The following is a 144179-nucleotide window of genomic DNA, read 5'->3' on the forward strand; positions in this document are numbered from 1 at the left end:
GAAATTTACTCAATCCCAGTTAAGCACTGCCATGGAGAGATCTGTCTTAAACCAGAGCCCCCCACAACATAAATAAATACCCATGGTTGCCTTTCCCCTTCCAGAAGCAATGTTCTCCTGTGGCAGCAATGAACTCTGTTTTCTTTATTAATAAAGGATTGTGCTTCCGTAAAGGAAAAGAAATCCAACTGATTTTTCTTTCTTTCTTTCTTTCTTTTTTTTTTAAGTAGACTCCATGTCCATCTTGGGGCTGGAACTCACCACCCGGTGATCAAGAGTCACATGCTTTATCAACTAAGTCAGCCAGAGCCAGGCACGCTCCTTTTTTGGTTTTCTAATTTCTTTTTGAAAATTTTTATTTATTTATTTATTATTTATTTATTTGAGAGAGAGCGTGCCTGTAAGCAAGGGGAGGAGCAGGGGGGGAGGGGTAGAGGGAGAGGGACAAGCGGACTCTGCGCTGAGCTGATGTGGGGCTCAACCTCACCAGCCTGAGATCGTGACCTGAGCTGAAATCAAGAGTCGAGTTGATGCTTAATCAACTGAGCCACCCAGTGCCCTGGGTTTCTAATTTCTAATAGGTTCTCTAAGCCTCTAATTCAGCACTGTATGTAGCTATGCACTAAAACAAACAAACAAAAAGATTCCAACTATTGCAGTAATCTTTTAAAACAGACTTTCGTTCTGTAGATTGGTTTTGTGGGGGGAAAAAAGCTAAAATGGCTAGATTTTCAGGTTATGCTATCTTATTTTATATATGTGTGGATCTTACGGTCTGATTAGCCACTTTGCTTCTTTGAACACAGAAAAGTTATCATAGTTCTCAGATGTTTTCATATTTGGAGGATTTCTTCCTCAAAAAGCAAGCAAACAAACAAAAAACATTGTGATTTCTAAGCTGTAGAGAAAGTAAAAGTAGAATATTTTCTTAGATTTTCTTTTTGAACATTCTTCTGGTTTTTTGCAGAAGGAATGGTCAGACAGACACATAGTGAAAGTCACACAAGCAACTTAACATTTTCTAGCAGTTACATTGACAATAAGTAAAAAGAGAAGGAGAATTTCATTTTAAAACTATAGCTTATTCAACCCCATGTGCCCCAGATATTTTTACATCTGCTGTGGCACCAGATGTAATTCAGTGCTTAGCCCCTATGGTTGTGGATGGTGCTGGAAGTGCAGGAAGGCAGAGTCAGGGAAGGGGCAGGAGGGCCCGAGGCTGGGAGGGGAGGGCGCGCAGGATGGATGGAACTAAGCAGCTTTTTTGGGGAAGAGCTGAGAAGAGGTGAAGGTGTAAGATGTCCTCAGCTGTGCACAAGTTACTTAACCACTTTGTGAATCCTCTTCAAAATATGTAATGATTATAATAATTCTGAGTTCACAGAATTGTAGTGAGAGTTATATAATATGTGTATAATATTTGAGAAATTCCTGGTGAACATTAAGCACTGAATAAATGTTAAAACACACACACACCCTTTAAAAACAAAACAAAACAAAACACTTCACAGTGTTTTGGAGTACTTATGGGAACAGTGAGATGGCTTCACGCTTGTCCAGGACCGTGGATTAGCTTCTGCTGTTCTCTGTAAGGAATTTGAATTCACTTTTTATTTACTTTTCAAAATCCTCATGTTATCAAGGAATGATAACTTTTCTTGTCCTTGTTTCTTCCCTTTCCCTTTCACTCCTTCCTCCCTCTGCTCTTTTTCTTCTTCCTCCCCTGGTTCTGTTGATGGTTTGTATTTTCCTACTGATCAAGATGGTCACCAGAGATGGAAAAGGGCATGTGGGAGAGAATAAAACATTGAGTCTTGCTTTATGTTCACAGAAGTATCCGAGGAGATTATTGAAAATCTTTATAGAGTTAAACTTTTAGGTGTTTGTTTGGGTGATTCAAAATTGAGCCATCTATGCACCTGCTTGCTGAAAAATTGAAGATACAGCTATGTATTCATGGTTGGGTGTAGGAATTACCTGGGCCTGTCAAATCCTCCAGAATACAGACAAAATGATCTTTTGATACAACAAAACTTAGTTTACCCTTAGAGTCTTCGCATCTGAGGAGAGGGGAAGGTAAAGGCTGGGTGTGTATGTGGTTTGGGGGATCTGATTTAAGGAGGACTTTTTAATAAGAGTGTGGTTGGAATCAGGTAGAATCATGACATAAAGGTTTAGAAGAGACACCACAGCAAAGCTGGGGTTCAAAGTGAGTCTCGAAGAGAAAACAGTCATTTCGGGCTGGCTGTTGTTCTGAGATGGGTATTTACTCTGAGAGGACCTTGAGTAGTTCCCATTCAGATAAATATATTGTTAAGAAGTTCCTGGAACAAATAATGAAAATATTTACCATTTTTCTTCCTGGGCAGAAATTTCCTGGAATAGTAAACTCATGTTAATGGACACAACCCAGTAGTGGAGGCATGTCAGAGAAGACCGCTCACTAAGACCTGGGCACAGCCAGTTGTGTGTGTGTATGTTTCTGGTCCTTGAAAGTTCTCCCTTTAATTTTTGAAATTCAAGTACACTAGCCTAAATATTTTTGTAAATATTTGTAAATATTTACAAAGATTTCCAGTGGTTAAAAGTTTGATCCTTTAAAAGCATTATTAGGGTGTCAAATCCCCAAAGTGCCATTCTTCAAAATATCTAGACAACTCTGGATTTTATCTCAAGCCAAACAAGGTAATCAGTCATAGAAGAAAAATGACTATATTTATATATGATAATACATATTTGAGGGGACAATTTTGGAACAACAGCTGTTTCTTAAGATCAGGGAACTTCACGTTCTCTTTATGTTTTTAAATATTTAATAGCTGGTAAAGGTCGGTACACAGCGAACTTTTATTTGTCAGAGGTCAGTTCAAAACTGTCAAGCATATACGAAGCAGCTAGTGACAGAACACAATAATTATGATGTTTTGTCCTAAAAAATGAGTTATATACATTTTCTTCATAGTTTGGCTGTTATTACAACCCGTATTAAGATTTTCAATCCCAATTCATCAAATAAATGATTAAAGTGTCATATTTTTATGATATGCCTTTACAAGAAAAATACATCCATAATAGTGTGGTTTAAATGTGTAAATGATGCTTCTTTGAACAACTTTATCTGGAGTGGTGATTAAACTGACTGCCTCTTGCCCACCGACTTTGGCAGGAGGTTAGGATGGCGGCCAGCAAGCTGGGGGTTGGCTAGAGACAGTAATGATGGTCTGCAGGAGGGACAGGAGCTGCTCTGTGGGTCAGAGCTGGGTTGAATCCTGACCCTGGTACTTATCTCTGGGGCATCAAGCAAATTCTGTATTCTGTCTAAGCCTCAGGTTTCTATCTGTATAATATTGCTCATAATGCCCACCATAGTTTTGCTGTGAAGCCTAGGAGAGTCAGCTCAGGGGCTTGAGGGCACCAGGAGGCTGTCAGTAATCGTAGGTAGGCATTCTTATCATGTCAAGATTTAGGAATATGGGGCATGTCTGGGCTCTAGCATATATCTTGATCTGAACCAATTCTTGTTTTCTTTCTTGCAGGTGAGGCAGGATCTGACAGGCGACTAGACTGATTGGCACGGATTACGTCTTCAAAATGGTGGAAAGAGGTCGAATCCTGACTCTGCCTTTCCCTAGTTTTCTGATCTCGGGCAGGTTACTCACTTCCCTGAGCACCAGTTTTCCCGTCAGTTTAATTGGGCACGGTGATAATTACTCCATAAATGTGGCTGAGGATTTCATGAGACACAGTATACCAGGCTTCACTGGTTGTGTCTGACAGTGTAGACAGCTATTAGCCAATTAAATCTGCTTACTTTATAATTATCTGCTGACTAATGAGAGGAAATAGCAGGGTACTATTCCCAGACCACACTAAAATGGACATAATGTGTGGGAAGAGATGTAGAAAACATTAGTTTTGTGAATAATAAGAAATCATTGATGTAGCATAACAAGTCTCATTTTTTAAAAACTTTTCTGGTGAGGCAGCTCCTTTTTTTCATCGGGGCCCTTGGTTCAAGTGGAAGCATTTTACTTCTGTGTCTGAAGGCCCAGCACCTTTCGTGGAATGATGAGAACAGTCTCTATGGAGTAGCCTGAAAACAAGCACAGCAACACTCACTATCAATTTTTATGTTCTACTGTACAGCAAAGGTACAGCACTCAACATTTTTCTTACTTTGATGTAAAAATAGTAATTGTTTGAATTGCTAGAATAATCATTATCTCCAGTGGAAATCCGATCCTGTCATTCTCTGTTTTTTTTTTAAAAGATTTTATTTAATTATTTGTCAGCGTGCGAGAGAGACAGAGACAGAGAGAGCACAAGCAGGGGGAACAGCAGGCAGAGGGAGAAGCAGGATCCCCGCTCAGCAAGGAGCCTGATGTGCGGCTCCATCCCAGGATCATGACCTGAGCCAAAGGCAGATGCTTAACCTACTGAGCCACCCAGGTGTCCCTCATTCTCTGGTTTTAAAGCTTCCTGTGGCACTCTGAAGTCTGCTTGTGGAAACTGGTACCCCTCAACGTGGCCAGTTATAGTGTGGCCCCCTCTGACACTTAACCTTTGTTCTTTGCCTCTTATCTTCTCACTTCTCACTACTTTTTCGATATTTTCATTACCTTAGGCTGCTTGGTTGATGATTTGTCTCACCAGCATGCTTTTGCACATGCGGTTCCCGCTGCCTGCAATGCCTTTCCTGGAACCTGCCCCGCACCCCTGTCACCGGCACTTTTCCGGGAATGGAGTTTGTTAGGTGCCCCTGCACACTGTTTCCACAGGAGCCCGTACACACGGCCATCTCAGTACCTATCACTCATTTCATCGTCCCTCACTGGGATGAATGGATGTGGAAGCCAGGAAGTGGGCCTGGCATAAACATCCTCGACTTAAACCTCTATTGTATGAATATATGAAGCCTAGCGATCACTCTCTTATTTCCAATAGGACTGGTACGCGTCTTCTGATATGTTGGGAGACAGGGACACAGACACCAGTTCCTGATGAGAAATCACAATCAGGGTAAGATACACATCTTCTCTGAAGGGTGAGCTAAGAACACAGCTGAGCAGATTTGCATCTTGTGATCCGTTTTCACAGGGTGTATTGTACGCACGTTTGGTACGAGTAAATTTGGTGACTTAGAGCAGGCTATCTTGTGGATTAATGGCTGTGTGCCAAGCCCTGTCCAGCATAGGTCTACCCAAGTACAGCCCTGGCGTTCCTTTGGGGATCCAGACTTCTCTTCAGTCAACTTTTCTTCATTACATGGATTACGTGGGTCTTACCACATTGAGTATAAATGTCAACCAGTCCTAGAGATGTGTAAATCTAGGCGGAAACTGGAAAATTAAATTAAGCTGACTGTTTGACATTAGATAGGAAAAACACACAAGCAAAGGAGGTTCTGTCAAGAAATAATTATTACTTTTCTTTGAGTTCAGCTGGCTTGTATGAATATAGAGATAGACTCAGTACCCAAAGCAATCGTGGAATTAGCAGAGTGGGGCCTGTATCTTAATCGCTCTCTAGATACAGGTGAATCACCTGTTAGTGCTAGCAAATTTTCCCTTACATCAAAGGTAGCCACTGTTCTGGATGTGTCTACTGAACCAAAGGCTGTGACACCTTATCAGTAGGCAAAAAATCCTGTCCACTAGGGATGAAATAATAAGCCAGGCAGACTGGTTGGCAGAACCAAAATGCATCAGCACTACCCGACTCTGGGGTAGTCCACCTCAGCAGAGGTCCTCTGAGACAGCGCTTTTCATGGAACGGCAATAACGGTCTCAAAAGAGTAGCCCAAGAAAGAGCACAGCAAAACTCATTATCAATTTTTATTTCCTACCATACACCAAATGTACAGCACTGAACACAATTTTGTTGCTTTGATGTAAGAAATATTAATTGTTTGAAGAAACAGTATACAAACAAGCTACTTCAAATTAAAAAAATGCATACATCATTGCCTTTTTGTTGTTTACAAAAGACCCAATTTACATATCTATCATTAACAGAGTCGAAAGGAAAAAAATCAGTGCACATTACAAAACACATCAAGTACAAAGGAGGCAAATAAATACAAACATACTTCACAAAACAGTCTGCTCAAACTATGCAAACACAAATAAATTAACCCGAAGTCATAGTAAATTATTGTAATAAATACATAGGTTGGTAAGAGATTTCTTTTAAATTAAATAAAATATATAACAAACTTGTTAAAATATTTAGCAAATTAAACTTTTGTCTTTGTAATAAGTGAACTTATTTGTATGCATCTATCAAGTACTGTATAGCAAAATGTTTGCAAGTACATAACTTTAATAGAAAATTTTGTTTGGTGTCCCATTTATAATAGACAGCACATATGGTAGCTCTTTTTTTAAAGTGATTTTTAAATAAACACCGTTCCTACCTAAGAACAGACATCTCATTTCCACTAAACTAAGATTCAAGGGTTCAAATGAACCCCAAACTGAAGATAAGCCCCACCTTAGTACATAACAATGACCACAGTGTCATGGGAGTGGAATTACTGTTGATATTACTTTTCGTTTGTGCAGGTAACAGTAATAACAGTGGAATATATCAAGCCTGTGAGTGCCATCACATTCAGTCTACATATCCATGAGGCTAATAAAAAATAAACACTTTTGTTATAGCACAGAAAATTAAGCCCACACTAAGTTCAAGTGTCCATTTACACAGAGGCACATTGCACACGAGGTGTGTGTGCACACCAAAAAGGCAGTTTAGCTGGTTGTCTATACCTTTTTCTTAAAAAAAATAAATATAAAAAAACTTCTGAAACAATGCTTAACTACTTTACAGTCCCTGAAATAGACATTGCCTTTACTATAGCAACTACTAAACTCTGATCCATCCAGAAATTCAAGATTTCATGCGAGTGTGGGTGTATGTGAGTGTGTCTCTCTGTGGGTGTGAATGTGTATACATTGTAGCACTTGTAGTTCTATGGAAAGATTTTTATCAAATTGAAAGTTTCCCTGTTGCCTATGGAGGGTAAGACAATGTCGCCAGCGTTTAAAGTAATGACTTGGATAGGAGTAACTTTTTTTTTTTTTTCCCATGTGTTACTATATTTCCCATTCCTTTCCAGTCCACCCAGTAAGATAAATGCTATTTCAGGGGATATGGTATCTACAAAATTTTCCATTTGGATGTGTTTGTATTTGCTAAGTACAAATCTACATCAATATTGTCACTTGTATATTGTACCAACATATGGCAGGAAAGCCTGGCTGGTCACATCAAGTCTTATTTCTCATCTTGGGATAAGAGTTGCCAACTATCTGATATGACTTGAAAAACAAACAGACAAATCTGCATCACTAAAAAAGCTTATGTTTCTTTAAAACATGTCAAATAAATAATTCATATTAACTAAAACCGTACAGCCAAGTCGAATACTTTGCTGATTGCTCTATTTAATTATTGCTAACAAATTCTGAACAGGCTGTTTTCCAGTACACTGTGCTTCTGTGAGTGCGCATTTCCCACTAGTGGGCGCCATTTATCTTCTTATTTCTTCCCCGCACCTCACGGCAACCCCATTTGTAAATACAAAAGCCAGTGAAAGGGAGGAAAAGAAATGTGCAATAAAAATCAAACTGGACCATAGTGCAGTCCTTAGACAAGGATTTCCTTCTTCCTGTTTTGTTTTCTCATTTAAACCCAGCAAGGTATGTGATTTGAGAATAGCATTTCTATTTAAATTCTATTGGAAAATAAATTAATAAACACACTTGTAAAAATATGGCAGACTTCAAAATGCAGTTAAAAGATAAAAAACTCTTTGATTAGAAATAAATAAAATATAAAAATGTCACATTTATTTTACATATACTTTACAAAAAAAAACCCAAAAGAGTGCAATGAAGAAATAAAATTAAAACATATGAAAATAAATAAGATTTAATATTTGACTGCATTGCTTTTAATCCAAAGAGTCTATCATAGTTTTTCTTTCCTTTTTATGTCAGCTGGGGGAAAAAATTAGTGCAATGTTGCAATTGTAAATGCAGTACGGCAACCTACGTGCCTCAGCAGCACAGGAGCCCCTTCAGATCCGTCTGTGTTAACTGCTGTTTGTAATTTCTGTTGCCCAGCAGCGCTGTGGTCCTACACATGGATGCCCTTCACTGCCTGTTTGATACTTTCCAGCAGAGCTTTGCATTCCGGGGAATAGTCCCGTTCCAGATTGCTGTACATGTCTGTGAGTGTATTTACATATGCTTCAAAATTCTGCTCACTGATAGGCCCCTAAATGAAGACAAAACACATTGAACCAATCAGAGTCACTCAGGCTAGGACAAAAGAGGACCGAGTAACACAAAGAGTATCAGTGACTCCAGAGTCTTAAAGGGAAGGTAAGGATCCATATGACTGCTGGAGTTTGGGGAGATGGAGAGAGACTGAGTGTGTTGGGATTCATCTGTTCACTCTTTACTCCATTAATGGGATTGCTGTGATTGTCAATATTTTGTGGATTAATTAATTTGGAGCCGCATCAGGTAGATGTCTGGCTACTGAGCTGGACCCCTCAAAGCTGCACTGCTTCTATGGAGAGGATGCCTCAGCTTCAATTGCACATGCTCTGCATAACACAGACCTCCTGTCTGCGCAAGGGGAATGTCAGAGAGGCTATGGAGGAAGGCTTTGCTTGAGCCAGGTGGTTCTTTTGACAGCACTGGGCTGGAATTTAAAGCATGTTAAGATCTGAGCAAGTTGCTCACTAACCAGGTGGAAATTTTTCCTTTTTCATCCTCAGAGACCTTTTTGGCCATTTTTCCCTTGTGGCATCATTGTAATATAACCCTGTATTTTTCTATCTCTGTTCCAGGGAGCACATCAGATTCACCAAGTCAAGCTCTGCTCTTATTCTTTTTGCGTGCTTTGGTAGCTCCTTTGCCTAACGTGGTGCTTCAGAGAGTGGTCACTTGATCCGTGTAAATTGCACGTGCGCCTGAAGGAAATGCATGACACAAAGGGCATGCTACTAACCATTTCTGGGTGCCTCCGTTTTCCCACCTTTTTGAAAACAATGTGACATGTGATTTACTCGCTTCACAAAATGCTTGGAAGAAAGGATTTCTAGAAGGTCTAAATACTAGAGCTATAATGGATGCTATCGTTATTGCTGTTATTTAAAAGGTAGGCTTGCTAAATCTGAAGATTATCTTGCTGTGCTCAGTAAAATACTGAATTATGAGTATTGTCTAACCATGGTTTTCTGCTCCCTTTCAGTTTCGGCCCTTGCTGCGTCATGCATTTCTTGGAGAGTTTGTAACTGGACCAGGACCCAGGCGGCAGAGTGGATGAAGGCCACACAAAAAAGCCAGGCTCATCTGGCTTTGGAGCCTTGATCAGATTACATGAACTCTGAGCTCTGATTTCCTCAGTTACAGAATGAGAAGGCCAAGGCTCAGTCTTTGTTGTCTGTGTGAACATTTAGTGTAATCAGCCCTAAAAATCACCACTAGGTTGCCTTGCATATAGCTCTACAAGGTACAAGTTCTCTTGAATGGTAATGATTATTTTTATGGCATTTGTGAAGGAAAACATAGTAATGAATACAAATTTCAAGAATGAATTAGACAAATGTTCATAAATAATATAATAATATCCAATAATTTACCTTAATACTGACCATAAAGTAGTAATTTATTGTCCTTTGTGTTCTTTATTATTACATTATCGATTTTTTTTTTTTATTGTCAAGAGACACATTTGGAATTGGGTAAGATGAGGGCTCCATGCTGCAAAATCGGGTAAATTGAGGGATTTATTGCTTTCAGGTAAACCAATCATATTTTTTCGTTAAATTGCTGCTTCTTTAAATCATTCATACATAAAATTTGCAGCTTTAAAAAACTTGTTCTAAGGAAATTAAAAGCATTCAACAAGGCAGCCTCTCTTCCAAATGTTTGTAATATGTATGAAAATGTGACAGGAACTAATTACCTATGAATCTGAAATAGTTGCCAAAACTCAAATATATGTTTAGATTTTGAAAATAAGGATGACTTGCTCACTTTTTTATTCCATATGAGAACTTAAGTATGTTCTTCCTACTTAACGCCAAATTTAAAACGCTTCTTTTGTTGTTTTGTTTTTACAGTTCTTGAGTTGGGTGGATGGCACAAATGGCTGTAAACCCTCTAAGCTTTCTATTTGGAAATAAACTTTTAGTAAGGGAACTTTGGCCTCCGACCTTCATATTACATTATAAATCAAGTTCTAATAAGCCCTCACCTTTAAATGATTCCTGCAATTTCAAAAGCCCTTGGCCTTCATGTAATTTAATGTACGTATCTGTCATGGTCCCCATGAGGGAGGAGGTTGTTGCCTGTCAGGCGTGACGGAGCGGGCGCCATACCTGTGCGGCTGCTGACGGGCAGCCCTTGCGGTGACTGCGCACTGGCGCTGCGATGGAGCAGCCAAGGTCCTGCCTTGGACTTACCATCTGTGGGAGCTGAATGTCGGCAAGGCTGGAGATGAGGGCTTGGCTCAGGCCTGCCAGCTCCTTCAGCAGGCTCTCATTGTTCTGCTCTATGAGCCTGTTCTCCTCCTCTATTGTCTTTAGGTTGCTCTCCATAGATGTGATCTGAAATGGAAAAAACTTGGGAATGTGAGCAGCCGGATTCTGAAGGAAAGGCATCCGCTGAACCTGACTGCCAAGGAGTGCGTACTCTGCAACTTCCCCTCATAAAACTGCAACCCACCACATTGCTTTAAGTTTTGGGAATCACATTCCCAAGTTTACATCTCTAGCCCAGACTTCTCCCATAAATTGCAAATTCCACATCTCCACATGGCTACATGGTGGCTATCTCAAGCTCAGTATGTTCAAGAGTGAGCCTTTGCTACTTCCCCCAAACCTGCTCCACATGCAGTCCTCACCTTCCCAACTTGAACATCACTCAGGCCTCCGAGGTATCTCTGAAGGCTCTCTGTCTCTCATACTTTAAATCCACTGGGCTCTTCCTTCACAACACCCAAGATGGAGACTGTCCTCACCTACACTGCTGGCCCCTGGGCCCAGCCACCCGAGGGACTGTGACTGCCTTCTCATGGGTGACCCTGCACCTGGCTTGGCCCCACACAATCTTTTCTTGGCCTGTCTTCAACACAGCTACCAATACAAGTCTCTTAAAATGTAATTCAGATTATAGGTCAAATATGATTGGGTTTAACCATTGGCTCAAAACCCCGTAATGGTTCTACATTCATTCAGAATAAAAACGGCCTGGGGTGCTCCATGTGTTACCTCTGGGACTCATCTCCTCTGATTCCCCCCCTTGCTCGCTTGCCTGCTGCCTTGCTTACTCTGATCTTTCTCAGAACTCTGAGCCTTCTCAAGATTTAGGGGTTTTGCACTTGTGGTTTTCACTGTTTGAAACACTCTGCCCCCATACCTGTTTGGTATGCTTCCCTCAGCTTCTCCCTCAGCTTCTCAAGTCTTTGCCAATATGTGTCCTTCCTCCTGAGGCCAGCCGGCCATCCTATTTTATATTGAAATCTGGCCCTGTGCCCTTGTCCCATCCAGTGTGAATAGTCACTGATGATTCTTTTTTGTTATTATCTGTCTCCCCTTTCTAGACATTAAGCTCCCTGAGTGCTGTCTTCCCTAATGGTTCTCAAGAGGAGTCCCCATGATTCGTAAACCAACGCATCAAGCTCTTTTGTAGACCTGGTTGCTAATACTAAAAGATTATGACACTGGTCACAGTGGGTAAGGAAACCAAACCTGCATTTCAGATGGACTGAAGCCTTCTGCCTGAAGCTGCTGTGAGTGAGGACTTCTGAGATCAGTAACCAGAGGCCCCAAACCCCTGAGTTTCAGGAGACGACAAAAGAGGGAAAGAAACTTCTGTCCAGGTTTTGTCTCACTCTTCTTTTCCTTCTGATTTGTTGCAATATAGTCATTATTAGTTTTTTTTTTTAAAAAAACAAACTCCTAGACTGAACTTTTATTTTCCATTTGGGTAAATCTAGTCAGGGCATGGGGCACATATTACATAGGGGAATACAGAATTGAGAAACTGCTTGGATTTTTCAGTAAAAAATCTATCCAGAAAAACCTCCAAAATTAAACGTGAAAAGTTGCTTTGTTTATTTGAATTTTGAATAAAACTAACTACTCTCATATCTTCTTGTGACAATTTTTCTAACGTACCACGTGCTCTGCAGGACTCTACTTACACAGGATGATTGGCTTTATTTGCTTCTAAAGCCTTTAATGCACCCAAGGCAAAAACATAAGTAGCTTTGCCTACAGGTACCCAGTCAATGATGGCCCAGGGTGATCTACCTATCCAAGCTTTACAGTAAGGGTGTCATCGAGACATGCTCAGTGTATTCATTGTAAGATATCAGTTTATTTTTTAACACAACGTTTAAGAGTTTAATGTTTTGCTTCTACTAATGATTGCGATCACTTTAAAGATAACTAATAGCTTTTCTGTTGTGTTATTGTTGTTTTTACCTGCGTCTGAAGTTTCATCATATCTGCTTCAATTTTAAGGTTGGATTCATTTAGTTCCTTTATTTCTTCATCCAAATGCCTAATTTCTTCATCACTCTCTAAACCTACAAAAAATCAGACTGAGTCAAAAAGAAAATATGAGACAGTGACAACATGAGTCATTTTATGTTTAAATTTGTGGTTTCCTAAGTGAAAATTAGACTTTAATTTGAAATGTTGAATTTTTACCCAAATCCATATCTAAGATTCTAAAAAAGTGGGTTAAAGAGTTCCTTTGTAAGAAAAGGGAGTAGAAAAGTAATACCATTTAATGTAGTGCTGTTATATTCCAGGTATAATGCTAGACATATCCGCAGATAATTTCTCATTTAAACTTCACTGCACACTATGGGGCATGTTCCAGTATACCCTTTTCACATATGAAGACACTGAGTCCTGGAGAGGCTAAATGAGGCCACACTCATCACTGACAGAAGCTGCATAACCTGCCTGCGTCCAGAGTAATAGCAGAGCTAGGAATGAATTCCAGAGCCCATGCACCCTCTCGTACACAGTGTTGAAGAACAGTTCTGGCACGAATTATGCTGATTAATTGTATATTTATTACCTGTGTGGGACCCTATGAACCATCACTGGAGGCAGAGCTAGGGTGCTGGCAGGGGACTTAGAGTCCAGGGACACAGAATTTGGGTTCCCTATGTAGAGTTGGATAAGGAGAAATGCAATCTAGGAGAAGGAACATGGACTTCAGAGTTTGAATGCGGGCCTTGACTCTTGTTCTTGAACCTGCACAACTTACTTAATTTCTTTGTGCCCCAGTTTCCTCTTCAATAAAATTAGGCATAAAATCTATGTTGTGAGAATTAATGCAGTAAATTATAAAGTGCTGAACATACAGTAGGTTCTCAATGAATGGGAGTTATTTCCCATCACTATTTTATAGAAGGAATATGAATACATTTTAAGTATTTTTTTAAAGCTGGGAATGGTAGCTCATATTATTTTTTCAAAGATTTTATTTATTTGACAGAGAGAGAGATAGTGAGAGCAGGAACACAAGCAGGGGGAGTGGGAGAGGGAAAACCAGGCTTCCCGCTGAACAGGGAGCCCGATGTGGGGCTCGATGTGGGGCTCGATCCCAGGACCCTGGGATCATGACCTGAGCTGAAGGCAGATGCTTAACAACTGAGCCACCCAGGCGCCCCTGCTAGCTCATATTAAAGGGGACAGAAGCGGGATGTGAGGTGAGTTTAACAGTCCCGAATAATGAATCTGAACCAGAGAGATGATGACAATTAAGAGGGATAAATGTAAACTTCTGCATTTGGATTTAATAGGATTGAATTCATGACAGCAAGAATGAGGGAATTGACAATTTATTTGAAAGAGTTCTAGCCTCTTACACTGCCCTGTGGTTACTACTATGGAAAACAGTTCACTGTTCCCTGAAGGTGAACTTCACAGTGCTCTGTGACCCAGCAATTCCATCCCTAAGTACACACCTGAGACAAATGGCTGCAGGTGCACAAGAGGAGGCCTGCACAAGATGAACACAACACCTTCACAAAAGCCCAGCTTGGAAACACACCGCAGGCCTGCCAGAACAGCATGAATGACTCTTACCAATAACGTGTTAAGGAAAATGTAAGCCCTGACTGTTTACATAAAGCTTGATAAAACAGGTGGCTGTTTTGTGGGTACTTACTGCTTTATTATAAGTAACTAACTACCTAAATTAAGTGGGCTATGCATGCACCAATGAAGACAGTATGTCACAAGATTGACCTAATACAGGGCTCTGAGATTCAATAAAGAAGGAAAGCAAACCAACAACTAAGATCCAGGTATTTTAGTACCTTGATCAATTTGAATATGAGTCAACAGTGTGACACAGCTCCTAAGAAAACAATAAACAATTACCCAGGACCACACTAATGGTTGTATAATATACGGGACACAGGATTTATTCTGAATTGGCTGGCTGTATCTAGGGAATTGCACTGCATTCTGAGCACCAAGTTTTACTAGTTATTATCCTAGAACAGGATCTTTTCGCAGATGAGTGGGATTGAAATACTTGTTTTTGGCAACACCAGGGAGCATAGATTATCAATTAAACAGGTATTTTGAGTGCTATCAACACTTGAAATTCTTCTGGTTTGAGCAAATGAAAACTTCTAATGTTATATTTCTTTGCCAAATTGTTTTTCTTTTTTGTCTCTTTGTAATAAAATTCCACTCCAGAAGATGGTATTTTCTTATATAATATCTGGTGAGGAAGACAATAAGCAAGAAAGCATGGATAAAATATGAAGAGCTATGAAGGAAACAAGCAGGGTGCTTTGAGAACCCTCACTGGGGAAGCCTCTTTGAATCTGAGACTTTACTGATACAGTAAAAAGGCAGGCATATGAAAGGCTTGGGATTGGGTTGGGATGAGCATCTCAGGGGAGGGAGTAGAAAGCACAGAAGCCTGGGATGAGAAAGGAATGGGAATTCTGCTCCCGGGACTGTAAGAAAGCCTCTGTGAGCAAGGAAACAGGTCATGGGGGACCTCACAAAGAGCTTGGGCTTATTCTCCGTGCAACGGGAGCCAGTGAAGAATTTTAAGCAGGGGAGTTGATGTGATCTGGTTGGCTTCTCAAAAGCATAACTCAGTTCTGGGTAGAGAATGGGGTGAGAGGGAGACAGAGCAGAAACCAGAAGACAGGTGAGGAGGTTATCACTGGGGTCCTGGCTCATCTGATGGTCCTTTGCCCCAGGGTAGTGGAAGTAAGGGTAATAGAAGTGGACTCAACATAAAAGATTTGGTGGGATTTGCAGTGCTTGTGATGAATGGGAGGAAGGGGATGAGAGAAGGGAGGAATCAAGGAAGACAGTTTCTGCTCAAGCAGCTGGACAACTACTGGCATTCCGGGGATGAAGCAGACGCTTCCAGCAGGAAAATCAAAAGTTTATATTTGGCTGTTAAGTCATGGATGCTTGTGAGAAGACTCTGAGAGCCCGGGTTCTTGGTATTGAGCTCTAGCTAGGATTACATTCCCCTGGCATCCAATGTTATTGCAGACATTCAAGGCTCTTGACCAAGATGGGGCCATCTGGAAGATGCCTAAGAACAAAAGGTACCTGGAAACCTATGGGGTAGGTATGATCATGAGATGAGACCTCATAAAAGAAACATTTTGTCAGGATCTAACACATAATAGGCACTCCATAAATTCTCATGCAATTAATGAATAAGTGAACTAACTTTTTGTTATGATTTCTGGGATTTGGGGAGATATTTTATTTTATTTTATTGGGAGGGTAGGCATTTTAGCCAATCTCTTTGTAATTTTTTTCCATGAATACATTACCTTATCTATTTCTGTCCATCTATTTATCTGTCAACCTCCTCTCCACACAGTCTTTAAGAGCCTCCTCCAGAGTAGAACTGAGAAGATACCACAGATTTTAAATTTCACACCACACTTGCAAATATGAACCCATTTGATTCTCTTAAGGATCCCAAGAGGCAGATACACTTCTTACCTCATTTTATGGATGGGAAAACCAAGGCATGAAGAGGTAAGTAGTAAGCAGTAGAGCTGGGATTCAAAACACAAGCTCTCTGGTCCCAGAATATGTTCTCTTAACTATTATAATGCTACCTTTACTCCTGGCTATTTAATCTGCTTTGAAATTATCAGTTAAATGTTTGCACTGATGTTCCTTGACAAAAATATACACAATAGAATAGAGAGTAGAAATAGAGTGCTGGGTTAGACTAGCCATGTGTTGTTGACCAAGGAAATCGTATAAACTTTCCACTGAATATTTTAGTGGAACTATTTCAGTGGCCCTGTTCCTTTATAGGGTGTACCTGTTTAAAAGCAAAAGAATATGTTTTCTTTACTTCGTACAAATCTATGCCTAATATACATAATTAGGGATTACATAATTTAAAATAATACTTTATATTCTGTATAAGTTTTTAAGGGATGTAAATACTTGAATCTGGTAGATAGGCTCAGCTTTAAGGGGCTTTAAATAGTTGAGTTCTATCCAGAAAAGAATAATGTATCACAATATTTACAGCATGGTACTTTGCCACATGGAAAGAACTAGAAGGATCTACTAAATATAATAACATATACATAGGTCAACCATTATAACTTTTATTTATATCACAAAGAACAGAAAGGCAAGTATTTATTCATGTACAGATGTTCTAATTTTATTATCAAGGACCAGTAATGGTCTTTAAAAAATTAGCATGGCAATTTAATTATGCCAAGGAGGGAGAACTAAAGATCGATTCTTCTAAAATAAACGTAAACATTTTTGGTGTCGACCTTCCATGTTTTAACTGTTTTGTAGGTAAAATTCTCCTAACATGTTATGTAATCCAACCAATTGCCTGAATGATTTGTACCTATTTTAACTTAATATAGCACACCAAGAAGTTTAAAGTCATATGCACTTTATAGTTTATTGCCATTTGATTTCTTTTTAGGATCCGGTGAATGTGGGGTTATACCTGTTTTATAAATCATCCAGGGAACCATGGAGGTGTCCAGGCTTTAAGGTAGGGGACTATGGAGATGGCACATCGTTAGAGAAGACCTCAAATGACTTTAGGTCCTCCCTGACCCTCCACTGACGACTGACTTGAACTCAGGGGCATTTTTCTTCACACACAAGTCATTGTAGGTTCTCAGGCTTCAGATGAGCATCAGCCCCGCCCCTAGCTTCTTAGATTATGAAAACGTGTAATTTTCCAGTTTCCTGGCCCATTTAGAATAAATACACTTCAGACACTTGTCAATGTGTTCCAGCCATCTTGCTGCTGCTCCACATCCTTTGAAAGCTCAGCTGAAGATGCTCAAGTTAAAAAGCACCCTTCAAAGGATGTGTGTGCAGTCCAGCTGCTCCCAGGTTACTATAACCATCTACTAGAGGGTTTGAACAGTGCAGTGGAGCTGTGTGCACCCGGCCCACATCTCACTGGCACTCTGCAAAGCTTCACTATAATTTGCTGTAGTGCCAACAGCTTACTGTTTTGATCTTATCTTTACTAGGAACAGTCTGGGATTTCTATTATATTTACTGTTAAAGGTGTTGCTGGGGTTCTTATAATGAAAACTCATAGAAAATATTTTCTTCATACACTCACTTCCAGAGAAAGTTTTGCTTTGAATTTACTCAATGACAGTGTGATTCTCACAGTGATTATATTCTCCTTTTGCTTTGGCATCTAAAAAGCTGAGAGTCAAATCTGAGATCCCTTTTTACCCACTGGGAAATGGGTACATTCCTGTTATTATCCTCAGGCTTGTCCCACCTTGCTTTCTTATCTTTGATCTCCTTTTGTCTCATTTTTTTTAATTAACTTCTAAGTAGCTTTTTTTAAATGTAGCATTGCACTTTCCATCATTTAACTATTGCTTGAAAGGTGACATATAAATAAATAAATATTAAATTGTGCCAGTTTCACAGAAAATGTGTTAAGAGGCAGTTGAGAAGTGGGCAGTATTTCCAAGGAACAATGAAAACATCTGGAGAAAGCACTTTTACTGAGCATCTAAATGTTGGAAAGAATGTCCAGCACAGTCCCTAGCCTCCCGAGCTTTTATTCCTCCACCACAGGCAAATTGACCCCCCCTCACCTCTTAGTGGTGGCTCCATGAGGGAGAGCAGACCCCTAAGGGGCCACTTTAGATAATGCATCTGACAGATGGAAGCCTCAGAAGGGAAATAGTAGGAAGCTCAAAAGTGCTTCCCTCCCTCAGATACTGCATATCTTCTTTTAAAAAAAAATCAGAGGCAAATTAAAAAGATTGGGCAATGCTTTCAAAGAAATAAAGTAAAAACAGTTACTCCATTCCAGTTATGTGCCAAAGACAACAACAAATCAATCTCCAAAGCAAAACAATGCTTTGCCATTGTTTAGATGATGATTTAGAATGATGATCTAAGAAAACAACATGTGCCTGAGATGATATTGATGAGAAATCTTAGGAAAAGCACTCAAGAATCAAAGGAAAATTGGAGGATCCAAAGATAGAGCTCAGAAACTGCATCTATTAACTTCTATAAGGCATTGACACTAGGGAAATACAGATATAAATTTAAATCATCCAGATTCATTATAAAAATGTTTTGAGGATGGAACAAAATTTAAGGAGTCAAAGACAGATGCCAAAAACTGTATTTCTTGAAATTTGATAGAAGGTTTACACCAGGAACCCCCCCCCCCCACACACACACACATGCTCATGCAAAAGCTGTCATTTTGAGGACTGAAGGACAAAAGTTCAGCCGGTGTGTCTTAATCCTTCGAATAGCAATGCTTGATTTTCTGTGTTAGAGATACTTACGAAAAAGGAAAGAAAAAAAAAAAACAAGAATTTGTTCTTTAGATGAAGTTATAGTTTTAGTTCAAATTCAAGGAGAGCATCCTTCTTGTATATTAAAATTGCACTTCCCATATAGAGAATAATTAGGCATGCGAACGCTTTGGGGAGCTACGGCTGAGACTTTGGTGGGGATGGCAGTCTCTAGCCCTGTGATCTTTTGTTTTGTTTTGTTTTGTTTTTGTTTTAAAGGTTTTATTTATTTATTTGACACAGAGAGAGCGCGCGAGAGAGACAGCAAGCACAAGCAGGGGGAATGGCAGGCAGGGGAGAAGCAGCCTCCCCACTGAGCAAGGAGCCGGAAGCAGGGCTCAATCCCAGGACCCCAGGATCATGACCTGAGCTGAAGGCAGCTGCCCTGTGATCTTACCGCCAGTTGCTTTGAGCTTGATGGTCATTAGTTCTTCTGAGACCTTGCCCTTTTTGATGGCTTGTGCATTTAGAGGACATCCAGATAAGCTGTAAGGATAGAAATTATACCAATGTGTGAGATACATATTACTTCTTTTTTTTTTAACACATGTTACTTCTTTCAAAAATTAAAGTTTTGTATTCACTACTTACTAGGTCTTTGCCTACTAATTACGTTATAATCTCCAGTCCCTTTGTAGAAATAACACGTAATATTTATGAACACAAAAGCAAAGGCCCTCAGATAATGTAACTATGTTTTGTGTTTTTGCTCTTTAAATCAAAATTCAAATAGCTATTGCTGATACTATCATATAATTAATTTTGTTAAAATGTTACTATTCTGCGTCCGCCTTCGGCTCAGGTCATGATCCCAAGGTCCTGGGATCGAGCCCCGCATCGGGCTCCCTGCTCAGCCGGAAGCCTGCTTCTCCCTCTCCCACTCCCCCTGTTTGTGTTCCCTCTCTCTCTGTATCTCTTTCTGTCAAATAAATAAAATGTTACTATTCTGCATTCACACAATGCCTTTTTTTAGGAGTGGTTACTTTGTTTTCTGTAAACACAAAATGGTACATATATATCACAATTAAGATTTGTTCCAAATTAGTCAAAATTCCATGAATAATAAAGCAGAATCTAGTTCTTCCTGTTTTTTTACGTACTGTAGTCTGGTCTTTGCAGAATGACTCAAATTAATACAAACCCAAAATAATATGACCCCAAATAATACAAGCCCAAAATAATAAAAATAAACAGGTATATTGCATACCATTTGGGCATGGGGACATTTCTAATTTATTCTCTAACTTTTGAAACATTATTTTTCATTAAAATAAATCTCCACCCTGAAAGGAACCACTATAAATATATTCAGATGCGCTCTCTGTGGGCGGTGTATTGTATTGCAGTGGGGTTTACATCTTTTCCTTAATCTCTGTATTCTTTAGCTGTGCTCCCTTTCTTTAATGTCATCTGTTTTATTTAGATTGCACCAAAATGGTAATGACAACACTGAACAAAACTTGTTTGCTGTAGTACGTGATGAGATGATTTTGTTGTTCTAAGCAACCATTCATTCTTTTGCAATTTTGTTGTATTTTTGGAGATACAATTTTCAAATAATGTTAAAAATTGTCACAATCAGCCACTTAGAATAGTTTTTCCCACAGAAATTTGGTTGCAATTCATGTACGAAATAATCATTTTCAATTCAAACGTTAGGACACTTGGCAAAGTGAAAAGAAATATTTCTAAAGAATGGCCGTTAATAAATGTTTGCTACATGAATGTGTTTTTTTTTTTAAGATTTATTTATTTATTTCAGTGGGGGGGAGGGGCAGAGGCAGGGGGAGAGAGAGAATCCCAAGCTGACTCCCTGCTGAGCATGGAGCCAGATGTGGGGCCTGATCTCATGACCCTGAGATCATGACCTGAGCTGAAACCCGAGTCGGTCGCTTAACCAACTGTGCCACCCAGGCACTCCATGAATGTATTTTTAAGTGAATTCAGTTATTCTATATGAAGATTATATGAAATCTAAAAAATAATAGATATGTACTACTACATAGAAAAAGAAGGCTATGTGGTTTGCCAAAATTTGATAAATTATGAAATATTTAACACAGGAAAAGAAAATAATGAAAAAGCACAATGAGAATGATGAACTGGATTTTCCTATTTTGTAAGCTTCACTGTAAAGTGTGGCCTATATAAGTTTCATTATCTTTTTTTTTCTGAAACATTTGCCCAAGTCTGTCTTGTTTTATGTCATGTATATTGTTCTTAGAAAACAGTCATGAACAGAATTAATATTTAGTTGGTAAGGTGGATTTTAAAAGTGACCTGTAGTAGGGTGCCTGGGTGGCTCAGTTGGTTAAGTATCCAGCTCTTGATTTCAGATCAGATCATGATCTCAGGGTTGTGGGATCGAGCCCCACATGGGCTCCACACTCAGTGGGGAGCCTGCTTGGGATATTCTCTCTCCCTCTGCTACTCCCTCTTCTCCCCTGCCCCTCCCTATCCCCCCACACTCACTTTCTCTCAAATAAAGCAAAAAAATCTTAAAAAAAAGTAACCTGTAGTAAGTCCACTTGTCACATAATGGTAGTGGCTATTAATAGCTCAGCAGACCTTCCCTGACTCTGTCCTCTAAACAATCAGCTTTATTCCAACAACAAGGCAATAAATATCCAGTTGCAACACAGTGGTGAGGAGAGTTAAGGAAGTGTGCACAGCTGTATGACTCAGAACCTAAGGATATAGTTAACTTATGAAAGTGAGAGTATGGTTTCACAATGTCACTTGATAGTTTATATCTTCTAATGTAGTTACATCTTCCAGGGTATAAAACAAATCTTAAATTAAAAAAAATGGGATGCGAAAATATTATAAAAAGTCATTTTTCCTTTTGAGGATGGTCACATCCTCCATGGGGCTTCAATCTGCTGCTTAAGAAAAGGTGGAGGTGTCACTGTCAAGGTTTGGACTCCTTATTGCAAAGGCAGGAAAAAATGTCTTCTATGGTTTTGACCAATTTGCAATTTTATCTCATATCATGGCAATTTCAAACCATATCTTCATCTGCCTTGTTAAAGTGAAATAGCAGATGATACAATTTACATGGACATCACTGTTTATATTAAAAACCTCAAAAAACCTCAAAAAATGATAGTTATGGCACAGCACTAAATGAGGTCTATTTGTCATAGAAGTTCTAGTCCTAAACTACAAACGTCCATCTTGTGTGTGTGTGTGTGTGTGTGTGTCGGTGTGTTTTAATATAAAAGCATTTGTCTTCTCAGACTGCTATTTTTTTCAAAGTAGAAGTTTGTCATGCAAGACTTAAAGCACAGTTTTAAAATAATTAGTCTGTAAATATTACGCTGAGGTAAATGCATGGATCAAATTGTTCTCAACCATCCTCTAAGGTAAGTTTTGTAATTATTCCCGTTTTGCTGCATGTTAGAGTGAGAAAAATTACAAAATTGACCTTACAGGGAATGGCTGGGGAAAGACTATGAGGCTGGCACACAGAAAGATCCACTGAACACCAAGGATGAAGATGATACGGTGCTCGCAACAGGGGCTCTGCTGTCCCAACGCTGTGTGCAAGGGCAATTCCTGAACTTCCCTGTGCTTGTCCTCTTCTGTCAATGGAGGAAAATTGTACCACCTCTGTAGCTCACAGGGTTTTGTAAAGGATTAAAGGAATAAACCACCTAAGGTACTTAGAACAGTGCTCTCTACTGGAACAGAGCATGCCCTGAATAGATGTTGGCTATTGTGAGGGATGGGAAAGAGTACCGAACAACCTTGGGGATTTGAGGGGCAAAATGTAGAATATATAAAAGTGTATCACAGGTCAAATCATGCTATTTCAGCATAAGTCATTCCGACTTTAATGAATTATTAATAAATTATTGCATATATACACATATGTTAATACATTTTTTATGAACGGGAAAGGAAATAGTCTGGGTCAGACACCATTATGTGCCAGGCTATAAGCTAGGCACTCTATTACATAATTTCATTACAGTCTATGTATAGTAGAGAGAAGCATTCCACCTTAAAGAGAATACCCCAAAGTAAATTCAGTCTCTTAAATCTTTCAAGTAGCAAGAGAACTCTCTAGTGAAGAACAGTGAAATCTGAATTATTCACTTGTTTTAACATATAATTAATAATTATTTTCTTTCTCCTAGAAGATAACATCTTGGCATTAATGTTCAAGCCTAATTTTTGAACTCATAATTTTCTTTTTATTATGAAACAGGTAATATGTACCTAGATACGTACAGTGTGTATTTGCAGTTTAAAGAATACTTTCAAGGTGAATACCTTTTACCTTCAAACATGAACATGTTTGAAGCTCCCCATGCCTTCAACAGTTGCCTCTCTTGCCCCCAGACATATAACCATTGCCTTGAATTGTAGGTTAACGATTCCCTAGCTTTTTAAATGCAATTTTGCTACTTGTTTTTAACTTTCTGGAAACAGAAGCATGCCACACACAATTTCTCCTGCTCAGCACTGTGTTCTAAAATCAGCCCAGGACACATCTTCATTGTCACTCGTGCATGGCAGCCCCCCCGTATGCAGATACCATGGTCTACTTGCGTGCTTGATTTAGTGGGCACGTGGGTTGCTCCCAGTCTGGGCTTCACAGAACAAGGCTACCACAGACATTCTCAGACATGTCTCTGGGCTCCAGGGTGCAGGAGACTCTCTGAGGCATCAGCCTAACAGCTCAGGTTCTGGGTGGCAGGGCATGTCCATTTGCTCTTTTTCAACTGGACTCTTTGAAGGCACTTTGCTTCCTGAAGTGGCTCTACCAATTAATTACTCTTCCACTACGAGTCAGAGCCCCTGTTGTTCCCTATCCTCACCAAGCCTCAGTGTCATCATTTAAAACTTCATGATTTTTAAAGATAATTCTGTTGTTGCTGACTGAGGGATGCTCTTACCATAGTACAGCATTAACATTTCATTATCAGTGTTAACATGGATATTACTGAGTCCACGATAAGGAAGTCAAGCTACTGTGCAGTTAATATGCCATTAGGCACACCTGATTTGTGACTGTCGCTCCCAAATATGAAATGAGGATTCAAACTCAGAATAAAACAGTGTGAGCTATTGTGAAAATGACCATGCATTTGAAAATAAAAAAAATAAGCCACTTTAAAAAATGTAGGGGGGCGCCTGGGTGGCTCAGCTGGTTAAGCGGCTGCCTTCAGCTCGGGTCATGATCTCAGGGTCCTGGGATCGAGCCCCGCATCAGGCTCCCTGCTCTGCCTCGGCGGGAAGCCTACTTCTCCCTCTCCCACTCCCCCCGCTGGTGTTCCCTCTCACTGTCTGTCTCTCTGTCAAATAAATTAAAAAAATCTTTAAAAAAATGTAGGTTTTGGGGCGCCTGGGCGGCTCAGTCGTTAAGAATCTGCCTTCGGCTCAGGTCAGGATCCCAGGGTCCTGGGATCGAGCCCCTCATCAGGCTCCCTGCTAGGCGGGAAGCATGCTTCTCCCTCTCCCACTCCCCCTGCTTGTGTTTCCTCTCTCGCTGTGTGTCTCTCTGTCAAATAAATAAATAAAATCTTTTAAAAAAATGTAGGTTTTCTCGATAAGCAGATGCAGCTTTATATCCACTTAAAACAGCAATTCCTGGAAGGCTTAATTTTCTGATACCATTGACATGTATCTTTAAAACCAAACAAAATATAGAATGCCCCAGCTTTGCTCAGTTTGCATACTGCTCATAAGCAAAGCATCAGGGCTCACTAAAGCTTCATCGGATTTTTAAATCTGCATCGCGCACAGAGGCCAGAGGACTAGAAAGGTCCTCCTTGATTGGAGAAGTGTATAGTGAATCTTCTTGTGCCTTTTCTTTAGGTAGAATGTGAACCAAAAAGCTGGAATAAGATCAGTGTTCCCAAAAAAGAACTCCATTGAAATCCACGACACTCAGTGATAAAGGAATTAAGTCATTGTGGAACTATAAAGGGTTTTCTAAATCTCTCTCATCCTGTCGTATACTTAGTAGTCACTGTGTCATTCTCTTTCTGGTTGCTGGGGATGAGTCACATCTCCCCAGCAGCAAAATAACTACAATTTGGCCTGAAATTGAGCCAGTTCACAAGAGGGAGGGACATAAATATGTAAAGAGAAAGTTTACAATTACACTACATAATAGAGTAAATATCACCACTTGAAATTGAAGTGAACCATTAAAAGACTAAACCATTAAAAAATAGCAGCATAAGCAAATTTGAGAATACAAAAAAATGCAGTTTCTACAGCACTTAAAAACTATGTAGCAAATTTTCAGAAACAGAGGAAATAGCATTTTTCATTCTTCAAAGGAGTCAAACATCTATCTGGCAAGACTCATTGCACCATCTAAAGTGCTATGATTAATGAACTCAAGGAGGGATTCCCCCTTCAACCCAAAGCCACTGAGGTGACACACAATCACAACAACAACAACAACACAACAAAAGGCAGAAAACAAATGTTACCTTCTGTGGGTGACAAAAACATTATTTACATGGCCCAGCCCATTGCAGCCTGGCAAGGGACAGTGTGGTAGCTCTTGTTTGTTCAGTTTCCAGGAGAGGGGGGCCCCATTGAGAGGATTCTCCTTCTGTCTCTTGGCAGCCAGGGGACAGCCAGAAGCTGTGCGGTGGGATGTGTATTTACCTGATATGTGACCTTGGCCATCACACCCTATCACAGGGCATCTAGAGAGACACAGCAGAGACATTACCAGCTGGGAGACACTAGATAACTCACATGAAGTGCTATAAGTAGGTGAATAAGAAGGCAGTGGCAATTCCATACGATACAGACGGCAAAAGGTGGAATTAAAGGGTTTTTTTTAAAGTGCCACTACAACCATCTAAACAGCATTGTATTAGCAGAAATAGTGGTCCACAGGCCTGACCGAAGCAAGGTTTGTGCACTATCTCCTGGAATCTTCACTGCAAACCCACTGGGCACAGAGAGTTACTGTCCCATTTTCTAGGTCGGGAAAATGAGGCTTATAGAGCTTAGGTAACTTGCCACCCATTTTACAAGAAGTGTAAAATGTAAGTGTAAAATTACTTACCACACCCACACTTTTTAGCTCTAGAGTCAACCACATAAGCCGCTCTATGCTGCCTCCAACCAAAGACCACGGGTGTAAAATGTTAACTGCTTTGCCCTACATTACGCAGTGCATTGTTCACAGCACTGGAATGTTGGTTTTTAAATGTCTCAATAATGCATTTAGAAATGTTGTAGAGCATGGAATTTAAGATAAGATTTCACCTTAACAAAATTAAAGATTTGGGGGGAAATGCTGCCATATTTGTCATGCTTGTAATTTCACCATGCTGTTTTCTTTACAACAATTAGAAAAAGTATGAACTTACTTTTTTTTTTTGCATTATCAAAGTACTGTGTACACATAGCTAGGAATAAGATAATTTTCTCAAGCTTTTAAACCCTCTGACTGCTGCTTCAAGGGTCCTTGCGTCTAATAGGGTGCCTCCCCCCAACCTCAATCAATGCTCAGTTGCATCCCAACCAACATCCCGCCCATTTGACCAACAAACTACATCTGACCACCCTTCAACTGCCACACCTTAACTACCACACTCACTTGAGTTCAGGGTCTTCTTTTTCTTCCTTTGTAGGAGTCATCTTGACACTACCTTTCCTGGCACGAGGGCAGCCGGACAAACTAAATAGCAGACAACAAGGAACAAAACCAAACCATGTGATCTCACTGGCCATTGCTATGGACATTCTGATTCCCTACTTCAGAAACGAAGTCGATCTTACCTTCTGTGGGAGGCATAGTTTCCAGTCACGTGCCCTGAACCATCACACCCCGGGGTTGGACACCTGGAAAATGAAGGAACAGAGTGCATGGGCCGCATGGTTGTAGTGGAGGGAGGGGGATCACGACACATTCAAATAGAAGGAAACACAATGAGTTGCTTTCTGTGGGACTCTTTTTCCTTAAATATAATGAATTTTTGGCTAGGAATACATTTTTAAAGAAAATGTTAAGATACGTATCTCCTGGGTGATGCTTAGCAGACAATGTATTAGCTTTTATTCTACCTTCTTTTTTTTAAACTTTATTTTGGAAGGAACCTGTAATTCGGCCCACAGCCTACTGCTGGCCTTCTGTCTACATCATGCAAAGTTTTCCTTTTTTGCTTAAGAAAAAAAGTTTTCCAAATTGTTTTTGTACACAATTTATTTTCTTTGATTTGCTCCACTACCACAATAATCCATTAAATTCAGATGAACAAGAGTGGTATGTGTGAGCTCCAGAGACTTGGCACACTAATATAATTGCCAAAGAACCTAAGTCGTTTGCACCTGGTCTGTTCTGCCTCATGGCCCAACTTAAATGGCCTTTTGGAAAATCTACCCATAGCTATTATCGACATTCAACCACTAAATTTGGAATGAAAAGGGGAAAAGAGGAAAGGGAATCCAATTCTACTTGGAATGCTGAGTAGGAATAGGCTTCAAAATACACTTGAAAGTAAAAACTGAATATCTAAAGAAGAGGTCAATAAATGTCTTTTTCTTTTTTTATAGAAAAAACTGAAGATGTTACTTATCAGATGGCTGTATAAAACATGTAAATACTGAATATTGCTATAGAACTTCTCAATCTACATGTTTTCAATGTGTTATCAACATTTTTTCCTAGAAATAATGTTTAGAGAAACTACTTAAGAGAACCAATAGCTATTATTAAGGTACAGAAATGTATAAGTTTAGAACAATTGAGTAAAATTGAATAATAAATACTGAGTAAGTAAGGTAAGTAAGTCAGATTGAGTAAGAATGCCTGGCACTCCTCTATTTTCAATCTCTCAGTCATGTCTCAACCTAATATTCTTACATTTCAGTCTAGAAAAATGGCAATCTATAGCATGATTTCTAGAATCTATACTGACACAATCAACTGTACATTATTTCTCATATTGAATATGAGAAAAGTTGCGTATTTCATAGTTCCCTTTACTTTTTCTGGTATTAACATTCCCAAGTTTTATATCTGCTTAATATCACATTCACATCTTCTTTCATAAATTCATTCTTTGTAATTTTTAAGGAAATAATTTTAAACAAATTAGAAAATGGGAAGACTAACAAAATATTAAGAAAATAAAATATCTGAAATTTTACTTGTGATTTAGACATCAAATGTTGATTCTACTACTTATACAAATATTGTTTTATCATTAGACTTAGTAACACTCATTTTTCTTAAGATTATTATTGCAGATAAGTTTCATTAATTTTGTTTAAAGTTATTGCTTATCTTTTCTAAATTTATGCCCTATTATATTTTAAAGGGCATAAGGTAGATTATAACTTTTTATTATTCTGTATGTAATATAACAGTGCAGGAAAAAAAAACAAGTGAGAAATTTGGAATAAAAGAAGAGAGGAATAGGAAAAATAAAATCAATAAGTAAAAGTTAATAAACACGTGGCTTTGAGATCCTAGGTTGAAATGTGCCAAAATTGTGTCTAGGTCCTGGAATTGAAAGACAGACATATGATTCAAAATTCCCATAAGGTAAAATATTATGCAGTTTACTTAAGATTAGATGATGAAAGTGCTTTGCCACACCTTCATAGGTCTGATTTAGTGTATAAATCTGAAATCAGCAGAAAAAAGTATTATGTTTAATAACTATTCTATTGTTGCTTTAAAAAATATTATAAAAGAAAAAAATCCCCAAAGCAAGCAAATGAACTAAATTAAGTTACAATGAGTTGTTTTTAGTCATTTGGACTTTGCGGTGAAAGAATGCATTGGTTATAATTTAGTCAGTCATGATTTACTACTTGTTAGTGAAAACCCACATGGGTCTTGAATGAGGGGGAGTCCTAACACAGTCAATGAAGAGCTAGGAGGTCATGATTCCAATACTTACTTAAGCTCCTGAGAGTTAGCAGCCATGAGGGATTTAAGAGTCTTATCTGCTAAAGGACATCCAGAAACACTAAAGAGGGATGAGAAAAACAAAAACACACAACCCTGACATACACAGATCCAACTCAAATGGTGTTTTGAGTTTGTGAACATATGCTAAATTTACTGGTGCCTGGGGATTGGGAAAAATATAACTAGGTTTGAATTGGGCTTTGCTACTCTAACCAGTGTTGGCTTGTGGACACCTCAGTTATTTCTCATAGACTCAGGTTTGCTATTTTATCAAATGAAGGGCTTTAACCCAATGAGACTCCCCAACTCTAGAATTCAGTAATACAATGATTACTGATTCGGAGTCCATTTCCATTGCACACCAAGGGGTGGTGGCTTAAAGGTCTAAACCGGTGCCCAAAGGAAAAGCAAATCACATCAATGAAGAAGGGAAGTGGAAAGATTAAATACAGCTTTTTTTGCTCTGTTTAACACCTTGATCTGGTATTTGCCCAGGGAAGAGGCTGCCACATTCCACAAGGTGAATGGTCAACCCAGGTCACTCTATTATTTTACCTTGGTTTCACTTGAGTCCTAAAGCTAGACAGAACCAAAGCCCTGACATAAACTCTAGCTTTTGGTTTATAACCTGCACAATAGGATCAGAACATTATTTTTAGCCCAAAATCATGATTTCTATACCATATACACAAAAAGCCAGAAGATTTAACTTAGCTTTACTTCTGGAAAACAAAACAAAACCCCAACTAACTCAGTCTTCAATTTTGGATCCAGATTATAATTTCCTAGAATAGTTGAGAATAAGTATTTACGTTAGAATAAGATGTAAGTTGTAAGGTACCTGCGATGGGAAGCATAGTTTCCTGTGACGTGGCCACTTCCATCACATCCTGGCGTTGGGCAGCTGAGTCAATAAAAAATATAGTGTTAAAGTCAAGGGGTTTTCACAGATTCATTTGCTGTCTATAGGTTATGAGGTAGCTTCTCTTTTCAAGATCAGTTAGCACAGTACGGGACACACAGGAGCTAGTGAACTAAGGAATTGCGTTATCTAGGAACCAGGAGACTAGCTAGAAGAATAGTGGCATGATCTGAAGGCATTAGTTTTCACCATCACATTAATTCTCTGACTCAAATCATGTAGGAAAGTGATGCTGAAATATATGCCCTAGCAATGTTGTGAGTCAACAACCAATGATGTTTTATCTCTTTGAAAATATAAATGTTATAAACCCACGCTTTATAATGAGAGTGGCTCCTAGGAATACTGGCACCAATTATATAACAGATTTCAGAAAAGAATTTTTGTGAGTTTGAGGGTTTTTTTTAAGTAGACTCCATGCCCGGTATGGAGCCCAATGCCCAGTATGGAGCCCAACGTGGGGCTTGAACTCATGACCCTGAGATCAAGACCTGCTCTGAGACCAAAAGTTAGCTGCTTAACCAACCAAGCCACTCAGGCGCCCCAAGGATTTTTGTGAGTTCTTAAGAAAAGGTCATTATAGTAACTTCATATACATTTTAGAAACTGCCTGAAAAAGAAAATCTTTGAAAATACTATATATCCTGGAAAGGTAAACTGACATTTTAGGTGGGAAAGTTGCTGACAATACAGAAACCTATAAGAAATTTAGTTATTAAAGCTTGGGATCAATTTTATCCAAAGTTTGAAACCATCATAGACAATTGCTAATTAACCACCAAAGCAATAGGCTCTCCAGGCCATCTGCCAAAGACCAAAGTCTGTATTGATGCATTCCATTGTATTTCAGAAGCTGGTCATATTCTGTGCATCTTATGTGTCTTTTAAAAATAATGTAAGAGGATTTTCTTCCATAGTTAATAGGTTCCTTGGTTTCTCAGTCATTTATTTTCCTCTGATGCTGCTAGAAAGTCACTCATTTGGAGTAAGCAGATTGACCTCAGCCTACTCAGTGCTATTTGTGGTGGTGTTAATCAGAGGAAAAATCAGTTACGTCATTCAGGCTTCTGGTTTTCTCTGACATGCTGCCTAAAGTGAAGGCTTATCCATATGTGTAGAGTACAGAGTTTACCCCTTTGAAAGGACATTTAGAGATAGACTGCCAACATTCAAGTTTTCTTAAATGTCACCTTCTTAGTTTTTTGTTGTTGCTGTTGTTTTCCTGTGAGCTATTTTCTAATCATCTTCAGGTAATCTAAAGAAACTATAAGTGTTAGAACATTTCCATCTCTCAGAGAGAGGTTTGATTTTCAGGGCTTGATCCAAGCTGAACTGCCTAGCTCTTCCCTTACCACTTTCCCTAGATGGGATATCAGAAAGGAAAATGTGGAAGCTATATATACATGTAAACAAGTAAAGGAAGAAAAAAGAACAATGATTAACATTTGAGCTCAGTTATCTTGCAAGTGCCATTCACCCACTAAATGGAGAAACAATCTCTTCTGAACACTGTACAACTGGAATATTCAGAGCGTGAGAGATGTGTTGTAATTACCTGGGAATCCCCACTTTAGAAATACATGGCCACCTAGTGTGCAAAAACAGCACTGCGTTTATTTTATTTTATTTTTTAAATTTTATTTCTATTTTTTCATTATTTCTATCAATACTGCCATGAGAAGCAAAGAAGTGCCAATGAGTTTTAAACCCATCAGCTATAAATTAGGGAGTAAAATAGTAAAGTATGCATTTAATTAGCTGCTAATTACTTTTTTTAAGTTTGGTGGTTAAGGAATAAAGGATTGAAGATGGTGTTGTGGGAAAAGCTTTTGTTTCAAATTCTGATAGCTGGCTTAAATTACAAATAGTCAATGAAAAATCTTATCCAATAACATGTGCCCATACCAGTTGGGTGAAACAATCTGGGTAGGTTTGCAAATGGAAGTATTAACACTTAGAAGGGCGCGTGGGTGGCTTTGTAGGTTAAGCATCTGCTTTCAGCTCAGGTGGTGAGCTCAGGATCCTGGGATCTCAGGGTCCTGGGATCTCGCCCTGTGTCAGGCTCCCTGCTCATGGGGAGTCTGCTTTCCCCTTTCCTGCCCCTCCCCCTGCCCCTGCTCATGCTCTCTCTCTCAAATAAATAAATTTTAAAAATCTTAGAAAAGAAAGTATTAACACTTAGAGAAAGGAAATGAGCTAGTTCCTTCAGGAGGTGGCCCTCAAACTCTAAGGAAATTTATTCTAATCAATGACATTAAAAAACCCTATTTTGCAAACAGTTTCTGGTAATCAATTAAGGTACATTTATCTGTTAGAAAGAAAAAGCACCAAAACACGCCACCCCAAAACTGCTAGAACTCATACAGGAACTCAGTAAAGTGACAGGATATGAAATCAGTGGTATTGCTATACACCAACAACAAGACAGAAGAAAGAGAAACTAAGGAGTCAATCCCTTTTACAATTGCACCCAAAACCATAAGATACCTAAGAATAAATCTAACCAAAGAGGCAAAAAATCTGTACGCAGAAAACTATAAAATACTCATGAAAGAAATTGAGGAAGGCACAGAGAAATGGAAAAACGTTCCATGCTCATGGATTAGAAGAACAAATATTGTGAAGATGTCAATGCTACCTAGAGCAATCTACACATTTAATGCAATTCCTATCAAAATACCATCCACTTTTTTCAAAGAAATGGAATAAATAATCCTAAAATTTGTATGGAACAAAAAAAGACCCCAAATAGCCAGAGGAATATTGAAAAAGAAAAGCAAAGCTGGTGGCATCACAGTTCCAGACTTCAAGCTCTATTACAAAGCTGTGATCATCAAGACAGTATGGTACTGGCACAAAAACAGACACATAGATCAATGGAACAGAATAGAGAGCCCAGAAATGGACCCTCAACTCTATGGTCAACTAATCTTCGACAAAGCAGGAAAGAATGTCCAATGGAAAAAAGACAGTCTCTTCAACAAATGGTGTTGGGAAAATTGGACAGCCACATGCAGAAGAATGAAACTGGACCATTCTTTACACCACACACAAAAATAGACTCAAAATGGTTGAAAGACCTAAATGTGAGACAAGAGTCCATCAAAATCCTAAAGGAGAATATAGGCAGCAACCTCTTCGACCTCAGCCGCAGCAACTTCTTCCTAGGAATATCGCCAAAGGCAAGAGAAGCAAGGGCAAAAATGAACTATTGGGACTTCATCAAGATAAAAAGCTTTTGCACAGCAAAGGAAACAGTCAACAAAACCAAAAGACAACTGACAGAATGGGACAAAATATTTGCAAATGACATATCAGATAAAGGGCTAGTATCTAAAATCTATAAAGAACTTATCAAACTCAACACCCAAAGAACAAATGATCCAATCAAGAAATGGGCAGAAGACATGAACAGACATTTTTCCAAAGAAGACATCCAAATGGCCAACAGACACATGAAAACGTGCTCAACATCGCTCAGCATCAGGGAAATCCAAATCAAAACCTCAGTGACATACCACCTCACACCAGTCAGAATGGCTAAAATTAACAAGTCAGGAAACGACAGGTGTTGGCGAGGATGCGGAGAAAGGGGAACCCTCCTACACTGTTGGTGGGAATGCAGGCTGGTACAGTCACTCTGGAAAACAGTATGGAGGTTCCTCAAAAAGTTGAAAATAGAGCTACTCTATGACCCACCAATTGCACTACTGGGTATTTACCCCGAAGATACAAATGTAGTGACCCGAAGGGGTATGTGCACCCCAATGTTTATAGCAGCAACGTCCACAATAGCCAAACTATGGAAAGAGCCAAGATGTGCATCAACAGATGAATGGATAAAGAAGATGTGGTACATATATACAATGGAATATTATGCAGCCATCAAAAAAACCAAAATCTTGCCATTTGCAACGACATGGATGGAACTAGAGGGTATTATGCTGAGTGAAATAAGTCAATCAGAGAAAGACATGTATCATATGACCTCACTGATATGAGGAATTCTTAATCTCAGGAAATAAACTGAGGGTTGCTGGAATGGTGGGGGGTGGAAGGGATGGGGTGGCTGGGTGATAGACACTGGGGAAAGTATGTGCTATGGTGAGCACTGTGAATTGTGCAAGACTGTTGAATCACAGACCTGTACCTCTGAAACAAATAATACATTATATGTTAAAAAAAAGAAGAAGAAGAAGATAATAGGAAGGGAAAAATGAAGGGGGGGAGATCAGGGGGGAGATGAACCATGAGAGACTATGGACTCTGAGAAACAAACTGAGGGTTCTAGAGGGGAAGGCGGTGGGGGGATGGGTTAGCCTGGTGATGGGCATTAAAGAGGGCACGTACTGAATGGAGTACTGGGTGTTATACGCAAACAATGAATCATGGAACACTACATCAAACACTAATGATGTAATGTATGGTGATTAACATAACATAACAAAATAAAATAAAAAAAAGAAACATAAAGCAAAGCACAATTTTTGAAAAAGGATGCAACTATAGTAAGACTTTTACAAAACCAGTGTATAACACAGGTACATAAAGATCAGCAGTATCCACTGAAGTGTTCATCAGTCTGGGGATGAAAATGAGGAGAGAACCATGAGGTTTCTATAGAGTTAATTTCCTAAGAATTCATGATGAAATTCTATTTCAAAACCTGTCCCAATGTTTTTAGAACCCTTCCTCTTTTGTATTAGCTTTGTCCCAGTGAGAAGTGCTCATTACAAAATAATCTCACTTCATTTTTCTGTTCAAAATGGTAATGCAGGTTAATTATCAATCTTTTACACTACATTTAGTTTGGAATGACTCTCACAATTTCCAAAAATCTACCTCCAAATGATGAAAATTTGCCAATTTTGAAGATATTCAGAGTTATATGAAGAAACAAAATCAAAAATCAAAAAACAAAAATTTTTAAAAAGATTTTAAAAACTTGAAGTAACTCCACAAGGGAGTAAGTATATGGCTGACCCCAAGTCACCTCTGGGAAGAAACAATGTTCAGTGACATTTAAACTCTAGTGTGTTTGGTACTCATCCATCACGTTGCTCCAGCTACCAAGTTCTAAGTGAACATTAAACTCATAAGAGAAAATCATATTTGAGCCAGTAATGTTTGCCTATGAAATCCATAAAGAATACAGTCTAAGATTATTTAAAAATCAGTCACATATCAACACAATATATCAGTGTTGCACTAGGAATAATTTCATTGAACACTTTCTATGTGCAAGGCTTGTAATAGCATTTGAGATGTGTTCCCTGCTCCCAATTCACTGTTTGTGTAGTTGGGGAAGTAAGAGGCACTGCAGTAAATATTATGTACCAATGGTGTGGATGTAAGAGAGAACAAAATCAATGAAAGAACACCCTTGCCCTCCTGGGACCTGCATTCTTGTTAGAAAGGCAGACAACAGAGAATGTGGGCAAGCAAAATGTATGAGTGCATTAGAAGGTAATAAATACTGAGGGACAACAGGAGTTCCAGAAACAGGGGATAGGAGCATCAGGGCTGAGAGTGGGGGATGAAAGCAGCTAGGAAGACTCCTCGGGTAAGTGACATTTGAGAGAAGAGCTGAGGGAGGATGAGGGGTTATGGCGCCCGGCAGACGTCTGTGGCATAGGGAATAGCAACCGTGAGGCCCTGAAGCCTTAGGGAAAAGCAGGAGAAGAGGCAGCTGGTGGAGAGGGAGGGGTAGACCCTACGCTAGGGTCCTGCGGAGAAGGGAGAGCTCATTCCCCATGGCCATTGGAAATGGGTCCGGAGGTGATGCACACCTGGGAGTCCGCAGAGTAGAGATGGTTCTAACACCGAGAACCCAAGGGACTGAATGTAGACAGAGGAGAGAAGAGGTTCCAGGACTGAACTCTGGGACATTCCATCTTTGGAAGGGCTGCACCGGAGCCTAAGCAGGAGTAATACGTGAGGTGGGAAACCGTCCCAAGGTGTGGTACCCTAGAAGCCAGGTGCAGAAGACAGAGGAGGAAGCGATCAGCTCTGTCAAGTCTGGCAGCCCAATCAAGTAGGGTCAAGAAGACCAAGATACCACACACAGATGGGTTCCCTGGAGGGCTTACGGATGGTTGTGGTGGAACGGTGAGAATGGAGGCCTATCTGGGAGAAATTCAGGTGAGAAACAGGGTCACACTTTCTTGAGGAGCTTAGCTATGAAAGGAAGAAGAAATAGGGGGTCAAGGTGAAAGCCAAGTCAAGAGAGGGGCTTTAATTTTTTTATTGGAAAAACTGAAACATACTTTTGTGCTGATTCAGAAGAGAATGATTCAGATTCAGAAGAGATCATACAGATGCTGATGGCTAAGTGGAAGAGTTACTTTTTGCTAGAAACTCTCATTAATTGGCAGCTTTGAATATATTTGTGTATGAATATACTTTAATATTTCACCATTTACATACAGAAAATATTTTCCTGCATGTCACTCACTCCCTCGTGTGAAACACAACCCAAGCAGGACTATACTGCCTGCTAAGGATATAACTGTAGAAAAACAATGGCTCCTGCCTTGTGTTTGCCTAAAACACCTCCCACTTCTCCTCCTCACTTACCATCTATCCTGGGATCTCTACTCCCCTGCCAGATAACTGGAGGTGAAGTAGAAAAGGAACTTAGGAGCGGCTGCCATCAGGACATTTTCTTCAGTCGTCCTCCTGTGTCTCTAAAGGGCCTCATTTCTGTGTTCTTTGTGGGCTTCCCTTTTGCCCAGTCAGGGGCCAGCAGCATGTGCATCCTCAAGGCCTCAAGAGCACTCTATCCCTTTCTTTCTATAGTTTCTCTAGCCTCATGATCTCATGTCTGAATCTTTATATCAGTGTTTTATTTTTTTTTCACATCAATGTTTTAGATGATCTTCCAGCTTCAGAATAATTTTACACACTGTTCTTCCTAAAGCACCACACCATTAATTCACTTTCCTGTTTAAACACCTGTGGTTTTCTCACGCAAACCTGCAACCAGGCACTCTTCTTAGGGCCCCGTCCTGCTTGAGTCCACGCCTGCACTCCCTGTCTCTCCACATCTGGCTAGTCCTCAGGGCTCAGCTCAGGGCCCCTGCTCCCTGAAACTTTGTTCTGCTCCAGCCTCTACTGTAGTCTTAACTAGTACTTATTGCTGTCGAATGCCCTGGTCTTTAAACTCTCCTGAGTCACAGAACCCTTTGAGAAAGTGATGAAAGCCATAAAATCCCTTACCCAAATAATCATTTGCATTAAGTGTTATAAGGTTCATAGACTCCCTGAAGAACTGACTTGGATCTTCTGGGGTCAGTAGGTATCAGATTAAGAACTTCTGATCAAAATATAAACATTTTTTTGACTCATTCACCCGACCCAGAAGCAACATTGTCTATCCCGACACCCTATTCATTTCCTTCAAGGCACTTTCCAGAAGTGCAGAGTTCACTTCAAATTTGTTCCCTTATATTCCCAGCATCTGACATATGCCTAGAACATAACATAGTAGGCAGGCAAAAAATAGTTACTGAATAAATTAACAATTATTCCACTGCCACAGAGAGAATAATATCTAAACCCAACTAGTCCTAAAAAGATGTGACTCTAAATTTAAGAATGGATTCTGGATCTTTCACTCCATCACCATAACTGACTTTATAGTATCACTAAACTCATCATCGTGAAAAAACGTTAAGTGATTTTTAACGGAATTCCAAAATTAAGTGGAAAAATTCCCCTCAACAAGAAAAAGCTGGCCTCTGCTTTCAAGGAGAATCTATGAGTCTGTTAGAGAGGTTAGACCTATGGGTAGTAGGTTTTTTGTATCATCCATATGCTAACGATACTATAATTATGTTATGGAAAGAAACATTAACTTGCTGACAGACTTTAGGGACTTTATATTTATTGCAGAGTCAAAAAGAAAATGGCTGCCATCTGTACCTTAAACACGTCATATTTTTAAAATTTCAATGTAATAATTATTTAAATCCTAACTAAATGTGATTAATTTCTCAAAAAAATTCAATAGAGACATTAATTAATGTACTTCCCCATTAAAAAAAATGTTTATGCCTTTAGTGGGCAAAATGCAATAATCCTGCTTAGAATACTGTATCTTAATGGTCTATGCCACAAGCCGTGATAATTACCGCACAATGAAAACATACTTTCCACTAGGCATTTTATATATTCTTATAGGTTGTTTCCTTAGATTTTTACAATTTCATGAGATGACTATTGATAGCCCTGCTTTACATAAGAAACTGGAGGTTCAAATGAGTTTAAAAACTATGTCCAAGGCTACGAAACTAGTAAATGGTACTATGGAGACGCTGAGTTCAGCCTGACTCAGTGGAGCAGAGCACAGTGAAAAGTTCTGAGGAGCCAAACAAAACAAAACAAAACACATAAACATTTCTAGTTGCTTTATATTGTTTTTGTTTTTTCAATCATCTCTTAGCATGAAATCACGTCATGTACACTTTTTTTCCCCATAATCCTCTTAGTTCTAAGCATAAATTTAGGTATGTTTGAAACATTTAACTATCGACTGGCTGAAATTGTCCTATAACATTCCTAAAGTCAACCATATAAACCAGGATATTATTACTCAAAATTTTGAACTTGAGTCTCCTAATTCTAGAATCTCACAGAATATGCCAGTGAAGATTGCTTACGTGATTAGTTCTTTTTTGAGATCTCTTGCATGGAGCTTGGGTTTAGGGCTTGGGATGGAGGCCTCTCCAGGAAACTTTTTTTCCTCTAAATTTTCTAGAGAGCTCACTGGGTCTTTCTGCAAGAAAAAAAAAATACAGAAGCACAGAAGGCATTAGGCTACACTGTAAAGACAACTGTATTTGAAGTCATCAGGGAGGAATTTGAGTTTTAGCTTAATGACTTAAGCTGCAATTCTTCATAGGATTTGTACATAAAATTAATAAGGTAATAAGTATAAGGATATATTCTGATTATTATGGACCTCCATCCTTGGTGAAGAAAAATTGCAATTCATGGGGGACAACTTTAAAAGTTCACATTTTGGCAAATATAACCACAGAGGAATTTCTTGAGCTATATAACGAATACGTTTCAGATTTTATTGCATAATGAATGTTTCCTAGAGAACATAAGAATAGTTCTTTATATACACAGCAGTCATTGGTAAAACAAAAGAAATATTGCAAAAATGAACCACAAATTTTTAAACAAAAAAGAATAAGTAAATTTAGGTTAACAAAATGTCCTTTCTAATATACAAATAAGTAAGATTTAAATTATTTGTTTAAATATGTAATAAGTGGTCCACAATATTTAGCCATTGAATTTTATTTTTTCCAGATAATTGCTTTTATTCTCACATCACTTCCTATTTTTCTTAAGTGACCTCTTTTGCTAAGTTGGTATCTTGTAATGCTTTAGTCATTGGATGGAATTTCTTGCTGGATTATCACTAATTTTTGTGGCCTTCTGTTAAGCTTAATACTGATCTTGATTTCATAAGGAAGATTTAGTAACCCTTTCAAATAATTTATTTACCATCTGATATATTATCTTACAGAAGACTAACGATGGTTTTCCTCAATTACATAATTAGCTTACTTACATCTTAAGCTTATATCCAGTAAATATAATACTTCCTGGATTTAATATTAAAATCAGATTAACTAATATAGAAAACTGTATTCTAATTCTCAAAAGTACTGATCTCTTTAAAATGAGAAAACTTCTTTGAATTATTCAAGGTAAATCTCATTTAAGTTAAATGGATATAAACATGCGATAGCAAAATTTAATTTTAATAATCCTAAGTCTATACTGAAAATCAATGGAAAAACAAACACCTGGGTTTTCTGTACCAAGGAAAAATTCTACACCTTGATCTCAGTCATAAAGGTAAGTGTAATTTTTTTCATTAATTACTTGGATAGCAATTCAGTCATTTTCCACAAAGCCATACAGTGGTAAATACATTGGTAAACTATCTCAAGTAACTCTATCTTCAGGCCAAATAAATAAAACCTCGTTTGGTACAATTTCTTTCTTCATATTATTTATAGTTCTAAGTTGTCATATTTTAAAATTGGTATATGTTTGAAAATAGTAGGAGATAATAGTACACCACTTAAAAATAAGGAGAAATGGGTGCTTGATCATAGGTGCCCTTTAAGATACAAAGAGAAGTACCACTTTAAAGCTACTTCCATGGAATCTATAGCAAAATAGATGGATGGTGCTTCTCCTTTTCAAGTTTTATAGTATAAATGCCCAACATAAGGCAATTCCTAATTAGAAGACCTTATGTACTATGGTGAGGGCTGTGAATTGTGTAAGACTGATGAATCACAGACCTGTACTCCTGAAACAAATAATACATTATATGTTAATAAAAACATTAAAAAATTAAAATAAAAATACTGATTACAGAAGCAAAAAAAAAAAAAAAAAGAAGACCTTAAACCTGATAATACCACCATCTATTCCATTTGGTGCTATCTGGATTTAGTAGTGTTTTCTGCTACAATTTATAAATGTCTTGGCTTTTTGAAAGTCGATACAAATGCTAAATCCAATATTGCCTCAGTGTGGAACAGCCTTTGTTTTTCTGTTTAGATGCTAATTTTTTTTAAAAAAATGGCATACAGTGAAAAAGAGCTTTTTATTATTTTCTTTATGATAAAATTAAGAACAAAGTATTCCTAAAGGCATGTACATTTATAGATGAACATATAAATTTTATCAGCTATCATTTGACTGCTGAATCTATACATTATGGGAGACAAGGGAATAAGGGATTTTGAAAAAATCATCAATTATGAAAATTTAAGTTATTACTGTAACTAAAATGTATATAAAAATAATGCTTGCAGAATATATGGTATTTAATTTGGTATAGTAACATGTGGTAATGTTTTAAAAGGATAATTTCACTGGATATGGGCTTTTAAATATTTCGTGGGTTCTTGTAAAAACTATGGACTCATATGCATGCAATTACATTATGAAATGATTGTCTTTTCTCCTTTTCTTTGCTCAGCATCCTACCCCAAGAAACCTGCAGAGAGCATATGTACTAAAATACAGGTGAACATCATTGAAAGAAATCTTAATTTTGTTGCACAATCACTTTATATTAGATAAATTTTTAAGAAGCACCCAGTAAAAAATAAGCCAATGTCATTTGCAAGAATTATTTTGAAATTTAAAGTATAATTTTAAAAATGATAATTTTATCCTGTGGATATGTAAGAGAGACTCTGGCATATACGTGTTGTGTTTAGAAAGTATATGGATGCAATGAAATTCCTTCAATGTACAGATGGAAGTTTATATTGATTTCAGTAAAGACCAGAACATAATGGTAACACGAATAACAGATAATAGCATCTGGCACTTTTAACATTTTAAACCCTGAAATCTTTGGAGAACTGACAGTTGAATGGAACTGACAGCCCTAGTTATTTCTCAGCACTTTCCTTTCGAGATTTTTTGAGTTTTTTCCAGATTCAGGATTTTTTTTTTAGGGGGCATCTGGACAGGCTATTTCACTAAGAGAGACAGACAATATTTTCTGAAAATTACCACCAAAATTAAGCAACTGTTGTGCATATGAACTAGATAACAATGAATTAAAAATAATCACTCTTGTTTCTGGTTGTGCATGTGTGTGTGTGTGTACGTGTGTGAGTGTCATGTGGGCTAAGGGTGGAGGTGCCCGTGGGAAGGACCAGGTGTCAGATCAGGAGCCGAACACCACCAGGTCTTCAAACATTCACAGTATATTGCCTGAGCCGAGTGCAGCATCCAGGTGGGGCTCATTGGAAAAGACAGGCACGGACCACTTCCTGTGACTGGTTTGTGTGGTCGTATCCTGTAGATCACGGTCAGGGGAGGTTTGGTCCTGCTGCCCTGGGAAGCACTGTAGACCACTGTTGGCTTCCCCGTGCCTCACCAAGCACCATTTCTTCTTCCTTCTCTTTTTCCCTTCCCTTTCTAATTGTCCTCTATACTCCCTAGCTGTTGCCACTTTTTGATGTGCTGTTTAACCTTTTCCTTCTCTCCATTCTTTTCCTTCTCCTCTTTCTTCATTTTAGGGAAGCCCAGGCCCATTTCTTAATTTCTATAGGACCAAGGACCAACAATTTAACCTCCTTGAGCTTCCATTTCTCCTCCAAAAACTTTGACAATAATCCTGCTTTTCATGACTGTTAGGATAATGAGACATGACTGTTAGAATAATAAGATTATTCTTACTGAACTCAATGTCCCTCTGCTATCTTCACAACGAGGATGTTAAATACAATCTATTTTTTTCAAAATAATAACTAGCAAGTATCACAGTTCTCATTTATGAGATTCAGAACAGGGTGATAAATACTGTCTATTTGTAGATTACCTCAGCACAGATGAAGGCACAAAGAAGGAGGGGTGAAAAACTGTCTTATGGAGTTACAGTGCTGCAGAAGCACTTTTGTGTGAGTGTATCCCCATCAGGTATAATATCCCCAAGCAATGAGTCACTCAGGCTCAGATTACCGTGACAATAAAAATTAAGCTTAAAAAATATTTTGTTGGGGTGCCTGAGTGGCTCAGTTGGTTAAGCGTGGGAGTCTTGATTTAGGCTCAGGTTGTGATCTCAGGGTATTGAGATCAAGCCCAGTGTGGGGCTCTGTGCTGGGTGTGAAGCCTGCTTAAGATTCTTTCTTTCCCTCTCCCTCCTCCCCTCTCCCCAAGCTCGCAAGGGTGCACTCTCTCTAAAAAAACGATTTGTCAACTCAAACCTAGGGCAAGCACCTTGATTCTATGAATTCACTTAGCATTTTCAAAGTCCTCTTTTGTCATTCTTTGTGACACTGAATCTCCACATAGCTTCTCGATTCCAGATTCCAGAATGCTTAGGTTGCAAACTGTAGCAGTAAAAGTCTGTACTGTCAGGCCTGAATAAGTAAGCCATTCTGCAAAGAGCAGAAATCTAATCTAACCAAATCCATTTTCCCCATGAAATTGCTGGGAAATAAAATACTGTCACAGGGGGCGCCTGGGTGGCTCAGTCGTTAAGCGTCTGCCTTCGGCTCAGGTCATGATCCCAGGGTCCCGGGATTGAGCCCCGCATCGGGCTCCCTGCTCAGTGGGAAGCCTGCTTCTCCCTCTCCGACTCCCGCTGCTTCTGTTCCCTCTCTCGCTGTGTCTCTCAAATAAATAAATAAAATCTTAAAAAACAAACAAACAAAAAAACACTGTCACAGATATATAAGCATTAGATAAGAACATACTCCAATTGAATCCATGAAGCTGCCAAGGTGAATCCAGATGTTTTTTGGAATTATGCAAAAAAAATGAGATTGGAAATAAAGAAAATATTTGTTATGAGACCTCATATTCTGGCTATCTGAGTGATAAGAAATATAGCCAAGGAGGTTCTTGAGGTACTTACTGGACCTCCAAATGAGAGGAATGTCTCAGAATGTGAGGACATTGTTGACATTGTTGCCGAGGCCAAAAATCATAACCCAGTTAAAACAATACAAGAGACCCTAAATGAAAACAAGAACCCACTTAACACAAATTTGCTTCATTACTACTCAGGACTGAATCAGTATGTCTGACATTGGAAGGAAGATTTCTGGTGATTGTTGACCATGGTCCATTTATAGCAGTCACAAGGGTGGGGACAGAAAGTCTAAGTCCCACCCTGCACATGACACTGAGATGCTCCCAAACAAGGTAGGTTTTATCCTAGTGGGATTCATCCAAGAATAGGAGCACAGTTATGCTTACTTTGTAAATATAGTCCTTCATGTGACATGAGACTTTAACTGAACCCCCCATCGATGGATCTTCTAACTAGGATTGGGTTTCCTTTTGGTGGTGTAGAGTGGGATATGCCATGATCCCGTTGACTATTGGACTAGCTGGGGATGAAGCAGTTTTATGAATGAGAGGGTATTCCCTTTCTCTAAAGCTGGTTTCTACAGAGTGGGATTGGATCAACAATCTTGATCTCATCGTGATTGCACTTCTCAAAAACTTGCACTGCTTCCTGACCTCCATTTCGGACCAGTTGTGCAGAATGATCAGTTAATGTGCATACTGACAGATTTCCAGATTATAAAAATAAACAGCAGTTAGGTGTAACTTCTGTTATTTTGCACAAGTCCAAAATGGCAGGGGGGGATGTGGTGGAGGGAAGAGGTACGTGTTTGCCCATCTGTGGTCATCACTTAAGGTAAACCAGCTTCTAATACTTTGCAGGTATTAGTTTTATAATGATCGGAGTCAAACATATATTATTTTTAGAAATGGTTCTTCTAAAATAGTGTTATGATAGATTAACTAAGACCATCCCTAAATACTCGAGGCAAATTTTGTAAAGCCAAACAGAATAAAATGACTAAGACTAGAATGGCAGAATCGAATCAGAAACTGCTGTTGTGTGAATTCCCCTCCCACTTCTCTGTGATGGTGTGGGTGGTGGTGACACAGAGTCTGCCTTGGATCCTGGGGTATCCTCCAGGAACCCATCCTTGACCACTGTACATAGGGTTGGCATTCCTTTATTTCTTCATTGTGTGCCTGCTCGTGCTATTCCATTTGTCACTGTATTTATTTACCTGTCAGTGTCCCTATCAGACTGAGCATACATGTGGGGGAAGTTTGGTGCTGCTTCCTTGGGACCTATGTTACTTCCGGACATGGAGATGCCAGGGAAAGTGTGCTGAAGGAAGCAAACAAGGAGGGAGGGAGTGAAGGAAGGAAGGAGGAAAGGAAAAGGGAAGAGAGAGAGAGAGGGAGGGAAGGGAGGAGTAGAGGAAGGAAAGAAAGAAGGAAGAAGGGAGTGAAGAAGGAAGGAAGGAAGGGAAGGAGGGAGGAAGGAACGAAAGAAGGGGAATGGGAGAAACAACCCAATCTTGTGATCACTACTGTTTATGTCAACTTATGCTCTGAGATGTTAAAGCATATGCTAACATCAAATTAGTTTTTCCCCCAAAAGTTTCTGTACTTCAAAAAGATGAAAAAGGTGGTGCACCCTTCCAAAGACAGTGGCTATTTTATTTCTTTAAACATATCAACCGGCAAGTATCAACTTTCCCGACAAACAGCAAAGCAAAATGAATCACTACTGTAACAATTAGGGTCACATTTGCAATGATATAGAGTCTAAATAGTGGAGGTTTCTGGCCATGAATTCTTTTGGATGACACTAAACGATGGCTAATTAGACTAGGCCAGGTGGCTCAAACTACGGAGATGAAGGCTTGATGAACCTGTACAGTCACGACACCTGGCTACTCCAAAGATAACCAAATACACAAATGCATCTCCTTGACTTTGAGACTGATACAATTTAGACACCCATGATCCAAACACCTCAGCCAATGGCTCTAGACGTAGATAGGCTAGCATAGTTCCTTCATGAAACCAAGGAAAGGATTTTGACATGATTCTTACTCATCCCTGATTTGATTTCATTTTCTACCCTCTGGTTCAGAAAGAGTTAGTAAGTTGGCATTTCAGTGTTGAGTAATACATTGCACCTTACAGGCTGCTGCATCTACAGGGATGTTTAATATAATCTCTCACGCAGTGCACACAATTGCAGTCCTGATGGGGATCAAATTCACTCAGTGACATCATTTTAGTCAAGTGACAGAAAAAATTGGATTCATTTATCAGTTTCTGATGAAATTTAAGATCATCACCTTACCAAAATCTAAAACAAGGTACAGAATTATGTGTTATCTAAACAGGAGTACAAAAAGTAACATAGGAGGAAAAAGCTAAGAATACTTTCCAATCATGCTCTGTCTTAAACTTAGTGATTGACATATTGAAACAATACCTCTTTCTCCTCCTCTGTCTTCCCATGAGTTTTGCTATAGTTGATAGGAGTATCCCAGCCCTCTTGATCACAGAGAGCCTGATAGAATGCTGCATTGACCAAAATGCTGCTTGTTTTGAATGGGGAAGAGGAAGGAGTTGGAATAGAAGTGTTAGAGGAAGTTAGGGGTGCAGCTTTGTCCAGGATTCGATTTTTTTTCAGGCTTAAGTCCAATGTGCCATTTTCATCCACTTCTATCTCGGCTCCCTGGTATACAATAGGAAACAGAAAAACATTTAAGCAGTTTGCAGTTATAGCCTAGCCATGTGGGGCTTTTAAAGGATAATTTTAAATGCAAGCTTTTATGTAAGTATATCTGATTTAAAATCTAGCTTTCTGATTTGCTTTGGTTAATGTTCAATTCTTAGGCAGACTTTTAAGAGCAGCACCATTAGTGAGCTTCGTGTTTCTGGGTTTAAACAAAGTAGAATCTAATATAAATAAGATGTTCCAAATGCTAAATGCATTGGCTAACCCTGTTTTATATATTTTTTTGAAGTTTAGCTTTAAATCTCCTTTTCTGGTTTGCAGAATTATCACTTTCAATTCATCACTTATAGCATTAACACTTGAGTTTATAAAAAGGCCCAGCACTACTTCCCAGCTCACCCCCAATGCAATATTAATCTAACGTGAATATATGCAAAAATAGCCAGCTGCAAGAGAATTTTTATTGGAATATTAGATTAATACGAACATGACATTTTCCCCTGGGTTACTTGAACCAGAAAAGCTTTGTTAACGTGCGGGGGCGGGGGCCAGAGGCAGACAGGGCAAACCGTTGTTGATTCTGGAAGCCTTCAGGTATCTGCAGCCATCAGGCCTGCTTGGAGGTAAGTTGTACAGTGAAACTTGAGAATAAAACTGATTCTTTTCCAGACACTTAGTATGAGACTTAAAACTCACTACACCTCACGGCATTTCTCCTTGCGATATCGTTGGCTATCTTTTTGTTGTTGTTGTTGTAGTTTAAGGTACAAGTCCCAACTAGATCCCTACTGCCATGCAGTAGGACTCAGAACGCGGGAAGAACTCACTTGTCTTTTTCCTAAGTGGGTCAGATAAATACCTCTCCGTATTTTCACTATCATCCATCAATTCACGATTAAATCTTGGACAACGTCTCGGCTCTTTTCCCTTTTGGCTGGCAAAGCAGGAGTCTCTTTGAATACGTTAGCAAGATCCCTAACCCATATGGTAGCCAGTTACTTCCCCGGGGGGATTTATTTTAACTCCCCATTTACACTCTGCCTTTCCCCCTCCCCAACAGTTGCCACTGAGGTGTGGGCCAACGTAGCTGTGCTCCAAAGGCTCACTGCTTGCACCTGATTTGGAAAATGAGGCACCTCTTCTGTTTGCTTGTTTCACCTGCATAGTTCCTATTTTCAATCTCTCAGCCTCTGAGGTAGATATGCTTTGTTATATTTGTGGGAGGTAAATATACTTCTAATACGTTTGCACTAAGATGCTTTGGCTATATCTTTCTGTCCTTTTTAGTAAATAGTTTAATCTCCTGTGATAGTTTTAAGCCCTGAATTTGACAGTACAGCTTATCCGGGATAATAACTTAGTAACCACAACATCTTATGCCATCTGTATAATATCAAATACGTTTTTATACCAGCATTAATAAACCTTAGTTACAAAACTCCAAGATATTAACCATATCAGTGCCATGTGCTCTCTCCATGGTACAACAATGTATTCTGCTGTGAGCACATCAAAATAATTCTTGGCTTCATAGCTGATATGTAACTATAGCAATGAAACAGAGCTATAGTAATCAAGTTTAATGGCCAATGTAAAGTAAAATGCTAAATATTGTAGTTGCTGACATTTTTCATTAAAAAAATAAAAAAAAAAAAACTTGGGTTAAGACTGCACAACCAACATTCACATAAAATTCCAGACCTCTGTGACAGATGGCTTAGGAAAAAGAAGCCATGTGACTGGGCTGCAGAGTTTTATAGTGCAAAACCCATAAATAGTGCAGATTCGATCTCCCTGAAAAAAATATCAACTATTCCAAGACAACACTAATATATATTTTAGTTTTTGCAGAAAAAAATTCCAAATAGTAAACAAAAAAAAAATTAGAGATTCTTGGAGTTGTTATGTTCTACATCTTGAGTAATCACGAGCTGATTGGGGGAAAAAAAATCACTCCTAATGTTTAAAAGAGGCGCTCTTGTATATCCCGTGCCCCAGCCGGCTGCTCTGAGCACCTGACTTGACAGGGAGAAAGCACGTTTGGGCAGCAGGGTACAGATGGGCTTTAAGTGAGCACACAGATGCATTCAACAATTACACACAGTACCAGAGAAGGGTCCCTTTCTGCCCATAGATGGGTGGATCACACGTTTATTGCATGGATTTTTTTATTCAGAGCCGTATCAATAGACATCACTTCTGTTTGTGCTTGAAATTCCAAATGGCAGCACACAAAGGAGGGGGTGGTGGGAGAGGCCACAGGAGCAGGAGGGCATAACATTCAGCTGACATGGATCCCCACTGCTGACTTCTAGCATTCTGATTTCTAAAAGTGCCATTCGCTGTTCTGGATCCTTATTTTAGTCATTTAAATTTAAATTTAAAGGGTTTTTTTTTTTTTTAGGGTAGACATAGGTCTAATACTATTCATGTACTTTCCAAGTTAGGGCAACATCAAGGACCATCACTTTCAGCCAATTTTGAGGTACCAATGCCATGTATGATGTATTTATTAATTAAATTATTGAGAAAGCACTTAATGTTTTCAAGCTCCATATTTTGGGAGAAAGAAAATTGAAAAATATATTGTTCCTGCCTTCAAGGAGCTTATGTTATATGTAGAGGAGATTGTTAGTGAAAGGTAATTTAATAAATATAAATTATTATTCAACTGAAAGCTGAAATAATTATTTGTTATATAATCCTTATGTGCACCATAAAATGAGAAGTGATTCAGATGCCCATCAACAGAGAAATGATTAATGAAATTATGCTACATCTATTTAATGGCACATTATGCAACCAGTAAAATCATAATTACGAGGATTATGTTACAACAAGGAAAAGACGTCTATTACGGAAAGCAGGAAACAACCTGGCATTCCTATTATGCCTACAACCAGGGGAAAAGGGTAGAAATTTGTTTCCTGAAGAACAAAAGGGAAAACACAGAAATTACAGTACTTGTATTTAAAAGATAGTCTTAAGGCCAGTCTCCAATAGTTTCCAGGCAAATGACAGCATGATAATGTTCTAACAATTAAAAATTACACATTCAAAGATGGTAATGAGAGAAAGATAACTTTGCCTTAAAGGTCTACTGTGAAAAGTGTTAACTTTCAAAACATAGATAAAACAAGACACCACTGTTTTCTATATTTGTCAGGTTTTCTATTAACACAAGAGGGGTCACCCGCCATCTTTTCCTTTTTGACTTGGATACTAGGAAGTGCAAAAATTAAGTGTCCCTCAGCTTAAGTTTCTGCTGTAATTAGCTTCTGGTTTTCATCCTCTGGCTTATGTTCTTTCACTTTTGCTTCAGGGTGCTTTGTTTGGGGAGTATCTTTTCTGTATTGAAAGCTATCTGAAATATGTTTTCAAAGTAGGCAGGGTATTAACAATAAAAAATGAAATTAAAGTATCTTATTCTTACCAAATAGTAATTGAGTATTAACACAGTTAAGTTCAGAGTGTAAACTTGTGAAATTTACTCAATATAAATAGAATGATGGAATTCAGGGGAGAAATCAGTGTCTGACATAAGGTATGAAATTAAAATTAAATTTATAACCATTTTCCAAAAATCTTTGAGACTTGGAACCAAAGTCAGTGAAAATTCTTAAGTTGGCCAGCAGTCTATATAAGACATGATGGTAAAATCTTTAAGAACATAAGAAGTTGGACAGGTATGAGTTAAAATTTTAGTTCCAACAGTTATAGCTGTGCCAGTTGGAGAAAATTATTTAATGTCCCCATACTACTATTTCTTCATCTGCTAAATGGGATGATACCTTCTTTACAGTTTCTGGAAGGATTAAAAAGAATTAATGTAAGCAAAGTGCTTATTTACAGTGCCTGGCACATAGTAGGTGTTCAATAAATGACAACTTATAATAATAATAATAATTTGATTGGGTTTCCAAATGCCAAAAGACACATCCCTATGCTACCATATGCAGAGGTAAAGAGAGAATTATTAAATATATACACACAGATCAGTTGGTTCCTTGTGATCTCCGACCCAAGTCTCTCATAGTATTTCACTCAAAATATATGGTATAATCTGACACGACATTAAAGTTACTGAAAAAGGCTGCTTTTAGATTCTAACCCTCCCAAGAACCATCAGGCTATTTCTGATATCAGGCAGCGAGGATGGTGACGTGTTATCATGTTGTTTCTTAGGCCTTATTCAAGCACAAAACAGACTTTGAACTTTAAACATTTCAAGCAAGTGTCAGTTTTTTGTTTTCTTTTAAGGCACACTGTGCATATGTCACTTTGTCTAAACAGGTGGGGAAAACACCAAAACAAACAACAGAATGCTTGGCAAGCAGAAGTGATCAGGATAAAGATAGACCGTGTGCATGTTTGTACCTCTGCTGCTGAGGGTGGGAGGGAGGAAGGAAGGAAACAGGGAGTGTCTCCGACACGTGCTGGCACGTGCTCTCAGGGGCCGGAGGACAGCCTTCAGCAAACTCAGCAAACCCAGGGTGCTCATTCTATGCCTGCTGCCTGTTTCTACTGAATGCTGCACTCATAACAGCATCAATGGTGGTCAGACCGAAGGGGGGTGTTTGAGGTTGTGGCCCATGAACGTTTTACAAACTCATATTAATTACAAATTAAAACAAAGGACAATATACCAATCTTAGAACCAATGAAAGTACTAGTTTCAAGAGACTTGAATACTTCAGACAAATTACCCTTACCCATTATGATACCCACTAATATTGATATTACCAATTTTTTCTTCTGACTTGATTCCTCACAGATACTTAAAGCAACATACAGGTAATTTTGGTGGTGTAGATGTGTTGTGTACGTGCTGGATTGTATTTTTTTTAATTTTATTTTATTATGTTAGTCAACATTCATTACATCATTAGTTTTTTTTTATTATGTTATGTTAATCACCATACATTACATCATTAGCTTTTGATGTAGTGTTCCATGGTTCATTGTTTGTGCATAACACCCAGTTCTCCATTCAGTACGTGCCCTCTTTAATACCCATCACCAGGCTAGCCCATCCCCCACCCCCCTCCCCTTAGAACCCTCAGTTTGTTTCTCAGAGTCCATAGTCTCTCATGGTTTGCCTCCCCCTCCGATTTCACCCCCTTCATTTTTCCCTTCCTGCTATCTTCTTTTTTTTTTTAACATATAATATTTTAACAAACGAATAATTCCTTTTTCACATCTACTTTCAGAATATAATGGACTCGACTAGGCAGTGGTGGGCAATATTAGCACTGATTTTTCTCAACATGGTGTTGGGAAAGAGTCCATGAAGGAAGTGCTTTAGTGTTGGGTAGACAGTCAGGTGGGGCTGGGAAACTTCGGAAGGAGAAGAACACTGTGGAATATCTTTATTGTCTTACATTGTTTTTAGACTGTGTAGGAACTCAGAGTTCTCTTGCCTCTCTTCAGACAGCCTCTGCTCCCATTATTTTCCATAAGAATAGGGATTTTGTAAATCATGAATTTAGATTTCCCACTAAACTCAGAGTCAGTTGTGAGCTTGCAGGTAGCACGAGAAAGATCAGTTTTAGCCCCAACAAGTGGGTATGGAGGCAATTTCAAGGTTAATGTCCTTTGGTTTGATTTTAAAAAGGTTGTGCCCACATGTGACAGCCTGACCTGTAATTTGTTCTCCTACTGGGCTCTTTAAGCAATGTCAGAGAAGCTCATTCCATCACAGAAAGTACTGCATGGAGGCAGAAGGAAAATGAGAAATCTGCCCTCACCCAGATTCTGATCAAAGCCACCCATGCCTCCCCTGGACATCAGAAACGTCACCTCTGAAAATGTAGCTCTCTACCTGGAACAACCATTTTTTTCCATTTCGCCCATAAGCTCCTTGAAGGCAGGGTCTGTGGCAGGACCTAACATGTGACTTGGGCAGTCCAAACCTCATAGACCATTTGGTGGGTACAGCTAAGAGTCCATCTGCCAGAATACCTCTCTATACATCAAAAAATGCTTCTATGCTCAGCTACAGAAGTCAAGAGTAGGGAAAATCTGTACATCTCTATATCCTTCTTTCTAAATAAGAAGCTCAAGAAAACTATGGATTTTGGCTAGCAGAAATAAACATACTAACCAGCATGGAAGAAAAATCAAGTCATAGTGGATAGAGAATCAGGCTAGTATTCAACAGGGGAAGATCGTTTATATATAGCTAATCCTATATTAAGTGAAGGTCACAAAGTAAAGTGAAACGCTGAATAGAAATGGCCTACATTGGCCACTGTTTGATCAGAGGCCATTTTTCAGGGTTAATTACTTTGGCTTTTTCTCACTTTTTGCTACAATGATTATTTTTTGTGGTTTTAGGAATTTATGAGGTTCTCTTTTATGTTTAGAACATAGGATCCAACTAAACAGAATTCTGCAAATTGCTACAGTTGTGTGAGAATATGAGCCTGGAAGAAGGATTCTGCACAAAGCGACACTGTAGGGTGCCATATTTATCCTCTTTTAACCACCACTATGTCAAATGAGATCATTTTGGTAGGAAAATGGCTTTTTAAACTGCTAATGTAACAAACTCCTTCTAAGAGTCGATTGGTACTCTCTGTCTCTTCCATCCTCCTCATCACGTCCATGGTTTGGCTTCTGCAGTTAAGACTTGGTTGGCTGTATGGAGGCTGAGACCCACAGGGCAGTTCCTGTCACCCTGGGCGGAAGTATCTGCTCCATAGAGCAACTCTGGCACACGGCATGCTCCCAATAGGAGTGTGAGAATAGACGCAGAAGTCAATTATTAGGATTTTTGGAATGTGCCAACTTAACAGTCACATTTGTGACCAGAAGGTATTCAAGAAAAGAACAAAACATATATTGATAAGGGAAAATACCCTCAGTTTTTGGTCATCTTTGTTTGAGTCATTGTTTGGCTCCAGCAACTACTAGAACATGGAGAATATAAAGGTTAAGGGCAGAATTTTGAAAAACAAAACAAAACAAATCTACCTGTGCAGATGGAAAGCACGCATTCCACAATCATTTGCTCTAATAATTTAAGCAGCATTACTCATTATAATAGTGGTCCTTTTATTCTCAAAGGACAGCCTTTAAAAAACAAAGCCTAAGAAGGAAGATATTTTAGTATTACTCCAACTAGCTGCCCATTAGAATGTCCCTTTAAAAAGGAGAAATGTATTCAGGTTTTAACAAAATGAATAAAAATGAACTAAAGTAATGCTGTAAAACACCCTAAATCATTCTCTGATGTAAATAATTTCTGACCTGAATTCCTTTGAATTTGGTAAGCTCAGAACTTTCTTTATAATTTTCAGAGGATGCGTTTTTCTTTGTTTAAGAACCTCATTTGTTTAAAAATTGTTTTTGAGTGGTTTTTGGCCACCAACTCTTCCTGGGGTTTACTTGGCTCAGATTTGTCCAGAAGCTAATTCTGATTCTTCTGTCAAATGCTCGATGGCACCGCGTTCCCTGCTCTCCTGAAGGCCTGGCACAGCACAGGTGAGCAGCTGACCACACCAGGGATGGGGCTGCGCTTGCAGGGAAAAAGAGAGCTATCTAATTGCCTGAGTTTCAGGGTTAGGGTTTAACCCAGGAGATCTCCCACTTAAAGCAAGGGGAAAATCTCTTCTCCAGATAAGCCTGGGCACTTTATTTCAGATGGCTTCAGCTGGCTTCAGCTGGCTTCAGCCGTCTAGGTAGGAAAATAATTTCTTTTCACTGAGCCCTTTGTGTAGATGGGAGTTCCAGGCTCCAAAGGACTGCGGGAGCAGCTTTAACCTTCCCTCTTTGGATCTGAGAATTGCTGCTGCTCTGTAGCCTGATAAACCCCTCCTCCTCAAAAGTGGAGACATTGAGGATCTTTTTGTTTGTTGTTGTCGTCAAGGTATCATAAATATGGGTGTCTCCTCCTCATTGTCAGTCAGGGAGGAGAGGTTTATTAGAGAAACGTGACTAATTTCATGGGCCTTAGAAATGTGACATCTTCGTAAACCTCACAGAATTTGATTTTGGATTTGAATGCCCTGAGTTCTCAAAAGTCCCCTTGAACCAATCTCTTGTTAACTTAATGTATCCAGGTTTTACTCAGTGTCCTTTGAGAACACCGTGGCACCTGAGACTATCTTGCCTTATACAATAGTAATGTGTGCAATAATAAAATCTCCTGAGTCAATTCTGCAACTGTTTTACAAGTCACTGCGTAGTCAAACATTTCCTACCATCTTTGATTTGCAGACAGCAAAAAGCTTCCATTGTTCAGATTGATTTTTAATGGCAAGCCTCTTTCTTGTGTGCCAAAGTCCCCGACACAAAGGTAGGTTTGATGTCTATAAATCTCCCCAACCAGGCTCCATCACTCTCTTCTCCCCAGCCTTTGGTATACCGCCTTCAAGAACAACACTCCTTCACTCCTCCTTGAAGCCACGAAACTCATCCCTGTTCGTGTTCCTCTGAGTCTCTCCCTAAGACGAGGAAGGGATGTGCTTTAGGGGTGGGGAGCGGCATGGTAGTGAATGTGGTTAGGAACATGAAAGGCAGTTTATTCTCACGGTTCAGTCACTGGCCCACCCTCCGGGCTCTTGGACTGGCCTACCTTGGCATGCAGACTCTGTGGTTTGTTGGAGAGGATATCTGCAGCTTCCCTGCAGCGGGTGGAAAGGTTCAGGATGGCAGCAGCTGCTGCTATGTGGGTGTCTTCACTACATTGACCGTAGCTATAAGAGCTGGCACGGCAAGGGCTCTGTGTGTGGGCGCCTGCACTAGGCAGTCGATTAGGAAATTTCCCTGGATTTGAAAAATGCTTTGCTGTTGAAGAGAGATTTGATTAGCAAATTGCATGTACGTGTTTTAGTCATTAAATAGATTTGTTTTAGAGATATAACTTCTTACATTAAAATATGTTAAGAATAAATTAAAACAGGATCCATTACCTATTGGTACACTCAATGAAAGTTATTCAGATTGGTTTTCACAGAAGTTCACAGATCAAATGATGTGATGGCTGGGGAAGAATATCTGTTCTCTTAATATTTTTTGTATTTTCACTTCTTACGGTAAAAACTCTATAACTAATGTTATGGGGCAGGTGCACTGGCAGCATTCATGGCAAAAATTATGGATTAAAATGACACTGGCAAAACCCATCAGGGACTACAGAGGCTTAAGGCTTGTACATCTATTAACTGTGTATGTGTGAAGACCAGTTATTCCAGTAGAGGAAAAAAATGCACCCTTTCGATATTTGTTTTCACAGTAACAATTTATATTTAGACATAGAATTGCATTTTTATTATTTGATATGCAGGTTTGTTTTGTGCTTACACTAGTAGAAGTTCTTCTTAATGTCCAACTAAATGAAACTAAATAAATGGCAGAGTCTTTTAATGAGCTAGCATTTTGCATATTTAGGTACAGCATGATAAGTAAAGGACAGAGAAAATGTTCTCAGGGTGAGCAGAAAGGCAATTTAGTTATCAAGGCTGAGTTTCTGTTTTATGTTTCTGTTGTGGCACCAAGGTATTACTGAGAGAGAGAATTAACCATATTTCTCTTCACTCTGGATGTTTGTAAACATCACTCAAGGTTACAGGAGAAACACCCAAGATTTAAGTGGAATAATATAAAAGCATTTAGTTATTTATTTTGCTGCAAATATTCTTTATTCCTAACTTTGATCATTCTTTTTCATGAAGTAATTTAAAACATTACCAAATGTTATTCCTACAATTATAAAAATGTAAAAAATGTCACTGAACGTTTGCATTTTTAAACAATATCTGTATTATATGAGTATATAGAATGCTTTTAACTAACTTCGCTTGAATTAAACATATATGTATATGTGTATGCATATGTGTATATTTTACGTGTATATAATAGAAAACATCGTGCATGTGTGCGTATATAATTTTTTCCCCGAATCTAACAGGTTGTCAGTGTTATGTAAGCTGAGCCTTATTTTTAGAAAGAATAGATAAAATATCTTTTGGAGTATAATGTACATGTTGTTAACGGGCCAACTCCTTTCAAATATGTTTATCACTGCTAGGTTTTATATAACATTCTAGTTCTTTCAAAGAAGTGACCAACATCACATAATGAAGCCCATATTATGTGTTTCTAAGAGCACTCAGTCTAGGTCCGGAGGTATGAGATCAAAGGGATTCCATGGATTTGCCTGTTGTGAAGAATGCATAGTCTATGGAGGACCCAAATTGGGGAATTATTTCACTTCTTTCCTTATGATATCATAATGCAAGATTCATGCCTGGGTTTTTCCCAATGTTCACTTTCTTACCTTTTCATTAGACTATTCAAGGACTCTAAAACACTTGAAGAAATGTGTTAGTAAAAACACCAAGTTGTGCATATTATAGCATCTTTGAGTCATGATCTTCTATATGGATGTGTTACCAGTACAGTATTAACACATTTTAAATGATTCTATATTAATTCTCCAATATGTGGATAAACATCTCCATAGTCACACATATTGCACCTATTGTAAAATCTTGATTTCTAAACTGTGAGTTTTTTCTGGGACTTTTCACTTTTTCTCTCTGGGTCTGAATGCTTTTGCTGGTTTAAATACTATTTTAAGTAGTATTTCAATATTTTACCTGTTAAATTTCCATAATTTCAACATGAATCAAAATTACTGTATTGTGATGACTATTACAGTTTTCATTAATCCCAATCCCAGCTAAATGTGAATTAAATATTTCTTTAGAATTACAGTATTTCAATCCAACAATGGCATGATATTTGGAGAATAATCCATTAACTATTCACCATATTCAGTGTAACTTCATGTAAAATCAGAATACTGATCAACTTATCATTGTTATCCTTATTTTACTTCGCTGTACAATATATTTTCTCTTCTCCCTGCAGTAAATAATGTATTCTGTATTTGAGCACACCCCCAGCCCCAAACACACATAGAAAAGATGCATTTTTGCGAATAAGGATTAGAATTTGAGGCTTACATTCAGGAAATGGTGGTGTTTTTCGTCCTTGACTTGTTTGTATGAGGGGGCGTTTACCAAAAACCTGGGCATCGAAACTGGCATAATCGAATGGTACTTTTCCAAACTTCTCTTGTTCTTTTGACACCGTGGCTCTGGGAGAGGTGATGGCTTGTGATCGGAAATTGAATTCAATTTGTTTCACCAAGCTTGTCCTGAAGAAAGAGGGGAGAGTTCAAAAGAACTATGGTGAGCATATTAGGATCAGAATTTAAAGCAGATCCAATGTGTCATGCCTATCGGTACCCACAGAGATAGTGTACGATGAAAAAGAGCTGTGGTCACAGTATGATAAAAATAGAGTGCTCTGTGCTGGGAGTGAAAGATGGGAGGCACCAAGGGCTCTGGATGGTTATGGAGAGGCTGTATGTTGTGGGTCCGAGTCTCCCATGGGTAAAAGAGGAATGTGCAATTTTGCATTTGTCTTATGCAGATGCAATGAGCAGCAAGTATTTAATGTCTGTTAGCACTTTGAGCTCCACAGAGAAAAGTGCCATGTAACTATCATTAGGGCACTGACAAGGTGTGCATATTCTGCTTATTAGGACTGTTAATTTGACTGGTGGTAAAAAGTCAGTCACGTTTGTAGCTGGTGGAGAAATGGCATTGTAGTCAGTTCAGAAGAAGCAATGCTGAGCCCCACTCCTTCAGCAGAGCTGACAGGAGCCTGACACCTAACAGGGGCAGCACAGGCACCAGAAACTTGACTTCTGAATTGTGAATTTCTTAGGCTTTTCACCTTTTTTCTCTTTTGTCTGAGTGTTTTGTTGATGTAAATAATACTTCAATATTTTATCTGTTAAATTGTTATTTCAATATGAATCAAAATTCTGTATTGTAATAGCTATCACATTTTTTTTTCAATAGAATTACCTTAATCCAAGCTGTGAGTTAAACATTCTCTTACAACTAGTGTATTTGGATTAAACAAGGGCATCATATTTGTGTAGCACCAATTCCAGCCAAGAAAAACACAAACATAGTCTAATGGTAAATGAACATAAACAATACACTTTTGGGGATTTAGCAATATCAAAAGAACATATATGTTTTTCTTTTGTTTTCCACCAAAACATGCCTGAATCATCAGAATGTCAAAATTTCAATGATATTTCTTGGATTATGTAAAAAACATTTTAACTGCTACATAAAAATATTAAATAATTAGTTGATCTTATTATTAGATATGTAACTTGGTTTATACCCCTAATACACCAGCATTCTAGTCTAAAACAAATTTATTTTTAAGAAATTAACAAAATAAAACTAAGTGCCATTTCTATATTTGATAGATTACCTACTTACGGAGAAACTAGAGGATATGGCCATATTAACCAAAAACCTTTTTGTTAAGATTTTTAATTGCTAGTTATTCAGTAATTCATGATCTTTGCTTGACATATGTTCACTCATCTGATTTTGACTCTTTTAATTAAATCTATAAGAGCAAATATTAAGGGAAGCCTTGTCTTGAAAATACTCCTAAATAACAATGTTGCATTTCAGTGTTTTAGTAACAGTGAAGGTCTGGTCGTCTGTTTTAATCCTGAAATCACTTTTCCTACCTATATGTTATTATTAATAAATGTATAACTTCAGGGTCACCTAGGTGGTTAAGCGTCTGCCTTTGGCTCAGGTCATGATCCCAGCGTCCTGGGATCGAGCCCTGCATCGGGCTCCCTGCTCCGCAGGAAGCCTGTTTCTCCCTCTCCCATTCCCCCCTGCTTGTATTCCCTCTCTCGCTATGTCTCTCTCTGTCAGATAAATAAATAAAATCTTTTAAAAAATAAATGTATAACTTCACATTGTGTCATCACATGTGGTTTATTATTTAAGTGTAAGTAAGGTCTTCCAAACTGCTGGAGATTGTGAAGTACCTGGGGCAAACAGGAGATATTTCATTAATACTTATCAAGTCATGGAATGAATTTTTGTCTTAAATTATATGTATAGCTGGAACAGAGGAACGAATATATAACATCACATATTTTGGGTGGGTGTGAGTGACTTATGAAAGCATTATCTGCAGGCAGAAATGTTAATCATCGGGAGAGCTTACCTAACTAGTGGGATGGGTTGCATTTAGTGACACAGAATTTTGATTAATGTATGTTATATACTTTATTTCCTTTAGATTCATCCACATTATGTTACCTTTACATACAGATTAATTTCATGTTAAACTTCTGGAGGGTCTAGCAGTTCATTTAAGTGAGAGTATGATTAACTAGACCAGCCTCTCAAATAGAAATCCGTAGTTGCGAACGAAGGTCGGGCCATAGTGAACTGGCACATGAGGGGAGACAGACCCATTGAGGCACGGACAGACTACTAGGAATGCAAGGGAGGGTCATACCTGTGAACCTGGTCAGGACACTGCCCAGTTTTGGGAGACTCAAGCTGATTTTTGTCCTGGGACATTGCCAATTTTTCAGCTGCAGCAATTGGACAACCAGAAAGACTGTTAAAAAAAAAATAAAAAGGGACGATTTGGGTTAAAAAGATAAAGTAATTTGCTTTGGCATGTACCTCACAGCATACTTGGCACACATTAAATGTTAAGTCATATTAATAGTTCATTTAGCACTTTTCTCATGCTAATAGATCCCAGAAAGGTTTTGCAAACTACCGTGTCAACGTTTGCCCCACATTTCCATCTCAGAAGTGATGAGTAATGAACTCGTTTTTAAAATCAGAAAATTTGTAAGGGAATTATTCTGCAACTCCATAGAAATTCACCCACTCCAATTGCAATGTGCCCAGCTATAGATGTTAGCATGACAATTCCATGATTTATCTTAAGATATTTAGAAAAATGTTAGGGACTTAATTTTAAATCAGTTTAAAGTATAGAACATGAAGTTTTCTGGCAATATGCTTATTAGTCACATAGTATCTTGTGAGCACATAATAGATACATAGCATAAAGTACAAATAAAACAATAGGCATTCCCACCAAAAACATTTGCATACACACAATACATTTGTAGATAAATGCACATATGTGTTTTAAGTGAGTAGCAATCTCAATGTAATGAATCTCAATGAGATGAAATGATGTTTACCTTCCTCCTGGCTTATAGTCAGAACCACAGTAGATGGAAGCCCTTTTGGTACCTTGTTAATGCTTATTGGATGGGATCCAACATAAACCCTATGCAACTCTTTTCAGTGTCAAAACGGCTATGGTAAAGTTCCAGAGTAAAAAAGAACATGTTCTATTTGTGTAACTATATGAATGTATAACTCTAGTCTTCAAATATAACATTTTTTTGTTTGCATAACTGGCTGCTAAATGAAAATTTCTAGGAAAGTAAATTGTGGGGTTTTTTGTTTGTTTTTTACTCGGCACACATTGAGAATATTTATCTATATCGAGTGGTAACATATTTGATAGTGACCCAGCGATTTCGATGACACATTGTTAGTTGCTTATTTTCTCGGTGGAAAGTTTCTCTCACTTCTCTTTGTAAGGTAAAAGTGTAGCATTTCATCACAATTACCTCCTGTGGGTGTTGCGGTTGCTGTTCACGTGCCCTCTTCCTGTGCATCCCGGGGTGGGACACTTGAGCACGTTTTCATGCATGGCAAGAACTAAGCACAAAATATCACAAAAAGAAAAGAATAGTATACCATGAATATATAACACACAGACAAACTGACTTCTCAACGTTGCATTCAAAAGAATTTGTTTATATAATCTGCCATTCTTCCTCCCATAGATGTTTGGGTTGAAATTAATGAGCACTTAAGAACTTCATAAATTAAATTCAGCAAGTTTGTTCAAGTTTTAGTTTCTCTAATAAACTTCATGTCATGGTTAACACTAGACTTAAATAAGACTATGCTATTTCTATTTAACTTAAACTGAGAGACTCATAACCTTCCTTTTACATTTATGTGCTTTTCCTTGGAAGAATGGATGGAGAACATTATTTGTCAAGTAGTTCCTTTTATCTTTTCCCCATGGTGTGAACTTCTGAATATAGTCTTCTTTATTTTCTAAGAGATATTACTTTGATTCTTGTCCATTGCTCCCCACTACCCACCCCACTGCCACTCAGTTATTGGTAAAAGAGCATGGTTGAGTGAACAACCAGGTAATCACTTTGAGGAACTGCTAATCTACTGGGACAGTGCTGAACAGATTAGACTCACCGATTTGTAAAACTGTGCTTTCGAGAAGGGTGATGCTGAGGCATTCACACCACTATGGTTTGTATGAACCAAAGGTGTCTCAATACGTAGGTTAAAATAGTAGAGGATGTAGCACATTGATACTTCAAAACTTAGAAGGCAGCCCTTTCCTTCTCCTCCAGTTTCCTAGCTCACAGCAGGGCAAAGCAAACCAATGTTTGCTCTTGCCCAGGGCCCTCTACTACTGCAGGATGCCCTGGGGAGACATGGCAGGCAACACAAGTTCCTACAAGGAACGGGGAGACCGGGAGTAAGGAGGACAGTGGTGATGTGGTGCACTTTTTTTTTTTTTTTAAGAAGACTCCAGGCCCAGTGTGGAGCCCAGCTCATGGCTTGAACTCACAACCTTGAGATCAAGACCTGAGCTGAGATCAACAGTCAGATGCTTAACCAACTGAGCCACCCAGGAGCCCCTGGAATGCACTTCTTATATTTAGATGATGCACTGAAGCTAAGACTGCTCCTGGGCTTAAGGCAGCCACACTCTGGGTGAGAAAGGACTATGTAGTCCACGGTGTATTAACCATGCCTTTTATTTTCTGCATTCTGATGTTTTGTCATCTGGGGCCTTGCAAACCCTGGAGACACTGCCCTTTCAAAGGTAAACCAACCAATTGTCAGCCCACACCCAACTGCCTCCTTTATTAGACTCACACTCTCCACCTGCCAGGTATCAGACACCAACAGACAACCCCCAAGCTTTGGAGCCTACTGAAAGAAGTCAAACTAGCCAGTCCTCAGCCTGTTTACTCTGCTCCTTCCCGCAGAAACCATTTTCCCCCCTGCCCCCACCCTGGCCCCTGACGACCTGGTGCCACTCTGTGTGGCCCTGCCTGGCGTGGCACGTCCCCTTCCCTCAGGAACTGTAACAAATTCTCTTCTCAATGTTGGTTGTCTCCTGATCTACTGTCCTAATTGTACCCCTAAGTTTTCTATTAATACACTGACTTTGAACACCCAGCTAGATGGAAATTGTCTTGACACAGAAAGGAAACTTTGTATTTCCACTCCGAATTCCACATTGGAGGAGAAAGAAGATAAGGTCATGATGCTGTGGTGCATAAAAGAAGAAGCCTACTGGTTTTAGGGATAAGTTGTACTCACTTTCCAGGGGAACCCGCACTTTGTGGGGGCACCCCGAAAGGCTGCGGTGGTGGGGATAGAGTCCCGTCACATGTCCTGTGCCATCGCACCCGGGGATAGGGCACTTGGTCTCCCTCTTTTCGGGCCTCGGTGAATCTACAGAGAAATTAAATCAAGAAATTCATTTGGCTCTTCTTTCCCTCCCCATTCACTAGAGTGGCCTTGCAAGGTGACATTCTCACTTCACTCAGTTTTTTACAGCATAAACATTCTTCTCACATTGCCTTGAATAAGACTCTCAACTAAGACCTGTGGAAGCATAAAAAATGTTTTCAGTTTTCTTGGTTTTCTAAGCAAAGGCTGACACAGGGCAAGGGAGTGTTAAAATACAGAGATAGTTTTAAGTTGTCATGTCACATATTGTAGTTAGAGTCTCATTATGAAAAATGAACCCTACGTCAGAGGCAGAGGATGCACAAGCTCCCAAAAAGGGGGGAAAAAAAGGTGAGAAAGAAGAAAGAATGTATTTAAACCAAACCTATCTCTTATTGAAAGGGTCTCAAGAAAGCCAGATTCAAAATGATAAAACAAAGAAGCCACCATATCTGAGAAAGGCTGCTCTGGTGTTGTCCCTGTGGGTCCCTGGCCTCCCGTGGCCCTAAGGTTCCAGGGCCAAGTGGCTACTCCCACATGTGTGCAGAGTCCACTCCGGCCAGAGTTAGGAAGGGAGTCAACAATGCCATTGTGTGCTATGGCCACGCAGTCGGCAGTGCTGCAGAGGCCCCAGATCCCCAAACTCCGATGTTTTGCCTCTTTGGATCAGTACAGAGCCCCTACGGAGAAGCAGCATTCATTTTACTCTGAATGCAGAAACTGAAAACCCAGGCGATAGGAAGACGGCCCGGCAAGGAAACGTTCCAGGAGGTGTGGGAATACAGAATGGGGACGGCCTTGAGTGGTCTGCGCCGCCAAGAACATTGGGGTGCGGGAGGGGACCATAGGTGCCACGGGGCGGAGAGAAGGGGCAACTTGTAACACCGCTTGTCAGGCTACAATGGGGCATCGGCCTAGAGGGGGAGGGCGGAAGACAAGCTGGAGTTTCAATCTTCCGGTGCACACTTTGCTGAGGCTTAGATGAAAGCCTATATAAATATGTAAAATAAATGAGGATTATCATGAATATTGGTGGGGTTAGAGCTAACAGAGAAGAGGCCTTCTGTAGACATTTTCATATTCGTGATCCAGATAGTAAGTACATAAACTTAAAACAGAAATGCCTAGTTGGAGCCCAGATCAGCCCCCTAACCTGTGCCTGGAATGATGTACCAATCACTGGGGCAAGCTTGTCACTCAGCATTGCCGGAACCAGCATCACAACGGGCACGGGGGCCTCAGAGAAAGGACCAGTGTGGACTGGAGGCTGGCCGCAGGCTTCTCAGAACACGAAGTATCAGGAATAATGAATCCACTTGATGCTGAGAGCGAAAATAAATAATCTGTGTGATCCTGCCTTAGGAAAGCTGCCGGTGGTGGACTAGGGGGCAGAGTCCTGCCATGTGAGGATGTGGAGGGCCCATATGCTCCTGCTCCAAGCGTGGTACCGAGAGCAGAGAAATGTCACGGGTTGCGACAGACATCTCCAGGGTGGAATATTGCGATGAGCAGACGTGCCTCTGTGATACCACACCACCCCAGTTGTTGGATGATAAATGGTCCTGGGCAGATGGGCACAGCAGGTTGTATGTAATGCAATTATTTGGGGGCATGCTTTCAGTACAGGGGGAGGAGCCAAGGATCCTTCAAGTTAGGCACACACTGCCTGGGAGGGAAGGTCAGCAGAGAGAAAACTGGAAATCGAAAGAGAGAAATGAACAGCCCAAAGACAGGGATACCTTGAGTAGCAGACATTTATGTTTCATGAGAGACAGGACTTAAATGCCCTGGTATTGGGACTGTTCTCTGTCTTTTGCAAGAAACAAAGAGGCATATTAAGAGTTTTGACATGTTCTATGATTTTATGGCTATATATTTTACTTAATCCAAAAATGTTGCCAAATTTGAAGTTGTTTCAGGCCTATAATATCTGTAGATGGAAAGTTGAAAATCCTTGAAGTTTGATTCAAGTGACATTAGGGGGGTTGACACTGTGTACGAGAGGGAATTAGAAACGAGGAGAAGCAAGGTGGATTTTGATGCCCTTCCTCCCTTGGACCTGGTCCAGGTGAGGCCACATTTCTAAACCACATTGAAAGGTTTGGCGCCGCGCATTTCCCCTCCTTGCCACGTTATTTGTCTATAGGAAGCCAGAGAGGGTGTGGGAGATAAGGCAGGGCTGGCACCTGACCAGGTGTGGTCCTCTGACAGACTGCAAGCTTCCTCTGCTGGGCGAGACAGATGCCATGAAATGCTCTGTGGGGCAGAACCTGTTTGCATGATAAGAAGCCAGAGCTTGAGCTCTCAGGTGACTCTCAGGCCTGGCTCTTCCTCTCCTTTTATTTTCTTTGCTGAATGCTGCATAATGAGAGTGACCTTATCCTCTGGTGACCTTACACGCCCGTATGCCCGGGACTGTCTTATTCACACCTGATATTATCCTGCGGTTGTTCAGAGCACTCCCCTTGGCTCTGAAAAGTGTCTTAGGCTGTACAATAAGTTCTATGGTGACTCCACATGCGCTTTGACATAAAGTCTCACTAAATGCTTAGTAGCAACAAGATAGTCATTTTTTTTTTTTTTTAAGAATTGCTGACTCATCTGAAGCCTTGGGTAAAACGATATTTTAAAATGTAGTGCTCTCTCCTTTAACAGAAGGGTCGCATACTCGAGGTATACGGGAAATCAGGATGGTATTGTGGAGAGCGTGAATTGTCAGTCAGTACAAGTATTGACCTAGGAGCATGGAATGCACACCAGAAAAAGAAGCCATTGTCTCCCACATCCGGGACAAGGAACAGGAAGGCGAATACCTAATTTGGACTCTGCAAGTATCCTCTAGACAAAGCCTATAATTCCCATGCATTATGGGCTTTACCTCTTTTTGCCTGTTTCATACTAGTCTAGTCTGGATCTTCTTGCATAGACTTTGAATACGAAAAGGCAGGACCAGCCCTCACCCAATAGGATATACTGTTGAGTCAGCCAGACTCATTCATAACTCTCTAAATCTTATATCACCCATGTTTACAAACACAGATTCTACTGCCTTGTTGGTTTTTGAAAACAAAAATTTTTAAGTTCTATAAAAATGACCAAAGGATTGTTAAATATTTTAAGCTATGGCACAAATAATTAAAGTTTCTCCAAACACTGAATTTCACTGGCTGGAAGGTATCACCAATTGTAACATGGAACATCATTTTCTGTGTTAGCAAAGAAAGAAAGAAATTATTGAAAACTAAATTATGACACACTCTTCTGATTTCAGAGATGTTAAAATGGGAAAACTGTGTATCTTAGAATGAATGAAATATAGTAGATGACAAATTATGATGTTTTGGGATTTGAAGTAAATTTTATCTATTTTTTTTTTTTTTTTGGTTTTGTAGTCCATAAAAAAAAAAAAATAACAAACATACACACAGGCAAGTTTAGCAAGTTGCATATTAGTAGAGTGCACAGAGTTCATAGTGGGTCCTGTCCCAAACCATACACTGCTCATTGATATTCTGTCTCGGTCCCAACCCTGGCAGTGTGTTTGCATAGTATTATTATCTTGCTCCTCACTACATGACATTTTATTCTTTGTTTTGTTTTCTCAGCTCTGAGCTGCAAGACAATAATTGACAAGATTGTAGGTGAGTACTAAAATAGACCCAACGTGACAAAATATACAGTTCATTTCTGCATAAATCTCAGCAAGCAGATCATCCAAACCATAACTAACATATTATTCTTGTAAGCCCCCTGGGGCCATGATCTTGATTTTCTTTAAGATATTTCTAATTCTATGGTTCTTAGACTTTAAGGTACGCAGGAATCATCTGAAAAACGCGCTTAAAAAAATGCAAGTTCTGGAGCAGTAAGTCTGATAGGATCCTGGAAATACCCACCTTAAACAAGCCTTCTAGGCACTTGAGAACCACCATTTGGGAATTATCACTAGGCCCATATGGTGTAAGACTCAGCGTGGGGGGTGGAGTAGCATTATGGGGGATGGGACACAATTTCCCTAAAGTTGAGGAGCAGTTTTAAGGCCTCCTCCAAGCACATTTATTCTTCTCATTCATGTTTGGACTAGACATTTGTGGCCCTGAGTTAGAGAACTGATAAAAGCATCGGCTTATAAAGGCATTAACATCCAGTTTTATCCTGCCTGACTTGCCAGTAGCTCGACATAATTTTGAAGCTCCAAAGGAGTCAGATGATCCCAGAAAGAAAGTGGGAAAGAAAAATTAAATTTATGGAATTGATTTCATTATAATAAAATGATTTAAAATCCAAAAAGTACTAATGTACCTCTAACATGTCCAATATAGCACTGTACAAGTACTATATATTTTTTAAAAGCTGTCAAATTAAGAGAAAAAGAGGCAATGATTCTTTTTTTGTGTGTAAAAACATTGCAAAACTGACCAAGCTTGATCTGAGAACAACCTAGAGAGCAGAGAGAGAGAGAAAAAAAAGAAATAGTTTATTTTATAATATGAATTGGTTTTTTAAATTTCATCAAGTTGTCAAAAGCTATCTGGAAGTGGTAATCAAATCTTACTAATTTTTCTTCCAACACTCAAAGAAATTTTATTCCTAAAATAAATGCAAAAAAAAAAAAATGTGTCTTACGTTTATTGTTAAAGATTTGTCTTCCACCCATGTCAATAACTTTGGTTTGCCTCCTTTCCCCAGCAAGGTGCTCCAGTAGAAACCTGTCCAACTCTTTGTAGGTGTTGTGGAAAACACAACCTCGCTCAGCCTGGAGAGCAATTGCCTGCTCCAGCAAACTCAAGTTCCCCTTCGCCTTCTCCCGGTCAACAGACTCTTCTGTCATGCCTTCCAGACACGCATTATCTTCGTCCTCCATCCCAGCAAATGAGGGCTGGGCTTTGCTGTCCCCTGGTTCCATGTGAGCAGTCTGTGGGTCTCTCCTTTCTGTTTCAGAATCACACATGTTTTCACAAGAGATAAACTTGTCACCTTCAGTTTTTATTTCAGGAACTTCCAATAGGTCTTTTCTATTATCCACTAAAATATACTTTGGGACCCTGTGTGGTTTGGTTTCTTCTGAGAAGTTGGAGCTACTGTCCCAACCATTCTCCACACTTCCAGAGTTACTTTCACTGTCATCTGAGGAGCAGAACTGAAGCTGGGAATCATCGATTTTTTCTTTTCCATCATCAGAATGAATCATAAAGCACTCATCAGCTTCATCACTCTCTGCTTTTAGAGACTGGATGCCACTGTCATTTAAATTCTCACTTATGGTCTGAACAGAAACATTTTTTTCAAATTTTCCCAAGTGCACTAAAGATTTGACCACGAGCTCTTGATAGCAGCCATATCTGTCTTCCTTCCCATCGGAGTTTTCTTGTGCAGTCGAATGAAGGTTCTCATCCATAGGTTTTCTCACGATTTCTTCTATGGAAAAAGAAAGCCAATATTTAAAAAAGAACAGCAAAAGATATTTTAAGAAAATTGCAGCAATATGTAGATGATAGATGGATTTATATATATTTACACAATAAGTACAATATGCGAATATGTGGGCTCTATCAATTTTCTAAACACTGAAGAGAAAAATATATATGAATGAATATGAAGCAAAACAAAACAGACCTTAATATTCTGAGAATTGCATTTAAAGAAGTGAGCTAGTAGAATTTTCAGCATATTAAGAGCTAATTATTTCCAGGATACTGAAATAGATACTTAACAATAACGGAGTGCTGAATGTGAAATTGTTGTAACTGTACCTCTTACATTTGCAAATCTTAGCCAACCAGAAGGAAATCAAATATGCATAATACTATGCATTATAAAGGAAACATTCATCAGATTTCTCTGCTAGCATGGCAATGTATTTTCAAAGCTTTTTTTTTTTTTGATGTAGTGATGTAGTGTTCCATGATTCACTGTTTGCGTATAACACCCAGTGCTCCATGCAGTACGTGCCCTCTTTAATACCCATCACCAGGCTAACCATCCCCCCACGCCCTCCCCTCTAGAACCCTCAGTTTGTTGCTCAGGGTCCATGGTCTCTCATGGTTCGTCTCCTCCTCCGATTTCCCTTCATTTTTCCCTTCCTGCTATCTTTTTTTTTTAACTTGTAATATATTATTTGGTTTATGTTCACTACCTCCACAGTTTCTCAAACATACTTCCAGATTTTATGGAATGTTAGCTAAAAGATAAAATACATCCACATACAGATGATAACTAAAAGAGTTCTAAAGCTTTCAAGGCTTCCTGTTGACTTTCAGAACTGTCACACAGAAATTCCATGCCAATGGAAATACAAGTAAATGGGAGAATTAGCATCATCAAATATCTTTTTTAAAAAGGATTATTTATTTATTTATTTATTTGAGAGAGAGAGAGAGAGAGAGAGAGAAAGAGGGACTGAAAGAGAGAGAGATTGAGAGCAGACGGAGAGAATCTCCAGCAGGGAGAGGCTGAGCACAGGGCCTGCCACAGGGCTCGATCTCACGTCCCTGAGATCATGACCTGAGCTGAAATCAGAAAGTTGGAAGCTTAACCGACTGAGCCACCCAGGCTCTCCAGCATGATCAAATGTGTAAAATAGTGGCACATTTCTTGCATGCATTTGTGTAAGAAGGCAATGAGACGAGAGGTGGAGATGGTTGGAGTATGTAGAACATTAACTAATTGTTTTCAGAAGCGGGCCGACTGGAGTCTTAACAGTCAAAGAGCCTAGGGACTAAGAACAGGTCTCCACGTGCCAGTCTGTCCAGGACAGTCCACTGGATCTGTCCCAGTCTGGTTGTCAGGGTTATCCCCTTCCCTCTTGGAGTGGCCCAGCTGCAGTGACAGTATGTGTGTGTCTACAGTCATATGTATGTGTGTACACATATATATATACACACGTATGTGTGTGTGTGTGTGTGTATATATATAGTATATACATAATGATAGCCTACTCAAGCCTGTCCCAATGGAAACACACCAATTAAGGGTGCAATTCAGGGTGCAGATCTGCTAGTGACCCAGCAGCCCTGGTTTAGCAAGCACAGTGGTCTGGGGAGCATGACACCCAGCATACATGCGGCTGTGTAAAGCGCCAGACAACCCAGGAATGGTCCCCTTATATTCACTAAGACAAAAAAAAAAAAAGAAGAAGAAGAAGAAGAAGAAGGAAGAAGAAGAAAAAAAAAGAAGCAGGACCGTTTCTGCGTCTCTGAAGGCAAAGTGGGGGATGGGCAACACAAAATAATAAGCCCCCTTAAAGACTGTGAAAGACACCAAGTGTGTTAATAAACATCTTTGGAGGGAAGAAAAGGACAGCCATCCTGTGTGATGGCTGCAGGAGAGGGTGTCTGTGCAGGAGACAATGTGCCTTTTTTGGTCTCATTTAATTTTTTATAAACATTGTCTCTGACAAGGACACTCAAAAATACATCTCCATCATCTTCCTTTCTGGCAATTATCTCCCTAAATCAACACTGGGCTGCCAGGATCAAGTAAATATTGCCATAGTAACTAAAAGCATTTTTGGATGAAGGGAAGAATTTAGTCACAACACTAGCCCCTTTAAATAATGCTGATTATAGGGTACAGTCTTTTGTTGGGATCTATTCAACATAAACTGAAAAATTTAACATTTTACTTCCTAGAAAAGAGGCTGGATAAACAAGCACATCATATGTGATAGGATGGTCTATTCCCTTCGGAATTCATATCAGAGGAATTCCAGGTTTAAATAATATATTAAACATAGTCTAAAATGCAAATGAAGTTTTTCTCAATATCACGGTTGGCTATTAGGAGAAAGTGTAAAGGGTTATAATAATTTTAAAGTATTATGAACTACAGAAAACAAATAAAAAGCATTTTCAGTGAATATGCTCAATTCATTGAACTGTTCTCTCACTCCACTTAACTACCCACATGTGTACAATAATGATTTATAGACATTATACCTAATTATGCATATTTGGGCTGTGTTAGAGTGCTAACAAAAGCTCTAGAAAGCAACAATTACCTCTGTTGCTTAGCTACATAGTTTAAAATATTCCTATTAAGTGCAGATCACCAGAGAGGCGGGAGTGACAAAAACGCACATGTGCACGACAATGCGTTTCACTGTGCTGCTGCCAACTGCTAGCATTTTGGGTCATTTCCAGTTTACATAATTGTTTGGTTCAACTGTTTGTTATATGCTAAAAGAAAATATTTATTAATTATTCTTCAGAAAGAGAGGAGTCCTGCCGATAGAGGTGCCTACGTGCATCGCACACGACAGTTTCCAGGGATGTTCCGCAAATCTGCAAACCAACTTTCCATATACCCACCCCTCTCTGGCTTTCACTGTCATTAGAAGAAAAAAAAAAAGTCGAGTTAGCTTTTGAACCTGACAGATCTGTGACGAGGTTTTTGTTTCTCTTAGCTTTGTAATGGGCTGCCTACGTGTTTACACTAGTGTGTTTTTATTTTCATGGGTGGCCTGGAGATTCATTTTGTACCTTGGTCATTGAAACAAGTAACCTCGTTTTGATTCTGGGCTTGTGTGCTCAAGTCCTTGCAAACCCCAAAGGCATCCTTGACCTTTCTGAACCCTGTGTCCTCATTCACACAGTGAGGCACACTGTGGAATTGACACGGGAGCCCACACAAAGCCGGTGCCACACAACAGGTGTTCAGTAAATGACATCTGTCTTCTCCCTTCCCCAGATACAAGTTCAGAGGATGGTAACGGCAGGGGATACATGAGACTCTCCACATAAATGAGGTGGGGCTTGTGTTCTGTTTAGAATAAGTGGTGAAACTGATCCCTGAGAGAGGGTACAGTCCACAGTGTCAAGGAGGCTCGGCCAGTTTACCACCCGGGCCACGCATGCTATAGAACTGCTCATCAACTGCCTTCAGAAACTGGAGCTTCAATGCACAGTGCACAATGTGGAGGGGAAACCTCAATGGGTTTGAGGTCCAGAGACTGGGGCCGAACTGCTGGCCCAGCACCACCTGCCTGTGTAACCTTGGGGCAGGCCTGTGTTTCCTGAATCCTGGATCCTCATCTTTTAAATGAGGATGATCCCAGTGACATCCTAGGACAATAAACTGTTATGTTCCTGGCATGGTGTTCAGTTCTTTATTGCATTTAATCTTTACAGTAATGACAAGAAAGGGACTTTCTGCTCCATTTTACAGAAGGGAAATGATTTTCTAAGGGGCTAGGGGTTTGCTCAAGATCACACAGCTAGCCAGTAGCGGTGGAGGTGGGGGTGGGGGGCTGACACAGGGCCATCCCTCTGCAACAAGCTACCCCAAATCCCATAGCCCAGGTAGGTCATATGTCTCAACTGATGTTTACATCTTAAGCAACCCTTAGGAGACACTGTTCAGAATACTAATAGTCCATTATTTTCCCAAGTTTGGGTACTTTCAAGGGTAAATTTATAGGAAGATACTAAAATACAATTGTCAGCTGACTTTCAATCAAAAAACGGTGACTCCTAAATTATAAATAAAATATGTAAAAATGAATCAACAGCAATAACAAGACAAAAATTAACAAGAAACCACGCCTCGGCTTTCTCAGTAAAAAAGTGTAGGACAGAAAATTCCTCGGGCACACTCCCCGGGGCTGGGGGGCTGCAGTCAGAGAGTTGGATGTTTAGCTAGCACACCCCTTTCTCCTCCTGAAAGGATTTCGAAGTGTGGGGCAGGAGGAGGGGCTGGAGCTGGAAGACAACTTCTGTGACATGGAGTAAAAAATAAATAAATAAATGTTTTTGCCTGATATGAAAAAGTTCACATTTGTTTACTTGCTTGAAACCAAATTTCTACTCCAAGGGGTCTGATAATCCTAGAAAGCATTTGCTAATGATACTCACATTATGCGTCAGCGGTTCTGTCCCAAAACAACTTTAAAAATTCCTCTGAAAATCACAAATTTGGAGTTTGACTCCTTTAATACAACTGGATTTTATTATAATTGGATTTTAGTTCTGTTTCTGGAACTATCAAAGTTACTTGTATAGATAAATTAGTTTTCCAGGTCTCTTGAATATGTAAATCTCGCTGGGAATAAAAGCCCTAGAAAAATGAACTTATCTTTCAAAGTTCTAAAATCAGAGTGGTTTATCCCTTATTTGCATTTTGTTGAAAGATAAGATTTGTTAAAACGATCATCTCAGCTCCTAGAGCTCCTACAATTGTGATAGATTTCCCTAAGTCATGAATGTGAGTTTAGAAACTGAGGAGGGACTCTACACACGTGGCTAATCTCACTTCTAGGTTACCCTTTTTTTCCTTGTCTGCATTGGGAAACCTCCTGGTAGTTGTCCTACCTCTTGGTAGTACTTTGCAAACTCGTCTTCTGTTTGCCCCAGTGAAGAAGGTGTATCTGTACGGTTTTGTCCACATTCCCTTCTATCACCATTAATACCTACCTGCCGCTCTTGGAAAGACAGCCAGTTGAGGGTATGAGATATCGTTTGCCATTAAATGGATTCAAGCTCAGGACCTTAGCATTCCTAAGCACTGTCCCCTTCATCATCTGGACCACTTGCTGAAGGCATAATTGGGCACACGCCTGCAAGGTAAAGACCTCGGGGTACCCAGAGTAAATGAGACGACAGGTGAAAATCCCCCATTATGAGTTAGGCACTAACTCAGCTCTCTTTCTTTCTGGGCGGTGAGGGGGGGTGGGGGGGTGGGTAACTTGCTCAGAGGACTGAAGACAGCTTAGTCTTTCAACTGGGGATAGGAGCATCTGTGACCTGTCATTTCTGGAAATGTGACTTTGTGATTGGATGTTATATAACACTGCTCTATCTACTTTTGGAAGGTAGTCAGAGCACGGGAGGATTGGATTATGGAGCACAGTTAGCTGGGAAATAATTATTTTGCTTATCCTTCAATTGTGTCCTAATTATCTTCTTTTCAACACCTACAAGGTGCATTACCTTAAGCATTAAATCTCTTTGGTCTTCAATGATCTCATCTGCAAATTTGGGACCATAATCATGCATATCTCATGTCATTGTTGGGTGGATTAAATGATATAATTTATGCACCTGGAATATATTAAGAATTCAAAAATAATGGCCACTACTACTATAATGTCAGCATATTCATTATTAGTAGTGCTTCCAGTGCTAAATATAAAAATAGATAACATTTGTGAACCTACAAATAGATGTCCATCAGTGCTTATAACTGAATGTTTGACTGAGTACATTTTTTTTTTTAATGGTAACATGAATTTATACATCTGAATGACTGAGTACATTTTGACAGAATATTTTCTTGGTGGATATTAAGCATCTATGATGATCACACAACTAACATAAAAGGCAGGAAATCAGTGGGCAGATACAGTCCTTGTCCTCATGGCACTTATAAGAAAGGGTTGGTGTAAAAGATGCCCATTTAAAAAAGTACTCGGTGAATTAATGTCAACTAGATGAGTTATACCTTAAGCCTAACCACATCGATTCAAGGACCTTCCCTAATACTAGATTCAACCTACAATTTTCATAAATCAACAAAAAACTGACCAGCTCAAAGAAACAAAATGAGTCAAGGATGATTATAATTTACAGATGAGCGACGAGGCTTTAAGCCATATGCTAAATATGGAGAAGCCAGGACATTTGCTTAAATATTGTCAAATCAGCATACAACTTTGTTTTCACTACAGAATCTCAAACTACTTGCAAGCCAAGATTACTGAAGATCTAATGGTTGTGCCCTGACATTTGTATTCAGTTGGTCAGTATGCTTTTAACATCTTTCCACTAATCCCTCTCACTATTACTGTAATTCTGTCTATAATTGATATTTATGATCTAAGAGCCCTTTGCTTTTGGTTTGTATAATACATACTTCTTTTCAAATAACATCATATTTAGTATGTTTTGATTCCTTAAAAAGTCACATTCAGAAAAAATGTATTTCATAGACTATATGTACACCTCATTTCATTTTCTAATCACTCAAGCTTTTGATTTCCATTTATTTTTTTCATAAATTTTTGATATATTTTGCATGTCCTTCAATTTCAGCCTCAAGCACAAAGTGGTTGGTGCTGGTTCAACTCCTGGAGGCACTGTGACTACCATGAACCTAATAGGAGTAACTGTGAACTGGGGAGAAACACATCCTAAAATTTCAAAATAGTAACTATATGTCACTTAGCATGCAAACAGCATTTCGTGAGTAAGTGAAGAATTGAATTCATGAAATATAATGTGTGCCTAAAGGTAACTGAAAATTATTTCAGAACTAATGGGCACACTGATACATTTTCTATAACACATCATTTTCCTACTGAAGGATCTAGGCTGTCAACTTTAGGTCCCTTCTGCTAAGTCCATTGTTGTAAGTATTTATCTTAAAAATGGTGAAAAGATTAAGGTCACAAGTCACCTGCATTAGTCTGCGTTGTTAATACCTATTATATTTGGGGGGGGCAAATAATATTCTGTATGTTTATAAAACAAAAAAGTAAATACTTTATATATGTCATATCTTAGATACCTTAAGCTTAAATATGTCCTTTTATTTTCAAGGGTTCTTTCAGGGATAGACATCTGTCCTATTAAGGAGTCAAGGTACTCTTTAAGGCTTAGTAGGTTTTATTTTCCTCAAAAAGAGGCACACTCCAATTCTGTGCTTTTGAAAATGGACTCAGGCCAGATCTCTCTATGACTTATATTTAGACTCTCCTGATAAAAAATCAGCTCTCAGTAAATGGATGCTGAGTGAAATAAATGTTTGGTTTTGCTTTCAAATGGGAACTTGCTTCTAAAGTCAAACAGACTATATGTTCTACACCAGTTAAGACAGGCTTTGGTGCCAGGGAGGAGATAAAGTCTGGGCTATTCCCGCTTGCTACCTGTGGCAGTGCGATCGCTGGCTTCTGGGAGGCCATCTTCCTCTTCCACCTCAGTCCTGTCATCACATTCTTCTCTGCAGTCCAGGTTTGGGCTGTAGTGTCGGGGCTTCATTAGCAGGGATTTTCTCTTGTTGACTGGGACGCCCAAAGCCTGCTCTGCAGCTTTCCTCTTCTTTGCCATGGAGCAATCATATGCAGTGCTGTAGTGATTGAGGCAAATTAAGAACATGGAGAAAGATTTTACTGCTACTTGCCATTTGAGTTCCATGAAGTATAACCCAAAGCCTGTGGAACCTGGGACTAAAGGTTTAGGGTTAGTTGTTGGCACTAATGAAAACAGCCCATCCACTGAATCTACTGAACTATGTGGATTCTATTTTACTGCCTATCAGAAGAGTTAAAAAAAAAATCATCCTTAATCCTGAGTAAGCATATGTTAATCTGTGCTTTGCTTGGCACTACATTAAATATCCAGGGAGGGATGAAACAAGATTTGCACTGGTTTGCTAATCCTAAGAAACAGCTAATGTGAAAAATATACCACCAGACACAAAAAAAGTGTCCAGTATGGATAAATCACAAGGTTTTTCAAATAGTTGTTTGCTACCCAAACTGCTCATCTCTGCCGCAGTTACGCACCAAACTTGAGATGCCCGCATCCCAAGCTTTGACCTGCAAGAGAAAAGCATAAAAGGAGGGGCAAGCTAGGAACATTCCATCAACCCATCTCCAGTCACACATATACACACACATTTAAAAAAAAAAAAAGGTGAAAAGATGTTACCTGGCATTCTGCCTTCTGATTCTCACCCATTTGGCACACAGAACAAACAAATAAAAGGAGGAGAAATAAGATTGGATTTCACAAAAATGGACAACAGTTTATCCTTACTCCTGTCCTCATATGATTTTATTTGGAAATGCTCCTGCGGGCGGCCCTTTCAAAACGGATTTCCTACATATAGCTCACTCAGAATTAATGCAGATCATTCTATGTGCTGAAGTTAAGACAAACATCCTCTTGGCAAGATCCAGAAAGACCAGAGAGTTTAGCCCACAGTGAGTCTGTGAGAGATATTTATTAAATGCCCTTTGAAGAAAAATGCAAGAGATTTAGAAGCAAAGATCCAGAATAGAGAATCTTAGACTCAGAGTATTTGAGATATTACTTACTCCATCACAAAAAAAAAAAAAAAATGATTGAATACTCAGTAATATTATCAAATAAACGAAAGTCTTAAATTGTTCTCTCAGGAATATCAATGCAAAGATGGTGGCCCATTCATAAAAAATGATTATAGTTGTATATGAATTCTTGAACTTAGAACAGTAGATTAAAAAAACTTCAGAGGGGAAGAAAAAGGGGGTACTATTCCTTCTAGGAAAAACAAAAGACTCTGGAAGGAAAGATAATCCAAGAGGGTTACAAATCTCTCAAAAAAGATTAAAAAGTGGATAACTGAAAATTATCCTGACAAAGAGAACAGTGAAGTTCCCAAACAAATTAATTTCCCTTTGCAAAATCTCTCCCATGAGCCCAAATTTAAAGTGACCCTGTACAGAAGATGGAGCAAAAGAGAATATAACCAGATGACTATGGGAGCAAAAACCTGCCTTTATATGGAGACTGTCAAAAGTGGAAACCTACATCTGCTGGTTTGTCACAGAAAAGCCTACAACATGTGGTTATGATATAATAGGAGTGGGCATAAAGAACCAGAACTACCCTTAGCACTAGTGTTCTTTGCCAAGGAGACTGACCTCAGAAGGAAGAGGGACAGAGAAACATATCAAAAAGGATACATTTCCTAGGTATGTGAGGTGAGATTAAGAACTTCCCCAAACTAGTTAAAGTCTCCAGAATCAAGTGAACTTGCATCAAAGATGCTCAGAAAATATACAAGACCACTAAACTATTACCTCAAACCAAGAAGAGATGTTTCTGGCAAATATCATTCAGGTATTAAAGCAGGGAAGAAAAGTGGATTCTAAAAACCAATTTAAGCATACCATTGGTTCTGGGAAAGAGACCAAGAAAGTTTATCAAAACAAAGATTTGTCAGTACCAGGAAACATTGATCAATAAGACCTGGGTGGCAACTAGTTAAAAAGAACTGGTCTGTCAGAAAATTTCTTTCTTTGATGCTTGATGAATGAGGCTGAACATTTACTACCCATAACTTAGTCTTGTTAATATTGTTATCCAAATTTACTTATAAAGACAAGTATCATTCTCAAAATCATGTATCTGGTAATCAGTGGGGCTAATATTTGAATCCCAGGCTGCTGGAACCCAAAGCTCAGGCTCTCTCCTACATTTGCCAAATTAAAACAATTAATTTGGTTAATTTCCACATGCATTTGACAAATGAGTGAAGTAATACCTGGATAAACCAGCCACCTCTCTGACTGGAAAGGAGCTGCCTATCACAGGGGTTTGCCCAATGATTGAGGAGCAGATAAATAGGACACTCATCAGATCTAGAGATAATACTGAGTTGCAGCAATGGATTCATGTTGCAAATGTAATTAAGACCCCCCAAATGTCCATAGTCTGGAGTAGCAGAGTGAACCTAATGAGATGACACTTAATGGTAGTAAAAAACAAGTTCAGTGTTTAGGTCCAAATAAGAACTGTGCAAGGATGAAGGGGATATGTAAAGTTTTGTCAAAAGTACAAATTTATCTTAAAATAAATGATTGTATTTGATACTGTGTATAAAGTTTAAGGAATATTATCTGTGTAATCTGAGAAAAATAATTGAATTTTTTGGAAGACCAAATTCCTTATCCCTCAAATACGGGTTATAATTTCTATATCATATGTTGTGGATAGAGAAGATAACATCTGTCCTTGTAGTGGCTAAAATAGGTTAAGATAGAACTGTTCTGACTCCCAGTTCAGTGCTCCTGGGACTCCATCAACACCAGGCTAATGCTGCCACAATGCAACATCACAAACTCTCTCCCTAGTACACTGTACAGATTTATGCATGCTTGTATGTCCATAAATGCATTCTAATTTTTTACATAGTATTTATATTTACATAAATTACATGAGATTTATACATAACATTTGCTTTAAATCTCACATTCTGTGGATTTCTCTATTGCAAAGTAGCCATGGCCCAGGAAGCATTTGGAGCTAAAATGAAAGGCTTCATAATAAATATTACCCTTTGTGTGTGCATGGAAAATGGTCCCTTTCCCTAGTTTTCCCTGAGGGCACACTATTTTGGCTTTATTGTGACACTTCACTGTGACACTGCAATGAGGGAAAGCCATGCTTTACATGTCACTGAAAGAAATGCCACAAAATGCTAACATATCTTCTCAAGGTTGCCAGAAATAATTTCCACTGGGTTGTGTTTTCCCATCTGTGGAGCTCTGAAATGTTAAGGAAATAAATGAGCTCTATTATCTATATTTTTCTAGTAGATGAGAAAGAAAGAGAAAAAATACACTCAGCCCTGCATTTATTGTTCTATTCAATCAAACTGTTGCTTTAAACATCCAGAGTCCTCGAGGGAACTTTATCAATGCACCAAATACCTTTCAACACCATATTTCATATCTGTGGTTTTGATTTTATTAAAATATCTTTAAAGATCTGTATTTTTACTTGAGAGAAATTTTGGGTTACATAATTGAGAAATGTTTCCATTTAGAAACTCAGATTCTAATTTGAAAATGGTATTCCCTTTGATGACAACATATGGCTGAAATTTTACTCAAAACAATGATTGAGGAAAACAACAATTAGATAACATTAATGATAGACTCAGTGCTGGAAGTATGTTTAGAAGTCAAGTTCATTGACCTTTCAGATTTCAAAAAAGAATACAACAAATTAGGGAACTATGAATCCCCAAAATCTGTCCAATAACTACTGGGCTCTACAGTTTCACAGTTTGTTTTCCACAGTAATAAATTCTCAATGCAAGTTATAAAAAGATATGCAACAAATTAAAAAATGCAGGTTCGGTATAGATATACTCTGAGCACACACCTCCAAAGAATAAAATAGAAAAAGCAATGAAAGTTATGTATCCCTGAGCCTAAGGAAATTATTTATATGCTCCATTTCTGTGGAATATTCATAGTGGGTATTCCTACAGATTTCTTTTAGTTAGGAAGAATACCAGAGACTTGTGGAAAGGAACCAAGAAGTATGAATTTGAATTAAGATAACTGGCAGAATAAAACAAACGTAGAATGATTGAAAAAGAAAAAAAATAAACTATTATTATTTTCAGAGACATGATTTTATTTAAGGGAAATCCAAAAGATTCTACAGATAAAATATTAAAAGAAGGAAGCAAATATAATGATGTCATTTAAAATTATTTGAACTTCTATAAACCATCAATAAAAAATTAGGAAAAAAACCATTTATAATGCATAGAAATATAAAATGCTTAGGAATAAACCTAACAAAAGATGCATAAAACTTATATAAAACATTTAAAAAAATTAAAGAACTAAATAGAGAAATATAAGATGTGCATGGAATAAAAGATTCAGTATTGCAAGATTTCAATTCTCCCCAAATTTATGTTAGATTCAATGCAATCTTGAACAAAATTCCAAGAATATATTTTTTAAAAATTAACAAGTTAATTCTAAAATTTGTATGAAAATGAAAAGAACTAAGAACAGCATAAACCATCTTGAAGAAAATAACAGAGTTGAAAGACTTATAGTTTTTAATGTCAAAGTTTATCATAAACCTATAGTACTTGACATAGGGTGCTATGGTGCAAGCATAAACAAATAGACCAATGAAACAGAATAGATGTTCCATCCATTGGGTCCAGAAATAGGCTCACACATATATGGTCAATTTTTGACAATGGTGTCATTGAGAAAAGGGTTGTTTCTTCAGTGAATGGCACTGAGTCAACTAGGTATCTATCTGACAAAAAAAAAGGTTTTGACGTCTACCTTATAGTATATACAACAAACAATTCCGGAAGAATTATAGATTTAAAAGACTAACAAGACAGTAGAAAAAGTAAGCCACCGAATGGGAGAAGGTATTTGCAGTTCGTCTTTATTTAAAAAAAAAAAAAAGGTACATACAGAATATATAAAGAATTCTTGCAAATAAATAAGAAAATGACAATCAATTTAAAAAGCGGGCAAAAGATAAAGGCAGGCACTTACAAAAGATCAGATACACAAATGAAGAAGTGTTCAGGCTCTTTCAACTCCAGAGAAATGCAAAAATATATATTGGCTCCTTGGTTAATAAAGTGATAACCATAAGTGGAATCCTGTAAAACTTCTTCCTTCCCATCACCAAAATATAAATCCAAAATCTTATATTCTAGAAGGAATAGTAAAGATTAGTGCCATCCTTAAACTTAGAGGATGTATGGTCAGTGGTTCCTATAATTTTTCCATTAAATTTACCATTGCAGACCCTAATAAGAATGTTTCTGGTGATTAACAGCAGACTATCACAAACTCAAACAAATAATAGTTCTAACCACAGCAAATAGACCAAAGTATGGAATCTTTGCTTTAGTAGATTAAGACAGATTCAAATATGTATTTTGCAGTCACTGACATGGCAAATATGTTCTTTCCCATCTCTATCAGAGAACAGAACCAAGACCAGCCAGTATTCCAATGATAAGGAAAAGAGTATAGACGTAAAGTCTTGACTGCACATTTTGCTGCCCTTGATTATAATGCAGCCTGAGTAATCCAGACATCCCACAAAATATCACATTGGTAAATTATGTTGATGACATCATATTAACAAGAACAGATAATCAGAAGCAGCAAGTATTCTGGAAGTTTTGGCAAGACATCTGTGTTCCAGAGGGTGTAAGATAAACCAACAAAGATTCAGGGGCACACCATATCAGTGAAGTTTTTAGGGGCTCTGTGGACTGGAGCATTCTGTATGTCCCCATTTATAATTAAGGACAAATTATTGCATCTCACATTTCCTACACTGAGACAGAAGCACAATGCCAGATTAGCCTCTTTAGGTTTGGGGGACAGCGTATTCCACATGTGGGAATATTATTTGGACCCATGCATTGAGTGACAAGGGGGGTGGAAAGCTTTGAAAGGGCTGCAGAGCTGATCCAGGCTACCTTGAGATAGCCTTGCTGGTTGGACATAAAACCCAATAGAGCCTATGGTATGTTTAGAGGTAGCTGTGGCAAAAGAAAATGATAGTTATGGAGTTTATGGCAATATCTAATGGAAGAATCACACACAGGCTTCTGGAGCAAGACCATGATATTGCAGCAAAGAGTTATAAATTACTTGAAAAACAGCTCTAGCAGAAATATCCCTGACCTTGAGACCAGAGATGGCCATCATGGACTGGTTTCTGTTAGATCTACCAAGTTATGATGTCCAGCATGCGTAGAAGTAATCCATCGTAAGATGAAAGATCTAGTATTAGGCTGAAGCAAGTCTAGAGGAAACAAGCAAGATGAATGAACAGACCTCCATGACATCCACCACTATGGTGTCAGTACCTCACCCCCAGCTGCCACAGATGAACCCGAATATCAGATACAAAGGAAGAAAAGGAATGAACTTGATTTATAAGTGAGTTGGCTCAGCATCTGAGTGCAATCTGAAAATAAGCTGCTGGTCACCACTTAAGAATGGCTCTGAAAGGCTCAGAGAGAAGAAATCTTCTCAATGGGTAGAGCTACAGGACAGGGCAGGGATGCAACTGGTTCCCCACTTTGCATGAAGAGAAAAGTTGCCAAGGTAAGAAAATATATGTACCCATGGGCAAAGTGAATAGTTTAGGTAGTCAGTGGAGACAGAGAAGAATGGTTTAGCTGGACGATCAGTGACAAGAAGGTCTGAGGAAGAGGCATTTGGGTGGACTTATGAAAGTAAGGATGAAATGTGAAGGCCATTGTCTTGCATGATCACACCCACCACAGAGCACATACCAAGGAATAAACATTAAATCACCATCTAGACAGAATGACCTGGTCAGAAGTCAGCCAGCGTCTGTCTTCAGCTGTCATATGCTATTGCAGTGGAATCATTAATGGAGTAGACTCAGGGGCAGGGAATGAAGCATTGAACTGACCCCAAAACATGGATTCCCACTAAGACTGATTTACCTACTCTCACAGTACAATCTATCAGCAAAAGAAATAAATGACATGCACCCAATATGACATCATCCCTTGAGGAGACCAGCTAGCCACTGGACCCTTTTTATTCTGGAAGGGGCAATAATTCAACTTGACTGGAATTAACAATATTCTGGATATGGATTTGCTTTTCTTGCCTTCAGAACCTCAGATAGTAGCACTGAGGGCTTACAGAACATTTGTTCTACTAACAAGAAATTCTCATACATCTCATTGGACCAAGGAACCCTGTTAGGAAGATGACTGTGGGAACAAAATAATTGGACACACTGTTATTATCACTTACCACACATCGCAGAAATTGCTGGCCTGATGGAGTGATACAATGGCTTCTGGAAGGCATAGCTGAGATGCTACCTTTGGAGGTGATACCCTGCCAAGATGAAATCATATGGCATTTGTTTTTCTCCATCTGATTTATTTCACTTAGCATAATACCCTCAAGGTCCATCCATGTTGTTACAAATAAAGATTTCATCCTTTTTTATGGCTGAGTAGTACTCCATCGTGTGTGTGTGTGTGTGTGTGTGTGTGTGTGTGTGTGTGACATCATCTTTATCCATTAATTCATTGATAGATACTTTGGTTGTTTCCATATCTTGGCTATTGTGAATAGTGTTGCAAAGAACATAGAGGTGCAATAATCTTTTCAAATTAGTGTTTTTATTTTCTTCAAATAAGTACCCAGAAGTGGAATTGTTGGATCATATGGTAGTTTTATTTTTAGTTTTTTGAGGAATCTCCTTTCTGTTTTCCACAGGGGGTCCACCAATTTACATTCCCACCAACAGTGTTCCCTTTTCTCCACATCTTCACCAACTCTTGTTATTTCTTGTCTTTTTGATAATAGCCATCCTGACTGGTGGGAGATGATATCTCACTATGGTTTTGATTTTATTTCCCTGATGATTAGTGATGTTGAACATCCTTTCATATGTCTGTTGGCCAACTATATATCTTTGGAAACATATCTATTCAGATTTCTGCCCATTTTTTTAATTGGATTGTTTGTGTTTTGTTGTTGTTGTTATTGAGTTGCATGAGTTCTTTATATATTTTGGATATTAACACCTTAGCAGATAAATGATTTGCAAATATCTTCTCCCAATGAGTATGTTGCTTTTATGTTTTCTTGATGATTTCTCTCACTGCACAGAAGCTTTTTAGCTTGATTTGTGCTATTTCTTTATTTGGCTTTTGTTGCCATTGCCTTTGGAATCAGATCCAGAAAAGTATCATCAAGAGCAATGCCAACAAGCTTACTGCCTATGTTTTCTTCTAGGAGTTCTGTGGGTTTTGGTCCTATATTCAAGTCTTTAAACCATTTTTGAGTTAATGTGTATTGTATAAAATAGTGGTCCAGTTTCATTCTTTTGAATGTGGCTGTCCAATTTACCCAACACCATTTACTGAAGAGACTGTCCTTTCTATATTTCTATATTATTGCCTCCTTTGTCATAAATTAACTTACCATATATGTGTGGGTTTATTTCTGGGCTCTCATTCTGTTCTACTGATCAATGTTTCTGTTTTTATGCCAATACCATACTGTTTTGATTACTATAGCTTTGCAAAATAGTTTGAAATCAGGGAATGTGATGCCTCCAGCTTTGTTCTTCTTTATCAAGATTGCTTTGGCTATTCAGGATCTTTTATGATTTCATACAAATTTTAGGATTTTTTTTATTTCTGTGAAAAATGCCATTGGAATTTTGATGGGGATTGCACTGAATCTGTAAAATGCTTTGGGTAGTATGGACATTTTATTTTATTTTTTAAAAGATTTTATTTACTTATTTGAGATAGAAAGAGAGAGTATGCACGAGCAGGGTGAATGGCAGAGGGAGACGCAGACTCCCCGCTGAACGGGGAGCCCAAGGTGGGGCTTGATCCTGGGACTCTGGGATCATGCCCCCAGCTGAAGGCAGCCACTCAACTGACTGAGCCACCCAGGTACCCCTAGTATGGACATTTTAACAATATTAATTCTTCCAATCCATGAGCATGGAATATCTTTCCATTTACTCATGTCTTCTTCAATTTATGTCATCACTGTCTTATAGTTTTAGAGTACAGGTGTTTCATCTCCTTGGTTAAATTTATTCCTAGGTATTTTTTTAATGCAATTGTAAGTAAAAATGTTTTTTAAGATTTCTCCTTCTGATAGTTTGTTGTTAGTGTATAAAAACACAACAGATTTTTATATATTGATTTTGTATCATGCAACTTTACTGAATTCATTTATTAGTTCTAAGTTTTTTTTGGTGAAGGTTTTAGAAAGATTTTCTACGTATAGTATCACGTCATCTGAAAATAGTGACAGTTTTATTTCTTCCTTACCAATTTGGATGTTTTTTATTTATTTTTCTTGTTTGATTGCTGTGGCTAAGATTTCCAGTACTATGTTGAATAAAAGTGGTGAGAATGGACACCTTGCCCTGTTCCTGATCTTAAAGGAAATGCTCTGTTTTTCACCATTGAGTATGGTGTTAGTTGTGTACTTATCATATATGGCCTTTATTATGCTGAAGTACATTCCTTCTATAACTGCTTTGTTGAGCATTTTTAGCATAAATGTATGTTGAATTTTTTCAAATGCTTTCTGTGCATCAATTGAGATGATCATAAGATTTTTTATGCTTCATTTTGTTAACATACTGATTAATATGTGGGTGGTAAACCATCCTTGAATCCCTGAAATATAGCCCACTTGATCACCTGTATGATCTTTTTCATGTACTGTTGAATTCAGTTTGCTAATATATTTGTTGAGGATTTTTTCATCTGTGTTCATCAGGGATATTAGACTGAAATTTTCTTTTTTGTGTGTGTTGTCCTTGTCCACTTCTTTGTAGCAAGGCAATTCTGGCCTTGTAAAATGAGTTTGGAAATATTCCCTACTCTTCAATGTTTTGGATAATTTAGGAAGGATAATTATTGAATCTTCTTTGAATATTTGGTAAAATTCACCACCAAGCCATCTGGTCATCTTTATTGACCCTTTTGTCACTGGACTTTTGTTCTTTGGGAGGTTTTTGATTACTGCTTCAAGATCTTTACTAATTGAACTACTCAAATTTTCTATTTCTTCATAATTCAGACTCAGAAGATTTTTGTTTCTAAGAATTTATTGATTTCTTCTAGGGTGTCATTTATTGGCATATAATTGTTCATAGTAGTCTCTTATGGTCCTTTGTATTTCTTTGGTATGGGTTGTAACTTTCCCTCTTTCATTTCTGATATTATTTATTTGAGCTTTTTTTTTTTTTCTTAGTCTAGCTAAGAGTTTATCATTTTTTTTTATCTTTTCAAAAAACCAGCTCTCAGGTTCACTGATCTTTTCTATTGTCTTTTTGGTGTCTATTCATTTCTGCCCTGATCTTTTATTATCTCCTTCCTTCTTTTCATTAACTTTGGGCTTCATTTGTTTCCTTTTTTCCTAGTTCCCTTTGGTGTAAGGTTAAATTGTTTATTTGAGATTTTGGGTGTAAAGTTAGATTATTTATTTGAGATTTTTCTTGTTTCTTGAGGTAGGCCTGAATTGCAATGAATTTCTATTTTAAAACTGCTCGTGCTTCATCCAATAGATTTTGGTATGTTGTATTTTCATTTTAATTTTCTCAGGTATTTTTTTATTTCTTCTTTGATTTCTTCACTGATCCATTGGTTGTTCAGTAGCATGTTGTTTAATCTCTACATATTTGTGATTTTTCCAGTTTGTTTTCTGTGATTGGTTTCCAGTTTCACACCATTGTGGTTTGAAAAGATGCTTGATATGATTTCAATCTTCTTAAATTTATTTGGACTTATTTTGTGACCTAACATATGATCTATCCTGGAGAATGTTCCATGTGCACTTGAGAAGAATGTGTTTTCTGCTGCTTTTGGATAGAATGTTCTGTTTAGTCCATCTGGTCTAATGTGTCAATGTTTCCTTCTTGATTTTCTGTCTGGATAATTTATCTATTGATGCAAGTTGGTGTTAGAGTCTCCTACTACTACTATATTGCCATTGATTTCTCCCTTTATGTCTGTTAATACCTGCTTTGCATAATTTGGTGCTCCTATGTATGATGCATAAATATTTGTAGATGTTACATTTTCTTGCTTCATTGACCCTTTTGTCATTATGTAATGCCCAGCTTATCTTTTATTTCAGTCTTTGTTTTTAAGTCTATTTTGTCTGAAATATGTATAGCTACCCCAGCTTTTTGTTCGTTTGTTTGTTTCCATCTGCATAAAACACCTTTTTCCATCATTTCACTTTCAGTCTGTGTGTTTTCTTACATCTGAGGTAAGTCTCTTGTAGACAGCATATAGATGGGTCTTGTTTTTTGTTTTTTGTTTTTATTCCATTCATCCACTTTGTGTTTTTTGATTGGAGTATTTAGTTCATTTATATTTAAAGTAATTATGGATAGGTACGTACTTATTGCCATTTTGTTCATTGTTTTTGTCTGTTTTTGTAGTTCCTCTCTGTTTCTTTCTTCTTTTATTGCCTTCTTCCATTGTGGTTTGATGCCTTTCTTTAGTGTTATTTTTAGATTGCAGTCTCACTGTTTTTTGTGTAGCTACTATAGGTTTTCGCTTTGTGGTTACCATGATGCTTACATATATCAATGTATATAGACTAGTTTTTTTTTTTTAGTTGGTAGCAAGTTTGAACTAAACTGCATTTTTATTCCCCGCTCTCAAACTCTATGTTTTTGATGTCATATTACACATCTTTTTATTTTGTCTATTTATTTTTTAAAAAGATTTATTTATTTTAGAGAGAGAGAGAGCATGGGGGAGGAGGGGCAGAGGGGGAGGGAGAGAGTCTAAAGCAGACTCCTTGCTGATCATGGAGCCCAATTTGTGGCTCGATTGCACAACCCATGAGATCATGACCTGAGCCAAAATCACAAGTCAGATGCTCAACTGACTGAGCCACCCAGGTGCCCCTATCTTGTCTATTTCTTAACTAAGTTTTATAGTGATAGTTATTTATTTTACCACTGTTGTCTTTTAACCTTCATGTTAGCTTTATAAGTGATTACTGATTTGACTATATATTTATCTTTACCAGTGAACTTTTACTTCCATATGTTTTCTTGTCACTAATTAGTACTCTTTCTTTTGGCTTAAAGAAGTTCCTTTAACATTTCTTGTATGGCAAGTTTAGTGGTGATGAACTACTTCAGTTTTCACTTGTCTGGAAAACACTTTATCTCTCTCTCAATTATGAATGATAACCTTACCACGTATAGTATCCTTGGTTAGAAGTTTTTGCTTTCAGCATTTTGATCATATCATGAAACTCCTTTCTGGACTGCAAAGTTTCTGCTGAAAAATCTGCTCATAGTCTTATGGGGGTTTCCTTGTACATATCAAATTGTTTTTCTCTTGATGCTTTTAGGATTCTGTCATTATCTTTAGCCTTTGACATTTTAATTATGATGTATCTTGGGGTGGATCTCTGGATTCATTTTATTTGAAATTCTCTGAAGTTCCTGGATCTATCTGTTTCCTTCCCCAGGTTAGGGATGTTTTCAGCTATTATTTCTTCGAATAAGTTTTCTGTCCCTTTTTTTCTCTTCTCCTTTTAAGACCCCTATGTTTTTCCAGTTGCCCTTGTCCTATAGGTTCCTGAAGTTATTTTCACTTTTTAAAATTCTTTTTTCTCTTTGCTGCTCTGTTTGGGTGAGTTCCACTGTCCTGTCTTCTAGGTCACTGATCCTTTCTTCTGCTTTATCTAGTCTGCTGTTGTACCCCCCTTTAGTGTATTTTCAGTTCAGTTATTGTATTCTTCACTCTGTGGCTTCTGTTCGGTACTTTCTTATAGCTTCTATCTCTTTGTTGAAGTTCTCTCTGGGTTCATCTATTCTTCTCCTGAGATTGGTGAGCATCTTAATGAACATTACTTTGAACTTTTTATCAAATAAATTACTTATCTTTCATTAATTTTTTTCTGGGATTTTATCTTCTTCTTTCATTTGGAACATATTCTTGTTTCCTCATTTTGATTGACTCTGTGTTTGTTTCTATGTATTAGGTTAACAGCTGTCTCTCCCAGCCTTTAAGGAATGGTCATAGGAAGACTGGGGGAGTGTTTCAGTCTGCTGTCTGCACTGTGCTCTGAAGATGGTAGCCTGCCAAGAACTGTCTCTATGATGTTTCAGTCCCTTGGCACCCAGAAACACAAGCCCTCATGATCACAGAGCCAGGCATTCAAGCGGTGTCCTCTGTGCAGACTGCCTGCAACCACTGGACCAGGGCACATCACCCACTGGGCTTAGGGCCATGGGAGAGCACCAGGCCAGGATAAGCCTGTCCACTGGCAATATGCACTTTTAATGATTATTATATAATTTTATGTCCTTGACAGTTTGAATATATGAGTACAAGAGCTAAGAGATAGAATTAGGAGTGGCTTGGTTTACTATGACTCCCAGTGGCCAACTTGAAGGACTTATACATCCCTCACCACAAATCTGGACTCTGTGGCTCTAATGATCCCTGCTCCTCAAGAGGAGAATGCTTCCATCAGGGAACATAGTAAAAGTCCTATTAAACTTTAAGCCCTGAATGCCTCTCAGCCACTTGGGCTTCTTTTGCTGGGATAATCAGCATGGCAAAGAAGAGTCACCATCCTGGCAGGAGTAACTTCTTTGGTCATTGGGAGTAGTGAGGCTGCTATTACATTTTGGGGACAGAGAAGAATACATTTCACACCCAAGTGATCCACTGAGGTGTCTCCTGGTTTTTCCTGGTCCAAACCTGGCAACAAATCAACATATGCAGCACATAACTGAATGTTATGGTGACCAGGGGCTCAGATCCCTTAAGGAGGAAGGTCTGAGTCATGCCGCCAAGTAAGCCATCCAAATCAGCAGAGGTATTTAGCAAGGATGAAGGAAATTAATGAAAGAGTAAGTAGAAAATAAACAATATACAAAGCAAGTGGATTTGAACTGTGACGTGTAGACTGTAGTGGATATCATGGTATGCCATTACCCTCTCTCTGCTTCAGGACTAAGGTATTCATTTCCCCCACCTAGTGAGAGTGCTGGAATCTAATGGGTCTTAGCTGAATCCATTTCTAGGAATTGCCCCTGGTCAGAGAACCATCTAACCCCAAATCACATCCCCACAGGGGCAGCCCACATTCACTCTTGCCTTAAGGCAGGACAGACTCTGAAGAGCAATCCCAGAGCTCTCGGTAGAAATGGCCAAGTCTTCTGTTACAACTGCATTACAATTCAACTTCTCCCCTGCCCAGTCCTGCTGCCCTTTCTTCTAAAAAGTGTTGCTCCCATGAGCATGACCCCACCTCCAAACAAAAACAAAAGCATTGTGTGGCACATTCCTGTCTCCATCTATTTTTCAGGGAATCTAATGATGGGTCAAGGATTGATGAGATTAGCCCTGGGGGCTGAAGGCAGGTACTGATGGCTAGGCTGGAAGTGCTGGTAGGTATGAAGCTCACTCTTTACCTACAAAAGTGGAGGGGATGGGAGGATGGGTTAGCCTGGTGATGGTTATTAAAGAGGGCACATTCTGCATGGAGCACTGGGTGTTATGCACAAACAATGAATCATGGAACACTACCTCAAAAACTAATGATGTAATGTATGGTGATTAACACAACAATAAAAAATTTTAAAAAACCTGGATATAGTCCTTCTTGCAATCTTTGTTATGAGATCCTTGAGAATTCATGGCCTTGGCTGCAGTTTGTGGGTTTGTTCTTGACTCCATTGGAGGCAAGAAGATGAAGGCACATCTCGTTATTATTCAAGTAGAAAACCAAGAAACATTGATGCTTTTTACTCGAAAGAGTGATGGTAAAAATAAAATGTTAGTTTATTTGACAACACAGTGTATTGTTTTGACATATGCTTTTCACATTACTCCATTGGGATATCCATCCATGGTGAGTCTTTATCATTATATATTTAATTTTAAAATCTGAAAAAAATTTGAGATATTTTGGTGGCTTTTCCAAGGAGCTTGTTATTAGCTCAGTATAATAAAAAATATAAAAGTGTGAAACATGATCTCTGTTAAGAACTCATAATCTAACTATGGAGAGAAAGTAAACACATAAGACAACAACTGACAAGAGAGAATACAAAATTACATTTGAAATGAGTGCCACAGCAATATGTGAGAGAGTAGGTCATAGAAGAGGTACACAGAACAGATGCTCTTGTCTCTATCTTTTAACAGATAAGCTTCCTTTTAGTGATCTAAAATACTACCTACTGAAGTCTAAGTACCTCATTTTAAAAAAAGAAAATGTAATCTTAATATTATATATTAAAAAATTGGGCTTTCAGTATTTTTCCACTATATTTTTCACAAAATGAACAGATTATCCTAAATGCCTAAATCATTGCTGGTAAGAACTGATCTGTACCTCTGAAACAAATAATACAATATATGTTAAAAAAAAAAAGAAGAAGAAGATAGCAGGAAGGGAAGAATGAAGGGGGGGAATCAGAGGGGGAGACGAACCATGAGAGACTATGGACTCTGAAAAACAAATTGAGGGTTCTAGAGGGGAGGGGGGTGTGGGGATGCATTAGCCTGGTGATGGGTATTAAAGAGGGCACATGTTGTAATGAGCACTGGGTGTTATATGCGAACAATGAATCATGGAACACTACATCAAAAACTAATGATTTAATGTATGGTGGTTAACATAACAATAAAAAATTTAAAAAAAGAACTTGGGCAAATGTGCAGTAATTTTTACCCCAGATATGATGCCACATTTGATACAATGTTATATTTTCTCTGAAGTTTTTTTTGTTTGTTTGTTTGTTTAATTTGAGGAGTTGTCACTTCCTTTCCTGAAACTCTCCACCCCAACACACTGAGGTATGGATACCCGGACAATCTACAATAGCTACTTGACTACACTTTTAGGAAATCAGGAGATAGGACCCTGTGGGAAAGTTAAAGTCTTGTGTTCATTTGAAATGGGCCTTATGATTCCTGAGAGAGCCTAAAGGCTACCGTGAATGGCAAATTTACTTTTACACAGGAACTATAGAGATATTGTTCGTTCTTTAAGGACAGCGCCTGCAATGCACGAGCCAGCTCTCTCAGGTATGTCTTAGAAACTTGTGACCCTGTTCGTGTTTATAGAGCTATGTCAAGCTAGAGTGTGCCCAACAGTAAACTTATAATTTAAGCTTCTCCTATTACTCATGTCATAAATTCAGCATCTAAGTTGTTGCTATTTATCGATGGTTGGTTTGCTGTCATGGAACACTGGTTCACTGGCAAGGTTATTTGATAATATTAGGTTTATAAGAGTGGGGAATTTTTTTCCCATAAGGCCAGAGCTAACAGATGCTTTTTTCCTTATTTAATTGAGATTAAGTTTTATGAATGATAGATTAATTGTATAACACCCACAACAGTTTTTAAAAAAAATAGTCAAGCCATTAAAAGCCACATTGCAATAATAATAATAATAATAAATAATAATAATAATAATAACTTGCTCTGAAATGTGAGGTAATAGGTAAGTGGCACTAAGAAGACTCCCTACAAACCTCCTGCTGCCCTTCTGTGCTGGTGAACATACCCTCCTTTGGGATGTCATTCCAGCAACATTGTCAGAGCACATTGCTTCTATGCTACCATTGCATTTGTCATTTACCATGATTATAAAACCTAACCCTCTGAATTGTAATCACCTCACCCAGTAACCTGGAAACATCTGCAAGAAAACAGATTGTTTCTTATTTATTTTTATATCTCCCGTATATAAGGTCTGTGTCTTAGTAACATGATTAGTAAATGTTCATTGAAGTTCAACTCCACCCAGACATAAGCATATGAAAATGACGTCAGTGCAAACATGAACCTAGAAAATTGCCTTTCTCCAGAAGATGCATCAAAAAGCTACTCACTGAATGTACAGATGATGCGCTGGCCCACCTCCCTGGAGCAAAAGTTCACTGATCCATGTGAGCTTTTGCTTATAGTTCCCTTCACCACTGAAGATGTGCTTTTGTAACACAGCCAAAAAAGAGACAGGAGGTAAGTTAACAGTAGCAGGTAAGTCAAGAAATCCTAGTTGGTCCCCATAAAGACTGACCAAATGACCGTGATGTTATGAACCAATCAGTTCCAAACTCTACTCTCCAAGAATGCGGAAGAATCATACAGTTCTAAAAATAATTCAATCCGCACATGAACCAAAAATTTTAAAGAAAGAACTAGTCAATCATTCATTAAAACACAAAATAATATACCAAAATTTGGAATATGGTCTAACTAAAATATAAATTTCCTCTAATTTGTAACCAAATGCAAATGCTGTATCTCAGCTAAATAATGTGTGTACCAACAAACTTCTTTGAATTGCCTATAGATTAACTAAACAATTCAGTTAATGTATAGCGACGGTTTAGCCATGAAATATATGAATAGTTCGTTGGTCTTTTCAGAAACATAATATGATGGGTCATGGGATTTCCCCAAAAGAAGTTGAATATAATAAGACAAAGTTAGAAAATTAAAGACAGCAAGAGATGGTCATTATGTGGATTTTATGATCAGGATACCAAAAGAATTCAAAAATAATTTAAATACAGAAAGAGATTTATTGTTTGCTGGGAAATTTAACTTCATTAAAATGAGACTTAATTTATTAATACTTCCAAATATCTTCTTTAAGTACATAAAATAAAAATATATGTGGTTTTATGTTTTGTCAAATAGTAAAACAAAGTATTAAGAAAAATAAAATACAGGGGACCTTAATTTAAACCTAAAGAAATACAAAAATGAAATTCACAGTTCATAAATGTTTGCCTTATCAAAATAGTATTATATTTGAGAAGATATTTAAATTAAGTCCTATTTAAAAAAAAAACTTTTTTATTCTTTTTAAAAAGATTTATTTATTTTCGAGAGACAGTGAGAGAGCACATGCACAAACAAGGGGGAGGGGCAGAGGGAGAGGGAAAGGAAGAGAATCTCGAGCTGACTCCCCACTGAGCACAGAGCCTTACCTGGGGCTCGATCTCATGACCCTGAGATCATGACCTGAGCTGAAACCTAGAGTCAGACACTTAACTGACTGAGCCACCCAAGCACCACCCCCCAAAAACACTTTAAAAGAAGATTATGGCAGCATCTTAGTTGATCCTATAATAAGTATTTTATTATATAGATTGTATCTGCTAAAAAATTAAACATGGTTGAATAATAATAGCATCTTGACAATTCAAGTTAAATACATTTGTAGCGTTGAGTTTAAAGTGACTCTTTTTACATTAATGAGTCAATGATCTGAATTCTTTTCTTTTATTTAAGGTTGGTATTCCTAGCCAAAAATAAAATAAAATAAGTTAAAATAATGAGAGCTGTAAAATTCCATGATAATGGGGATAAAAATACTGTATTTTTGTATATTATATTAGTATACGATGAGACCACATACACTCATTTTTTGGGTATATTCACAAATATCTAGTTTTAGAAGAAAATAAAGTGTACCCTCCTTTAATTTCTCTAGCATAGTATTGTATAAAATTTTATATAACAATTGTGCTAGTAGCAGAAATTTTGTTAGCAGAAAACGCTTGCAAAAATGGTTAAATTTATAAAGTAAAAGACATAGTTGAGGCTGAAGTTGGGGTTGGAAAATGCCCTTGCTCCCCATCTCCCTCCCACTTCCCTAGGCTGGGCCAACAAGACCACTGGGCTGCCAGGGCTCCCCCTGCTTTCTGGGGAGGAAGGAGCCAAGCTGGCTCAGCTCTTTCCTGGGGGAAATGGTTTTAAGCCCCAAGCCTCAAACTTGAAAGAAAAAGAAATCTTAAAAACAAGTATCTTCATGTTATTTTCAAATCACCCCCATGAATTCTGTGGAAAAGTTTCAATCATCTTGCCATTTAATCAATATCTCATTTTATTTTGTTTGGCAAAAGTCTCGTGAGGACTGACATCCTCTATGTCTTCCCCCTGACTTTAAACCTTATTCATACTTTATTTAAACATATTAACACTTTATATATGTGTGTGTAGAATGGTGCCTGGGGCTTCCTAGAGGTTATGTAGTGTTTGTTTTGATCATCCAGCCACTGGGCAAGCACTTTCTGCAGCTGGAAGAGAAACAGAACCCTTCCATGCACACTTCTAAGGAAAAAAAATAAAAAAACAGTTAACTTTGTCATAAAACTTAGGGTTCAAAGTAATTGCAGTTATTTAATAATCAGGGCGAGAACTTTAAGCTTTAATGAAAGGTGCTGAATAGAATGCAGAACCTCCCTCCATGCAGGCACTGGCAAAACTGCACTTCTGTTCTCATTTTTTAATGGAATGTCAGAATGGAGTAAGTGACAGTGATTGTAAAATACACATTGAAAAATATCTGCTTCAAAATTGCTTTTGAATAAAAACAACAAAGGTAATTAATATTTAATTCATGGCCATGTGAATAAATTCAAGATCATGTGGATTAGCCAGACAACTCAGAGGGAAGAAAGTTTATTGTGGACAACTTTATAAAAAATTATTTCTATATGCACCATGTCCAAACCTATCAAATATCAAGTTCCTACATGTTTGTGATGCAGGCACATCCTTATTAATGAAAATGATCTCATTTATTTACAAAGTAAAAATCATTAACTAATGATGGGGTTTGGAGTTTCCTTGTTTCTGGGGGTCAGTCCCTCCCAGAAACACTCAAACCAGGGCCACATAAGTAAAATAAAGTTAATTTAGTAGAGCTCTATATGAAGATCAAGAAACACAAAGGTCTAATTAGCCCTGTAATGAATAAAGAGGTGTCCTTCTGTTCTTGAGTTTGAACATTTTATTTTCTTTTTCCAAGATGTGCATATGTGAACTCGCTAAAAAGTGGGCTCTGAATGGGTATTGAGAATGAAGCTTAATATAGGTTTAAAATTTGATGTAAGAATTAAATATTTTTACTTACAATGGATAATTATAACCATGACTCGTATATTGGAAAGTAATATAGTGGCTTCTTTTCTTTGAAATATAATTAATTCATGACTCCTGGATGAAATTTATGTATGAATAGTTCCATTAGGTATTATTTATATTTGTATGATGTTGTAGTAAGAAAGTCACATTTATTTTTGTTATCTGGAACAGAGTTTACCAATGTTGCCCTTTTCATTATTCACTGATTTTTTTTGAGCAACTCCCATTGTGATTTCTACTATAGATATTTTTCAATGTTAAAAAGAATGCTTTTCTCAATTTCAAGTAGGATAGATCTAGTGTGGATGTTTAGAATAGAAATTCGCATAAGGACAGAGTCTATGAAAAGGAGTATTAAGAGAGAGGGAAAGAGGATGAGATGGAAGAGGTCGTGAGGAAGGAAGTGGAGGTCTGGGAGGCCAGGAAGGGGGTACGGGGAGTGGGGAAGGGAAGGAAACTAAGCATGGGGTGGGGGCAGACACAATGAGCTCGTCAAAGATGAGCAGAAATGAAGACACTGAGCACAGCCTAAAGTGGGAAAGAGTAGGAGACACAGACACACCAACAGGAGGCCAAGATGTACCCACTGAAGGAAAACAAAACACAACAGACACAAATACAGAACTTCATCAAGTAATATGAGTCATATGGTAATTTTTTGGTTTTTAAAATGACTATGACAAAAGACTTTTAAAAAGCATGTGGTTGTTTTATGACTACTATCATAAATGCCAATTTTATTTCTTGACATTTACCTGAATGCAGATATTTGGTCCATAAATCTACATTCCTTTCTTAGTTCCCTGAACTAAAATACTAGAAGCCTATAGATATGCACACTGTCTTTGCTATGAAAAAGAATTGCCCAATATTTGGAATGCTCCCATTTATCCTTCTCTACTTCACCAGAACATACTATGAATCATTTCACAGAACTTGCTGCCATGCTGGGATAACATTTAAAAGGAGGATCAAGGGTGAAAATAGCAAAGTGAGTACTGAGATAGTAGGAATCACCTACTTTAATATATCATTATAATTATGTGTATATAAATGTATGTGTAATGTCTATCTCTCTGTGTGAGTATGTGTAAGTATATATGTGTACACACACAAATCTGTGAACTGTTTTAGCAGCCAAGTATCCGATTGAATCAGAAATAACTTGCTTTGAAAGGCTGTCCCTGATTTAGAAACACTGCTACAAACGAAGCCTACCAGTCCCACACATCACTTCCTTTAACCCAACCCCTTCTACACGTCCCTGCACCACCACAGCTTCTGAGGAGCCACTTCCTGGCCACCTCTGTCCCCAGACTGCTCCACTGAAGACAGCCATGGTCCCAACATGGTTCTACCGTCTCCCAACCCAGCAGGCTGTTCAACTTACTGGGCAACACACAGGATGCCCCTACATTTCCATTCACCAGTGGGGGTAGGAGTGAGTGACTATTTTGCCAGTGCCTCCATTCAAATTTAATACTCTATCACGTAACCTTTTTTAAAATCATGTTCTTATTCAGAATATTATAAAACTGTGCTTCCCTGAGAACACCAAAGCAATTGGGAACCGAGTTCTGAGCCAGAGTTTGCTCATTTCATGTGGACAGTAGTGCTTCAAGAGCATGGGAGAGCTCAGGATTCTCACTTCACCATTTGATCCACACATTGGTTGGGTGCACTTCTGGGAGCTATCTTGTAAATCATTATTTATAAGGATGTTTCCATGATTAATAAGTATCATGAGGTTAAAGACCTGTTTGCAGGCTTGGTCTACAGTGTTATCAAGAGATCATCCCGCTTTTTTTAGATATAGAAATAAATTGAATGTTAAAGCTTAATTCATTAAAGCACAAAATCAGAAAAAAAAAAAGACATCTGGATCCTACAGTACAAGCTTTTTTCTGATACATGATTTTTTACTGCTTTTAAAAATATGGGGCAATCTTGTTCAGGATGGGCAAGTGGAAGTGGGTTTGAAGTAACAGAGGGAATTGGCCTTCATATACACTCAAGGGAAAAGTTCTGTTCTTATCTGTCCCTTTTTTATTGACCCTGCCACCCAAGCCACCCCAAACCCACAGCAGGCCAGGAACCAGGCTGATGGAAGAGATTGCCATTCAAGCTAATTTCACTCATCTTTACAGAGTGCCTGCTTTCTGCCCATAGGAATTGCCTAGGCAGATACATTCTTACCCTTACAACTCAGGTCAAACCCCCAACCCTATTAGCTGGCTCATCCCTTGTGCTCCCTTACATAAATCTACTTTTTATAAATTATCACACTGTGTTTTCATGACCTTTAGGTTATTTCAAACATTGTGAGTTCTTGTCTTATTCCAGTGCCTTCTGTAGCACTCAGAACACATTTATGAAAAATTTTTCAATTGCTCCTTATATGCATCAGGCACTATTCTAGATTTGGGAATATTATCAAAGTAATGAAGGAAAACAATTCTTGCTCTCAGAAAACTTAACAATGCCATGAAAAGAGACAGATTAGAAACAAGGTAATAAGTAGTTGTACTGTATGTTAAAAGGTGTTCTTTCTTTTTTTTCCACCAAAAATAAAACAGGGAAGGAGAATAGGGAAGACTAAGAAATGAGGGTTTGGCATTTTAAAGGCTGAAGTCAGGGAAAGACTTGCTGACAAGGAAACATTTAAGTAGAGACTTGAAGCAAGAGAGGGAGGGAGACATGCAACTATGCAAGGAACAGCATTCTAGGCAAAGGGAATAGCATGTAAAGGCCTGAGGCATCAGCAGGTCTGATCCAGGGAAGGGCACGGGCATACAAGGGGCAACGGAGAAGTCAGAGAAACCAGGTCAGAGTGAGAATTTTGCCTTTCTTTTGAGAAAAGAGAAACCCATAGGGAAGCTTTGAGAAGAGGGGTGGCATGGCCTGACTTTCACTTTAACAAGGTCATTCTGGCCACCTTGTAGAGTGAACTGCAAGTTGCTAAGGGGACAGAGATAAGGAAACCTGTGAGGAGGTTGTTTTAATAACTCAAGTGAACAGTGATGGGTTGGAAGCCTAGTAATAGCAGTGGACGTGGTGAGAAATGGTCAGAGTGTGGATTTATCTTGAAATTCAAGTCATAACAATATTCAGAGAGATTGCATATAGTGTATGAAGGGAAAAGTCAAGGAGGCCCCAGGGCTTTTGTGCTTCCCCAATTACTGATATGGGCAAGGCTATAGATGTGTCCAATTTACAGAAGACTGTGATTTCAATTTTGGATTATTAAGTTTGAGATACACATTAGGGATCCATTTGGAGATGCTGACTACACAGTTGGAAATACAAGTTGAAGTTTAGGGAAGAAAGGATTTATTTTCATGTAAATATACTAAAAGCCTAAATGAGATCATCAAAGGATCACTAGCAAAAAGGAACAAGGACACATCTGGGGTGGGGGGGATCCAGTGTTTAGAGTCTGGGACATTGAGGGGAAACTAGCAATAAGAACTAAGAAGATACAAAGAGCTAGAAGGAAATCAGGAAGTGTGTCATGTCAGGAAGCCAAGTTTCTTTAAAAATGATCATGGCAGAATGAACCTGCCAGTCCTTCCTTCAAGGAGCTCAGAGCTTAGTGATCCCACAGGACAGGCTGCAGGCTTTGTGTTAGCTTCCATCTACAAGGACACTGGGTCCTCCAAGGACAAAGGCTCTGGAGCAATTACCACAAATACTGTGATGAGTCCGGAATCTAAATTCTCTCCATTCTCATAGGGGTGACCTGGAAGAAGGGAGTTCACTCTGTGACTCCCACACAGGAAAGAAGGTGGAGAGTGTGCCCTCAGGGACATATTGCAATCATTTCCCTGCATAGGTTCACTCCCCAGACCCTGATTTTGAAATGAGTCCCCAGAATGCATCCCCCACCCCAACTCAGGATCATCTTGATGTGTGCCTCCCCCACAGAGGGGAGTGTGCCCCTGAACCAAGGTGAGGATCTTCAAAGAAAACCCAAGTTCAAAAGCCATTCTTTATCTACACTGTTCTGCACCTGGTTGCCCCAGCCTTGGATTTCTTCTAAGTGTCCATAGGTCCAGCAGTGGCTTTACTTTCTGACCTTGTGGCATGAGGTTACCCCTGTCCAAAGACTCACTTGGCTGATCCCTCCATATAAACATAGAAATATGATTTTGTATTCCAGTTCTGTTTTCTCTTCCTGACTGAAACTGGCCAAATGAGACCAAAGGAGAAGTTAACAGAATAAAGAGCACCTCACTTTTATGTTTGACACTTTCATAGAATATATTTGGAGAGGCAGACATGTATTGACAGTAGGAATATGACTTAGAAATGAATTAGAAGCCACCTAGAGTAGGCTGGCTTGTATTTAAGGAGCCAGTGGGAGTTTTGCTGGCTAACCAGTCTTGACTTTAATGTAACAGAACTAAGGAAAGAATCTAAGAATTTGGAAGCAAAGAAGTTGTGGGCACTCTATAAAAATAGTTAAAGAGAATCAACATTAAATAGAAATTCCTTTACAATGAGTTACTAACTACATTATTCTAAAAACAGACATTGGTGGACAATGTAAAATATTTTGTAACATCTTGTACTAGGGATACAATGGCAAATAAAATATTTTTTGTCCTTAAAAAGTTGACCAAAAAAAAAGTGTATCAAAAAGGTATGTGACTAATTAAATTTTTTAGTGTTTAGTTTTTTAGTTTAGTTTTTTTTTTTTTTTTTTTAGTTTTTGCCCCTCAAACTATAAACTTAAAGGCAGGGGATCTGCTTTCTTTTGAATGGGTGGACAGATGGATGAATGAATAATAAAATAGCTATGATTCAATGTAATAAGTGCTTTAACACAGACAAGAAAAGTTGTGTTTTAAGTACACAATGGAAAAAAAAGTATTAGTCAGCCTGGGAGGTCACAGGGACAATTCATCGAGGAGATGACATTAGTCATCATTCGCTTTAAATATGAGTATGAATCCCATGTGGGAGAAGATAAATGAAAGAATTTTGCCAGGAATAGACTATAACAGAGTTGAAATGGAAAGGGCATTTTATAAAAACAAGAATAAGCACCAGCTTTAGGCATGGGTTTTCCTACAGGAAATAGTATGGCGGTGAGATTAGAAGAATAAAATGTGAAGATGAAGATAATTAGAAAAAAATACTTAAAAAAAAAAGAAAAGAAAAAGGAGGGGGACTCCTGGGTGGCTCAGTTGGTTAAGTGTCCAACTTTTGATTTCAACTCAGATCATGATCTCGGGTTCCTGAGTTGGAGCCTGGCTTTGAGCTCCATGCTCAGCAGGGAGTCTGCTTGAGATTCTCTCTCTGCTCCCCCTCCCTCTTCTTTATCTCTCTCAAAGATAAATAAATAAATCTTTTTTAAAAAGAAAAAAAATGCTTTCTCCTTCAAAAAAAGAAAATAAGCAAGGAGAAAGATCATGCAAGGAAAACAAGATCAGGTGCAAAGGGAGCCAAGGAGAGGTTCTAAGGCAAAGATGAACTCAGAAGTTAGGTGTGAATAAACCAAGAGGTTAAATGTAGCTATACTTTGGGATGGGGGTTGGGGGCAGCTAGGTGAGTTCAGAGGCCAGGACTGAAAGTGCTATACAGAAGTTTCCTTAGTCAAGAAGGCAGCAAGACTTGATATTTGAACACCTCTCCACAGTCACATGCTAGCCACTGACAGAATCCCCTAGAACCCAGTGCTGCTGTTAACCCACTACTCTTTCTACCACATGGGCCAGCCAAATCCTAAGTGAGGGTTTGAATTAGTGTTATGAGAAGTCACCCATTGTGAGGAATGAAAACTCAAGAACACCATGTTTTGGTTGTGGGAGCTGATCTGTCAACACTGTGGGACATACTTATTTCAGTTCACACTTGATGCAGAAAAAATATTGCAAGATGCCAGAAACATTATTTTTGTAAACATATCATGCAATTTAAATGGAACTTCCAATGGTTATAGTTTACCTAAAAGGTAACAGCAAGAGATGAAATATTCTGCCTGAAGATTAAAGTCAATGTCCTCCTTCAAGAAGGATTGAGTTGAAACAAGCAATAGTATTAAATAATTCTGTGTTGTGCTAGAGGTGCTCAAAAGCACATTAGGGCGAGAAGATGCCAACCAAAGGGAACAAGTAAACTGTGAAGGGCCTTAGCAAGTTAGAAGGAACCTCAGCATATTAGTTACTAATAAGTCAAAGTAGCAAGGCAGTCATGTGACAGAAGGAAGTTGATATTCTGGATTTTGCTTGAGACACAATCATTAAACTTTGAGAACACACTCTGGATGACTATGGAGTCATCTATTGAGGCATATAAAATGCTGTTTAAAAAGCATCCTTACATATTTTCTCTATCTAATGATCTGTGAAAAATATTTAAGGCAGATTTGGTTGATATCAAACACTTCCAATAGGTCAAAACAAAGACTCACAGGAGACTAAGGCTTGTGCTTTTTGCTACATTGCTATTAAAATTGTTCGGTATTCTGCTACTTTTCATCAAATAGAAATGCAAACAATGGGTTAATAGAAGCCCTAGGTTCTGGGGATTCTGTCAGTGGCTAGCGTGTGACCTTGGAGAGATGTTCAAATGTCAAGTCTTGCTGCCTTCTTGGCTAAGGAAACTTCTGTGTAGCAAACAATCATTAACATTAGCCCAAGAATTCACGAACTAAGAAAATCCCAAAGAAACCCAAACATCTGACTTTCCTGCCAACCCACACCATTGAAAATTAGCAATGGAGAGAAGAGTTTTTCCAAGTAAGTAGTAAAGTCTAAGCTAATGCTTCTCAAACTTTAGTATGCATGTTAGTAGCTTAGCGATCTATTAAAAATGCAAGTTTAGTAGGTCTGTGATGGGCCTGGGACTGCATTGCTAATAAGCTCCCAGGGATGCCAAGCATACTGACATTCTGAGTAGCCAGGCTTCAGGTCACATTTGATCCCCATGTTAGAAGTTCTCTCTCCCACTACAAACCTGTAGCACTTTGCTCACATCACCCACAATGACATCATCACATAACTCCCTGGGCTTATTACACTGATACCATTAATTTTCTGTCTACTGCAATCCCTAGCCCTACATTGGTGCAGAAATAGCACTGAATGAACAAATAGCGAAGGAAAAATTCATTCCTCAATCAAGAGTGGCAAATACTGCTGTGTAAAAAGATTCATGTTACAAAAAAGAAGAGCTAAATGGATGAAAAAAAATTATCTCTGTTGGTGAGCTCTGCAAATCTGAAAGCCACAGTGAGGTAAATCTTCACGTGTGGCTTGCAGTGGTGGCATTTTTTCACAGTTTTAGAAAATGTCTGATTTCTAGAGATGTTAGTGCCTTAGACTCTTTTAAGCCATTGGTTGACATAAGCCACCAATATCCTTGTGATAATATTCGAATATAAAAATAAAAGGTAAAGAAAATAAAGCACATTTCCTTGTTCTTATTTTTTTCTGAGAAATTTCACTCTGGATATTTACTTAGAAGCTCCATGGTATTTCACTGAAATACAGACATTATAGTTTAAAGTAGAACATAAACAATTAAGTTGGGGAGTGCCCCATCCCATGTAATCATAACTTTATATGTAATATATACATATATATATATGTATATATATATATGGTGTGTGCAAACTGGAAAATACACAGCCATTTAGTCTCTAAGTTCAATGTGCTCTGAAGGGACAGAACCCCATTGTTGGCCCATTTCTAATTGCCTATCATCAGCCTCAGTTGGGTGTTAAGTGACACACACTTCCCACACTGTGAAAGCAGTCTTTGAAGTACAAGGCCCATGGTAGATTCATCACCTGGGAGGTAGCATTTTGAAAGGAAAAACAAATAGAGAAGACACATATTTGTATCATCTCCTAATACTTTAATATAGACATAAAATCACACGCAATTCATGGAAAGATCTAGAAAGAAAGGACAATGACCTCTTTATAATTGGTACTGTGGTGAACAAAGAGAAGGTGCCGGGGTTAGTTAGTGGATATATGTCAACTTGATTTATTAATTTATTGATAAAGTTCAAATAAATATTTACCCCAGAAGCGGATAATGAATTGGAATGCTGGTGTGTTAATGGAGGTTCATCAGTTGTAACAAAAGTACCGCTCTGGTGGGGGGAAGTGTAGATACTTGGGGAGGCTGTGCGCATCAGGGCACAGGGTCTATGGGGAGTTCCTGTACCTTCCAGCTTCTGCTCAGTTATTCTGTGACCCTAAAACTGCTCTAAAAAGTAAAAACAAAAAACAAAAAACAGGAGTGGGTGGGCTTGGAATGTGAGGGCTTGCAGTAGTGGAAAATAATACAGAGGCTGCATCAGGTACTGGGAAATGTGGGATGTGCCCTGGACCACACCATAGGACCTAAGTTCTACTTCTAGTTCAGTCACTAATTACTCAGACACCTTGTAAAAATCACTTAACTTCCCCAGCTCATGAGTTAAATGTGGCTAATGTCATTTGTCCTGACTACCTCCCAGGCGGCTTGTACGGATCCAATTAGACACTGTGTGTTCTTTCAACCACTCACTCTACAGGCACCTATTGAAGCCCCACTCAATGGTAGGTTCAGTGCTAAATGCTATTAAAGGCTATGTAAGTACATAAACATATGATAGAATTATGGTTAATGAGATTTTCTTGTTACATAACAAACTCTTTTTTAAATTTCATTCTTATTGGAAGTCTCCCTAATCTATTTTAAGATACTCTCTGTCCCTCTAAGTACAGTAGAGAAAACAAAATTATCTCTCTGGAGTGATTAACTCATCTTATGCCTCAACGTCACATGTCCAACAACAGCCTACCCATTACCCAGAGGTGAGGATGAGGAAGGCGGAGAGTGGGCAAATAAACAATGGTGCCTCAGGCACCCCCAGACGGACACTTCTCTTCTACATCCAATCTTTATCATCCGCTACTTCGGTTATCAATCTCACTTGCCCCCAAAGTGGCCTATCATAAAATGAGTTTTCTTTAACGTGTCAGGCTTTTGGATTCTAATTTATAGGTTTGGCAACAATATTTAGACATATTGCTAACATGAATGTAGTAGATATGCTATAAAAATCTAAAACATGAACTGAACTCTGCTTTTGGAAATCATAGCAATGAACCTTGTGATTTTTTTATCCAACCTTGTGATTACAGCTACTTATTTCCTTTAACGTGGATGATGGACTTATGGAACTCTTAATTTTAGAACTCCACTTACGTCTATTTTATTTCCTTCAGTTGTCATCTCCAGAAATCTCTGTGCAACAAGTAGTTGCAATAAAATCATACTTATTAAAAGAAACTCTATTCCCCCACCCCAAAATTGGGAAGAAAGCTATTAAGTATTAAGTAAAATGTTTAATTGATATAAAAACTCTTATGAATGAAATAAAATAGAAGAAAAAAGAGAAAGCCATCTAAATCTGTAAGTCACATTTTTTTCACATGCTGATTAAATATTATGATTAAATCTATAGACTATTGATTACAGACTTTATAAAATACTTAACATTTTAAAACTTACAAAAAATGCCAAATGACATGGTTTTTAAATAAAGAAACAAATTATACAAAATTTAAAAAAGTGAAAAGAGACAACAAAATTGTAATTTTCATTACAAAACTTGCCAACAAATTGCTAAGCAGCAATAAGACCACAAAAGGACAGTGGGATTTGACTCTAATACACTTAAGAGTCTTGAATTCATTTGTGTCTCTAAGTAGTCACATAGGAAAGCCATTTCAGAGGCTAGAATGTATTTTCCTAATTAGAGGAAAAGCCTGGATTGGTGTAAAACACTTTGCCAATGCGTGAGACAATTACCAATATTAGTAGATGCAATAGCATTCAGATCAGATTAAGGATAATAGTAATAAAAGAAAAGCAGAGATAATACAATGGTCATGATTTAGAAGGACATGAGAGCACCTTCTCAACACCACCTGTAACCTGAATTGTGTCGGAGGAAAGACTGGAAATGCTAATAAGGAATGTGATTAAAGGTGGGCCTGTGGTTATAAATTGCTTTTTTAATGGTGATGATAGTAGCTGACATAGAGTATAATAAGAAGATGAGAATGTCACTATCAATTTTTATTAGTGTCATGAACAATATATAGTATATTTAAATTAGCTTCATTTGTATTAGTATTTTTGTAAGTAGTAGCTCTAGAAGCAATAACATGTCCAATGCATTCTAAAAAGAACTAAATAAAGTTGCCAATGTTCTCTAGAAAATGGCCATAACTTTTACACTGGGGAAAATGTGCCACATATCCTAAGATACTCAGAATTCAGGTGCACAAAAATTCTAGATTCTGGAGCACAACAAATCTGCAGAATAAATTGGAGGAGCAATTGTAGCAAATGTATAAAGTCATATAAGAATGTCAAAGACACTAAAAATATAACCTTCCGTATAAATTGGAATGTTTTCCAAGATTTACATAGAATGATAGTTCAGGTCTATACCTGAGTCAACTTAAATCACGTAAGAAATAATTTGGAAACTATTTGGCTTAAGCATGAACATTCTGTTGAAAATAAGTAATTATAAAATAAATAATTAGTTAGTGATTTTTATAAACTGGTTCTTATTAAAGAAAAATAGGTGAATTGGTTTCGCTTATGAATTTTCCCAGCAATTATCACCAGCTTTCTGAGTTGGGCTAATGACAAATTAGGTAAAATTGAATATCTGACAAAAAATGATTTGGAAAATAGGAAATATTTTTACTTTTAATCAAAATATCTTCTTTGTTTCAATTTCAGAAACCTAAGCTGTTGAAAAACAGTCCATAAAGGTTAAAATACAGAATTTCAAAAATCCAGCTGCTGACAATATGAATAAACCATTTCTTTTTGATTTATATTCTAGATGGTTAGTATTAATTGTGTATGAGAGAAAGCATAGTCTGGTGGTCGAGAACCTGGCCTGAGTCAGAAGTCTGGACTACTTACTAGCTGTGTAATCTTGGGCTAGTTATTTTTACTTTCTTCATCTGAAAATTGGAAAAACCATAGTTCTTAACTTACAAGTTTATTGTGAGGATTAAATGAGACAGTAATGTGAAAAAGAATGCTCAAGAGTGTGGTACACAACAAGACCTCAATATATATTAGTTTTATTGTAATTACTAAAGCTAACAGTATGCTTAAATAGTAATCTCTATTTCTCCAGAAAGTTTATATTAAACATTTTTTTCTTACAAAGTTGCTTCTCTCTGCTAATTCCTCCCTTTTCCTCTATGAATTATAGATTTCTCCTTAAGCCAAAACACTCATTCATTCCTTCAAAATTCTTTTCTTTTCAAGTTATTTTTTAAAAGATATCACTCAAAAGGCCCTCTTCCCTCCCAAGAAGGGTTTGATTCCCTAAAAAGACTGACTGGAGACACAGTCATTTCTACAGCGGGGAAGACCATGAGTTCCTGGGTGCCTTGTTTCTGCTCGGACCACTAGGAAACCATTGCCTAATAGGGAAACACCTCATGCACTTTAAGCCTTTGATCCTTTTAAACTTCTTTTGCTCATTCTATAGGGAACATAAAGTCTCCAAGCAGATAGGAATTTTAAATGAGAGCAGATTAAAAACCAAGAAATTAAGCAAGTCAGACACTTCATGCATTTAATCCTGCCCTGATGTGTGGGTGCATTCTTCTTTCTGCTCAAGTGATTTAAAATGTAAAATGTAAACTTCTCAATCACAAAATTGGAAATGTAGGGAGGACCAGGGATTGCCTACGAACAAATTTCCAGAGAAGAGTACCAGCATGAAAGCTTGTACTCCATTCTGATAGATAGGTGTTCCACTAAATAAGTGAACCAAAATTATGACAGAATGAATCCTCTGAAACATGGAAGCAACTAAGAGAGCCTTTGCTTCAGGAAATCACAGAACACAGTTACCTGGAAAAAAAAACCATGTAAACTGTTCATGGATACAGTGTAAATTTCAAGGTGTATCAAATGCTGTTCTATATCCTCCTATTTTCAGACATTTCCCCGAGGAACACATATAGACCATTGTGGTTTTCAGAAAGGTGGATTAGATGGTAGGTTTGAGACTTTCTGGGACTGCAATAGCAAACAAGAGAAAAGGGAAAAAGGACTCATCTTGCTCCTGACACAATTCCCTAAAAAATATCACTGGTACAAAATATGTATGTCAGCATGTGTTTCTTTTTTTGAATGTATTTAAAAAAAGTAAAATAAATTACACCTTAACAGAGACTCTGCAAAAAAACAAAACAAAACAAACTCCACAACTAATTGGAGTTTATTCTGCTAAACCTCTTATGATGGAATTTCCATAACATTGCCTTAGGTGCATTCATAGTCTCTAAGTTGGAAATGCATGGACACACCCACAAACCTACTGTCTTCCAATGACTGCATTTAAAAATTTATATAATAGAATTATCTAATCATTTATAACAAAAACTGGAGAACTTGGAACTTGGGTCATTTGTTGATCAGGTTCACAGATGACAGTTCAGTTCTTCACTTATAACCAGTGCACAAACGAACCACAGGCAAGGTGTGGGCACAGAAGCGGCAAACACTCCACAGAGGAAAGTGGGAAACTACATTACAGCAAAATGTTGTGTTTTGTTATCAAAATGGGAGCCCTAATTGTTTTGAATCAATTGAATCAATTTTCCCTTTCTCTTTTCCTTTGGGGTATAGACTAATAAGCCTGTTGGCCTATACCTCCTACTACCACAGGGATTCTCAGGTTTGAAATGTACAAAAACATTCTAATAATTAAAGTCAAATCAATACTAGAAAAAGTAACGTGGGACCAATCTTACCTGAGCTCCTGAATTAGAGAATCTATTGGCACTGTTGACAAAAAGAAAGGAGAAAAATCAGTTTGTAATTTTGAAAACTGTTTGAAACTTTTCACCCACCTAGAGATTATGACCAATAAATGGTTAATCCAGACCCCACTTAACTTCCCACTGGGTGAATGGATCATTTCTGGTTCTGGTTCTTTGAAGTGGATACCAGTGGATAGATGAATATGGCCCAGAACAGATGATTCTGGGTTTAGTGCCTTAGGTGACCCTGGGACCTTGCATTCATGGATTGGATTTTCCAAATACCCATCTTTAAAGATTCATTGAAAACATACAAGAACATGAAGGACTTGAATTATTTTTTAAATCAATTTTATTGTTTATACAAAATTTTTCAAAAGAATCCTGACACTTTTATTGACATTAAACAAGTATTTATACAAAACTGGGAAAGTTTTACTAAGTGAATGTGTCCCAAGATTACGTTCCATAAATTTTATATGTATAGAAAGAGAAAGATATGCTTCAGCCATGTTAGTATCAATATCGTTTTAAAAATAAGAATCTTGTAGAAAAAAGAGTTTTGATTTTTTTCTGACAAGTGATGGGAATTAAAGAAGTTCATGTTTATAAATACCTGCCTACACAAGGATAAGCAGCATATTGAGAAAGACAACAGGTGGTTTTAAAGATTACTCATGCCGCACGAGAAACAGTTGTTTCATTTCTAGAAGAACATTTTGGCTCTATTTAAGGGTGTATATTACATGCCAAAGAATTCAAAGTACAAAAAGAATTGCAAATTAAAAGACCACATTTTAAAAGTATGCTAGAATAGTGTGCTTTTAGAAGTCAAAACAAGGGATTCATATAATCCAAATACAGTCCCTAGAAGGCTGGTATTTATAGCAGATGTGAGCTTATCCTAAAGAACAATACAAACCATTTTTTTCTTCAACTTGTGTTCTATTGAGAAGTTTGTTGCATAAAAATTTAATGGTTAGAACTATTGCATTTCAAATATTAGGATATATGATGTAATTACTTTAAATGTAACTTGAAGTAAAACTGGGCACTAACATGGTGTAAATCTTTTGTTTGGGTAGAGAAAGTTCCTGCATCTTGTACAGCATTATTCTGCATTTTGTTTATCATAACTAATAATAACCATGGTTACATTTTAACTGAAAAAAAATCATCTTGGAATTTATTAAAAATTTTGGGATTCTGGACTTTATTCAAACAGGCATTATTTACCTTGACCACAAAGATAAACATAGCAAAGGAAAGCATTTCATCTGATTAGCCACTTTCAACGATAAATCTCGAAAACCCTTCCTTACAAGGCCGACCGGGAGAAGAGTCAGGTGGGGAACGGCTATCCAGAGTGTTTTCAGAGGTTATGGTGAAACTACAGTTGTCCATTTAGAATTAAGGGTCACAAAAATATAGCTAATTATAATAAAAGTTATTTTCCTTAAGGGGTATTATTGCCAGTCAATCCTGTTTTCCAGATGTTTAGATCATCAAGGGCCTGTTTATATTTCAATATTACATTACCATCTGTTGGTTACAAAAAGAGAAGGATAACCGGCAAGTTAAACCTTTCAAACGTTACTTTGCGGAGCTGCCAGAAATTCCCAGCAGGGACAGGCAAAAAACAAACATCATCATTTTACTTGAACTAAGTTTAGATTGGGAGCCACTAAACCAGATAACATAAAAATCAAAATCTGCTTTGGCAGTAAACTAACAATTCTGTTTTTTCCCTTGGCCATTAAAGGTCACTTCAATAATTTGGAGGTCTCCATGAAGCATTCTTCCCTTGCTGACCCTTATGTTGTTTTGCATGATGTTTTAAATCTACACATGATTGCATTTTGTAAAAATTAGCATCACACACATTGGGACTTTTCTGAGTCCTTTAGCTCCTGGTTCGTAATATTTTGCCTCTCAATGCCATGATCCAATGTCCTAGCTTGATTTAAAAAGAGAAGCCCTGAGGAAGTTGTAATCATTCTGACTATACGTTAGGGACTGAACATTGGAACTCCCATATTTCATGGTGTGGTGGACACGGTGTCATGGAACCTGCTTGCTAACTCACCCTTCGTTCCTTTAGAGCGGGTATGCAGCATTTTATCTTCAGCTTCTGCATCCATCTGTAACATGAACACAAAGTCCTGAGGTCATTCCTTTGACATTGACCAAAATATGAAAATATGTCCTTGCAAGTTCTAAAGGTCATAGTGAAAAATAGATTAGCCTTCCATGCTCTTGAATAGCACCCTGCCTTGGCAGGTATATAGCTACGACTGCCCTTGCAATACATGAGTTTTGGAAATACTTTTATAGATGCTGAAACCAGAGGGACCAGTGACAAGAGGGCAGATGTCCTTGTCCATAAGTGTTTGCTAGTGATTCAAACACTTCTGGCATTACAAAAATGGGGGGGGGAGGATTGTCTGATTAACGGTGGTTGTAAAGGAGACAAAACCTCAAATGCCAAACCAAACGGTTTCAGACTAATTTACTAAAACCTAATTCCTTTGCATTTCTAGACCCTGTCTGATATGCACCTCTTTCTAATTCAGGAAAAATAATCCCCTGTGCAAAAAAGCCACATGAAGGCAAATCCCTGAAATGCCCCCATTTCAAAATACCACTGGAAACGTTGATCATCAAATGATATATATTCACTCCCAGAATTCCATAATAAATATTGGTTATAATTGTGCAAATCTGTAAGGAAAGTGAAATTTGAGTGCTGCACGTGTCAGCATCAAACTCCCTAAAACATCATTACTAAATATTTTAAATGTAATCAAATAAACTATCGAAAGGATGGAAAGACTTTAAGAGCCTGCTGTTTTTGTCCCTCTGAAGATAGTCAGACATGACTACTCCCTTCGGTTTCACTAGAATCTTCCAATAATCTCTAGTTTAATTCACCTTTGCACATTATCAGAAGGAATTCTTAAATGGAGAGAAGTTATTTTGCTTGAAATTGAGAAGTAGCCAGAAGGCACTGTCCGTGGTGCCCATCCTTAAATCCTGACACTAGCATGGATGCGGTATGACTGCAATGGTAATGGGAGGCGCATCTCTGCTCTCTCAGGCTGAGTTGTGATTGAAGGCACTGACCTGCCATAGACTTATAATAGGGGAGCAGGTGTGGCAATGATGGACTTTAATTTCCTTTAATAAACCTTTTATGTGCCACACTTTTACTGCCATTCGACGCTCTCCAAGGTCCTGCACATAATAGGTTCATTACTTTTGATTACTATAGTCTATTGAGACAAACAACTCCAGAACACACTATATATTATGTTCAGTTAAACCAATATAGACTATTTATCCATTGTGCATTTTTTCACCTGCAACACTACAGACAAAATTAACGACAGCTCTCGTAAGCTAAAACTATTAAAACCACCAGTACTCTTTTGTCATCATTTCATAATAAACACCACACCAATCATTGAACTGTTTTTTTAAATTAGCAAACAAAAAGTGTTCACTGCTTTTGCTAAGCGCAGTTGCTTTAGTCTAAATAAAATGGTCCATCGTTATGAATATTTTAAAACCACATAATAAGAGAAAATAATAATAAAACAGAGGTGATTTTTTTTTCCTGTAGATTTTCCTTCTTTTAAAACCACATGAATTTATGACAGATGTGACACTGCCTAGGATTAAAATGGCTTGGTTTACTCAGCATGGTGAGCACTGCGTTGTGAAATCCTCCTCTTCCATGAGTATCTCTGTTGCATATAAAGTGGCTCAACTCATGCAAACTCCCCTCCATGTGCTCAAGGAGTAACTTAGTTAAGAGAGATCAGTAGCAGGGAGGGTTAAAATGATGAAAACCACCAACTATTTCTGAGGAGGCTACTCCCACGGGCAAGTAGCAACTCAACACAATTCTAACATTTTCCTGCCACACAGGTGCTGTGAGGTCTCCCCAACCACTCTGAAAAATCTCTCCTGAAAGGCAAGTGAAGATTGAACTCCATAAGTTTCTTTACCAAAACTGAAACACAGGTTGCAAAGAGTGCCAGCAGGCACATATAAAAGTTTCAGAAACATCCTTAACTGGAACCTTCCTTATAACAGCTTTAAGACTAATTCAATTTTGCAATTCAGCTACCCCTTTGGACCTGACAGGTCTGCAACCACCCCATGCAGCCGCCTCCCCATTAAAGTCATTGGAAGGAATGCATATTCATGGCCCTCTGCTTGATTACGCTTGGAATGCTAGCCTCGTAATTGTGTTTTGTGGCACTATTGTCCTCTTGATGGTATAGCATATATATCCCATTAAACATTTTAAAGACTGGTAACTCATTCATAAAGCTAAGTTTTCAAATTTAACTTTGTGCCAAGTTGTATGAGTGAAATGGATCGAGGCCATAATATATAATCCATCGATTTCACCTTCTTTCTCTGTTTCACAACCAAAGAACAATAAAAGTTACTAAATTCAGTGTCTACTCATGTCTGATAGCTCATTGAGGAATAAGAAGATCAGAAACCTAAAGCAATGTGCTTTCTTTTTAGGGGTGGAAGTTTTTAACATTCATGAGATGGCTTGCTCTCCTGACAGATCTCAATCTGAAGATAAGTCTTTGTTTTCTAAAACCTTATATATGGGCGTAGAAATTTCTAAGCATTTTATATGGACTATTCTCGTGGATTTTAATAAACTCCCAATAAGCAGACTTAATTTTTATAAAATCAAACTTCATATTCAGTGAGTACCTTGTTCTGGGAATGGTGCATTAAAGGTGGAAAGAGATTTCTATCTCAGTGCATGTGTTGATACCTGGGGGAAGTGTGCCAGGGTGGGGGTGGGGGTGGAATTCCCATCCTTCCAACTTCTTCCAGACCTATAGAGAAGGCCCACAGCTATGGCATGATTCAGGAGACTGACCTAATTAACACGTGCTACAATCTGGGAAGCTACACTTCTAGCTGGGAACATTTTTTTTTTTTTTCTGTTGGAAGAGGAGACTTGGTCATTTTTACTGCTGAAGTCCCAAATGCTATTGACAAGTCTCCAATGAATTTGGCAAAACTTGATGAATCATTTCCTTTCTCAATACAGAGATCTGATTTTCTAAAAAAGCTGTCCTTTTTGAGGTTTCTTAGAACTTTTGTCTACCTCATTTCATTGTTTATGAATGGGAACACGTCAAGATATTTTCTGAGATCCCTATAATGGGTTCCTCCTGGCTCTGATAATCTACTTCTCGAAAGAGATAAAATATTGAAGGTAGGCTTTGCCATTTGTTTTTCCTGATCTGAAACTACTTTAAGAAAATTCATCTAACCAGGTGCCTGGGTGGCTCAGTTGGTTAAGCGACTGCCTTCGGCTTAGGTCATGATCCTGGAGTCCCAGGATCGAGTCCCGCATCGGGCTCTCTGCTCAGCAGGGAGTCTGCTTCTCCCTCTGACCCTCTTCCCTCTCGTGCTCTCTATCTCTTATTCTCTCTCTCTCAAATAAATAAATAAAATCTTAAAAAAATTCATCTAACCTACAAGTATAAAAATTTTATGTATAAATATGTGAAAAGGAGAAAAAAGTGGTTCTTACCTGGTATTCATAATAAAGCCATGAAAAAATTTTTACAAGACTTCATTCCCCAGTTCTCTGGGAAGAGGAGTTAATACAAGGAGAAATGGCAAAAGGGAAAGAAACTTATGAGATAAAGAAGGCAAAGGAGTGAAACTTGCAGGAAGGACATGCAAGATCCAACAAGCATATGCTTGCAGGAAGAACATGCAAGAACCAGCAAGTAATAAGTAGTTAGGCAATGAAGAAGAAAAATGACCATAAAATAAAATTTAACTACTAGTTGAATTTGGAAACCCCTTACTTAACATCCTTATATACTCACAAACCTGTATACAGGTGCACATCATAAATTCCTAGTTACTTTTACTTGACCATCTTTTCTTACTGGCACTCACATCAGGGGCAATCAGCAGATCTCCTGTCCACATCACCCCAGTGCACAGATCTGGAGCCTTCTTCTGGGCTGAAGAGAGAGTCCTGAAATCGCTGGTTTGTGGGAAGGAGAGCCTCAAGGAGCAGGACACAGAATTTATAAACTCAGTTTTGCTTTCAGTCACACAAAGTTCCCTTTGATTTTATTTTTCACTCAAAATCCTATTTTAACCTAATGGTTAAAAAACAAAAAATCTCCAAGTAAATATTTAATCATTTCTTAAAAACTGGATAAAAAATATCTCTTGGTGATGTTGAAGTTTTATTTTTCCTCTCAACAGAACCGTAGACACTGATGTCCTAGATAGATAGATAGATAGATAGATAGATAGATAGATAGATAGATAGATAGATAGATATAAATATATATAAGTAGTCTTGAATTTCTTACTATTAATATAAAAAGCCATAGTGATCATAGCATTTCGAGCACACCTTCTCAAAATCCTGATGCAATTATTCTTAATACTGTCTACTTACATACAATCTCGTGATGGTAACTACCTTTAATTTGAGAAGTCCTTCACATACACTCAACTTGCAATAATTTCCACTTATAACAAGATTTCATTGTGTTTCCCTCCTCAGAGCTTTGGACTGGCAATGCATTTTTGTAGGTTGTGCCACATGACTCTTGTTAGATGTCATTTCAAGTCCAGGGAACATGTGGCAATGGAGAGAGGAAGCTCTATGGCTGCCGAGAAGAGGTCCTGGGGTCCTCTCCATGAGGAGCCTTTTATCCTCAGTGGATGCTTCCTTTACAAAAATCAATTTTTAAAAAAAAAATAACAAAGAGAAACTCAGGAAGTTGGAAAGGCTAAACCCAGAAAATGAAACAACTGGAGGATGCCAGTATCTTAGAATGAAATTTGGCCAGACTGAAGAACAAAGAATCTTACACTGAGTGCCCTTTCTTTTGCTGATTTCTGGCATAATTTTCTTTTAAATACAGGTTTGGACCTGCCCAAAATGGCACCAAAAGCTGTCTCCCTGTTATACAGGGAAAGGATGGGGAACATGAGTTGTGATACTAAAAAAATAGTTTACTTGTTGAGAGAATATTGAGATGGAATGTTCAAGTATTTCTTTTCTCTGTTCTGACCCTCTTTTTAATTTTCTGGTTTTCTTTTCATATGTTTCTTAATTACTCAGAAAGAGTACATCAAAAAATGGATTTTTAAAAAAATGTAAACTAATAAAAACTGTTGTTTACGTCATTCAACATGTTGTATTAATTTTCTCAACTTTCTCTAAATCCTTTATTCTAGATAAAATGAAAATTTTCTGAATCCTTTATCCTTACCTCTGATTCCAATCCTTGTTCTTACCTATATGTCTCTAATTATACTATCTTTGATTCTGTACAGAAAGCTAGAGAATTGAATGATGTGTCCCCTTTAGATTTAGGATACCTCTCTCGTCTGCCCTAATCTTTCTCACCCCGACAAACACCACACCTAAGGAAGAAGCAGACTCAGTCCGCCATCAGATAAAAAAAAAAAAAGTGCAGTTCTCTGGGAAACTCTTCTTTCTGAGAGCCAACTACATGCCCATTCCCCTTAGATAAGGAGATGATTTTCAGAGGGATTTCCAGAGTCACTTGGAAATGCACTCCAGTAAAAGAAATCTTAGACCTGAGAAAAGCTTGGGTAGCTTTATAAGGAAGTTGTTCTATTTTGAGTCTCATTTCTCATTCCTGAGTTGTCACTGGCTATTGTCGACTTCATCCTGTAACTTCGCACAACTGGCAAAGCTGAATATAAACCAAAGCCATATGTTTGTGTCCTTTTGCCAAACGACTCCAGCAAATAGTTCTATTATTCCCTTAGGTAGCCAACGTGTGCCAAGGATTTCTATTAGTCGCTGTACTACGGCCTCTGAGTCACAGCTTTGAGACATAAGGGGGCAATCGCCAGCTTTACGTTTTAAGAGAATTTTTGTGTATTTTTTAAATATACCCTGTTTAAAGATAACTCAGAGTAAGTAATACCTTAAAAGGGCCTTAATTTTTTTCTTGCTGATATATTGAGATGCATGTGTACAAATATGTAATTGTTAGAAGACAAGCTCCTTCATAGAGGGATAAATTATTTTAATAGGTTTTTCCCAAGGACAATTCAATTCTTTATCTTCCAGTGTTTGTAGGAATTAACTTCAGAAGTCATCTATAGTGCTTTTAAAAACATACTTTTAAACTATCTCACTTGTTTATTCTTAATCCTTCAGGAAACTAATTTCTAACACAAATGAATTTAAATAGATTTTTAAGATGATTTTAATGCTGAACTTTTCTTTAAGGGTAAACATGTATGAGCAAATAACATAAACCAATCAATATGCAAAAGGACTCCACTTGCTTAATATTTTTAAATATTAAAGTGATCATGCTTCTGACAAAAATCCCAATTCCAAATTCGGCACTAACAATAAATCTCTTTCAGAGCAAATCCATAAAATGCTGTTATAAAGGAGAGCTTTTATATAAATGCTTTGATTTGATACATTTTATTCCAATAGATTCTACTCTTTAATACAAAATGTTGCCTTACCTCTCTTTTTCTCCAGGTAACTTGTCTGCCAACTTGGTTTGCCCTGCTCTGTCAAAGTGACTAAATGTCCACTTCAGTGAGAAGTCCTTAAATTCATTCTATTAGGATCAAAAATAAAAGAAGGAAGGCGTGTCAAATTAAACAGAAGATCAGTAGTAAACACTGATGTGAACAGCAATGCATTGACACTTTTACCTGTAATCTGGTTGGGCTCTACCATAGACAGAACGAAAAATTTTATACTACAATATCAATTGGAAAAAGACTTTTACATTTTTAAAGGTCACCAAATTAATTCTTGTCTTAATTACTGACCTATATATATTACATCTCAATTTGGTAGATAAATTGGATAGTATTATCTATCACTAGTATTTTTACGATTATCACTAGTATTTTTACTTTTAACCACCAAAAGAAGTTCAGACAAGATTTGGAAAGTGCTCTACTCAAGAAATCACAAAAGACAGATTCAAATTTCATCCTTCTGTTGTTTAGAGCTCTCTTTAATGAGACTGTCAGAAAATGCTACTAATGATTTTTGCCAATATTTTAACCTGCTTTCCATAGAAATGATTTACCCTTGTTTTACTTTGCATTCAGACATAACACACAGAGCTGCTTCACCTCTATTTTGTCCCAGGGATGGAAAGAGAATCTGTCTTGAGGCCATTTGGCCCTTGAGAGAAAACTTTGAAATTCAGCATAGTACACTCAGCATCCTAGAGAGGGGCTATTTATACAAATATCACATATATCAATGCACATCTAAAGTGTGTATATCTGGAAGTTCTGGTATTTTAAAACACAAGCCACTAACCTTCCCTGTAGAAGATTTCTATCTTCCTGTATTTTACCCTTTCAGTAGATTGAAGTGCTTGGCTTTTTAACCATAGGTTTCTGTATTGCTTGTAAGCTTTGACCAGACATTAAGCAGATGCTTCTTCAACTCAAGTCAGCAACTGTAGTTCCTGGGGAAAAATAGGTATAAAACTCTCTCAAGTGATAGAGCAGATTATTGAACATGATGTCAGAATTGAAAAGTGGCACAGGAGCTTGGGAATTCTTAGTTTGTGTTTGACTGCAACTGGAAAAAAAAAAAAAGGCTTTCTGTACAAATGGCGTTTGGCTGATTCTACTTCACTCTCAGTTCAGAAAGAGTCCCGAAGCTTTCCACCTGCCTATTCCCTTTTGTTTGCCACACTCTAACCTAAAACAAAAGATCCTGGAAAACAGTCACACTGGTGAGCAAAGCTCTTTCTAAATCCTGAAAGTAATGGCTTTTTGTCTAATACCCTATCGTGTTATGTATTTATTAGCAATACATTTTCCATTTATTTTCTCAAAGATTGCCAATAAAGAACTGAATCACATAAGGGAGTAGCTGTAAACCCTCTGAGTTCCCTAATGTCAAACTCATTAGCATCCGAATAAGCACACAGCAGCACATCATCTGCACAATTGCAATTTTTTACTACTTTTAATAGCGTTTCTCAAAGGGCTCATTTTCAACTTTCTTCAGTGGTTAGTTGGTTCTCAGGGGAAAAGTAGCTTCCTAACGCTTGCAGCTTCCACTCAACAACCCGGCCGTTTGCTGTCAGATGCATCAGCCCTCTGCCCTAACCCCATCTGCTGTCTCTCCCTTCCCTGGGGAGAAGAGTTAAGGCAGCACAGCTGAGATCAACTTGGAGAAGTGCACAGAGGGCACCAACAAATATAAGTTTAGAAATATGATTTGACACAAAAGGGCTTGAAAAATCCAAGTACACCAAAATACAAATGGGAAATTTGAGCCCTTCAGAGGCTCCCCATTCCATGTGCTATCATTAATAACTCCACCCCCCACCCCCACTTTTTGGAAACACACTCTTGGCTGTTACTAAAAGGAATCTTCCACCGAAATTGGTTCCCTCTGTCCCTTACATGTGTCCTATTATTACAGCAAGGGGATACCTATAAAACCCATTTTTATTAATTGCCATACTTCAATCTCTTTCACTGATCTTGAACCATTTTGTAAAACTTCAGGACATACTAATATATTCATAGAAAATAGACATTCTGGAACAGAACTTAAGACTTGGAATCTTGACCAAGTTCCCACAATTGGCAAGAACATTAGTTCTATCCCCCCTACTAGGATGAACACTTTTCCATTAAAGCTCATATTTTTATGAAACACCAATCTCAAAAGATAAAACCAGATGACAACCACCAAAGTGTTAGTAGCCTAATGGGCTACACGGTCCTTAAATGTACTCTCTAATTAAGACATGGCTTTACTTGTTAAATGGAATCATCACAAAGTACTTCATTTGTCTGCTTTACTATATGCCAATAATTAGGGCCTCTCAGTTCTTTACAGCTGCTTCATGGGTGACTACTTGCTTCTGAAAAAGACAGTTCCTTCAACCAATGATACATTAGAATGAATCTGCTGTGTTATTTTTTAAAAGAGTATATCAGATTATGTTTTATTGGTGATCTGGGGTGGGGGTGGGAGCGAATGACCTAAAGTGATATGATGTGTATGTCAGTTGTATCCTTAAAAAGAGAACCACAGATTTACTTGTGGTTCCAAAAAAAAAAAATGCAATATTAAAAAAAGAAATCCTCCAAACTATACTCAAAGTGAAAAATTTGATGACACGACCAACCAATAAATTTAATAGGAAGGGTATGTAACACTTCTAGCCTTTTAACTAATAACTAAAAGGAGCTCACCACGACCACCAATTTCTTTTTGGAATTTCTCACCAATGGACAGACTATTGTACTTCAGTCAGGATGGAAATGCATGGCAGGGTCCTCTCAGAAGTTTGGAATGTTAATACAAGCTGCAGAGACCACTCTCGGACTTAGTTTCTTAAGGAGTAAAATAAAAACAGAAGAATGCCAGCATATTTACATTAGCACTGCTATTCTTTGAGGCCATGTCTCCACAACCTCAAACAGTCTTAATCTCCTGATCATTTTTCAAAGATTAAAGTCGTCAACAATTGTTCATCAGGTAGAATGATGAGAAAGGGGGGTTATCTTGGCTTAGTTCATTTTTTTGAATGCTAAAGCAAATCCTTTACAGTCCGGGGTTTCCAGGTTTATTTTTATATGAATCAGCAAGATAATTTAACTTAGAGTCAAATTTTGTAGAAACCTTAATGATATCTTAACCTGGACAATCAAATTCCTTGTTTTCTCATTTTACATGTAGCTCCATTAAATGTCTAATGAAACTCCAAACCCCCTATTTTGGAATTTCTAATCAATGAGCTATAGAATTGGTTTTTCCATCACAGTCAGAGATTGTATATTTTGAAATTGATGCATAAAAATTGTCAGCTTATCACCACCATATATTTACGTGGTCAAAGTTGGCTTTCTCCTGCCTAGCTCTCCAGGTTGATATTAGGGGATATGCTTCATTGGCTGGAGCAAATGAAGAGAAGTAGTGAGTTTCATTTAAGTTGTTTTAGGAAAATAAAAATACTGTTTATTGGCCACCAGCTTTACTTTTACCATCAGCCCCTATTCAACTCCTGATCACAGTAGTGGTAGAAAAAAGAGCTTCGGCAAAACTGGAACTACTCTGCGGGAAAACCAACTCCCGTGACAAAGTGGGTCAATGGCATTGCTTACTTTTAGGGAGAATGTCTGGAGTTTCAATCATTGTATATTCAACAAGACTAATTCTTTGATATTAGCAACCAAATTGCCTTTCATGATCCATTTTGAACATTTTTTTGCTTACCTGACTGATGACTGAAGTTCAAATATAAAAAAGCCCTCTTGTTATTAAGCAGAGTTTGTCATTTTAAAAGAATAAAAATAAGATTTGTCAATGTACAAAATTTCCATGAATGGATTTAATTGATTTTTACTGGTTTGCCTGGCTTTTTGAAATCTCTGCCCTCTAGAATCTTTCAAGGAATTTTAAGTACAGGAGTGCTATGGCAACTCTGATCTCCTCCCAGAAAATGCAATTTTTGCTTTGCAAATTGTTGAAGTGATACAGAGCATTGAAATAACTTCTGGTTTCCACTGTGATAGATATGAAGTAATTGTACTTGTACCAGGAGTCACTATAGTATTTGTATTTGTCCCTCCAGTACCTGCAAAAATTAAACACAAACCGCTTCTCCTTAAACTGGAAAGCGATGCCAAAAACTTGTGCAACACCCATATTTCTCCCTGCAAGAGGATTTAACTTTCACCTGATTTAAGTAACAAAATAGCCCTCAAAGATACTTAAAGCCTTGCTGCAATTAACATAACTGCATTTAGATGCCATTCATGACTGATAATTCCAACACCTTGTGGGAAAAAAAAAAAGTTGCATGCTGTAAACATTATAAACATATTCAAATAAGCTTAACACAATCTGCCATGCTTATTTCTGCCTAGATCATGGACCAGCGAAATGGTTAATGCAAATGGATTTATAATTTGCTTTGGGGGGCCAGTTTCTTCTCCTTATTTATTAGCCCAGCTGATGGGGCAGATTTGATGAGGCACTTCTGGAATAATTGAGTCATCACACAAAGAAGGCTGCTAGCATTCAGAGTGGTTTTATCAGCAGCAAGCAGGCCTGATTACTGACAATTACACTCTGATCCGGTGATGGAGGAGAAAGAGCCAACGAGTGGGAAATGTCCGTGTTTCTATCCAGGAATAATTTCTACATTCATTTTACATGCTAAGTGTTTCCTATCTCTGCATAATAAACTGTAAACAGGAATAGATGGCACAATGTCCCTTAATATTTCCTGGTAATGAAGACACAAATGTACAGTGAGTGCTGATAAATATAGATGAAACATAAGCTATTCTCCTAGTCTGTATTGTTACCTTTAAAACAAATGCATTTTTGTGGTAAAAGCATAATCATAGCTAATGCAAAAAAATGACAGAAGATTGAAACTGTCCTTGTAACTACATAGAAACTTTGTAAAAGTCCTGTTAATCACTGCTGCTTTAAAGGCTCAGGAGCTGAAGGTGAGATACTTGAAACATCATTTTGTTTCTCAACAGTCAACTGTGAAGAACTCCTTGGGCAAACACAGCAGAGGACAATGCCGAAAGTGACCTCCACTGGCACTCTGAGAGAGCACATCTCAGTGCAACACTGGGAAAACAATGAAGCGGGAGCAAGGAGGTAGCTTCACCAGCATGGACTTCCCTTTCCCTTCCAACAGGCCTTTCGACAAAATGTTAGCCCCAAGATTGTATGATCTGCCCTGTAGAGCAAGGCACCGCTGTCTTCAAGAGTGGCATTTTTAACCACTTGTTTTATGGCATGGTTTATTAAGGTAACACTGTGAGCAAAAATGTATCTCATAGGGATATCTTATTAAATTAGTTTTCCCTCTGACTCAAAATCTAGTTCGTGATGCACAGAGAAAGGGAGTGTTCATATTGCTTAACATGCTGCTATATATTTTAGTGGGAAAAAGGTTAATTTCCTGTAATATCAAGAGTTTCCTCTTTTAAAAAGCCAATCAGGTGCGAAGCTCCACATAATGAACCTGCTTGGATCTGTTTGCTTAATCTTTTTTCTAAAGCTCCTTCCTGACTGCCAAAGAAATAAAAGTTATCCTCTGTTCTCCTGTGGTAACTATGGAAACTCTGTTTTATTAAACTAACCACTTAACTTCAAGGCTTGTGTTGCAACACTAAATGTGCTATTTTGAGTAACTCTATACTAAACAATCTTATAATGTCAAAACATTTGTAATAAAGTTCAAAGAGCACTTGTTGATTCAAAAATGAGGTTTTTTATTATGTAAAAGGAATTTTCTCTACTTAATCTATTTCATTATATAGATTGTTACACAGTATGCTCAATATTTAGGCTTAGACATTTTCCATGTTCCTGATCCATATTAAAGAGACTTTATACATTTTTTCCAACAAGTTTGCTGTTTTTCCCAACAGTAACTATTTTTCATTAATATCTTCACCATATTCTGTAAATTTAAATTAAAAGAATAAGATCATTTATCTTCATTATCTGACTACAAAATACGGACTAGGAGAATCTACTGAAACTTAAAAAAACAAGTGACATGACCCTCAATTGTTGAGGCCAATGGGGCACTGGATTTTTGCAGAATGATCCTTGGATTTTATTCTCAATGAACTGCTTAATTTAAAATAGATTCTTTTAATAAAAGTATCCTTCTCCTAAAAAATTTACTTAATACTGGTTTAATACACACTTATTGAACACCAACCAATGGATTGCTCCATGCCAAACAGTGAGCATGAAAAGATACATAAAGCACAACTCTTGTCCTCAGAAGTACAAACCAGCAAATTGAGGATTCCAGTGAAATGTGGAAAGCATGATTATGGAGGGAGGCAGAAGGCACAGTGGGACCAGACTAGATAAGCTTCTAGAAAATTATATTTCCTCAAGAATTCATCCCTAGAGAGATTCAGAGAACTTTGACTAAAATAAATAAATGTCCCAAAGGCCAACTGGAAAGATACAAATAGTTGAAATTGTAGTCGGCCTGACTAACCATGTATTAAAGCCATATTTTCTATAGTTACACAAGGGTCAAAGGAGACTGGATGGTCAAAATTAAATAGCTAAAATTAAATGTTTAGAATCTGTTCATTTGTAACTTTCCAAGGAACTTTCCCCTTCGGTGTCAGAACTGTAAAATCTTTCTACAAAAAAGTGATTTGTCACTCATACAGTGGATTAAGAGACAGCATCTCACAGAATTCTGCATCCCAATAGGGTTTTGATGGCACCTTCATCTTGATTTCTCTGTTGTGCCTATTACCTCACTCATGTCCATCTGATCTTCTCCATGCCAGTATAAGCTCATGGAAGTGAGAGGCTGTGTCTTGCTGACCTTTCACTACAACATAATGCTGTGGCCAGAGTAGGTGCTCAATACATGATTATCGAATTAAGTAAGCCAAAAATAATACTCTTCAGATGCTTGAAATAATATTCTATAAATTGGATTTTAATACAAAACATCCCAGACACACAGCGTCTGGGACTCTATAGATTTTTGTCTGACTGCTGTGCCAGCTAAGGGAGACTTTACACTTTTGTCTTCCCTTAAATTGAAAATGTCAGATCCCCAAATGCAAAGCATGAAATGTAACAGAATTTACGGTTAGATTTTCCCCAATGTCTACTTTTATCGAATTTATATGAAAAATTATAGTTTATGGGGATTTAAATTGGCCCTTTTGTGAGAATAAAAGCCAAAGGCAAAATTAGAATATAGTCTTATTTTTTCAAATTTGGCAAGAAAACCATCTAGGAAGATTCCTAATTTATTTAAACTAGATCCAGTTCCTAGTTTTTAATCCCTCACTTTTCTTATTTGTAATGTGCCAGAATGTCCTGACTATCATGCACTCAAACATTTTATTTTAAGCAAGGTTTATCCATATGCTACAAATTGATGACCTGTTTTGGACGTAGGATGGCACTTGCCATGAGGAAAGACAAAAGTGATCTACTATTCTTATCAAAATAGTAAAGTGACACAGTGTTTTCTAAATAAATTTAGCTCACCTTTACTGAACTTTTATCAAGTGACGGGCACTAGTGTAAGTACTCACACGCGCTCTTCCTTAGTCATCATGATGGGTCTATGAGGAGGTATTAGCAATTTGACATGTGAAGAAAGGAAACCAAGTGAGCTCACTACCTTACCCAGTGTTCACATAGGTAGCAGGACATAGAACCAGGCTTCCCATGATAACCATCTGCTTTTAAGTGCTAGGTTCAGCATATTTTGGGACTGTCAGGTCAGCTTTCTTTCTGCAGCAGGGACCTTGCGTCCCATCCACTGACATTCCACTCCTCTCACCCTTGCTCAGTTAAACACAGAATCACTAACCATTCCAATAAAGCTACATACTCATTTGCACCTTGAATGATACAGACACTGTGTTTACAAAAATATCATGTGGAGAATTTGTGTGTGTGTGTGTGTGTGTGTGTGTGTGTGTGTGTGTGTTTTGTGTAGGGAGTGGTGTGACAAAGCAGAATATAGAATTCTCAGAGTTGGTGGTAACCATCTCTAGGATCTACAAAATGAATATTCCAAATCCTAAAGACTATATCAGTCTTGGCCTCTCGAGAAATTTTTCTCCTCTTTGTTCACACACAAGAAGTTCTTCACTGGATTTATATTGCCAGCTGTAAAATATATCCCATCTATTGATTGTCTCATCTGCTGTATTAGTTTTTTGTTGCTGCTGTAACAAATTTCTAAAAACTTACGGACTAAACAACACAAGTATGTTTTCTTAGGGCTCTGCAGGCCCACAGTCTGGTACAGTCTCACTAGGCTAAAATCAAATCAGGCTGCACTCCTTTCTGGAGGCAGAAAGAATTCATTTCCTTGCTCATTTGGGCTGTTGGCAGACTCCAGTTCCTTGCTGTTACAGGACTGAGGTCCCTGTTTTCTTGCTGGCTGTAAACTGAGAGCCGTTCCGTTTTCAGTTTCTAGAGGTGGCTGAATTCCTTGGCTCATGGCTCTGTTCCTCCGTCTTCAAAGCCAGCAATGGTGGGTTGAGTTGAGTTTTTCTCATGTGGCATCTCCCTGACTCATTCTCCTACCCTTCTCTTATGGAACATATGATTAATTGAGCCTACACGGATAATTCAGTATAATCTCCCCATCACTAAATTCTTAATTTCATCACCCTCCTTTTTACATTGTAAGGTAACATATCCACAGGGTTTAAGAATTAGGACACAGACATCTTGGAGGAAGGGGGGGACATTATTCTGTCTACCACATTCTTTAGCTACATATATGAATTCTGACTGGGTTAAGTTATTAATGCTCCTCATATGAGCCATGTGAAGTCACAATCAGGATGAGCAAGTGTATGCACTCCTCAAAAAAAAAAACGAATATATCATAAATTACCATGATGATACCAACACTAAAAAAATCAAACATCTTTGGTTATCCCCTAAAACCAAGTTCCTTAACTTCTCAAGTTTTCTAAGGCTATTGAAAAGTTAGGAATCTTTTCTCTTTGGGGGTAAGGTTTATTTTTAAATAGTCTTTACTTACCTTCCCTAATATTCACTGGATTTGAACAGGAGAGTTTCCATTGCTACTGATGAGAAGCACCGTCAGAGGAAAAGCACCGTCAGAGGAAAAATGGAAAGAAAAAAGAGAAAACTTAATTAAATGGCAATTATCTACAGCTTATTAACTATATAAAACAATCCTTTCAAGTAATTTACATACTGACTATTAGAGTATGGGTTAGGGTACTACCAATCTTGAGTAGTCAAACATAGTATTCATTCAAAAGAACTCCCCCTTAACAGGAAAAAAGGTGTCTACTGTTATCAGAAAATGTTTTTTTAGATTTGAGCCCTTTTGTATCTAAATACATTTGAGAACCTTTTTTAGGGACACACCTGAGAGTGAAAGTCTTAAAAAAAAAAAAGAATCAGTGGTTTAACACTAATTTCTAATCAGATCCTACAGAAAGGAACAGCCCGCACGGCAGCTGTACTTTTCCCAGGGTTAATTACCTTTCACTGCTCTCTGCTAATGAGTCAGCTGTTCCTGTCACCGTGCACTACACTGGTTCATCTGGAGCTCTAGCTGTGGACAAACACCGAGTGACAGTCCTATTTACATATGGGGGTGTTTGTTGTGCAAAGATTTCAAAGGATTTTTTAAATCCTTTAATTTTCATATGTTTCCATGCTAAAAATATTTTTATAAAAAGATTTTACTTGGTCAACTATTCTTGTTCTCCCAGGCCACTGGATTCACCAGTAGTCAGTGCAAAAGGCCAAATCCTTGGAAAGAGGCGAACTTCATCACTTCCACAGACAGCTTTGTCATACTGATTCCTTAGCATAGTTACAATTACCCTATCAGGATGAGACAGAGCCTTGAAAGTTTGTAACTTCCTTCGCTTTCTAAAAAGATTCCTACAGAAAATTAAATTAGAAATTAGGAAGTAATCTAAGATAAAAAGATGTAAAACAAAAAAAAGACACAAAACATAGCTTAGATTTATTTGTGCATGAAAAGTGAATTTAAAAATTGAATTTTCAAAAAAATTTAGACCTGAAAACTGCTTTCACCTAATATTTCTAGGTCACTGTGGGATATGTGTACATATATATATATATATGTATGTATGTAGACGCATGTGCATATGTACATCCATATATACACACACATATGATTTATTACATAGATAATAGCTCTGCTACCCAGATAATAGTTCTGCCCTCCATCTCATAATGTAGACACAGTGTGCCTTTATGTATTTTTTGAACATTGCAGCCAAGAGGTATACACATCTCTTCCCCCTTTTATATCCCAGAGGGAACTGAGAGGAAATATACAAATGTGAAGTATCTATTCAGGTCCATTTTGACAACCACCAAAATGCCTCTGAATAGAGGTTACTCTCCCACTGGTAAATTTCTTGCTTTAACCCTTAGAGCAATGGCTGTTAGATTTTAATATGCATAAGGATCACCTGGGTACCTTGTTAAAATGCAGTTCCTGATTCTGACACCCTGATGTCCTGCATTTCTAATAAGGATCCAGGTGCTCCTGCTGATCCATGGACCACACTTTGAATAGCAAAGTGTCACAGCAGTGGTTTTTAAACTTCAGCGTGTCAGAATCACCTGGAGGGCTTATTAAAGCACAGGCTACTAATTCAGTAGTCTGGAGTGGGGCCTGAGAATGTACATTTCTAGCAAGTTCCCAGATGGTCCAGATGCTGATGGTTTGGGGATCACCCTTTGAGAAGCAACGCCTTAGATATCCATTATTAAAGGCACTGAAGAATCCTAATCCCCAAAGGCAAAATACATCCACATGGAACAGTAGCATTTCCACTTTATTCTAGAGCTATTTATTTGCTCTGTTTTTAATATTTTATGATAGAAAGAGACAGAAAAAAGTGAATGTTCTGGCCCATCATTGAAGTACATTCTGAGAACAACTTTATAGCTTATTGAACTTGATCTTCTGTTCAGATGAAGCCATTCATGTCAAGAAAGAAATAGCAATTAAGTACTTCTTCACTACAGGTGCCATTATCAAATGTAAGCTCACAAATTACAAATCTAAGACTGCACAATATTTAAACTTGCCAAAAGCAAATAAAATATGGAGGTGAATTAATTAAAAATCATATAATAAAAACAAATTTCAATATCAAGCAATAATGCAAATTTCTTTGAGATGTCAATGTTTTACCAGCCCTAGTAAACTCTGACATTTTCTAATTGGTACAAAGAGTTTCTCGTATAAAGGATGTGAAGTGTTCTTTTTCGATCATTGCTATTTTGAAGAGCACACTATCTTGAAATCTTAAAAGATTAAAAAAACCCTTTTAGTCTAATACGAAAAATACATTTGCATTTCTGTTCATGTGACTATCTCAGTGATAAATTTTGCAACATCATTTATAGAAATAATACATATTTTGGAAAGAGGAGAATACAACCAGTTGATAATAAGAAAAATTATAGAATGAAAACTTGCTGAGTGTGATTTAGTAGAAAGATGGAGGGTGAGTCTCCCAAATACCAAATTTCTCACTGAACAGAAGTTAGGTGCTTTAGCACTCAGGCCAGGAAAAACTATTCAGTATCCTGAAACATGGACTTATTAAATCATACTCCAGTAGAGCTGGGAGAATATGGCACAATGTAAGAAGTATAAGTAAGCACAGGAGAAAGATCTTAAAAAGAATCAATTCCCCTTCTGAATTCTTGCCACCACTCATTTGGTTTTGCTATCTCACTGATGTTTTTTTTTGTTGTTGTTGTTGTTTTTAACAAAGCTATTTTAAAAGTATCAATCTCATCTAAATGCAAGAAAATTATAATGTCACAAATAAGGAATTTGATTAATACCAGTGTAACCAGCCCTCCTGATATGGAACAGTATTATTTAATAGATTCATTAACTTATTTACACAAATCTTCATTAAGTATCTATTCTTCTGGAGAAGAAGGGAAAACATTTATATAAACAGGTGGAGTCTTGGTGAGCGGAGAGGGGTGTATGGTGTGTGCCAGTCTAATAGTACAAACATATCCGCTGTACAAAGAGGCATTAAAATGAAAATCTTCGAGGAGATGTGGGTGCTGAATTTATTTCTTGGTAACATGGGAGAACAATCTGATGGTTTTGATAAGAACTCTCCTCTGAAAGCACAAACATCAGGGTATAGAGTTTGAGTAAAGAACTCATAATCATACACATTTAGAATGAAAATGCACATTGTTGTCATGGGCCAAGCCTGCACGTGAATATCAACATCCTAACTGATCTTTCTCCTTGGATGTTTTTTAAGAGTTACAATGAATCAGACTAATACGGGCCTTTGGTCATTTGAACATCTGGTTTTATAGTTGTCTCGTGATTAATCAGAGGTCAGCACCGTTCACATCAGGCATTTTGTCCTATGCTTATCCAATTCCAGTCTATTATTTTTATTGATTTTCATTGGCCAGTTGGCTTCTCTCTATGTCAGTGTTTCATTAGCTATGGCAGATTGCTTAGGGAATCTGACCTGAGTTTTCTGTCAGAGGTAACAGACTACATATTTTTTGGCTATGTTAAGTTTTTCCCCAAAAAGTGTGTGCAGGAAGAAAATGCCTTAGAAGATCTATGGCATCCCTGCTTTTAAAGACCTACTATGCACACTGTGTTGTCATAGTGAATGATAGGAGTGCTTGCGAAATGAACGCTTTAAGTCAGAGAAATCTGTATGGGTTTCCTTTCATCTTTTAACTCTTCCCGCTCCAAGTCTGGGTTCTGCGTTCCCGTAGGAAGCTTTGCTACACCTCACATAGCAGCTGGCCCACCAGGATGAGTCACTGTTGACATACTCATCATCTGCTCTAGACTGGACACTCCTGCAGGGCAAGAGCAATCTCCTCTTTGCTTCCCTTCATAGATAAGGTGCTCAATGTTGAATGAGAATGTTGACTGAGTGCCAGTTGACTATAAAGAAAACACAGAACCATGACGAAGTCACTGCTTCTGTGATGTGAATTTTAGGAAATCAGTAGATGAAATATTTAGAGATAAAATAGGAAAATAGCCATACAATGTAACAAAAAGTCATGCTGGTGAAAACACACAGTTGAGATTAGCTAAGAGTAATAAATGTAATGCTGTAAAGTAGATTATTGAATTATTGATGTTATATCTAAAGACCAGTGAAGTAGAAAATAATCATCTTATAAACAGTTTGCTTATAAATTGAGATTAATTTTACAAACAAAAAAAATGGACCAAAAGCATAGGCAGTAGTACTATATCCTAGCCACTTGAAAGCAAAGGGAAGGGGGTGTTAGGACCGCTACTGCCAGTTTAACCACATGTTAAAATTAGAAGAATGGCACATTGCAAATGCCGAAAAAGACTAAATGGAGCAGTTCTTGAAAACATGAAATAAGATTAAAAGATAATACAAGAAACATAATATTTATCATGAAAATATACATGAATGTTGTACGGGGCATACCGATCTCAAATTAGACAGTGGAAGTAGGGAAGAGAGAAAGTAGTAGACGATGCTTTGAGTGAAATAAATTTAGGAGGGAAAAGGTAAAAATAAAATCAGATGAGGCTTTCAGCTGTTGCTGCCATTAGTGTGTGCATCGACACTGACTCGGGCACCAGAACGGGCATCTTATGTTTCCATTATTTTATTTAAACCTGCCAACAACCTAAGGATGTTGACATCATTGTTATTTCTAATTGAAGTTGAGCAAACTTAGGTCACACGGCTAGTAAGAGCTAGTACTCAAAATCATGTCCGATGCCGATGTTTTTTCTGCTATGTAGCACTCGATAGAGTGGCAGTGTGATGCTGGACAACTCTATGTCTTTCTTTGAGCAAACCATAGAAAGATCCGCAACGCTAGAATACAGCCAAGGAATGTAAACTTTTGTGTTGCATTTAGACTGGATATAGGCTGGACAGAATGTTCAGAAAATCAGCAATAATTGCTAAGATAATGGAGACACTGAAAAATGTTTTTAAAAAATCATAAAGCCAGTATGTAGGGAAGATAGTGATAAATGACCCAAGAAATGCTTTGTTGATGACTGGAGATCCTGAGCACTGGTCCAGGGAAGCAGATTTAGAGAGTGCCAAGCTTTGTCACTGAATTAACACCAACACGAGTTGGGATCTTAACTGTGACATCTGCTAGTTCTTGATCGCCGAACTGTGGTTCTTCATCTATAAAAAGGTGCAATAACAGAATCTCCCTCTAGAGCTGTGAGGACTACATGAGATGTCACACATAAGAGGCAAGGCACACAGTAGAAATTCTTCAAAATTCCATGATCCAAAAAGAGATCACTCCTAACACAAAGCCCACAGGTAGGTAGTACCCCATTCATAACCCTGTGTGGTCATGGTGAGGACTCGTCTTGATGAGACTGATTAAACCTTTGGATGTTAAACAGGCCATTTTCTCCAAGAAAATATGCAGTTAGTAGAAAAATTCATTAAGGACTCAGTCAAAAATATTTGTCGACTTTTTAAATTCTATTATTTGTTTGTGATAGATACTGTTATAAATGTTTTATATATATTAGATGTTAACTCAATTTTCACAACAACTATATGGATAAGGGATTCTTAATTATTCCCCTCTTCCAAATAAGGAGATTAATATAGAAAACTTAAGTACTTGCCCACAGTCACAAAGCTAGTGAGCAGCCACCCTGGAAATTGAACTCTAGCTCTAAGATGTATGTGTTTAATCACAACAATCTCTCATCATCATGAGATAGGTGATAGAAAAGCAGGGATAGACAGCAGAAATTGTATACCAGTGTGGGAACCAAACCAAAGCCAAAGAAACAACAAATATACAACGCAATCTAAAGCAGTGATAAGCGCTATGGGGAAAAAAAAGGTAGGCTGGAAGACAGAGGGTATTTCAGACTGAAGTAGGAATTATCTTTATTCATTTGAGAAAGAGTAGAAAAACCATGTGCCTGGGGAGAAAACAGAGCCCTTGTATCTAGAATATATAAAGAACAATTACAACTCAATAATAGAAATAGAAAGACAAATCACTCAATTAAAAATGGGCAAATGACTTGAATAGACACATCTTCAAAAAAGACATACAAATGGAAAATAAGCACGTGAAAAGACATTCAACATTATTAGTCACTAGGAGATACAAATCAAAACCACGATGAGACACCACTTTATACCCAGTAGGATGGCTATAATGAAAAAGACAGACAATAACAAGTGTCGGTGAGGATGAGAAGGACTCTCAGACCTTCATACACTGTGGGTAGGAATGTCATTTTATTGTATTTTATTGCATAGTCTTTTCCAATGCCTTGGAAAACAGTCGGGCCGTTCTTCAAATTGCTAAGCACAGAGTTACCATATAATTTAGCAATTCGACTCCTAGGTACATACACAAGAGAAATGAAAACATATGTCCACAGAAAACTGCACATGAATGTTCATAGTAGCATTATTCATAGTAGCAGAAAGGCAGAAACACCCCAAATGTCCATAAACTAATGAGTGGATAAAATATAGTATAACCAATCAAGGGAATATTATCCAGCAATAATAAGTAATGAAGTATTGAGATGTGCTAAAAGGTGAGCCTTGAAGACATGCTAAGTGAAAGAATCCAGTCACAGAAGACCACAAGTTGTATAATTTCATTTACATGAAATTTCCAGAATAGGCAGAGCTACAGATACATGAAGTAGATTATTATTATTATTAGTTGCCTAGAGCCTGGGGTGGAAGGAGGGTTGCAGGCTGATGGCTAAGGGGTGCAGAGTTTCTTTGGGGGAAGCAAAATGTTTTTTTGTCTTTTTGTTTTTTCATCTGCTTTTCTTTTTTTTCTTTTTTTATTATGTTAATCACCATACATTACATCATTACATTACATCATTAGTTTTTGATGTAGTGTTCCATGATTCATTGTTTGTGCATAACACCCAGCGCTCTGTGCAGAATGTGCCCTCTTTAATACCCAGCAAAATGTTTAAAAACTGATTAGGGTGATGGATGCATAACCCTGAATATACTAAAGACTACTGAACTGCACACTTCAAATGGGTAAATTGTACGGTATGTGGATTATATCTCAATAAAGCTGTTTTATAAAACAGGTGGAGCCTCACAGACTGTAGTAAGGTGTCTGTATTTTTTTTAAGATTTTTATTTATTTATTTGACAGAGAGAGAGACAGCGAGAGAGGGAACACAAGCAGGGAGAGTGTGAGAGGGAGAAGCAGGCTTCCCACTGAGCAGGGAGCCCGATGTGGGGCTCGATCCCAGGACCCTGGGATCATGACCTGAGCCAAAGGCAGATGCTTAATGACTGAGCCACCCAGGCACCCCAGGTGTCTGCATTTTAAGTGTGATGGGACGTCCTTAAATGAATGAGCAGAGGAGTGAAAGGAAGGAAATCATCTGGATATGAAAAGGGAGGCCTTGTCTGGGACAGAGGTAGTAAAAGTAAGAAAGCTAACAGTTGGAAGTTCTATCTCCAGGATAAAATAAGGAGAAAATAACAAAAGAAGAGATATGGAGAGCAGAAATGTATCTATTGCCTGCTATGAGCCAAACTCATGGCTCCCAACATGTTCAACACTGTTCTGCATGGAGAGAAGCCCATCTCATCCTCAGCTCCTCACCCCTTCCTGCTCCTGGCTCCAGAGGAAAAGATACTCTCTGCTGCCCCTTTACCCTTTCTAATTTAAAAGCAGTTCCAATTGGAGAGGAAAGCCCCTAGCTTTTCTGGTTCCCATTAGTCTTCTGAGTTTCTATGCCAATATCAATCATTAATAATGTTGCGGAGTTAGGTAAAACCTTTTGTTTTTAATAATATGATGTGAATGTAATAATAAAAACTAGCATGTTCACAGCACTTGCAGTCTAAAACCATTTTATACAGAGCTGGTATTGAATTTGTTGCCTAATTTTATAGGGAATGTTGATGCTATTAACTCTGAATGGTCTTGGCCTCTCATCTCTACACTCAACAAATATATTTCTGTCTCCACTCCTCCCTTTGCTCTAGTTTTAGAGGAAGGGGCTTTCTCCTTCCTTTTAAGGGTAGGTTCTCCTTTGGGCTCTACTACATTTGCTTCCTACTTCATCTAGTTGGTTTTCCTTCCATATCTTCAAACTTCTCAGTCTTCTTATCTCTTCTGGTTCCTCCTCTTTAGTATATAAACATATATTGCTACCTCTGTTCTTCAGTGTAAAACTTCTTAAAATCCCCAGAGACTTTTTGTTCTCAATTCCCCTTCTCTGCACAACCCATGGCCATCTAGCTTTCCAACCCCTGATTCCACTGAAGTTTCTCAGATAAGAGCACCAGTTACCTCCTATTTGGCATATCTTGGGGTGCATTTTCAGTCTGTGTTCTGAGTAATTAGCACTACTGCTGAGTCTTTCCTTAAGAAACTGTTTCTGTCTTTGTTTTGTTTGTCACTCCTGGATTTCTCCAGCGTTCTCTAAGTTCCTTCTTCATTGGCTCTCCTTCTTTTTTCCCTTTACATATTGATATTCCCAGAGTTCCCAATTTTGGTCCTTTTCTCACTTTATTTTCCTTGGAAGCCACATCCAAATGTCCATCTCTCTGTCCCAACCAAGTCTCACTCTTGATTTTCTGATCCACTGACCCATTGTATAACCAACATCACCGCCTGCTTATCTTGCATTCAATGGGTACAACATCTTTTCCTCAAAATAACCTCTTCCTTCTGAATGTCTTATCTTGGTTAACAATCTACACTATAATCCATGCCAGATGACTCATCACCAGTTTTCAAATCTATGTCCTGGGCTTGCCTCTTGCATAGCACAGGTCTGACTGTATTATGAATATCAGTGTGCTGTGTCACCTACTATGGTATAAGCTCTCACAGTGTTTATGGTTGTGTCTAGACTGCTTTATGGTTGGGTCTACACTGCTTTATGGTTGTGTCTACACTGCTTGACACAGTTGCTGGAACATAGTAGACTCTTAGTTTTTTGAATGGATAGATTCAAGACTCTTTAAATGCCTCTTCTTTGAAATTTTCCCTGATGTTACCTCTAAGCAAAGATGGTCATTCTGTTCTTCAGGCCATAACTTTACCTTTCAGAGAAGAAATAGCATTGGCAATGCCTGATAAGATGCTCTGGCCCTACATACGTTAAGGTTGAGTGGCAGAGAGGAATTGCATGTGACTACAGCCTATTTTATCTTTGCACAGGCCACGGTGGTACAAAGCCTACATGACCTGTTCACAATTTTTCAGTACTGATACTTACATTTTTTTACTTGACTCTCTTGGAAAATTTAGTACATGTAAAATACAAACAATATATGAAAATCATATCTAGCTGGAATAAAATATTTTCTTTATTTATTTACTCATTAATTTTTTAAATAGGCTCCACACCCAGGACGGAACCTAATGTTTGGGCTTGAACTCACGACCATGGCATCAAGACCTGAGCTGAGATCAAGAGTCAGACACTTAACCCACTGAGCCACAGAAGCATCCCTGGAATGAAATATTTTAATCTCTTGTGAATTTGATGTGGTTATCTACCTAGGAAGGGTTCTATTGTGACTAAAACTCTTCATTCTTATATTCTTTCTTTCTTTTAACAATCACTTGTACATTTCTCACAATGTTCAAGCTTCTCCACTAGATTCTGAAAAGAATGAAGTGATTTTAAATACAGTTTGTCTTCTAAAGGATTTTTGTCAAATTTCGTTAACTTGACAGCTTTTTAGTTAGTATTATATTTTCAACATGGTATTTCCAAAAGATTTTACATTAATCTTCTATAGTAATTTAAGGAAACTTTATGAGTATTGTAACAATAACTGCTTAAATAAGATCTAAAATGCAAAAATAAATGCTACAATGTATCTAAACATATCTGCAAACGGTAATCTATGTTTCCAAATATTTTTTAAGCGAAGCGAAATCTTAACAAGCCCACAGACAGAAGGCACAGAGGTCAAATGTGCAGCCGTCAGTCCGCCCTGCCTGAGGCCACAGGTCAGGCACAGCTCTGACCTTGCAGCCATGGATTTCCCTGGCAGCTTGCCCCGCCTCCCCATGGCACAGTCTTCTCATCTATGAGGCTGGTAACAGACCTTCACTCTACCCTATAGGCTGTTGCTCTGGTTGTGGCTGTTGTGTGAATTAAAAGAATTCATAGACAGAAAGTACTTAGAAGAGTGGTTGGCACCATGTCAGTGTTATCTTATTATTATAATAGAAAAACGCGTGTCTTCTGCTTGACACCAAACTACTCAGAGGAAAAATTCAATTATCAGACATTTCTAAGTATCTGTGTTGATGCTCACGGATTCTGTGGGCTAAGATTCCTGGCTGTTGGGCCAAATGTTTAACTTTTGATCCGATATTTAGCATCAGAGCTAAGGCTCATTCGGTTCTTAGCGCAGGCTACTTCTGATATCAAGGTTAATTGGCATACTAAGTATGTATCTCTTAGAGAGGTATAAAAAAAGACTTATGCTGTCTCTGAATTATTTTTCAAACTGATGGGGTGTTTTCATTATTAAAAGTTCATAGAGTTATACAATTTGGGGAATGAAAACGACAGTAGGGGTCACCCGGCATAACCCCTAATTTGACAGATGTTATCAATAAGGAAAATAAAGCAACTTGTCAAGTCAGAATCATTCAACTACTTAATGATATTTAACTATGAGTGGAACCCAGACATACTTGAGACCCACTGTCGTTTGACACAATGTTGTTGACACTGTTTTTGTTTTTGTTTTTTTCACATACGTCATGCCCAGACACCATGCAGCATAAGGACACATTAAGAGCATGGATTTAGAGAACAGTTAGATTTGGGGCTCAAGCCTCAACCCTGCTGATGACCTAAGGAAAAACATCTTACTGTCTCGGTTTCGGTTGCTTCATCTGAAAAAGCAGACACGAGTGGAAATGCTATGAGTATTGAATTATATAATCCTACAAGGAACTTAACACCATGGGTGACTCAGTGTAAGCACCTGGCAAATGTTAAGAGTTATTGTTATTACTATAGTCATACAGATCATCATTGTTATGAAAAAATTCATATGTACAATGTTTCTATCAAAAGTTCTTTTACTTATTTGCCAAACTCTAAGAAATAGTTCTTGGGTCAATGATTTCATCCAAGTCGTCAGAATCCTTCAACTATTTAATGATATTTAACGATGAGTGGTGTGTGTGTGTGTGTGTGTGTGTGTGTGTGTGTGTATGAGGCACGGGAGGTATATGTGCATATTTCCATTATTTGACAGAGCCAAGATCTGGGATCCTATCGCTTTTTCAAATTCCCCTCACCTCACTTGCAGTCTGCTGTGATGCAGCCTATATAACAACTCTAATCTGCAAATCCTGGCCCTTGGAATCCTCTGGTTGATAAGGTTTGATTACAGAAGAAACAGTCCCAAGGAAGTAAGTGAATCAGGTATGAAACATCACCAAACTTCAAATGTTTATGGTAGCAAAGAAGGACCCCAAGAAGATACCTGCCATGGGAAAGCTGGTCAGTACATGATTTCATACAAACAACAACAACAAACAAATAAACACTTGGAAATTTGACCTTTAAGCCAAAAGGTTGTCATCAAAAATGTACAAACTGTTTTCCAATCTGAAATCTATGCCTGGAAGGTTATTCAACTGAACATGAGTATTTAAGAAAAATAAAGCTGGTGGAATATTCTAATAGTTCAAAAAGTCTAAGTGAAATATATTTAACTGACCTGTGAAAACCAATGTAGGCAGTATTTGGAAAGGTTTTTTATTTGTTTGTTTTGTTTAGACTTGGAACCTGCATTTCAGGAGTAAAAAGATAGAGCTTTAATCCCTAGGAAAAAAAAATTCCCAAATACATCATAGAATCTAGGATAATCCTTCATGAAGTCAGAAGCAAAAAAAGAAAAAAAAGAAAACAATAACTTCCTCTACCATTAAAAATAACCACAACAGCAACCCCGGTCTCCATTCTTTCATTTCCTCAGGTCTGACATTCTGCAGATGACCGCCCTTATTTGTCCCTACATGTTTTCCAAAATATAAAAGTGAAATAGAGTCCCAAGGGCACTGTACTTGAAAGGTTATGAGAGTTAGAGAATTTTAACCATGCCTGCCAAATCAGCAGATGGCTTGTGATTATAATTATATGCATCAATAAAACGAATAATCTTTACAAAATTTGAATTTCTACTAAAGTAAGGGATTTAGTAAGCAGATGCAACAGAATGCATTTTCTTTAACCCTTTTGGTAGACACTGGTATCTTTCACACACAAAAAAGATCAAGGACTGTGCACATAATAGGTTGTATACTCTCATTTTTGCCCCCTTTCTAAAGTAGTCATATTGTCAGCCTCAATCTTTCCTTGATTCCATTTTCTTCATGAGCATATTTCCTTCTCACCCCCTTTTCACCCTTCAGAATAGAAATGTTTAGACTAATTCCTGCCATTGTTTGATATTTGAAAGAAGAAAATTTAAAAGAGGTAAATACCTTCATTCAAATTCATACCAAATATACTATAGAAACAAAAGAGCAAACAGTGGATGCATCTTTCTAGCTAATTGTATTCTTTACAAATTAGGTTTTCAATAACAAAATTTTTCATTTTTTTGTTTTCTGATTCTCTTTAATCTACATTCCAGGAATGAAAATACTGTTTATTCTATTGAAATAATTAAATATTTTATTTCTGTCTCGTTCTGTATAACATTGTAAGTAATGATAACTAAGTTTTGTCTCATGCCAAGCCTGAATTCACTCATATAGAAATTGGATACATATATGATACATTTGAAAAAAAAGGATAAGGCAAGATTTATACACTGGCCTTTAACCATGTTTCTCCTTCATGAGGAAAAACTCAAAATTTAGGAAATGAAATTAAACTTTCAAATTTTGGAAAAGGTGAGGAAAATGTATCACAGAAATTTGTATACTTATTTTTTAAAGAAATTGTAATGTAAATGTTTTTCATGGAATTATCAAGTGTGACTCTTCATTAAGATAGTATATCAATTAACATATTTAACTACGACAAACCAACAAATAGAACATTTAGGAGTATTTAGAGAACATGTATTTATGCAGCTATCTCTGGTACCTTCATATTTATACTATATAAATCAAGTAAATTAAAACGTTCTGATCTAAAAAGCCATTTTATGTTGTAGATAGCCCTATATTTAATAGTATGAATAAGTTACTAATAAGACTTTGAAGGTATTGACGGTTTTGTGGGTCAACACAATTTACTTGTGGATACAAGATTTAAAAGATCAGAAATTCCTCTTAGCTACAAAATTCTCTCAAAGGTGCAACTGAAATGTGCAGGTCAAATCCTGTCAGAACAAGTATTCTTACAATCACAATCTGAAGAATTAAACTGAAAAAGTAGTAATTCTTGCCCAGAAGCTTATAAATTTGATGCAAAACTCATCAAAACAATATTCAAGTACTTATAAAGAAATTCAAGTGTCTCTCAGAGTTCACTGAAATGGAATTTTAAAGCATTCAGTAATAAACTATGTTCAAATTTCTTTATGCAGGTGATAAAATAAAATGTTTTTCAATCATAACGTCCTGGAAGAGGAAATTTTTTTCTTTTTTTTCTTTTTTACCAAATCTGAAGTATCAACTAAGAGAAACCATCTAAGCCAAAACCTTATGAAATGAATCCTAAAGGGGCAAAAAATAAAGATACTAATTTTAAAAATAAGAAAGAAATGAGGAGTAAACCTAATAATCTTATTACTTGAAGACCTTTGCTATAATTTAATACTTAAATATAGATATTCCATTTTGAAATAGGATAAAATTAAGTATTTCTGCTTACAGAAAGTTAAAGTTGAAATATCATGAAATTCTAATGTATACTTTGGATTGCCATTAATAAAACTATGCATAATAAGCCAATTTAACCATATATACTTAATGTACACTTAGTATATTTAACTTGTTACCTTAGACTGGATATGAGCACTCAGCCATGCAAAATGGAATTTTCACAATCCTTCAAGGAATCTCACAAATTTAAGGCTCTGGAAGGGAAAACATGAGAGAGTTCTGTACTGATGGAAGCGGATGTGTAAGGAGTGTGTAACATGATACCGGCGTGTCCACTTACTGTCACAAACTCCAAGTGAAAGTTAAAAAACAAACACTTTTTGAACACCCACTACATACCAAGGGCTTTAGATATATTATCTTATTTAATTTTCACATGAGGCAAGATTTATCTAGCCTGGCCCCCATCTAACAGACCAGGAAACCGAGGCCCAGAAAAATTAAGTAACTTATCCAGGGCCATGGATTTAGTAAATGGAGGAATTAGGTCTCAAACACATGCACCTGAGGAGGAGGTGTCAGAGATTCTCTTGTCACTTTGTGTCACCCATTTGGCACCTATAATGACTTCTCCTCTAGGAAATGCTTCATAGTTCTTATATCGTGGATCCTCAGGGGTGAGAATGAGGCCCCCATATTACCTATAGCACTGAGTACAATCCTTTGAACCATGTAGTTTTAGTAATACTTATTTGTCATATAAGTGAACCTAAATAAAAGTTCCTTTTGTCGACAGAAATTAAGTTCCTCAAATTTCCTTAAAGAAAAAAGTAATAAAGCAGTTAAAATTATTTTCTTAGTGTATTTCCAGAGTTAAAATTTTTAAAAATCTCTCAAATTCAAGAGCAATGTTTGTAGAAACAAGTTCACATAAGCCAAAAGTAATGATCTATACCCTCTTATCTTAATTACAACACAGACCTATTTTGTTCTGAAGAATGACAATTACATTTCTGTGACAGGAATTCCACTCAGTTTTATTCCAGTGATGCAACTACCCAGACTTCAGTCGAGTTTGCTCGTCCTTTGCTGTGCTGGTGAGGAGAGGGGCAAAATATTTATAGCCATCCAGAAGGATTGTGTGTTTTCTGAACAGTTCACTCTTGTATTAACATGATGAATATTAGCAAGCACAGAAAAATAGTTTTTATAATCCATGAGATTCAAATTTAAAATATTCACAACAGGAAAAAAAAAAAAAACAAACACCCTAATATATCTATAATGCCTGAAAGAGCAAACTAGTTACAGAACTCTACTGGTAACTAAAATTGGTGGGTAGCAACTGTAGTCATTTTCATATAGCTTGCTTTTCCCATGATTTCTACCATATTGATGAGATTACATATTAGAAAATTCTTAATTTAGTAAAATCATAGCATATCTTCCCTACATGTATTTTACCTGACATTACCAAGACACTATTATACCTCTCTCTTCACAAAATTGATTTCCTTGTCAATTCTGGTTACTATAAAAATAATAGCGTCTGTAGTACATAATATATGTTATATACTACACACATACAGTCTAAATGAATTACATAAATAAAATGAATGTTGGGAACACATTTAGAAGAAGAAAAGTACTTTGAGACAAAAAAAAAAAAAGGAAGAAGTATGTGACCTCTGGTCACCCAGACCATATTATAAACCTCTATTATGAATCTCTCATGAATACTACTAATAAGTGATTTATTCTGTAACATAAAATTTCTATATTCTTATATAAATAAAAAAAGGTTCAGGGCAAGTAATGCAAGTTAGTAAACTGGTTTCTACATAACATGGAGAGTTTTAATTTATGAACAGATGATTATAACATGCCATTCTAATATTAAATGACAGTGGTTTTAAAAATTCAATTCTGACACTGTTTTATGAACCCATCTATTTTAAAACACCACACTTATGTTAACAATACTTTTTCAAATGTTTTCAATGAGATTGTCAGAGTTTATTAAATCACTAACAATCCGCTAAGCTGACAGGTCTTAGAATAAAATATTTAATTTACCTGAATGTCCTGTAACAATATCATCCTCTCTTGAACTAAACATCCTCTGAGTACACAACTCTAAGGCAGACAGACATTTCAGCAAGGCAAATAAGACTTTCTGGCAACTTCCTGTTGCCATATTTCTCTAAAAGGATCCTGCAATGTTATACTTCAATACTGCAAATGCATTTTTCCAAGGGACACAGTAAGCCAATGCTGCTCAGTGTCAGATAGCTTTGATTTTTTTCCCAAGTACAGCAAGCAAATAACCACTAATCCTATTCAATATTACAGAGTCACAGCAATGATTTTATTTGCAGATCCAAGAGAGATGGAATACATGAAGAACAGAGAAGCTTTTATTTTCTTGTTTTGTTGCGTTTGATTGATTTTTAAGATACTGATCAAAGAAATGGTTATCCCACATATGATATTAAATATACCTTAGCAGATGGGACAATTTTACATTGACAAGAATGAACCTTACTGCACACACTCCGGCTCAAGGTTTCCATTATCTTTTAAAAGCAGTAGGACTAACTAAATCAAAGTTCCCTCATGCTTTTGAAAGTTTTTCAAATCTGAACCCATACCTGAATGGTCATCATTTGTCAAAGCACCATTTCTCCAACAAACAGCCTACCTCTCAAATTCAAGTTCACTTGCATTTTGGGGTACACTTCACTTTTGAAATTCAAAAACTTTTATGAAACAGCAAAACAAAACAACAATAACAACAACATAAGAGCATTGATCACTGAAACAACATTTCCAGAAGTGATAGCAAAATCCCTTCATTCTGACCTACTTGTCGAGAATCGGACTTTCAGCCCCACGGTTAGGCTAAGATTTGTTCTACTTTCTCCCTAGGGCTTAATTGCCAGACTGACTTACCCGTGCCTCCTAGCCTTTGTTCTGCCTCTCACGCTGACATCAGGGAAGCAGTGATGTAGAATAAAGCAGGGGTGGGCTAGGTTAGTCCAGTGTTTGTGTCGTTGTGTGGTGTGCAGGGACACTCTGTGATACTCTAGTGAGCTGCTAAGCTTTTTTTGTAGGCTTTGTGTCATTTACTTAACGACCAATCTCATTAGCTGCCAGGGTACAATGGGCTGATGCATTTTCTATGTACATACTCTACACAGTGACCCTCAAGGTTGCCGAAGGTCTATTTAATCAGTCAAATGCTGAATATATTTGCAGTAAATCACTAAAAAAAGAAAAAAAATATGGGACTACCGAGGTATCTTACAGGCTTACTATTTACGGGTGGTTATTCTCAGGTAATAAAATGCATGCATATTTAGCCAAAACAAGGGTAGAGCAGGCAGAGATGAATTATCTAGCTTGCACTGGTGACCTTAATTTTAGGAAACTTTGAGAATCAGAGATATTTTCTGTTTGCAAGGAACCCAGATTTGGAATTTAATTTCTGTCTTGGTTTAATCATATTAGCAAGGCAAAAAAGAATTGCTTTCTTTAGCAGCTTCCCCTTACTCCAAAGTCGCCCCCACCTCGGTCCCACCCCCTGCCCCAGCAGCCCCAGAACTGGCAAAGTTGCATTTATGCCCTCTTTCAGTTACAAGGTAAAAACCCTTTTAACTCCTATGAAAAATGAAATACTGAGAGCACTATGAATGACGACAGCTGTCCATAAGTATCAGGGAGAGTTCTATTGTCCAGCTTGTCCCTGGATAAAATGAATACTTTACAGCAGAGGCTGTTCAGCTTGGCTAAAGAGTATGGGGAGAAGGGGAGGAGGTCACTGGAGATTTCGCACACTAATTTAATCTGGGAAAAGGACAGGCTCTGCATCTCCCTTGAACAGACTGGCAGCAATCTGGGCCCCCACAGAACTATCTCCTTTTGCCTGTGCTCTATTTATTCCTTATCTCTGTTTACCAACCGCTAGGTCCCTTTCATTCACACCACGAGGCCGTTTTCCTACTATCAGTCAGCAGCTGACACTGTGGAAGAGCCTCAAAGGCAAAAAAAAAAAAAGAAAGAAAGAAAGAAAAAAAAGATCAAAACTAAACCAAAGCTGTATAAACAATGCAACAGTACAAGTAAATGCATAAACCCTGATTCTTAACCCAACCCACAGGGTGCAAACAGAATCTTTATAGTAAATCCAACAAACCCACCACAGTGAGCTATGGGCCACAGAGAAAGAAAAGTCAAAAACCATTCATGAAATCACCATCCAAAAAGAAGTGCTAAAATGTATGCTGGCTGCTGAAGCAGCCTAGCTTCCAGGGATGTTCTTATCTCTATCATGGATCAATTAACTGGCAACCAGCAAACATTTACCTTGCCTGAAAGGTGAGCTATACATTTCTAAGGGAAACCTCACTCTCATTAAAATGCTGGCAGACAAAAAAATCCACCAATACTATTATAAGTTAAAGGAGATACAGCATTAACTTTTCTAACTCCTCATCATGTTGGTTTAATTGAAACAATTCAAGAAACAGGGCATCAGACCTCCATTACTTTTATATAAAGACACTAAAAAGTCCTGGGCAATCCAGTCACCTAAATCTTTTTTCCACGTCATATGTCAAAGCAACTAACAGCAGAGGAGTTGAGAAAAACCTACTTCACGTACAACTTGGTATCTTTTGAAGTCCTCTGCAAGGTATGAATGAAAACAGAAACTGGGGCAACTAGTTTGAAGTATAGAAAGAGGAGAAAACAAAACAAGTGTTATTTTGAACCTTGCAACTTTTGAGTAAATATG

General features: G+C 37.9%; 1 protein-coding gene across 7 annotated transcripts; it reads right to left on the reverse strand.

The window, feature by feature from the left end:
- Positions 1-5826: 5826 nt before the first annotated feature.
- On the reverse strand, positions 5827-117384 carry ST18 (ST18 C2H2C-type zinc finger transcription factor). 7 transcript variants are annotated; one of them, XM_027570347.2, is made up of 24 exons: positions 117350-117368; positions 116530-116627; positions 114485-114736; positions 110075-110129; positions 107980-108010; positions 82504-82590; positions 75073-75272; positions 66840-67631; positions 62082-62216; positions 60284-60374; positions 59137-59241; positions 56742-56935; positions 54347-54558; positions 45520-45765; positions 38360-38475; positions 29619-29681; positions 28767-28835; positions 26638-26700; positions 26456-26536; positions 25329-25550; positions 19274-19362; positions 12509-12612; positions 10484-10627; positions 5827-8283 (listed from the first exon to the last, which is right to left on the reverse strand). In XM_027570347.2, exons 4-24 carry the CDS (start codon positions 110127-110129, stop codon positions 8143-8145), a joined length of 3240 nt encoding a protein of 1079 aa, XP_027426148.1. In that variant the 5' UTR covers positions 114485-114736; positions 116530-116627; positions 117350-117368; the 3' UTR covers positions 5827-8142. The 7 variants fall into 7 exon arrangements, with proteins under 7 accessions (XP_027426148.1, XP_027426147.1, XP_027426156.1 ...); XM_027570346.2 differs by lacking the exon at positions 114485-114736 and having other exon boundaries at positions 117350-117384; XM_027570355.2 differs by lacking the exon at positions 82504-82590.
- Between the last annotated feature and the right edge of the window lie 26795 nt (positions 117385-144179).

Source organism: Zalophus californianus, chromosome 4, assembly GCF_009762305.2.
Source record: "Zalophus californianus isolate mZalCal1 chromosome 4, mZalCal1.pri.v2, whole genome shotgun sequence".
Taxonomy (NCBI): domain Eukaryota; kingdom Metazoa; phylum Chordata; class Mammalia; order Carnivora; family Otariidae; genus Zalophus; species Zalophus californianus.

Excerpts from the sequence above, each read along its gene's own strand:
- ST18 (XM_027570345.2), bottom strand. The coding sequence starts at position 113,976 with ATGTGGACAGGAGATCTGCTGATTGCCCCTGAT. Across the intron at positions 60,375-62,081 it reads AGTGCGGGTTCCCCTGGAAA|TTCTTGCCATGCATGAAAAC; the intron begins GTGAGTACAACT and ends TTTTGTGCTTAG. Across the intron at positions 38,476-45,519 it reads AGACAGAGGAGGAGAAAGAG|AAAGACCCAGTGAGCTCTCT; the intron begins GTATTGTTTCAA and ends TTTTTCTTGCAG.